Source organism: Zosterops lateralis, assembly GCF_965231275.1.
Source record: "Zosterops lateralis genome assembly, chromosome: 3".
NCBI classification, from domain to species: domain Eukaryota; kingdom Metazoa; phylum Chordata; class Aves; order Passeriformes; family Zosteropidae; genus Zosterops; species Zosterops lateralis.
In genome coordinates, this window is record NC_139764.1 from 73,195,185 (window position 1) to 73,339,363 (window position 144,179).

At 41.8% G+C, this 144,179-nt stretch overlaps 2 protein-coding genes across 8 annotated transcripts; one reads left to right on the plus strand and one right to left on the minus strand.

Moving 5' to 3' along the window:
* The first annotated feature begins 7,028 nt into the window (after positions 1–7,028).
* FBXL4 (F-box and leucine rich repeat protein 4) lies at positions 7,029–64,896 on the plus strand. 7 transcript variants are annotated; one of them, XM_083857174.1, is made up of 9 exons: positions 7,029–7,088; positions 13,328–13,494; positions 14,084–14,673; positions 23,605–23,950; positions 29,814–30,058; positions 38,397–38,610; positions 51,079–51,150; positions 51,860–52,172; positions 60,042–64,896. In XM_083857174.1, exons 3-9 carry the CDS (start codon positions 14,165–14,167, stop codon positions 60,203–60,205), a joined length of 1,863 nt encoding a protein of 620 aa, XP_083713300.1. In that variant the 5' UTR covers positions 7,029–7,088; positions 13,328–13,494; positions 14,084–14,164; the 3' UTR covers positions 60,206–64,896. The 7 variants fall into 7 exon arrangements, with proteins under 7 accessions (XP_083713300.1, XP_083713301.1, XP_083713295.1 ...); XM_083857175.1 differs by having other exon boundaries at positions 14,155–14,673; XM_083857169.1 differs by having other exon boundaries at positions 14,165–14,673.
* Positions 64,897–81,848: 16,952 nt separating this feature from the next.
* On the minus strand, positions 81,849–86,543 carry POU3F2 (POU class 3 homeobox 2; the record flags this gene model as incomplete). The annotated part of the gene is made up of 1 exon (XM_083856650.1): positions 81,849–86,543. One exon carries the CDS (start codon positions 86,541–86,543, stop codon positions 85,221–85,223), a length of 1,323 nt encoding a protein of 440 aa, XP_083712776.1. The 3' UTR covers positions 81,849–85,220.
* Positions 86,544–144,179: the final 57,636 nt, after the last annotated feature.

The window sequence follows — 144,179 nt, forward strand, 5'->3', positions numbered from 1 at the left end:
TGAATTCTAATACATATTCTGAACTGTTCCATCACAAAATAAGCTTTTTAAAGTGCTTAATATATTTCCTCTTTTTTTTTTTTAATAAAACAAAGCACTACAAGCTTAACTTTTTATAGATACCTTTTCTTATATTGTCTTTTGATCCATCAATTTTACCTTTCATACATATGATATCACTAGCAATGGAGTAAGATACTGTATAAGCATATGATTTTACTGTTGGCATATTTACAAGGCTGAAAGCAGCTTTCCTGCATTGTGGGTGCACATGCTCTTTCTGAAAGAAAACTTTGGCCCATCTGATCTATGATATCAGAAGCCTAAGACAACAGTTGCAAGGAACCACCTCCAGCTTCTGCACTCAGTGCTGCTGATAACAACTCAGTGCTGCTGGCTGCTAACATTGATCCAATTTGAACAGCAGTAGGAACTTCATAGTACTTTTCAATGCTTTCCAAGCCCTTGGTGGAATTAACTTACTGTTTAGCATCTGTAACTCTTCGGCTCTGCTGAGTTCTGATTTGACTGATCATGCCCTTGTGAAATGTGGCAGCAGTGGATGAGCCACAGTTCGTTTTGCAGCCATGGAAGCCAAAGCTGACCTATAAAAAAATCTCTGGTCATATGAACTTATTGTAGAGAATTTAAAATAGTTATGTGATGCTTGATGAGAGGATGACAATGTCTTTTTGTGAGGCTAAATGACATATCTCAATTGAGATCAATATGACTCAGATGTGCAAACACTGAAGTGCTGCACTGCAGCTGTATCTATTCCTCTGGTTTTTGTGCTAAAATATGTGGACAATATGTGCAGTGTGGACATTATACACACCTGTCTCAAAACTACCCATCCTCTGCTCCTTGCTGCCAGACAGTTCATACAGCAATTCTACATTAAAATATTAAATCACTGGTAACTTTCTAAAGAAAAATTAATGGCATGATAAATGACACTTAAGCTGATTAACAATTACTACCAATCAATATCATAAGTTTGATAAAACACTAATTGTCCTTCTAATTGTTAGAACTTCCTTTTCATCATGAAATTACAATGAGACACTGTTTAAATGTACCTTACAGCTCTCTTGTTATAAGGAAGGAATCAATTGTCCCTGTTCCTCGAGTGTACCTGCCTGTGATACCTCTCTGCACTCCTAGCAGGCTGCAAGGAAAGCCTAGACTAGAAACAGCCAGCAGTGCACCAGAAGCACTTAGTTTCAGAAATCTGACATTCAGAAGGTTAAAGCAGCAGGTCTGGTTTGAAGAAAGTAGATGCTTTGCCATAATTGCCTCTGGGAAATTTTTTTATGGCATAGACACCTAGAGCATTTACTTGTCTGCTGGAACAGAAAAATGGTGGTAGCCCAAGGGCTAAGAGAATTTCCTACTTATTCTTTCAATTGTTATTCAGGTTTCAATGTTGCTGTATATCTTCCTAAAATGTTATATAGGTTATACAGCCCTGCTCTTAAATTTCAATTGAATGCAGTAACAAGCTGTGCAGTGTCAACACAAAAGCTTAATAAGATTGTATCTATCTCTGTCTCTTTAGATCCCTATATGAAGCCTATTGCTGGTTCAAATTAGCATATTATCCTTCCTGGATCCTACTGTTGCTGACAAAGGATTCTGGTCTAAAACTTGTCTGAAGATTCTTGCACAACAACCTCTTTGTATACAGTAGATTTTGCCATCTCATATTCCCTAATCCTCATTAAAAATCTCATAAAGACTTCAGTCAGCACATCCTTTTCAGGATTTAGGATTACTGCTCATATTTCTGTAGAAAGACAAAAAGGAAAGAAGAAAGATGTTTAACCACAATAATACTGCATTTTGATAAATCAGGATTTTCTCTTTATGCTTTTTTCTTAATGTAAAGGTTAATTACATATCATGTGGAGTATTTACACTATAAGGGCAGTGCTTAGCCATTCAAATGCTGAATCTGTTACTGTCACATAATTTATAAATATATAAAATCATGTGTACTAGGGATTTTACAGGAGACAAAGCAAAACATCACTCCTGCTCAATGAATCTATAGTCTAATTCTATGTGATCTACCAATAACTAGTAGCAAACAGCAGAGACACAGATGAAACACAGCAGTTGTTTAATAGCATATAAAATTTAGGCATATTCTTGTACTGTGGCACAGTCTTCTGTTTTATCTTTTGATAAAATACAAGAAAATAAGATAAAAGGCAGTAAATATTATTGACTACACTATACAGCATTTTCATGAAACATAGCAGAGAAAGAGGGAATGCTATACAAAATATTGTTACATGGAAAAAACCCACAGGGAATAAATAATTTCCTTTTGAAAAAAGAGTTCTAGCTAACATAACAGCCAAAGAATTGTTAGGCCTGGCTCATGGAAACACCTACAAACTTACTCAGTCTCATTGACTTAGTATACTTTCTCTTCCATTTCAAAGAATATATGTAATTTCACATATCAAAAAGCAGTAATGCTGGTCCAAAAGGCAGTGAGATGTTTTCCATATTGGGTTAATATCCTGGGCTGCAGAGGAAGCCAGAAAGAACAACTCACACCAGTGGCAATGGTGTTATGCATATGCACTCAGTGCTGCTTCACAGTTAGCACTTGGCTAAGTTTGTTGTATTAAAAATAACTCACTGATTAAAATGATTTCATTATTTTTAGGGTTCAGTTTAACACTTTAACATACAAAGCTTTGCAAAGTGATAACAAAATTCAGATCAGTTCCCTGCTGGGAGCAGGACCTGGTGACTTAAAAGTCAGCTAGTTTCCTTCATGAATTGTTTACTTACAAAACATTTTCTCAAACAATATGTTTGAAATAGCAACACAGGCCTCCTTTGTTTGCAAACTTAACTAAAGTGTTACCCTGTTTCCAGAAGGAGCTGTCTACACAAGGCTCAGGTAAGCCTCACTGCTTCATGAGCAGATTCTTTGTTCTCACCTATAAATCCCTCTGCTACATATGCTTTTCCAACAACATCTTTGCCTGGAAAAGTGGATCTGGGCATCTTTGTGAGAGCAGAATATAAATGAGCCTTTGACCTCGAATGACCAATAGCTGGTGTGTGGGATCTTTACCTCCTCCTGTGGAAAGTTTCCCTCTGGATGTTTTAATTGGTCATCACAGTGGTGCCTTGGGATAGTTAAAGTACCCGACTGTGGACTCAAGGCCTAGTCACCTGTCTTGGGAGCCAAAAGTAATTGAAATGTCACCAGTCATAACACTCCCTTATGTGCCTTTGGTAGAGACACAGACGTAACTTAGTCACATTTATCCAATGCCATTCATGGCCTTTCCATGCTCTATACCTATTTTTGAAATAACAATATTCCTACTGACTTCAGTTAAGATTTCCCCTCATGAGTAAGACATACCACTGCTTATAATGATGAGAAAAACCTGAAGGAGAAGCAGGATGCTGTTAAGACATGAATTTGGTGATTACAAAGTTTGATTAACACACAGAAGCCAATTCTCACTCTTATGTTACAAACAGAAGGTATCCTGTACTGCTCTACCAGTGTATTTCCTTTCAACGCAGTGGACTATTTCTGGGACATATTCTATGCCTAGTTTTACTGCTGATGTGGATATAGAAATATGTATAAACTGTTCATGTTCCATAGCTCACAGGAAATTATCTGTCAGCTCCAGATGTGGATAACTGTTGAATAAAAACAGATGATCAATTGATTTTTGCAAAGGCTGTGGAATGACAATTTGACAGTAATTTGGAGCACATCTTGAATGCACATAGCATGACTTTGAGACAGTAGCCTAGACAAAAAGGACATTGTCACCCAATGTCCTCTATCCCCTTCAATAAATAGTAGTCTCTTTGCAGTTTTAAAATTCTCTGTGCCATGGGGCAGCCTCTGTGAATAATGATGGAGTTGATTTTGTAATTTCTCTACCTTGTTAAGGATGTGTTCACACATAGCACATCCTATTTTCTGTCTGAAAGCTTGAGGATGGTCTGTGTGAAGTGAAGAGAGATGACCTCCAAACATTGACAACTGTTTCCATGCCCCTTAGGCACCTATCACAGTGAAGGGGATACGTTGGATCACCTGGAGGTATCCATGTCTCCCTGTGATTTATAGAATAAGCCCAGCAGACTAGACCAAACACAGAACTTTGACAATGCTAAATTTAAGAGTAATCTTTTCCAGCCTCTGTGAGCTGAGAGATGAATGGATGGAGAGAAAAACTTTTCATATCCATCTACCTTTTGCACTGATACAGAATTCAACCTCCATACAGTATTAAAATAAACAAAGGATAGGAACGATTTGGCCAAACACAGACCTCTGTACAGATGTCTCTTGCTCGTTTTCTCTTTATAGCCAACAATAGACAGAGACAGAAACTTCTGCATTCCTGTTCTTAGCTGATAGATTGAATGCTAATATAGGAGGGGTTAGATATTTTGTTAAATTAACCAATTAAATGGGTTAGATAAATTGTGCCTTCCAAGTATTCCCTCTCTCTTAATTTAATTTGAAAAGGGAGGATAGCATGAGAGGTACAAAATCTAAAATGAAAACAGTAACAGAAACAAAATAAGCTACAAAAATTCATTTTCATTCTTAATCTATTTTCTGACCCACCAAACTTATTCATAGTCTTGTTTCCAATTGTACTTGGTGTTTAAAATTTAAAACCCAAATTTAAAAATTAAAAATTAAAAACTCAAACTTTAAGTTGGACACTTCCTGGGAAGGTGGTTATTGAAAGTACCGTTATAAATACTCTCGTAGCTTGCATCTGATTGTAGGATTGAGGTGAGGATAAATTATGCCAAAAGGCACTCTACATTGCTGTCACTGAAACCTGAAGAGTCTAGCTTCCTCTTCCATGGAAGCAGTGCCTTAAAATTTGGGGCTTCAGTTGCTATTTTAAAATAGTACAGTCTGAGGCACATACAACATGTCTGTATATATGTGCATTTCTGTATATGTGCACACAGAGGTGTGTCACCCTGATCCTTTTCCAGCCTTCTGATGTTTGCATCTTTGTAGTGGAGTTTGTCACAAATTGTCACGTAAACAAAGTGATGTTTACATTCCTCTCTGGAGGAAGGACAATTGATAGACTTCTAGTTTGACCAGTGTAGTTGGAGAGGTGGCAACCGTCATCCTCCAATCCCTGGTCATTGTCCAAAATCTATAGAAATTGACATAGAAAAATTAACTCTTCTCTTTTTGCCCTGACGACCTGACTGCATGAGTGTTGCTCTTTTCATGTCCTATAGTGACACAGGTGGATGCAGCTGTACGAATCACCTATAAAGTGGTCATCCTGGCATGTCTCTTCTGGAAATCAGGGTTGTGTGGTGGCTTGTCCACCACTGCAGTTAGCAACCAAGATGTATTCTATACTAAACTTTAAGATTTCTATATTTGAAATTTATTAATATAAATGCATAGAATTTATATTAAAGCATTATACAAAAAGCACCTTTCATAGAAATTATTTGCATATTTTCTGGAGTTTTAGAGTTACATTTGACCACCTAGTACAAGTCAGCAACTCTATTTTCTACAGTAACCAAATGTTCCCAGATACCATCTAACAGGGAGCCTTGCTGGAGACCTGAGGAGACCAGATGGAGTAACAGCAATTTTGGTGATCATTGCAGAAGCTCTGACTGGAAGGGGTGGGGAGAGAAAGCACTCGTGCTTGGACACTTGTACCAAATTAAACTATATGACACTTCCTTTGCAATATGCCAGGGTAGCAACCCAAGAGGCACCACAGCGTGGCGGAGAAAGTACTCATTAAGATCAATTGAAAACAGGGCTTCCCTTGTGACATGCTAGGAACTCAAACATGACATTGAAAGCATAACCCAACTGGCCTGGGGCTAGGGCAAGACACACTGCCTGGTAAAAGGCTCTGTGAGAAACCAAGCCGGGGCTCATCATCAGCGGGTGAGCTCAGGGCATCCCCCTCACCATGGCCTTTGTGTCTGCAGAGGTAACAAGACACAAAACAGAGTGGGCCTGAGTCACAAACCACAACACTGCAATAATTTGACCCCCTGGAGGGAAGGGATGCCCTCCAGAGGGACCCTGACACACTTGAGAGGTGGGCAGGTGTGAATCTCATAGAGTTCAACAAGGTGTGAGGTCCTGCACCTAGATTGTGGCAACCCCAGACACACCGAACATGTTGGCCAGAGAAGTGACTGAGAGCCACACTGTGGAGGAAGACTTAGGTGTGATGGCTGATGAAAAACTCAACATGAGCAGGCAGTGTGCACTCCTGGTCCAGAAAACCAGTGGAGTCCTGGGCTGCACCAAGAGCAGTGGCTGGTGGTGTCAGGGAGGTGATCCTCCCCCTCAGCCCTGCCCTGGTGGGATCACACCTGCAGCACAGTTATGGTGTCCCCAGAGTGAGGGGGACATCAAAGTTTTGAAGCAAGTCCAGCCTAGAGCATCTCCCCTACGGATGCTGGGCAAGCTGGGGTGGTTCAGCCTGAGAAGAGATGGTTTTGTGGAGGCCCCACGGCAACCTCCCAGTGCCTGAGGGGCCGACAGAGAGACGCTGCATCTGTCATGGCTGCCACAGGACAAGGAGTAAGGGGTACAGACTGAAAGAGGGGAAATTCCTGTCAGACATTAGGAACAACTTCGTACCTGTGAGGACAGTGAGATACTGGAACAGGTTGCCAAGAGAAACTGTGGATGCCCGACCCCTGGCATTGTTCAAGGCCGGGCTGGATGGAGCTTTGAGCAACCTGGTCTAGTGCCTGGTCCCTATTCGTGCCACTGGGGTTGGGGCTAGATGATCTGTAAGGGCCCTTCCAACCCTGACAATTCCAGGACCCTCCTATCCCGCAACAAGCCCTCGGCCCGCCGTGGCCGCCGGGTCCCGCCCCAGGCCGGGCTCGGGCAGGCGCAGCCGCGGTTCCCGCCCCCGCCGGCCCCGCCCCCGCCGGCCCCGCCCCCGCCGCGCGGCTCCCCGCGGTTCCCGCCCCCGCCCCCTCCCTGCGCGGGGCTTCCGGCGGCTCCGGCGCGGCGGCGGCTCCGGCGGCCCGGGCGGCTCCGCCCTCCGGACGGGGTAGGGTAGGGTAGGGTAGGGTAGGCTGGCGGTGGTGGCGGCGCGGGGGCCGCAGCCCCGGGCCCTGCAGCAGCCCCGGCGCGGGGCCGGCCCTGCGCGGCGGGTGGGGCGGCCGCGGGTGTGCGCTCCCCTCTCCCCCGCCCGGGGGAGGCCGGCGGGGCCGGGCCGGGCCGGGGCTGCCGTCGCTGTCGGGGAGGGGACGCGGAAGGCGGCGGCGGCACCGGATAGTCCCGCCCGCATCTGCCCGCCGCTGTCCTGGGCCTCGGCGGGAGCTGCCCCCCGGGGAAGGGAGCTGCCCCTCGGGGAAGGGAGCTGCCCCTGTCGGTGGGGAGCGCGGGTGCCCCAGGAGCGGGCAGGGGCAGGGATGGATGGAGCAGGAGGGCGGGAAGAGCAGTGCTGGGAGCGGAGGAGGCGGGCAGGGCCGGGCACGGGCTGTGCTCCTCTCCCCTGCGGGTCAGTCCCTGCGGTGTCACACACTTACACGGCTTCACCCGGTTCCCCGATCACAACAGAACCGACAGCAGGATGGGAGCTGAGCTAGCCATACTGTCTTGTTTTATTTTTTAGGTGTGTACTTTGGGTTGCTGCACTTGTTGTGGATTGTTATTTGCTGACAAATGAACATCAGTCGGGTGTGAACGGGCACGATTAGGATGAGAGAACGCAGTCTTAAGCTGTGCCAGGGGAGATTTAGGTTGGCCATGAGGAGGAATTTCTTCACAGAAAGGGTGACTGGACGCTGGAATGGGCTGCCCACGGAGGTGATGGAGTCACTGTCCCTGGAGGTGTTCAGGGAAACACGGCACTTAATGCCATGGGCTACAGGACTTGGTGGTTTTAGGTCATAGGTCGAACTTGATCTCGGAGGCCTTTTCCAGCCCAGTTGATTCAGTAACTCTGTGGCAGTGGGAGATAACAAGTGCATGGCCTAATGGCTGCGATTGTGCAGTGAGGGAGCAGCTGGCCAGCAGGTAAATGCTGAGCAGAGCATGCCTGCATGGAGTGGCAGTGTGAGATCTCAAGAGAAAAGTGAAAAGACAAATAAGACAAATACACACAATTTCCTTTCTAAAAGTAGTGTGGGGAATTATTTATTTATTTTTTTGGACATGAAGAGGAGAGTTTCACCACAGCTGGAAGGGTAGTTGGTCAGAATGAAGTGGTATAATGCTGGTAACTTTAGGCTGTTAATAGAAAGGGCTACCTGATGATTTACTGATGTTGTGGAACAATTTTTGTTATCTGGAAAAGCTGCCTTGATAAGACAGGGTGGCCACTTTGAATGTGTAATAGGTGCTGAAGGAACTTTTGTCTCCGTTGTATCTCAGTGCTGAACCACACGATGAGTCTGGTCCTAACAGGAATGCAGTCAGTGAAGTAGTCTGAAATTCTTGGATTTTGCATGTTTTGGTGCTCGTGAAGGCAGTGCAAGATTTTAGATAGATGAAATTGCCATATATTTAATTTTTTTTCAAAAAGTAAAATTATAAGTTAGAAATGTAAAAATGAAAAATGGTTCATTTTAATGCCAGAATATGTTATGGGAAGAAACACAGCAAATGGGCCCTGGGTTTAAAGTATACTGTAAGAGCTTATTAATTTTTAATTAATAGTTGCTTCTAGTTTCAACAAGTTGAGTGTAGATTTTGGTATAATATAGGTAATTAACAGCAGGAGATGCTAACCTGTTGTAAAAGTACTGTTTTAGACTGTAATGTAAGAATCCAGTATTCCCTCTGTGCATTAGTGTACAAAGATAATTAAGAAATTTCCCCTTTTCTGTCTTTTATCTAAGATACATATTAAATTGCATTAATCTTTCTTCAGAGATCATACAGTCCATTATTTTTTGTCATTTATACATTCTTTGTAACTTGTCAGTGTTGCTGTTTCTTTTATAGTCAAATGAAAGCAAACTGCTCCCAAATGTGAGATTAGCAAAGCTAGTGTAAACAGGAATTATTACTTCACTGGCTTTAAAAATCAAACCTGGTGTATGCATGACTTGCATTTACAACATTTGCTTCTCTTGAAATAGTACAAACTCTTGCCTATCCTGTGTTTTTCCAGGGATGGCTCAGGGATGAAATGTGCCATATTTCTTTTTTTTTTTTTTCCTAAATCTAGTATCTGTTACTTGTTATGTTTTCACACACATCCTTCATTTTGCAGCCCCTTGAAATCTCAAGTATTTTTCTGTGTACTTCCCACCTTTTCTCAGCAGTCTGGTTGGTGAATAACTCTGTCCTGTTTCTGCTTGTATGGGATAAAATCGTGGTTATTGAGGAGTTGCATTTGCCAAACTAACCAAAATGAATGGGTAGAATCATAGAATATCCCGAGTTGGAAGGCATCCATCAGGATCATCTAGTCCGACTTCTGGTCCTGCACAGGACACTCCAATCACAGTGTGTGCCTGAGAGCATTATCCAGATGCTTCTTGAACTTGGACAGGATTGGTGGTGTCACCACTTCCCTGGAGAGCCTGATCCAGTGCCCAACCATCCTCTGGGTGAAAAACATTTTCCTCATACCCAGCCTAAACCTGCCCTGACTCAGCTTCATGCCGTTTTTTCAAGTACAGTAATCATTAATTGGATGGGTTGCTTCAAAGCTGGAAAATAGATTGGTATACAAAAACTCCCTGTAAAAAGAGGCAAAATAGACTGAAGAAATCTAGTGTTTTTGAATGTTTAAACTTAATTAATGCCTTTTCCCATGAAATCTACAGAAGCTGTAAGACATTTTACTTTATCAAGATTTGCTGTGCTTGGAAGAAGGAAATAGTGAATTACTGTCCTAGAAGCCTTTCTGTATATATAGCATGAAGAGGGGTTATTCAGATTAGAAAAAGGGAGTCTGCCCATATAATTAAAATTGTTATCAAGCAAGTAATTGTCTGGGTGGGAGATATTGTAAATAATGTGATGGACTTTAATGTATTTTGAAAGAAAATATATCTTAAAAAGTTTTATTCCAGATCTAGTCCAAAGTGGTTTTCTGGAGGCCTGTCAGTCTTGTAAAAATAGAGGTAGTATTTTTGTAGCCCTTTGAGCTGGTGTGACTTGGGGCCTGTGCAGTCTTGCTCTCCCCTCAAGCCAGCACTGACACAAGATGGTTGGGGGAGAAGAACAGATTGAAAACTACTTGTGCTTGCAGGAGTGTTTCATGTCTGGCTGGGCAAGCCCCAGGCCTCCCCTGGCTCCCCAGCAGTGCTGGCTGGAAAGATGTCTGTGAAGCAGAGAGGGATGGGCTGCACAGTGCATGAGATGGGAGGACAGGGCTGGTACAGCCCCAGAGAGGGGCTGGGAATTGGATCCAACCTCAAAGTGCAAAATGGGCACATAGGCATAGGACAGCAGCTCACAATGTCATTGTGTGTTCATAGCATATGTTTTGTTTCTAGCCAAATTGTTGGCACCTTCTGTGCTAGTCTGGTGGCTGCTGGAGGTTCTGGTATTTAATAGCACTATTTCAGCCCATTTAATGGAATTGACAGGAAAAAAATTATTATATAAAAGAAACAAAAAATGTAGAAGGCTGCTGCTTGGGAGGAGGATAAAAAGACACGCTTTCAAGAAACCTTTATTAGGCTTTAGTTTGGCATAATTATGCCTGTACAAAAAAAAGAAAGCAAAACAAAAAACCATACAACAGGCCAAAGACCCAGCCAGAGATAGGAAGTCATAGTTCTATGGCCCTTAGTGGATGTCTTTAAAATAATCAAGCAATTTGAGGGAGGTAGAAGCTTTTGAAACAAGCTTTGCATGTACATGAGATCCAGAGCTGTTTATTCTTGATGCTTTGCATAGATCTGGATCTGCATTTTTACCTTTTTTTCCAAAGTTAAATCCTTTTAATTAGAAATCAGCTTGACTTCTGGTAGTTCCTGAAAAAATCTCTTTGTATCATCTGGTCCTACTGATCTGTATTTAATATGTTTCTTTCACTAACTTATTATCCTTTAGCCTCTGAAGCAATTTTTCATTTGTCTTTTAACTCCACACAATGCTTGATACTTCTTTTAAAATGCCAAGAGAATTATTCTTATTTGTATTGCAGTCGTAACATTATTTAATCCTTCTTTTATAATAGTTTTGTCTTACTTGTTATAAACTACTATATCTGATCTTGTTCTTAACTCTTTAAGACTAATTTGCCTCCACTTGTATTGTTTAAGACTGCTAAGTTTTCATAAAAGCTTTCTGTTCCTACTTACTTACTTTTGACCGTGTTGACCAATGCCAGCCAAAATTGATAAAGTTGTGTCAATGTCAAGGGTTTCAATTTTTTACAGGTTTTATGAAATCATTACGTTACTAGACAGAGAATGTTGCAAAATAACATTACAGCTAATGGAAGATCTACAGTATGATTTCAGGTTATTTCCTCTGTTAGACCTGGATCAAACTGCCCAGCTAGCTGACGTACAGCTCTGAACCGTTGGATGGCTTTGCTGCTCTTGGGCAGGCTTAGATAAGGAGCACAGCTGGGTTTGACTGCAGTGCCACAAGAGCTGCAGACTGTGGCCGGAGGAAGCCTGGAGTTTGCAGTGCTGATATGAAGTTGTATAGGTTGTGTGTGTAAGATAAAGTGATTCCCACCTAATCTTGAAGTATCACAGCTGAATGATTCTTAAAATTGAGATCTGTAAAGCCATAGTTTCCTTCAAATCATGGTAATCAGTAAAATTTTGAGTTTGAAGGTGGTGTGTATGCTGATCTAGCCACGATTCCAGGGCTTGATAACAGAATGTTTGTTGAAGTTTAATGTCTGTTGGCATATTCTTTAAATAGATCTTTCTTTTTAAGAGGAGAAAAATTCAGAAGGAGACCGTATTTGTAATCTTTACTTACATCTTACATCAAAGCACCTCTGCTTTGAAAAAATAAAATAACAATTTTCAGTTTGGAGTTGTTCTTTTTTCTTTTTTTTCTTTTAAGGAGAAGTTCAGTGTTGTGCTACTTTTTTATTCTTCCAGTGTGTTTTCTGAAAGGTGGCTCAGACTGTTTGGGGAAAATGTGACATTTTTGGTTATTGGCATTCCAGGGGAGCTTGAAATAAATCCAGTGTGCTGTCTGATGCATTCCCTTCTGCACTGAGTATCAGGAGTAATTAGTATTGTTGACAAGCTACATGAACATGTGGAACTAAGCAAAAAGCCAATAACAAAAGAGGCAAGAAAGTGGGAATTCAGCACTTCATTAGTAAACTTTCTTTCTGTCATGAGTAAAATGGGCAAATAGTGCGGTCTGTCCTTATCTGTTACCACAGGTGCCTTCTTGCTGGAAATGTTCATGTGAAAGAGAGCTGTTTGCACATCTGTGTGTGTTTCTTTGGGAACAAGCAACTGACCCAGAAAGATCTGTGGATCTGTGTAGGGACTTAAAAAAGTTTCTGTTAGTTTAATTATTTACTCTACTTTAAACTTATCCTTCCAAAACCGCTATAGTAGGGTCTCACTGGTACCCACTGCAAACATTAGATATATGGTTTGTCTGCCTGGCAGTGTGAAACATCCTGTTACTTGTTACATGAGGTGTCTTCTGCAACAGAAGGGTCACGTCTGTTGGTTTAGAGATCACCACAGTGTGTATCCTGTGGTAAACTAACTGGCAACTCCAGCACAGGCTGTTGAAGAAACATTTATTCTATTTTGAGACATGCTTAGTCATCCCTGTTTCAGCCTCTAATGGGTTACAGGCATTACTCCTTATTCTCTCTTAGTGAAGCTGGTGGAGAGGTTAATGAGAAGGCCACTGTGTGAGAAACAGTTTGTGGTGCTGGAGGATGTGAATTCATAGCCCGAGTGTGCTGTGTAGTGCCAGCAGAAATGGGAGAATACACTGCACATTTCGTTGTGTGTTGGTAAAACTCACAGTTTATATCACGCAGGTATGGAGCAGCTGCTCAATATGGGACAAGCATATGTAAGAGGATCTTTATTAGTAGGGAATATGATACAGCCTTCCTGTGTCCTGTAGAGAACATTCAGCTATAAATGTTTCTTCACTGTTGTAAACAGAACTTTAGTAAAGTAACTTACCTTTCATTTAGCTTTTTCTAGTTGTTAAACCTGTTTATTTGATTGTTTTACTTGTGTTGGTGTAGGCAGTTTAAACCACATTGGTATCCTTAATTGATAGTATATTTTGTGTTGGGTTTTTTAAGTATGCAGATCTAGTACATTTTGTGTTTAACTGAATTGTCACTCTAATGAAAATATTTTCTCTTGACAGAATTAAAATGCTTTCTATGGGGACTTCTTCTTCTGATGCCAGGACTCTTTTGAAGACCTCATTTGTTGCATGTTTTAAAGGAAGATGATGTTGTTAGTGAATTCTGAGCATCCTTCAGGAGGCTGGTGGCCCTCGTGTCTTTGATGTGTCATGGACAACTTCAAACGGTAAAGGCGGTATTTTTCTGACTCTGTTTCATATTAGTGCTCTGATAGAGGAAGCAGTGGGTTAAGTTTAGATTAACAGCTGAAAAGCTCATTCTTTTCACTCTTAAAACCATGTACACTGTTTTTTTAAGAAAGTAAAACCATTCAAAAGGGTTTTAAGAAGCTGTATCTTCACAATGGGAAGGTGTATCTTCAGATATACTTTCTCAGTTATTTACAGCATGGTCCAAATTTCATTTCATACTTGAATTCATTTCCCTGAGTCAGTGCAATTTTTTTTTTCTTGTCATAAATCCCTAAATATAGTGCATATTTTGACCACTAGTTTTTTTGTTACTTGAGGGCTGGTTTTGGTTAATGTTTCTTCATAGTCTTTTTTTTGAACAACAAAAAAAAAGAAGTAAGGTAAAAAGTAAATGGGAAGCCACACTTAATAGTTTCCAACTAAACAATTGCCTTACAATAAAATACAGTGATTTATTAATCTTTTAGTAGTAGTACTTTGTTTAAGACAATATTCAAAACAACACAGTTTGCTTTCTAAGAATGCTGTATTTGCTCACTGTGTTTATTCATTCTGTTTTATCAGCTCTTTTTCAAAATACCACAGGCAGTTAATGCAACTCATAAAGGACTCCTGACTTTTTGCATCTTCCTAAGTCCTATCTAGATGCCGCCAGTGTTTCCCATGTTAACAGTTCTGAGCATGTTTTACTACATGTGCCTTCGGCGCCGAGCTAGGACAGCGACGAGAGGAGAAATGAACAGTCGGAGGGCAATTGAATCGAACACCCGAGCCTTACCTATCAATGTTGAGATAGTTCAGTATGCCAAAGAAGTGTTGGATTTCAGCTCTCACTATGGCAGTGAAAACAGCATGTCGTACACCATGTGGAATTTGGCGGGGATTCCCAACGTGTACCCGAGCTCTGGTGACTTCACCCAGACTGCTGTCTTTCGAACTTACGGGACTTGGTGGGATCGTTGCCCGAGTGCTCGGCTGCCTTTCACGAGGACACCATCCACCTTCTGTAGCCAAGACTATGTGGAACTTGCTTTTGAAGAACCAGTTTATCCCACTGCAGTGCACATTCTGGAAACTTATCATCCTGGAGCTGTAGTCAGGATTTTGGCATGCTCTGCAAATCCTTACTCACAAAATCCACCAGCTGAAGTAAGGTAATTTTTTTCTTCTTTATGCTTTCCTGTAAGATGTTAAATGCTACAAATAGGGCTGTTTAGTGAGCTTTACTTCCTACTATTTAGCTGTTTTGTATCTGACCCACTAAAACTATCTTTGTTTCTTCCTGTTTTTAAAACTGTGGTGACTCATTTTGATGGCAATTTCAGAGATATAGACGTTTTGTAAGAACTAATGCATCTCCTAATACCAAATTTGTGTAATGATGGTTTTGGTATTGGAATTTTTATGGGCAAAAATTGCTATGTCTGTATAAAACACTACTTTTGAAATGGTAGTAGCTCTTCCTCCATTAGGAAGAGGAAATTGTGTAAGAGAAGTTGAGGATTCATGGCTGCTGTATCATCCTGCTTCAAGTAGCCATGGACTCTTCATTCTTGGCATGCTTTAGATTGCATGTATAGTACAATCAGGCACTGTAACTATTCATTTGGAAATGAAGCTGAAACCAGAAGCACAGAACAGTCAGACAAAAGGTGATGCCGTTTGTCTGATCTTTATTTTTGGTTTGGTCAAAGGGTGTGAGCTGCACTTGTTTTTGCACTTGCTTAAGCTAAAAGAAGCAGATTTGAACCTGTTGGTTTTCCTTACATTAGGAAGTCTTGATGAAATTCCAGTTCAAGATCAGGACTATGGTAACCTGGGGAATGGTAAGATAGTAAAGAAATGCACTGTGTGTGAGGTGAGAAGCTGTTAGTGAGGAGGTGAGGAAATAGGAATGGAAGGAGAAAGTGAGCAGGTCAAAGCACATAGTGGGGAAAAATTGGGAAAAGCTATCAGTATATGCAATGGAAGTATTCCATATCAAAAAGAGATTAAATGATACTGAAGATATAAAGGAGGGGAGAGCTGATCAAAGAAATACTTAACAGAATGTGTCCTGTAAACATTAGTATGCCAACAAATCCTGTTTTGCGATGCTATACACACTTTGGTGGTATAAGCAGTGCTAGTGTGGATTTTGGGTGATTTTTTACTGACTTGCTTTTTATGGATGCTGCTAAAAAGTGTATTTTTAGGTCTAATTTATTATCCTTTGCTTCCTAATACTAGGCCATTGATGTTCATTCAAAAACCCTTGGAAAATCAGGTGTCATGGTTTATATTCAAAATTCCCAATTAATACATTTTGTATGATTCTATAATCTACTATGGTTAAATGCAGTTACTTGTTTTGCAGGTCTGATGGGAATATGTTGTATAGCTCTAAAGTAAACATCTGAATTCAAGGAACAGTGATAGGTCAAAGTAATAATAATAGGCCACCTAACTTCAGAAGTATCAGTTCTTTTGGCACTGTAATACAGAACTTATTTACAGAATGGTATGTGGTGAAGGCAGCTTTAAGACTTTCAAATTCAGAACCTAATGTGAAATGACTTCTGGGCAATTACTCAGTGAACTTCTATTTTACTTTTTTATTTTATGATGTAGATTTTATTTCTTTATGGTGGAAAAAGCTCAAAAATAGTTAACTGAAGGACCTGTTTAAGGACAAAAAAAAAAAAAAGGAAAATTGTACAGTGAGCTAAAAGGAGATGGAAGTGAAAATACTAATATAAAACTCTGGGATATGTGTCTTCGGACTTCTCTTGAGGTGTGGCCAGAGTGAGAACTCAGATGCCCTTCTTCATAATAAAAGATGAAGTTTCTGTAGAATCTTGCCTTTTAATTTGTAGGCAAGAATACCCCATGTCCTGCCTGCACAGGTTAGCATTTCTGGTTGGAAAAAGGTTGTCTCAGGCATCCATGGAAGGAGTTGTCTGTACTGCCTCTTCCATACTTGTTAGTCTGCATGCTAGAGGAGTGTTAGAGAGACCCTTTTTCCTATTTGCTTACCTTTCCTCAGCAGGACTTGCCTGTTTGAAGCTGCACATTTAGTTTGTCTCTTTTCCTCTAAAGGAGGCAAATGACTTATGTATGTGTCTTGAGGGGAAGATGAAGAAACCCTTTCTATGCATGAAGGAAACAATTTTTTTTTTTCCTCTGTTCATTTGCTCACCTTTATGAGGGGAATCTGAAGAGTTGCAAGAGTGCAGTCTCTTTTCTGCTTCTGTTCTTGGTCTCTTGTTTTTACTTCCAAAAATTCTCTGAGATATCAGCTAAGAATTCTATTTTTGAAGATGGAATGCTTCTGTAATCTCAGGAGATTCCTTGTTTGACTGATGTTTTGGTCTTGAAGCACTGCCATACTATTTTCTTCTGTTAAAAAAGGCCATGACCTACTTACTCAAAAGGCATTTAAGAACCTTGTTTTCCTCTTCTGACTATTTTGATACTTGGTTTTTTGATATTTGATTTATTACCAATGAAACCTTTCGTACTGCTTTGTTTTATCAGCTGATGCTGTATCTGAACACCAGTTTAGATACAGGTCATTAGGAAAGTTCTTTTTCACCAGTTCCTACTTTCGATATACAAAGAAGGCCAAACTATTGGTGAAGTCAAAACTGCTAAGAGGAAAAAATCTGTTCAGACTTGCTTAAATGTTATGTTTAGTGGATTATACTGCTCCAACTAGGTAATATTTTTTCTTTTTGGTTAGTATTTAAACCATCAGCTCATTCAAAACTTTACTGTATATAAAACCTTCTAGGCTACAAGAGTCTTTGTGAGGAGCTAGTGTATCACAGTTCTTGCTCAAGAGAATTTTATATATTTTTGTTAAACAATGGCTAACACCCACATACTTGGTCAATGTATTACTCACTTTATGCTTCAGTTGCATGAAAGAACAGCTCATGCAGGTGTTCAGAACATGGTCTTTGGTCATGTTCCTTTGTTGCTGGTGCACTGAGTACTCCTATTGCAGCTTTGTATGCTGCTGTCTCAGATGAGCTTTATTCAGTGTCTTTAGAGGTGGGATCAGATCTTCATGGAATAAGGATTTGCTTCCCAGAGGGTATGTAATTGTTTCTAAGTGATCCTCCTGCTTCGAACACAACAATTAGTTAGAAGTCTTTTTCATTGTGGTTTAACCAGCATTCAGCACCTGGAGGATTCTCTGTCCTCTCATATCTTGTGCTGCTTTAAACACAAAAGGTGTTACATCACTTTCCTGCACATAAAACAATTCTAAAAAATCATAAATGTCAGAGAAATTGCTGTTCTAACACATGGAAACCTTTTGTACTTTTCATTTGTGTCTCTCATACCTTGACTGGTGAGAAGTGTAGATGATTCCTTAAGCTGTACTAACATTCCGTGTACAGATTTGTTACGTGAATTACTGAGTGCAGAAGACCTAAGAAAAAAAATTAATAGTCCGAGATTAGGGAAATGTAACATAAAGTCTCAGTTTTTATGTGGTGAAGAAATCAATCCCTATTTTTGTGTTATGATCATTATCCTAGAGTGGCCCTGGGACTTTGTACTGGAGTGCATCTGTGTTTTTCACCAAGCTTCAGTGGAAGAGGCAGAACTCTACACACATGTTGTGGGGACAAATGCAGTGTGAGCTGAACCCAACCAAGAGAGTTTTCTTTGGTTTTCATAGTGTATTAGATTGATGGGGAAAATATAGCTAGCTTCTGTGATGAGAAAAAAGGTTCTTTTCCTGTTCTTTTTCCTCCTTTTATACCTAGAAGGCTTACTCTTGATGGTTCCCTAATGACTTCTTCAGTGTCAGCCCTTTTGATACATTTTGATATTATTATCAAAATATTAGTTGTTGTTATTCTTTGTTTAAATGGGAGTTACCAAGTCAAAATTTTTTTTTCAGATTTTTTTCAACTTTTTCCTTTTTATAAAAGTAACTTCGGTTTTTAAGTTTGGAGTATGAAACAAAGTATCAGCCCCTATTCTCCTGTTGTGGTCTTTTTAAATTTAATTTGATTGTTGTTTTTATAGCATATATGTTATAATGATGCTGTATATCCATGTGCTTTTACAAAAGCTCAAAATCAGAGATTCCTAACTAGTCTGGAATCTGTGGCTGTACTTGGGGTGATAGTTCATTGCATATGTCCTTCATGCTATGCAGTGATTGTTTCTTCAGTAATTAGAGATTATCTAGTGATTAATTTTTTCTTGTTTTCTACAGATAAGGTCTGACACTTACTGAGTTTTTTGGCACAGACTACATACTGTGATCATTTGTCTGGGACCACTTCCATTCTGCCTTGTGTTTTCCTGTTGTTTATTTCTATTTAATTTGTTTAATTTCATGTTGTTGAGCATGGCTCAGTATTTCCAAGCTTAACTGTGTTTGCTGCATGCAATGTTTCTTTCTGTTTCTGAAAGTCTTAAAGCCTGTAGAGGTAGAAGCTGCCTCAAACCAAAGGAGTAGGCTAAAGAAGATGGACAATATAAAAGGCTCCCTCGCCTTCCAATGGGAATTTAATTGTATTTAAGCAGCCTGGACAGGGATCAAAATATTTGATGGAACCTCCACCTCCTCTCCCACACCCTTTTTTAAAAAAAGGGAGTGAAAGCAGAAAGGCAGTGTACTGACTGTAAAATATCATGAATTCTTATTTGTAGAGAGTGGCATTCAGATGGTTCTGTCACTCTACCTTGTATTCCCTGAGAATCTCAGATGAAAACACCCAAAACACTGCTGATACCATCAACACATTAGAGTGTGATAAGGAACCTTCAGGCCTGTATCTCACCTATGTGTAACACACAAGTTCTAGACATTTGCATCCTTACTTAAAACTTGTTTTGACATCTTCAGGCAAACAGCTTTTTCTTTTTCAGATGCTTGTCATAGAAAAATGAATTCTGGGTTTGTGGAATACAGTCATTTTTGAGAAACTCCTAAAAAGTTCATGTAGACAGAGCAGTTACTTGAAGTACCTTTTACTATTTTAAATGTCCTGAGCATTCTTGGAGTCTTGTCTGCTGTCTCGGTATTTCAGAATTGAGCTCTTGTTAGAAATGAAAATTTGCTTTGTATTTTCCTGTAATACTTACACTGCTATGAACTCTGGTTATCAGCTTAATCTGAATGAGTCTTAAATTGTGCTCATGATCTTCCCAGTCTTCCCTGCCTTTTGTGTTTATGACTCACTGCTGAGGTCAGGGTTACACTTTCTGGGTTGGTTTGAACTAGTCTGCTGAAGTATCCCTGGCATGTCTGCAGGCAGGAGATGTTTTCTTATAGGTAATCTACAGATTTTTGCTGTGCAGTTGCTTGGCTAAGAGCAGCAGGTGATTACAATTGTTGCAGAAGTTGCATTTTCATCAAAAGTGTGATTATATTCTCTGACATTCCTTATGTTCTCCTTGTTGGTCTATCTGGAGCTCTCCCTTCTATTGGCTTTTAACTCAGCTATTAGTTTCTTGAGGCAAGGCATTTATTGGATTGCTTGTAGTGCTTTTTTTACTTTCTACACCTATCTCGATTTGACAATACAAGAAACCTCAACAATTGCAAGCAAAGTTTAATCTTGTATTCCTGGAGAGAAATCTGATTACTTTTCCTAGAAGCCCCTTTTCCAAAGACTCTCCCTTATTACATATATTTCTTCAGAAGTAGCTAGGTCTGCTCAGGAATCATCTTAACCATTAAAAACCTTTCCAACAGCAGTAGGTCAACAAAAAAGGAGGCAAGCTTTGAATATGTACCATCATTTGACACAGTTGACCCTACAAGTATGATTCTCAGCCTAGAAATCACCAGACTGTGTTTTCCTTTGTAGTGGAGGAAGAGGAATGGGACTTTTTTTATTACTGTTATTTTTTACCACATAGGTGTATGGAGTGTTTAGTGTCAGAGAAAATGGAGTTCCTGTCTGTCTTCATGAGACAGATATTTAATGGGAAAACTGAGTCCACGAGTGAATGGCTGAGTGGAGAAACTTGCTTAATGTCCTCCTTTTCTTCAGTCACTAGAGAAAATAATACAGATGTTGCTGACTCATACTCAGGCTTTGCTTGGCACCCCTTGCTGGAAAGACTGAGGATTTCTAGCACATTGCTGATGAAACCTTCTCATCAAAGCTTTCTCATTGTGACATCTTTGATCAGCTGTTACTATATATCTGCAAGACTGGAGAACAAACAATGTACTACCCGAATTCATTTGATTCTACTTGATTTTTTGAGAGCTACCTAATGAACTCGGGTTGTGGAGCAGGCAGAAATCCTTTGACTTCTTTAAAAGTATTTATTTGGATTTGGTTTCTCTTTGTTTTGGGTTAAATAGTTTATTGAGCATTGTAATCTTGAAACAGATGCAGGCAACCTTCTTAGGAAAACTGATATTGATACATATCCTCAAACCAGGACTGACTGTAAAAATGCCTTTATTGTGAAAGATTTTTAAGTGGATTTCCATAAAAACCAATGTTCCAGAATAGAAGAATGAAATTCTTGCTGAAGCCTCTTGGAAATTTAGACTTTTTTGATCTTGATGCGAGTTCTTCACTCCCATTCTGATTACATGCAGCCTGTTTAAATATCACAGTGGTGATCCTAGAGGAAGAGATCATTTCCACTTGTAGTAATGAGTTAAGAGCATGGGAAGGATTTACTGTGTCTACACATGGGAAAGATTTACCAGCCCTGACTCAGAGCTATTGCTATTGCCTGCTCTTGTGTATGCTGCCACCAAGGCAGAGGACATCATCAAATCAACCTGATAGACTTGAGGTTTTCCAGATAAACCAAGAGCTAACTCCTTTGAAGTTAGATTGGTAGGCTGTTGATGAAAAGTAAACAGTATGACAAGGACAGTGGAAAATTGTCACTGGTTTTGTTGTTCATCAGCATTTAGTATGCAGTGCGGAGCTTCACAAGATTGTGGAGTCATGCTACGTGTCTTTCATTTTCTCTAGTTTATTACAATGACTGGAAATGGGCTACTGGTTGCTGGAGCTAGTTATTGCACTGAAATTTGATGAGCCCAGATCTCCAGATGCATTATTTTTTTTCAGAGCTCTGCTGCTGCTAGATAATCCTCTCTCCAGGGTCCTAAAGGAGAAGTCAATAACCGACACATTCTGCTAAAAGTTGATGGTCCAATGTGTGTTAGATTAGTGAAAAAAACAGCCTTGAGTTTCCCTAAGGATACTTTGAATGGGTACATGGAAGTGTCTAAGCAAAATGTCAGGTGGTGATCTGGATGTGTTCAAGGAAGGTCATGTGCCTTGCCAGCACTAAGTATTTGCTTAGAGAATCGACCTGTGTGAGAGGATGTGACAGTGGGACTGCAGCTGTTACTTTGCCATGAGTTGACATTCATTTTGTAAATTAATCAAATCGTTTCTTAATACTATGTCTCTCTTAAGAAAACTTAATTTTAGGGTAGAGCCGTTCACTCTCCTGTGTTAGTACTATGATGTGCCATATGCTCTCTACTCTTGTATGTTTGTTTTTAGTTCATAATGTTTTTGGTGGGTTTTTTTTCCTTTGGGCATAAGAGTTCTGCAAGTCTCCCGTTCTACTATAAGGTACTTGGAGAGCAGCATGATGTAGGATAGGAAAATATATCTGTGCTCACTTGTCCATTGTGAAAGGGAAGTTTCAGCCAGTATGGATTAATTTTCTTAATTTTCCTACTAGCAAATATCAAACTTCTAAACCTTACGCTGTGTGCAATGTTTTAATGAAAAAAATTACTTTTTGTTATGGTGGAAAGAGTTTAAGTATTTGGTTCTGAAAGTAAAACATGATTGATTTTATTTTCCAATTAATATTTCCCCTCTTATCCCCACAAGTGTTCTGTGGTAGATACCAGTGTTAAGCAATACTTGTAAGTTCAAAGAAGTGGTGTCTGGTAGGGAAAGCCAAGGTGCTGATGTGCTGGGGAACAGATAGAGTGCTTCAGAGATTCATGTGACAGGACAAGAAGTCTGGGGCTAGGGTTTTCAGCAGTGGATGGCATACATGTGGAAGTGTCTGGATTAGTATCAAGGTGAGCATATTGTCAAAGGGAGTAGCAGTAGTAACTGCTAGAGGCTTTCTTCTTTAGGAATTAACTAGACTTGAAGGAGGAAAAACATGGACATAAGAGACTGAAGGATCTCCATTCACTGAGTGAGGACCCATGCAGATGAAAAAGAATGTTTCTGTTTTCAGGCTTTTAGGCAAGTTAGGGAGTGCTGCAGATCTAAGGAATGTAAGACTTGGATCCTTCAGATTATTCAGTTGGCAGCAGGTTTCCTTGTCACTTAGTGGAGGAGATTTTGGGTCTGTGTGTAAAAGTAAGGATGTAGGTATGGTAGCTCTGTGCATGCCCTGGACTTCTGTCTGTCACTGGACCAAAGAGGAGAAAGGATTTTCAGTTCAGCAGTTTGGAAATTCTGACATCTTTTGCAAAGGACCCTTTCAAAAATAACTTGAAGTTTCTACTTTCTTTGCTACTTTGTCAGTGAATTAGTTCTAAAAGGAACATCTTGTTTGCCTAGGCAGATAAAAAAAGTAAATTTTTTTTTAGTAATTTGTAATACTGTAATTTGGACAGGCTTGATATTAAAGAGTCTTGAGTGGTAGAAGTATTTTTCTTTTGTTTTGTAGGAAATAAGAGGTCAGATGACTCTTTGGGTTACATGGCAAGACTGTTTCTTGTGTACTTACACTAACATGCCATCGTTGTGAAGACATCAGCAATCCATTTGTTTTGATTACCTTACCTATGAGATGTTAGCAAAACTTGGGCCCAGATAACACTAACACAAATGACTGAGTCTACAGCTTGTTTTGTTATTCAGCAATGCAGAGAAGGAATGCTAAGGTCCTGAATTAGTCTGTCCTGTTAAATTCATCCATAGGATGTTTATCGAATCTAGGGAAAACGTAAGTTTCATAAATCATCTTTTCAGCCATTTTTCTTGCTTGTTAAATACTTCTGTGTTGCCCTCTTACTGTGCTCAGGAATTGCTTTAGTAACTTTCATTTTAATTCCTGTACTGTACGTGTCTTTTTTTTTTTTTTTCTTTTTTTTTTTTTCTTTTTTTTCACAGATGGGAAATACTTTGGTCTGAGGCACCTACCAAGGTGAATGGTCCTCAGGCTCGGCAGTTCACACCTTGTATCAAACAGATAAACTTTCCCACAAACTTAATCCGACTGGAAGTGAACAGCTCTCTTCTGGACTATTACACTGAATTGGATGCAGTGGTTCTACATGGTGTGAAAGAGAGGCCTGTGCTTTCACTTAAGACTTCAATGATTGATATGAATGATATAGATGAAGATGAGGATGAAGAAAAATTTGCCTGTGGAATGGACACCCTTAATAAACAGTTCAGCATTGTTGCCCTCAGGGAATGGCCAACTAATGGATATTTTGATAAACTGCCTTATGAGGTAAGAAAAGCATTTTTATGCTCAATCATTTTCTTGATCATTAAGGGTGCAAAGGTCCTTTACAGGGTGCTGGTCGGGATTGTTGGTTTTTCTCAGTTAGCTCCTTGCATTCCTTGTGAATCTCCTGCATTTACTGTATAGGTGTGCCTGAATTCTGCAAGTCTGTCTGCTTCCGTGGGTGAATGTTAGATATTTGCATAGTTATTGCACTCGTACTTTTCAAGAATCTGTGCATTCACACACAGTTTTTACACCAGTTGTTCTAGCCTTGCATTTCCAGCTTTAGAACTTAGAAGCTTTTAGCAGTTTTCCAGTATATTTTTAGTCCTCATGCTTGACAAAGAAAAGATACAGAAGAGATACGAAGAGATTCAGGCAACATCTGGAAGTGGAAAGAGTTTGCAATAGGCCAAAAGTTTGTTTTCCTGTTTTCTCTCTTAAAAAACTTAGCTTTCTTCTTGAAAGTGCCATATTTTTCTATTATTATTAAATAATAATAATAATAATAATAGATGAACTTTTCCCATACAGCTGAATTTTGAATTGTGGTGCAGGTAAAATATCTTATAGCTGGACTTCTGCACACTGTCTACTATTTATGCTTGCTACTTTTTATTCTGTCATTAGCACAGAAAACAGTTGTGAATAAAGTCCTTACAGATCCCCTGGCAGCACGATGGTTGCAAGTGTGCTCAGAGTCTGTAGATGAGTATTTTCTTCTAATTTCCAGTGTAATGAAATTGTGGAGTGTGATTGCTGAATACCATGTGCAGGCCAGGCAGTTCTCAGTGGTGGGCAGCTGTTTATGAAGGCTGGTATCCTGATGGGAGTAAGAATTGAGACCAGAAACAATTATCTTCACCTCTCCTGAAATAAACTGTTGGCACATCATGGAAAGGAGCCTTTACTTGCCGGTCAGACCTTCGGACTTGGGCAGAGACAAGATTATTCCTGCTTTTCAGTGTGCTGCAATCTGGCAGAGGCAGCAACTGTTCATTCACTGTGGTAACTCAGCAAATGCTCAGAGTGCTTGCGGCTTGAACCAGACTCGCTTTTCAAAGGGAGTGTGTGTGGCGAGGTGCTGCCATGGATGGAAGAGTGCTCGCAGAAATACCTGATCTAATCAAATAGAGTTTTGGTTTTACCACATCTTTTGACTCTAAGTACCTCAGTTTGACACATGAAGGCCATGGTTGGGTGACCATGTGCCCTAGCAGCCTGCAGAAGTTTGCTGTGCTTGTAAAGAGAAAAGAGAAAGAAAGAGAATGTAACAACTTTTACTATCTTCTCTTGAAACTTCTCTTGTAACCAAACCTCTTGAGTTTGGTTTGGGGGTTTTTTTTGTTGTTGTTGATGCAGTGGAATAACAAATGAGAATACTAACTTTATAATGAGTTAGGTGTTTGGTTGTTAGTTAGTTTGTTTTTCCCTGCAGTACACATGGTGTTTAATATATTTTACTGTTGATGCTTGCATAGCAGTAGTGATGTAAAGAAAGTACTTCGCATAATTGTTTGAAAGTTTGAAAACATGTTGATTTTAGTAATTCAAGGAAATTAATTGTAGATAAAACTTCATTTAAATGTAGGAATTTTTCTTGTTTGAAAAGGCTGGATAAATTCATTTGTAGTATACTAGAATATCAGAGGCTGAATAATCTCTTTTCTGTTCCACATGATCATAGAATCATGAAGGTTGAAAAATACCTCCAAGATCATTGAATCAAGCCATAAATGGTTGATTACATATATTAAAATTTTAATTTAGGAAGTATTTGTGTAGTTTTGTTACTCCTATGAACTTCTATCTCCATGTCTTCATTGTGTTTTTCTGCTCTTCTGTTTGTCTACCAGCTTCCTTTTTTATCCATTTTTAACGTGTTTGGTTTCATGAATAAATTTATATGGTCTGTCAATACCAAGAACATTTTTTTCCTTCTGCTTTGATTTAAAGAAACTGAAAATATGGGTGGAATATTCATCAGAAAACTGTAAAAGACTATTTCTGTACTGGTTTTGTGACAGCAGAAATCCCAGTTTCCTACTTTCTAGTCCAGCTGGAAGGGTTGGGCATCGGAACAACAAAAATGTTGTACTTGGTAGTGTGACAGTTTTTATGACATTGGATCTGGAAACAGTACTCTGCATGCTGTATTTAAGACTGAAAAATGTCAGATTTTTATGGGAAGCGTTCAAACTGTGGGGGAAGTAGGGCAATTGCTGACTCCTTCCGGTTTCGGTTGATGCATTACATGAAAAATTGTAGATGTATATTGACAGTCAATGTGTAACTGTCCTAAGTTTTCATGAACATGCCTATTCCTTATTTGAACTGTTTGAAGCTTTTTCATACTACCCTCTGTAATTCACAAAATATTCAAGCTGAGTGGGTTTTGCGAAGTAGGCAGCAGTTCCTCCAGCCTTTTTGCTTTGCCTTTGTTGTATTTCTGAAAGTTCATAGGCTGTCCTTTCATAGAGTGTGTTGTTTCTCAAAATGGCATTAGGAATGGTTTGCTGCGCTGTGAACTCTACGGACAAAGGAGATTTGTGGAAAGTATGGATATTGTAGGTTTGACTAACATCCAGACATTTTCTTCTGATGAAATTAAGTTGTATGTACATTATGGTGGCTCTAGCCACAGAAAGTATTTTAGTAGGTACAAAAGGTTGTTCCTTGCTGTTTTTCAGCAAAAAAGCTTAAAAAGCGAAAAATACTTTTGTTTCAATAAGTATTGTTAGAAACTGCATCACTGGTAAAGTTTTTCCCTCTGTACTGAGGAGTGGAAGTTCTGTCTGGGCTTATAAGCAAACTTTGCAGTGGGTGGAGAAGCTCCTGCCCCTTTTTTTTTTTTGTTTTTTTTTTGGGGGGGGGGATTGGGGGGTTTTTGGTTTGGTTTTAAGATGTTATGTTTTTATTTGGTAGTTCAAAAAGTATGTCTGTGTGTGAGATGCTGCAATCAAGGACTACCATGATCTTAAAAATATGGATTGGGTGGGAATCAGGATCCTTTTTGTGTTCAGCACACAGTGATTTTGTGTCCATCTGTTTGTTGAATTGTGGGGAATTATGATTTGGAGACTTTCTGGTTTTGGAGGTGTTCATTGTAGTGGGCATTGATCTCACCATGCGTTTTGAGCTGGCATGTGCCATGTTTTCCCTGGAAATGGGAGAGGAAGTCTTTTAGTCTATAACAGCCTAAAGAGGCAATCAGTGTTGTATAATTTATATTTTGATTTCCTCTTTCTATTGTTCTTTCCAATAAACTCTGTTTTTACTGATTGATTTATAAGAAAGTGTGAAATAATAACGATTGTCATCATTTTTCATAAAATCACAGTAAAAATAGTTGTTTGTGAGAAACTGCATTATGATATTAGCTTTCAACGCAGATACTCAGTTCTGTGGCATTCTCGGAATCACCACAAACACAGCGTAGCACAGTACAGCACATCATGTCACATACTCATTATGATATCAAATTATACTTTATGCTAGGGTACACAGACACAAAAAGAGTGTTCCTGACAGACACCAGACTCCAGGCTAATGGTGATTAATGGTTATTGTCCTGTACGTCTTGAACCTGTTATCTTTGTTTAATCAAAAGCCAGGAAAAAAGCACTTTATAACATAATATCATAGGAGTGGCATTTCCTTGTATGTTTTCCTTCTATATATTATGAAGTAGCACAATTTCAGTAAAAAATAAATATGGATTTTTTTGATTGAGACATGGGGGATTTCATCTCAGGTGTGGAAAGACATCCTGTGTTTTACAAAATACTCATTGAAGTCATCAATTAGTGTAAATAGACATTGTTCAGTCATTTATAGTTTCACTCACCATTCTGTGTTGCTCAGAAGCTACAAAATAACTTTTTTCTCACTGAGGAAAATTTGTATTACTCTGCTTTTATCAGACATTGTCACATTAATTGTAGACATAAATTCTGCTAATTGTGCAGCCTCTACTGAGCTTTCAGCTCTAGAAAACTTAGTAAGTAACCGTGGGAGAGAAATCTGAGGGAAAAGGCATTAATAAAACAGATATTTAGCTGACTTGCATAGTGTGGATTAGTTGAAAGTTTGCAAAAATCAAGATACTAACTTGGGATTATGTCTTTGTTAGCTCCTAGTTATTTTGGATATTTTAGGTTTCAAAATGTCAGCAGACTTCTAAATGTCAGTTGGGTGCAAACTTTGCTGATTATAATATAACTGCAGTTATTATATGTGCGCATGTATTATATATATATATATGCTGTTACATTGATATGTCTGTGTTGGTCCTCTGCATCAGTCTGAATTCCAGACACCTGCAGAGACAAAATCCTGGGCTGTTTTTAGGGCAAAGGACAAGCAGGGAGAAGATGAAAGGCTTGAAACCAAGCATGATGGAAACTGGGGTATATCAAACACTGTATTTTTGCATTGGACTTGAACTAAATTTTTTTAAGATACGTAGATCTTGTTGGAAATCTAAATACTAAATCTGGAGCTGAGTAGGAAGTAACATTTTCCATTTTGCAGGAAGTTGAATTGTTTTGTTGTTCCAAAAATGAAGGGGGGAAGAGGGGAGGTGGAAAGTAGCTGCATAATAAAGTGATGCATTGGAAGTACAATCTGTTTGGATCTCACAAAAAGCACCATTTTCATTTTACATCACGGATTTTATTCTGATTTTTGGTGGATTTGCCTTATGAATCCTTCTTAGACATTAAAATGAAACATGTTGGTATTTTGAAAGGACCACAGGATTCTCTTCTGTTTAAGTTGATTTGTGAGTTGTGGTTTTTTTAATTTACACTGGTTCATTTCAAGTGACTGTTTCCCACTCTGCTTGAAAACAGTCAATTTAAGTTATATAACTTGAGTGCAGGTACTTATATCTGCTAGAGACAGCTCTGGTAAAGTAAACATTAATTTTTAGATTTCATTTTTCAAGTGCATTTCCTCTCAGTTCCTAAGCTAAAGGAGATTTATTTATTTTGTTGGGCGTTTTTGTTATTTCCTAAAGCAAGTATTTGTGTCTGTGTGCGTGTTGGTCTTTCCTTGGAAAGGAAAGCAGAGTGCAATAGGAGAGGAGGGATATTTCTTAGTTTCTGAGTGTGACGTAAGTTATTACAAAAATTGTTACAGTACTGCACCACCAGAAAGGCTGGTGATTACCCTGAAGCTGAGATGATTCAACTGATACAGTTAAAAAGGGGTTTTGCCTTTTAGATTTGACTCTGGTATAGAACAAAAATGCTCTCAAAGTATTACAGCAAGGAAGAGATTGTAAGAGGAGATCTGATTATGTTGAATTTTTTACCTGGTTACAAAGTCCAGATGAGAGGATATAAGATAGAAGACAAAACACTGATTTTTAAAGCAGGAAGAAGAGGAATAAATCTGAAATTGTTTCAGGGTGTGGGGAAACTGGGACATGGTATGGTTTTTCCATGTACTTTTCAAATACCTCCTATCTTAAATACCAAATACAGACAAGGAAAAGGATGCCAGTTCTGTGTTCTGTTAAATGAAAGAGCAGACTTAGTGAAAGGAAATATATAAACATAGTGTTTACATATATATCACTGTTTAAATTAGCATGGGTAAAGAAACTTCTGATTTGAAAGCTTCCTGTCGCTTTCATATGCTGATCTGCTTTTTCCTTTCTTGTTTAGCATGTTGTCAAATTGAGAAGGCAGTGCAGTTCTATTTAATAGTTAATTGATTTATTTGAGAAGTTACTTTTAAGTAGAAAGGTTTTACTTTCTTTGATGTTAGAACATATTTTCTTATTCCTTTGCAGTTTCCCCTTAACGTTTTAAGTGCTGTATGGCCATCTGTGACTTTTTTTTCCCTGTTTTTAATACAGCTCATCCAGTTGATTTTGAGTCACCTTACAGTACCAGACCTGTGTAGACTATCACAAACTTGTAAGCTACTGTATCAACATTGCTGCGATCCTCTACAGTACATTCATCTCAGTTTACAACCTTACTGGGCGAGGATTAATGACACATCCCTGGAGTACCTACAGTCTCGCTGCACTCTCATCCAGTGGCTGAATTTATCTTGGACTGGAAACAGGGGAGCCATCTCTGTTTCTGGATTTAGCAGGTCAGTGTTAAATGTACAGCAATGTTTTGACAAGCTCTGTTTGCAGAGCTGCTGCATGGTAGTTTCACTAAATACTTGAAACTTTATTAAAAGGCAAAAGGTGTCTTGGATTTACTCTAAAGGGTGTGATTGTTACGATGTAGAAAAAAGGAACAGCTAAAACAGTAGGAGATACTAATATAGCAGCAGAAGTCCATAGCAGTCTGCAGAATCTGCATGTTCCAAGCTGCCTGTGACTGAAAGGCTTCTTCCAGGGGGAGAAGTGTTTTGCTTTCTTCTGGGCTTCTAAAACACTCTGCTAGAACTGAGCTATCAAAAATCCATCTAGCAAGGAAAATGTTTGTGGTTGTTCTTTGTACAGATGAGTCATCAGTAGGACTGTATTAGAATGGCTGCAGTAATAAACTGATTGCATGCTCACATGGTATGAGCCAAGTAATCACTGGAGTCCAATGTAAATGCAAATATTTTCATAAAAATGATTTAAAACATTAGCCCTGTTGGAAAACAGGGGGGTTGCATGTGCATATTCCAATGAGTTGAAAATATGACTGTGGTGTAGGTCATTAAAATAGCGAATTTGCAGGGATTCTTCTCTGTATAACAGCCATGTTCTCTGTTTTTTTAAGATATCATTTCTTGCTTCTTTGCTCATTTGCATTACTTAAACAGCTTCTATCAATGCATTTCATTTAAGCAAAAGTTGCTGCTTCCACTAAGGGGTAATCAGCAATGGCAGGTGAAAGCAGAAATTGACTGATAAGAAACAGAAATGTTTAATATATTTGAGAAAGTTGTCCTAACTCTTATTTGTTTTCTTAATAAAAAGGTTAACTCAAGTATGCAGACATTTTATTTCCTTTCGTGCCTAAGTTCCTTACCTGAGGAAGTAAAATATTTTGAAGAAATACTTTGTCAGGATGGGAATGTTGTGTTTTTCCAGACCCTCCAGTATAATGCAAGAATCCTATGCCTTTTTTGTACTTATTGCTAGAAAAAGAAAATAGACATTGGCTGGTTGTTGAATTGGATACAAAATTTTCTCCTAAATTTGGATTTCATGTTAGGTACTTTATGCAGAGGATAGATATGCAAGCTTTAATTGAGAATTCAATTCTGAAATCATGAAGAGCATACTTTCTGATCCTTAGCTATTAAACCTGTCCTTTGAAAAATGAACATATGTGAATCTTTGTGGCAACTTTTTTTCATTTTCATGGTTTGTTTTTTTTTAGTATACAGTACTGCTAAAAATTTTTGTAGGCTTGGAATAAATTATTGCCAGATTCAGAGACTCACAAACTTTACAGTTCTGACATTTCTGACTTCGAGTTAGTTGAAAATTACTTTATTATTACTAATTTTTTTTTCTTCAGTACTGAACTACTAGTGACATTTATGTATTTACAATGTTTTTAAATAATAAATATTTATTGTCTATTAATAATCTGCAAGTAAACGTTTTCATTGTATTTCTTATAAGGGATTATATTTATTTGTAACAAATGGGAAAAAAACCTGACATTTTTGAAATTCTGAAATTATCTTAGTTTTAGAAAAAAGTGTTTCTTGGAAGAGATGGCTGCAGTCTGGGAAAGGGAGATGCAGTTCAATCTTAAATTTTAGAAGCAAAGTTATAGGCTAAATAATTTACATGTCTAAACTGTGCTTATCATTTCCCCTTCTGAAAAAAAAATCTCCACTGTAACTCGGTCTGGTTTTAAACTTTTTTCTATTGCAGAAATAATTTTGCAATTCTGTAAAGGTCTTTTCTAAAGAAATCTCAAACACAAGTTTTTCTTTTGATAGTCTTCATCAGTGTGTTTGTCAAATTTGCTGGTGTCCAGGAGAGGAAAAGTTGCTGCTCATTTGCTATGAAAGTATCTACTAATAGAGGAGACTCATTAGAACAAGATTTGCTTTTCAAAAGCATTATCTAACTCTTGTTGAAAACGGAGCTTCCTGGTATGAGATACTGTTCCTTGACAGATAAATCTGTCAGTAAATTCTTTAGTTCCATTGCCCTGGTTGTCATTAAGATACCTCCACTCGAGGAATATTACAGCATCCAGGACACATAATCAAGAACTCACACCATTTTTCCTTTTGTCCAAAACCAAGGCACATGTATTTTTGTATTTTTCTCAGCATTTGGAGTTACAGTTGGCAGTGTTGAATTCAAACCCGTAGAGTTGGTTTGAGTCTTACAGTTGTACAGTTTAAGTTCTGATTTCTATAAGTCAGGGTATGTTTAAATGCTACTCTTGCTTAAATATAATTTGGGAAAATACCTTTCAAAAATGTTTTAATCTGTTATTTCTTACAACAGTCTTAGAAGTAGTAGCTTATATAAATTTGTAATTTTAAAATGTTCATATATGCATGAAATGATTGAAAATACTAGGAAATTATTGGAAATACATATTTTCTTCAAAATGTATTAACGTGAAAAGAAGTTAAAAGTAATTTTAGGAAATGTGACTGGAGCAAATGATGTATTATCATGAGAAGAGAGAATGCTTCAGGCATATGAACATCCTGAGGCAAAGCTGAAGGTATTTTAACTTATTGATAACATCTACTCCTTAGGGCTAAAAATTACTATCATAAATTCTTCATTTCAGCATATAATATAAATTAACTAAACTTTATATTAGATTGAACTAAAAGTGTACAAAAAGGTGAAAGGAGTATCTGAGCAGTCTCAGGAGCCTGGAAAAAGATTTCACAGCAAGCATTACATAAGCAGCACTGCATTTCTCTTGGCTTTGGAGGTCTGGTGAATCTGTTCATGCCAGGGGGAAATATCAGTGTGGGAGGGTAGGACCTATATAGGAAGAGTGAGGGGAGTTGATTGGAGCAGTACTAAATATTGAGATGCTGAATAAATGCTCTGAGGTTTAAACAGCTCAAGGACAATGACAGTTTAAAAACGGAGTTCTGCATGCAGATTTCCTTGGATCACTGATAATGTCATTAACTTGTTTAAACTCTCTTGCTTTAAATGTCTGAGGAATTAGAATTTTTATTTACATCTGACATTTTACACTGTGAAAATGAATTAATAGTGTTTTATTTTCAGGTTAGTGATGCAGTATTTGCATGGCAAGCACATCCAGGAATATTTCTTTAACAGTTTTGCTGTTGTTCACGTTTGAAGACTTTCATTGCCTTAGTAGAAGTTTTGACAATGTCTATTTGGTGAGGCTTTGCTAGAAGTCAGGCTAGCAGGAGGGTCAGAGAAATTACTGAAATATGCACCAAACAGTCACAGAAAATAGGAGTAATCTGTGACTTTACAGGAATTCTGAGTTTAACAATCAGGCCTGTCTCTCGCTTCAATTTCCAGATAATTTTTAGTAAACCTAGGGCTGGCTGTAACTGAAAGTGTTTATAACGTTTGTTTTGCATGTTTTTCTTGAAATAGTTATTCTGTGTTGAGAAAAGCACACGATCAGGTACTTGATATTCTACTTACTTACATGCCATGTTTTAGGATTTGCTTACCAAAAAGGAGGTGTAATACACGCTAGAGTAGAAAATAACATTGTACCATTTAGAATAGCTAGATGAAGGGAGAATTGCTTAATTTAAAAACCAAATTACCTTACAAAGTCTCAAGAATGAATACTTGCATGCGCCAAGAGAACCAAAATGTGTGTCCAAATCAGTTTGTCTGGCATGTGGTCTCACCATCCTGTACTGCTCCTGTCCTTCATCTCCTAATCCATGTACCCTGAGAAACTGCCTGCACAAGTGTTCAAGGATGTCAGTGACCTGCTAATCTGATTTCCACCAACACACAGCTCTGTTCCAGCCCTTGTGTTGCCATTTGTTCTTTCTTGTGCTTCTGCACCTCTGTGTACCCAGTTGTTCTCCACTCACACCAACCCTAACACTTCTGTTACAATTACCCGTGCTAAGTGCTGCTGCTGTCAGGTAAGGTAGCAGTCTGTTAAGGAAAAACATCACTGTGAATTTAAAAATATACGAACATGTCTTTAAGAAGGATATTAAAATGGAATTCCACAAACCATTTTATTAAACGCAAGACTATAATTGTAAGGCAGAAAGTCCTCTGTGAGTTTGTGCAAGTAATCATAAAGATAGAACCAAGTAAGAAAGAGAGCAAGTGAAATGAGGAAGAATGAAATCCAGGTGGGTTTTGACATTTTGCTTGTTTGATGGCAGGCTCTGGAAACAGGAGACCTGAGTAGCTGGAGGGAGCATGTAGTTGGGTTGAAGCAGACAGAAATGGTTGTTTCTATGAAAAACTGATTCTAGGAGACTTACACCAAGGAAGGCCTGGCAAATGGGGCAATATTCTATCTGTCAAGTAACAGAGGTGATGTCCCTAACGTGGATGCTAATGTAAGATAACACTACAAGGGAAGGTGCTAAAGAAAAAGAATTCTGTCCAACCCTGTGTTGTTCATAAATAGAAGTTGCTTCCCTTTTTCACTCTCTCTCTTGGATACCAAATTTAAATATATGTCAATGAGTATAAAATCAGTACTGAAGATTATAATTGGAAAAAGATTTGGTAAAATAAGCACAATAGAAAACTGTTGTGTTAATTGCACTAAAGAAGTATAAAACTATGTAGCTAATTGCATTTAGGGAGGATGAATAGATGAAATAGAACAGGACTGTGATTCCTGTTTGTTGTAAGGTCTTTAGTAATTTTGAACTGGTGAATATAGAGTAAGTGACGATCATTAGGCTAAGTGTAAATTCTGTAGCCAGTGCAGTTCCACCAGAAACCATTGGAGCATATGTGATGTGTTTAGTACCTGTATAGGCACGTGTCTAAAGATATTTTGAAAATTTTGTTTGGGAGGTCTTACATTCTGACGTGAAGAGTACTACCTCTTGTACCTTGGATTTTAATTTTGGATCATGAGGTATGCTTATGATGTACACATGAATTACAAGATTGGATGTTAGTGGGCTAAGTGACCCTGTGACCATGATGGGTTTAACATCACCATAAGCAAGTATTGTCCTGCCTGCTAATAGATATATCTGATATTTCAGAAAAACTTCATTAGGACTTACTCCCCAAAAGGTGAAGGGGTTAAAAATAAGCAGCAGTTCTTGAAAGTAGGCAGAAAGTGATGAAAAGTGAGATTCCTTTTTTGATTTAAAAAACCAATCCCCTCCCCCCCTAGAAAAAAACAAAACAGGACCCCTCTTCCCCCTCCAAAAACCAAACCAAAAACCAGAAAAAACTGAAACTGAACAACTAAAAGGCCCTAACAACTAATACTGCTGTCTAGAGTGAAGATAAACTTCAAGGGGAAAGGTATCCAGTATCTAGCAAAAGAAGTGTACATGTTCACATTATCCTAGGTTGTTCAGTCATATTTTATAGCGAACATTAAGGGATGAAGAAAAATCACTTCAGAGATGTATAAAATATTGATAATAAAAACAAAACTAAAGGGACAGATGACTGCAGAACAGAGAAGAGACAGAGCAGGAACCAGTCAGTCCTCAGGGATTAAAGGAGAGGTATGTGAAGAAAGGTGAAGAAATTTTGATTTGGGTAGAAGGTGCTTTTTTGGGTGTTGTTTGTTTTCAGATTAGCTAAATCAAGCCAGTCACTCAGAGATTGTTAAGTCTCAGAAGTATAAAGACCATGCCGCATTTGTTTTGAAAGCACGAGAACTCATATTCTGCTTTGCCATATGGCTCTGTGTGGGGATTCATGTAGAAAGACAGCAGCAAAAACCTCTATCCTGAGCAGTCTGTTCAATGCAAACAAAGGTTGTGGTGTCCCCGTCACTCAGAGCTCTGTGCACTTCTGCCCAGTGTTCTCTGCCCTGTGCTGGTTGGCGGCTTCCTCAGATTCATCCTTCTGTTCCTGTTCCTCTCTTTCCTACATGCATGTCTGCTCATTCTGGTACTCTGCTGTTGCATGTACCTTATCCCCCTTTTGTCTCTGTTCCGTGTCTCCTAAATAGCATTTTCCAACAAAGCCATGAAGGGCAATGCTTGTTGCTGTCACTGTATTTGGTCTCTACCTGTATGTTTCAAATGTAATGAGTTTAAATAAAATGTTATGAGGATAATAACTTCTTAAGCTGGTGAGCCTGGAGTTCTTCTCCAAGTCTAGGGGGTTAACTGAGTGTTTCCCTGACCTGGTAATGTTAACTTTTAATAGCCCTAGAAAGAGAAAAGCATTGATCGCTACTAACATTTATAACAGCCAAGCCCTGTTAAATTATATGGCAGTTAAACTAACATCCATTATTGTAATGGAGTAATTCATAAAATATTTATTTGTTAACAAATTAAAAGCTAGAGGTATAATAAGTGGTGACTGACAAAGTTTTATGGAAAATACCATCATTCAAACAAACCTGATAATTTGTTGATGAAAGAAGCTGTGTGAATGTATTGCAAAAGCACTCATTAAATAGAGGAATTGGCTAATTGGTAATCAGCAATGTATCCATATATCTCTACTCTGATTTCCAAGGGATTTCCATCCTTTCTCCATAACAGTGTTGAACTCTATTGCTAGTCTGAAATAGCACTTAAATGTTTAAATACCCGATGTTAATTGTTGTGAATTGTCGTGTCATTTGAGCTCTGATATTCCCATAGGAAGGCTTACCAGTCTCTGTGAATTCACTGTATCCAGTATGGAAACTGCTTGGTGCTTGATTAAACTCTGTCTTTAAAAGCTAAGATAGATTCTAAATAGAGACTGCAGCGTTAGAAAAAAACAGTGGAGGAGTAGACGTGATGACCATACATGACAGAACTCCTGTGGCTCTGGGGCTTATGTCTCCCCTTTCATGTCTCAGACCCTCTCTTTGTTTCTGTTTGCTTAGGCTCATAGAAATGTTGGATGTTAGGGACCTCTGAAGGTCGTCTACTCCAAGCTCCCACTTGAAGTGCCAGTGTCCCCAGCGCTAGATCAGGTCAGTCAAGGTTTCAGGTGACTCTTGGAAACATCCAGGGATGGAGATGCCACCCTGGAGTCTCCTTTTCCCTCTGTATTACTTAGGATCTGCATAATCACACTAAGGCCATGTAATATGCAAGGTGAAAGGAATAAAAAAAAGGTATAATAATATGGGATAATGAATGGCAAGTATGACTTGAGTGAGTAATGAAAAAAATACGGAAAGGAGGCAGCTTGAAAGCTTGGATCTTGAAAGATGGATTTCAAGTCTTGGGCCGTTTCAAGTTGGTGTCATTTGAGGAATGCCTCCCTGAATGTGTCTTCGTCTAAGACCAGCAGCAATTTCATCCTAAGCTTCAGCATGAACAAATGCTTGGGAAAGCTAATAACTCTTTCATTGTAACAATAGGGGTTTTTGTGCAAGCAGGAGCCTTGTGTCTGTATGGCATTACTATTACATCAGTTAAACCCAAGAAGTAATACTGACTTCATGGTGGAAGTGTCAGAACCTGAAGCTGCTTTGTCTTCATGAACTTTTTTGTAGGATAGAACTGGTAAGAGAGTAGATCAGAATAGTTACTAAGAGCAACTAATTCATGCTCTTTCACAAGCAGCTCCGTTATCCTAGGAAGTAACATGGGGAACTCATTACAGCCTGTAGTTTAAGAAACTAGTTTTTCTACTGGAGGAACTATCAAAATGGCATGGCAAATGTGTGGGGTTTTTTATCTTACTAAATATCAAGCTATCTTACAAGCCTAGTGCTTAATTTATGGTTTGAAGGTTATCTTTGAAATGAAAGGAACTAAGTTTAAGTGGTTTTGGTTAAAGCTTGGATTAGAGATAAAAGAGCTTGAGTTTCTGACACGAGATCTCTGACAGGAAAACAAAATATAGAGACCATATAAGTTTCTAAATCTTCAGTCTTTTGTCATGATATATTGATTTTTTATAATTCCAGTGAAAGTCAAATATTCCTCAGGAATTTGTGTTCTAGAACAGCTAGCTGGTGTTGATTCTGACTTGTTAATGAAAAGAATGAGATTTTTTGCTGAAAGTCTTAAAACACTTCTGAATATATCATACATTTAAAAATATTTGTTTAACCTCATTTTTACATTTGCAGATTTTTCTGAAATAAATATAAAATTATTGGTGTAAACTTGTAAGCCATTTTAAAAATTGGCTTTTGACTGTTTAAAAGTTTTTCAAACATGATCAGAGTTTTACTTTGCTCCATTGTCTCAGATAATATTAAGAACAATGTATGTTCTAACTTCCAAAACAGAATTTTCAAGACTAGTGTCTTTTCTTTGTTGAAAGGAATTATTTCCTGGTTTATGTGGTTAGATTTTGATGGTATTCAGACTCTCACCTGAAAGTATGTTAATTTTTCACTTAAAACATGGGGCTCTTCTACAGGTTCCTGAAAGTCTGTGGCTCTGAACTAGTACGTCTTGAGTTGTCTTGTGGCCATTTCCTCAATGAAACATGCTTGGAGGTCATCACTGAAATGTGTCCAAATCTTCAGGAATTAAATCTCTCATCATGTGATAAAATACCACCTCAGGCTTTCAACCACATAGCCAAAGTGGGCGGCCTAAAGCGTCTCATTCTCTACAGAACCAAAGTGGAGGTAGGAACTGCTATTTTTCACCTTTGCAATTAGTATTTTCAGTCCTGATAAAGTTAGTATGGGGTTTGGGTTTTTTTCAGTGATGAAGAAGTAAATTATAATTCTAAATATAAATTCAGAAAATCCAAAGATAGTTTCAAAACCCTCAGGATGGTCTTTTATTTTTAAAAAAGCTTTTGGCCTGCCTGTTTTAACTTCCATGGTAGGTTGGTGACTTTCTACCAACTGTTTTAAGCAATGTGGTAAAATTACAAATGTAAAGACCTTCTTGTATTTTGAAGTGTATTCTAGACAAACTGTATTGGCAAATACAATTGTAAAATTATCAAGTAACTTTAATTCTCAACATTCTCTCCTTCAAAATGACTTGCTAATTACTAGATTCCTACAGTCTTTGTATATTAGCAATATTTGCGAGAACACAGAACACAAGTTTTTTATAAAACTTCTCATTTACAATGTAAAAATCACTTCATAGTTACTTGATTGCACAATCAGAGTTGTTACTGCTTACTGTAACACATTTCCTCTCTAAGATGGAATGTGTTTGTGTGCTACAGCTGAGAAGTCTGATGTAGTTTGCTACATTTTACAAATGTTGTATCCTTATAAATTCAGCAGTTTGAATCAGAAGAATTCCATTCCCTGTCAGTAACTACATTACTCATGTGTTACAACCTTACTACCCTGCTTTACCTGGAAGCTGCCCTACTTCTGTTGTTGCAAAAACTATGCCAATATAGAGGCAAACCCATGTCTCTGCAGTTTTTTTCCTAGCTTCTAATCCTAGCTTCAGCATTTTAAGAAGAGTTTGATTGTGTATGTGTTACTTGTGCTTGTGGTACACAGAAGTCAGGCAGTGACACTGGATTGTTTGGGCTCTAATCTGTAGTGTAATGAAAGGAATGAAGCTGGAACAGTAGGTTCTGTCAACTAGATGTGCAAGGGACATCTGAAGTTGAGAGTACTGTATTGCATTCTTAAGCAGTTCAACACCTGTTAGAATTAGTTGGATCTTGTTGTCCTTTATCTGGTGAACCCTAAGTTTGTTTGTGCCCAGGTTCCAGCAAGGTGTCTGTAATGGTGAGTGGGTAACACAAGGTAGTTAGATTACAGGGTAATCTACCTGGCATGAGTGGTGCTTACTGTGGGGTTTGCTGTGGGGTGTGCAGTCACCATGAAGCCAGTGCCCCTCACTAACTTGTTACATTGTGGTAGCTGCTCTCTATTTTGAAGCAATTATCATTTTCTTCAAACCAAAAAGAAAATTGAACTCTGCTTACCTCTTTTCGAATGGAGCCGTATTAGTGCCTTGGGTGTACCTACTCTGTTTCTACAACACTAATCTTTCTGTTAATCTTGGGTAAATGACTTTATTTCATTTTGACTGTTGGCTCTAATTCACAAAGCTTTTTCAGATCCAGGAAAGATGATTGTATCAGAGGTAGTGATTTATTTATTTGTTTGTTTGTTTATTTTTACTGTTGATTGATTAGAATCTTCTTGATTCTACTCAGGTAAGTAAGTTTGAGACTTCATGCTTGTAGTAGTGCAGCAGATGAAATGTACTCTGAGGTGATTGGTAACTGTCATTCCTCTGTTATCACTTTGCTCAGCAGAGCTTGGAATTAGATTGAATGTAGGTGGTAAATATTTCCTGACTTTGAAGCCCTTACATTGTGAAGATTCACTTCTGCCTTTCATGTGTATGGACATGCCTCTGCTTGTAGCTGGCAAGAACATTCATTCATAATCGAGTTTATTTAAGATTGTGCTTACATTTTATACGTAAGTATGAAAAAAAGGCACTGTTCCTAACAAACAGGGGAAGAGAAATTTCTCTAAATTTAAATAGATAAATTGGAGAGGATGCTTGGGTGTTACTTGTTAATATGAAGCCACTTAACAATATACATTTTGCATCACAAGTCAAAAAATAAAAGGGAAAGAATGAAGACGTGCCATAGGATTTGAGTTAGAGCATTAGAACTACAAAAGTCACAGATTTGTAGAAATAACATTATCTTTCTCAACATGAGTTTCTCTTAGTGCAACTCCTTGGTTATCTGTACAAAATAGGCTGATACAGAAATGCTTGTTACTAAGCATTTCAGCTGATACAGAAATGCTTGTTACTAAGTGCTGGCTATATGCAAAAAAGGATAGATTGATCAAGCATACTGTGAAGTGATTGAGACTTCTCTAAAACTTGTCAAGGAGCTGTTAGTGTTCTTGATTTTTGTGAAATTTCTACTACTGTCTTCATTGTTGAAGCTTCTGAGGAGCAGAGGAACAATGCTAATGATTAATCAAGAACTTGGCACTGTATTGTTGCCAACTGGATCTGTTCAGTGAAAAGAACCTGAGGCTGTGAATCCACTAAGAAAAAATGCAAACTGACAAGTATGTGTTTATTATGAGAAAATAAGAAGGTGAGAAGAACAGAGCTGATTCGGTGTTCTGTTAAAAATTCTGTCTCAAAACCCAAGAAGAAGAAAGCAAAAAAAAAAAAAAAAAAAAAAAAGTGTTCATTCCATTTAGCCTGCTTTCCTAAATAATTTGTGGCCTTGCTTTTTTTCTTAAACCAAGCAATCAGCAAAATAAACCACAAGTTTCATGTATTAGAGCACATCTGGGTAAATGGTACAATTTTTTCTTTTGGTTGTGGATTTGGACATGTGGTTAAATAACATAGGAAGAGATGAAGATTCTCCATCCTATTTGTCAGTTGCTGTTTCTGGTTTTGCATTATGCTTAATAAAAAATACAGAATAAACTTTTTAGTAAAAGAAATGGTGTTTCTCCCATATACACTCCCAAGTACCTCCCCAGATACAGGATTTTCTTGCGCAGTCTTAGATCTTGCTGTAGCCTGTCCCATTACATTTTTGCCTTTTAATACTAAACAAAGAGGAAACAAGTTCTTTCAATATCTAAATTTTGTTGTACTTTTTCCATGTATATGATTCTTGTGACACTAATAGATAAATTCTAAGGAAACACTCGGCTGAAAAATTGACTACTGTGAATGATTTTTTTTTAGGTGCACAGATCTTGAGTACAATGGAAACTTAATAAAATTGATAGTGTTATGTTGTCTGAGCAATTGTAATTACAGTTTCTTCTTGTTTTAGCTATTTTCTTTGAATAGATTTTGTATTTTAAAATGTTGCCATTGTTTCTGTAATCAAAGCTCAAATTTTTAAATGTGTATTTTTTGTGAAATGGGCAATGCTGGTATTTTGCTACTTAGTGCACTACTACTTTGTAAGATTGCTGTACAATCTGGGAAATGTTGTAGTCTTTGGTCTTAACCCTGCTGATTCTTAAGGCCATATATAATGTTATTTCCTTAACATATTGAGTGTGAGGTTGTGTGTATAAAATTGTTTTCTAACCTCTGAACTGAAGCTTCAGCAAAACTGAAGCCTTTGAATTATTTCAATCTTTCTATTAGAAGAAGGAAAGTCCAGTGACTTTCAGTAACTTTCCAGTTACTAAAAAAGCATCCTGCATGGCTATCCTCCTCCCTACCAAATGGGCTTCATTTTTCCAGTGCTATAAGTTCATTCACAAAGGTTCTCAAAGGTTGTTTGATTGTGTGTGTGCTTGAATAATTTGTATCTTGCTTTGAGAAACTAATCTCAAATTTTTATAAATGTAACTTCTTTGTGCTCAACACCACTCTTATGCTTGTGGGATTTTTGTGCTGCTGGTTTTGGTATTTACTGATACATAACTCCTTAATGTTTATTCATTGAGATAAATACTATCTTAATTTAATGCTTATTGTGAAGTACTTATTTTTATCCATATAAATAATGCAGCCAAAATTGTATTTTAAAGAAACCAAAGCCACAATTACAGTAGGAGAACTTGTCAGTCAAGAATATTGATGGGTGGAAATTTTAATGTAAGATTATGTATTTCATGTTGCGTGACATTCTGAGATCTTTTTAATGTGTAAGGAAAAGAAATTTAAAGTTTGTATTGCAATTATATTTGAGATACAAAATGAACTAAATTCAAATCTAATCGCAGTGAACAAAAGATTTATTTTTCACAGTTTTATAACAATTGTTGTATTTATATATTATATCTCTGATAAATTTGACCAAAAGCAAATTTGGAACTTGGGCAGCTGCAAGAGAGGACACTCAAAATATTAGATACCAAAAAGCAGCAGAAGAATTGTAGCAATAAATATAAAAACTTATTTTCTTATGCTGTGAGCAATACAACAGTTAATGCTGCCATAAAAATGTTCTACAGAGTTTTCAGAAATAACCTGTTGTGGGTCATGTCACACCTTTGAGAGCTATTGTTTATAGGGTTTTCAGTTTGGGCAAAGTTCCATTGGCTTGGGTATGAATGTTTAGGATGAAGAGCTGCAAGCAAATAGTGATGAAAACCCCCCAAACTGTGAAAGGCTCTAGCTGGAATGTGGATTCTTGGAATCAAGCTGAGTCAGTGACAATTAATCATGCAATACAGGGCCTTGATGGTGCTTTTTGATTTCATGTCAGGCTCACAGCGTGGAATTTGGTTGTTTGAGCCTGTAATGTGAAGTGAGGAGGAAGAATGAAAGTGTAAAACAGATTTGCAGACATAAGGGTGGACATAATTTGACCAAATAAAGCAAAATCAAAATACAGTAATTTAATTAACTGGAGAGACTATTACTTTCATTGAATTAATTCAGTAATTGCTGTGTTGCCGTGTCCCAGTCCCTGCTGTGCCCCTGGCACTGCCAAATAGCTGTAGAGAACAAAAAGATGCCCCTGTATATTCTGAATCCCAGCTTGCAAATTATACTGGGCCTGTTTCTGAAGAGCCAAGTTGTTCTGACTTTTGAAAGGCTACACCTGCACTCGTTAAGAAGGCTCATTCCACCTCATTCTTCTCGTACCTCACACTTACAAGTATTCATATTGCAACAGTGTTTTTAAGTGTGTCATAAAGTTTTGAAGACAAAAGGTTTATCACTGTCTCAAAAACGCTATCTCAAAAATGGTCCTGTAATCCTTATGCTTTAGGGGGAGATGGGGAGCTGACTTTTAATGAATACATTTCAATCGTCTCCCTTTCCATCATGTTTCTTTCCATGTTGTATCTTCCAGGGTGATAGCTGATGGATGCTTAGGGGGAGAAGAGAATTCCTGTTCTAATGCCAGCTTCTAGTGTGAAGGAAAATGATTTGCTGCCATTTTTATTTTGAATCTATAGATGAAAATTTTCTGCATTAATATCAGACAGCATCACTCAAATACCTTTGTGATTGTAGTATTTAAGGACAGGGTGGGGGCCTCATCCTGGAGAGGGACTGGGTCCTACATCTCTTGAGAGCATTTTTCAGTCTGTTTGGAGATGCCAGCTGAGCTGGAGTCAGATGGTCTGGACTAAACAGTTTCAAGAAGTTCCTTCCCACACTTTGCTCTTCTGTGGTTCTCTTTGTGCTGATGACACAAAGTTGTACCTGGCAACTTTGTTTTCCTGGTCTCTGACCATAGCCAGTTACAAGGTGCACAGTTTCTGTATGCTACACTCCTTCCATCAATAAAATTTGTGTCATAGCAACTTACTCCTTTTGTAGCTCTGGTATGAGGATAGATATAAAGAAGACTGAGATTCTCTGACATGTGTGATTCTATATTGGATGCTCTACAGAGGAGTGTGTGTAAGGACTTGAAATACTGTACATAACATAACACGCTTTTCTAAGTTGGAGGAAGTTCAGTTTGTTTACAAAGCTCAACCTTTTTTGTCTGAAAATTTTGAGAAAAGGATTGTTCAAGCTTGTTTAAGAGGTCTAACCATTTCTGGGCACAAAATGATTGGAGACTTGCAGGGGATATCACTCTGTGGGACTACATGGGTGTCTTGTTCTTCTAAAAGGCCACAAAAACTACATTATAAAATAGACCTCTTATATTTGTTTCCTCATGAAATAGCTCAGGGAACGGAAGGACTTAAGCATTAAATAAATTTGACCACCTTTTAGTTGTAATTTTACATGTGATTCCCTGCAACTATATATAGTTTCTATAACTGACATTTTCTGTAACATTCCATTTAGCTGAAAATTAACATATAGTGAATAATAGCTCAATAGAAGAACAACTTGAATAGATCTAGCCCTCTAGATCCAAGTATAGTTTCAAGAAATAGTGTATTATGTATTTTGTGTATTATTGAATGTTTGTGTACTATCCCCAGATGTGAGGTTTTTTTCTGTAAAAAGAATTTAAAAACCCCTGAGAATAGATATTCGTCCTCAGAACTCAAAATCTTATAAGCAGTCTGAAAATGGGTGCTTTCTGGGCCACCAGCAGGTATGAAAACTTTTTCTGAAAACTAAGGCTGTACTTTTTAAGTATCTAGAATTAATTTTGTGGGGTTTTTATCTGGTAAAACAACTGACTCTCGTGTGTTTATTAGCATGCATCTCATCTCTGAAAACCTCTAACAGTACCTCATATCTTTAACTTAATTGTTTTGAAGTATCATAGACCAAGAAGTCTGTACTGAAATTATCTTGATTCCTTGAAATACTGTGAGTGTGGGGGGGAATGGGAGGGAAAATAATCCTGGAATCGTATTTTGCAATTTCTTGGAGCAGATTTAGACAAAAATTGTATTTCACCATTATCCTACATTCGGTTTTCTGCATTATTAATATGTTGCATTCTCCTTTCTGTAAAAAAAAAAAAGAAAAAAAGAAAAAAAAAAAAAAAGCTTTTGGGGACTACTTCAGCATGATTGCAGAATTTTAAATGCAGAGATATGATACCTTGTAATTCATGAAGTACACCTTTTTTTTTTTACTTACAGGCAGTATTGGTTTGCCCTGTTGTACCTTCCAAAAGGCATGGTTCAGTAGAAGTTTACAGAATTCTGGCTTTGTGTCCAATGAGGTTTTTAATTGTTGTGGTAGAATAGCAGATGCCAAGTAATTTCTGACTTAGTTCTTTCACAGACTGTGCCAAGAAAATCCCCTCACCCAAACAGTTGATTTTTGGCTTTCTTCTAGTGCTGTATAATGCCAAAGGGAGGAAAAAAATAAATACTGTGAATTTTTGTAGATTTTTAATTACTTTTGACAGTCTTAACAAGATCATCTTTTACATTTGTATGGGGTGCTTGTAATTACAAATATTTATAGCAATAGTGGCGCTCAGATTGAAATAGAATTGGTTTCTTCTGAGGATTTCCTTGGTTCATTGGTTGGGTTTTTTACTACAGGTAGTTCGAGTATGCCAAAACTTTTTTTGGTGTGGTACCTATGAAATACTGTTTCACTGGCTTAAGGTAGACTGATACATCAACTATTTGAAAATACAATTTACATTAACAACAATAAGTAGAATTCATGATGTGTGTGCTGGAGTTAGAGATGTTTTGGGCTAATCTGTTACCACAGTGGTGAGTTTCTCTGGGTGAGTCAGCCAGTTTCAATATCCCTTGCTGTAAATTCAAACATTTTGGGAACAAAAGGGAAGCTTCTGCCCAGATCATGAGCAGAGGAGCCTTTCTGTGCAGTTGTAAGACTATTACGGTTTTTCTGCTAAAGAATCAGCTTCTGAGAATTATGGATGTGATTGGTAGGCTTGAGAGACATAAATTTAATTGGCCTGGCCTTTGTCTGCAATTCTCCATTTCTTTCTTTTAGTATCTCAGCTCCAAGAGTTTTAAGGAATTCATTCAAATGTTATTGACTTTGATAGTTTTTAGGAAGACAGAATACTTAGAACACCCTGCAGAGTTGCCTCCTCTTTACCACATTTACCCCTCCTCATTGAGGCAGGGTTCTGGGGATGACTATTGAAGGAAATATTTTCTACTAGTAACTTGGATTGTTAATGTTAAAAATACAAAATTAAATCCTGCATCATTCATTTTTTTCTTCAACAAAAAGGTTAACTAGGCAGTTAGTAACCCTGATTAAAAACATGGTGAACAAGGGAAGAAGCAGTTCTTAATTACCTTAAGATAATTTTTAGATTCCTTTGTCATAGCATTAACTTCACTGAAAAATTTGAAGAAACAATTGCAGAAGAATAAAAGTCCTTTAAAAGACTTAGGCTTTTGTTTTACTGAAGGGCTGGAAGAATTCCCAATTTATGTCAGACACAGTTCTGAGAAGGGGAAGAAACAATGTGTTGTTTGTCTCCAGTAAAAAAGTAACAAATTTAAAAGTATCTTTAAAGATTTATCTATAGAAAGCTGATTAAAAGCTGCACTATTTCTTCCCTTACCCAAACCCAAAGTGAAACTTTGTTGTTTTCCTTAAGCTCTTCCTTTAATCTTCCGAAGTCACACTGTGGTACTACTACTACTTCATGCCTGGTATGGTAGTGCAACTGTTACGTTATAGCCATATTATAGTGCAAAATTTGTATTTTTTAAACCTTTTGATGTTTTTAATCTCCGACTACTTGACAATGAAACTGCACTGAGTAAATAGTTAAATTTTCTAAGTGCATCTTTCACAGGTGAGTCACATCTGCCACAGACAGAAGGGTTTTCTATTTGAACAGACATTGAGCTCAGGCTATCTGTTGGATGCTTTCTTTATCATACTAACATCAGAAATGATTTGTGCTTTCTGCTGGATCATGAATGTAAAAAAATCCTGGAAAAACTCAAGCAAGATTCCGTCTTGCCAAGTGTATTGTTCTGGCACCAGTGTTTGGTTTCTCTGCTGGTGGGTTGTCTAACCAGCAGTACTTTTAAACATTGAAGTCAAAACTTGTGTGATGCCAAGGCCTTTACAAAGACAGGTAGGATACAATTTGATCTAATACCACTGTTTATCTGAAGTATACACAGCACATAACTAGCTTCCAGTAAATATTGTATGTATCCAGGCATGTATTACAGAGTGGAGAACTTTGATGTTTGGACAGACCTGTCACCTGTCTTGTGTGGAGTAAAGTAAGATTTCAATTGGTGATCTCATCTCTTGTTCAAGCCAGGATCAGCTCTGTTGATGTCCTTTCTGACAGATACTTGTTGTACCCGTATATAAAGATTTCAGAGGCTCTTCAGGCCATCTTCCATTTTTCTGAGGTTTATGACTAACTACTCTGCCTTAAAATATTTCTGAAATCTTTGTAAGGTTGTGTTTAGCAGCACTGTCATATTCCTCTGATCAGTTTGACGTCAAAGTCTTCACTCTGAAAACAGCCTCTTCACTGTACATTTTCCTCATCTAAAAACATCCTTCCTGGGAATGGAGGACAGGGCAGACCATTTTATTTGCCCACTTTGAACTTTTCCTGTTGTATGTGGCATCTTGTAGCAAAATAATAAATTTTTATGTTTTGTTTTGGCTTGAATGGCAAAAGAAATTTAGACCACTGAAGCCATGATTCCACTAAGCAAAAGTAAATCTTTACCTAAAGTTTATTTCCAGAGTGCATTTTTGTTTTAATGTACTTTGAGGTTTTTGTAATCATCCACTCTTCCCTCAATCCCTTTAAAAGGGAACAGGTATGAAGTGAAATTTTGCCTTTGGTTCAGGGGAAACTCAAAAAATCTCCAAACTATACATGTTTTGGCTACTAGGTTGAAGAATATTGTTAGATGGATAGTCTTTGATTTGCCTGTCTCTGCTTGGCCAAGAAAGTGCAGTTAGACTCCAGGTTAAAGGTTGCTTTTCTGGAGTTTAGGTGGCCTCTTAAGCTCCTCTTGCAAAGCACTCTAACATTTGAAAGTTGGCCTGTGTTACAGCTCCAGGATCGGGTGATTGCCTTGCTGTTCTCCTTTGCTTGAGTAGGAGTGTTGTCGCTCATGTTGTTGTACTGACAGATGGCTTGACACAGACAGGTTATTACAATGATAGTCCTTCTATATGTAGTGCATATGGATTCTGTGAGCTGCCATTCTCTCCTGCTATTTTCATGTCTTTTGCCACCTGGATTCTCAACTGACTGAGACACAGCTAGGCATGCACAAAGGGTTTTTTCTTACATGACATATGCAAAGCCCACCTCAGTTACAGAAGAACAGACACTGTGTCTGAAGGAAATCTGGTTTGCCGTGTGTGGGCATGTATGCGCCCCAGAAGAGGAATTAATATAGCCAGTAAAATAAATGTTGAGTATGTAGTTGTTTACTCTTGGGCTTGACTTGGCACAATTTGTGATGATAATGATGTGGTGCTCTACCAAGCTCCTTTCTATTACTCAGATTTCTAGTGCTTTTTTTTAAGTTGTTTTGGTTTTTTAAATAATGGTTTAAAGCAATAAATTGTGAAAAGACCTTGGAAAATGTGGACTCAATGCATGGCAGTACAGAAAGGACTGTCCTGAAAAAGAGAGGGACTAAAAAGGTACTCTCATAGATCCATGACATTCCTGTTGAAGTTCACACATGGAGCTCAATTATCTATCAAGATAACTATGAATACTAGTCTTCCTCTCTATTTCACCCCTCTTCTGAAGAAGCATGGAGTTGATCTCACATCCTACAAGCTGTTCAGAGTGACTGTTCACTTTTGTACTGTTCGTGTCAATTAAGGAAAGAGATTGCTCTTTCCCATCGTTTTGGGCCAGTGTTTAAATTCCAATCTGGAAACCATTATTAAAAGACTTGGTGGAATGCAGCAGTATATTCAACTTTCATGTGGAGACATCTGAATACCTGCAAAAACCTTGTTTGGAGCTCTGTGTGCAGTCAGAGACTCACTTGTGGAGCTCCGATATTTAAGGTTTGCAAACAGAGGTTTGGGGATTTTGCTTTTAATTTATGCATCTGAGTAGGTTCTGAAGCTCATAGCTTTCACTGAGTTGAGTAGGAAAGACTGTGTCTCATTCTCTTTATTTGTTTATTCCTCTTTATTGATGCAAATGAATAATTTGCTTATTAAGTGTGCAATTTAAAATGAATTGGATATTTACACATTTATCAACCTTAAAATATTCCTATTGACCTCTTGAATTATGACTTTTTAATGCTTGCATTTCATTCCCTACCTACCTTTTCTTTTAAAAAGTGAATGAAAGTCAAGCAAGCAAGGGACAGCGATTCTGTAGGACTTCTACCAAGATGTATGTGAGGAAGGCTTACTCTTAGCATCTACTTGTAGGCTACCTTAGGGAAATCAAATCTTGGAAGGCCAAGCTGGAATCAAAATTCCATGCATGTCAAGTGTTGGGTATTTATAATTGCTCCTTGGAGGCACCTAAATTAAACGTCTGAAATGGTCTCTGTGAATACGCCATGCTATGTCCCTGTTCTGTGTCTGCCAGTCTTTCCAGGAATCAGATGTTTCTTCTTGGTGATATGGCAAAGGATCATATTTCTGCCAAGTTGCATTGGAATGTAACAAACTGAGGAAGCTAGGTAAAGCATTTAACTGTAAACTTCTTGAAAACAAGTAAATTTATATTAAAAGAAACTATAAATTATACTACCCCTGTATACAAACATTGTTGACTAGTGTTCTTGTTGTAATTACACTTAATAGCAGACAATTACTTTGTCACTTGTATATTGCTTGGGGTTTTTTCTCATAGAAACTGTTGTTTATCCTGTAGAAATCCACATATTTTTGTTGTTAATATGTTGTGAAGCCTAATCCTGTTTTAAAGCTCGTATAGATCACAGAGTCCTCATAAAGTGATGTTTTAAGTATGATGTGCAGGTATTTGTGATGTGAATCCCCTATTATATTCTTTATTTCACACTGTGTGTTTCCAACTACAAAACAAAATATGTCTACAGACAATGCAGAAGGATCTTTTCATTATCTTAGAAACACCGGTAAAAATCTGTAAAGTTTCCTTTGTTGTGGAACAGAGCAGCTGTGCACTTTCGTAAGGTGCATCTGATGTTGCAGTCTCATTTCAGGCTGAGCAATGTGCAGTACTTTCTGCAAAGAATATCAACGTTAAATGTCAGGAATAAGAGTGTAAAATACACATTGTATCTGTTTCAGTCTGCTTGATAGTAGTGACAAGTGCTCAATGGCTGTCAGCATCCTTGTCAGCGCGGAGCCGCCTTTGACATTAAAGTCCCCAGCCCAGCCCTGAGGCTGTGCAGCTCTTATTGGCAGTTCCATCAGGCTGCAGCTGATCGGCGAATGTCAGAGCCTGCCCTCTTCTCCTGGTGTGTCGCCAGTCCTGTGTGTTTGCAGGCTGGCCTCGCCTGTTATTTGATCTCGCTGCACTTCTTCATCAGCTCTCCTATGGGAAATGAGCGGATAGGTCAGTGGTGTGGGGGTGTCTTTGGGGCAGCACAGAACCCCATCCAAAGTGACTTGCATAAAGGTTTGTAACGATTACCATTTCTTAAAGCCAATCAATGGGTAAGGTACCCAGAGACTCATTAAGTGGCATTTGAGGCACCTCTAAAAGAGTTTTGAGCTATATTTTGGGAAATGTGGTGACAGCCTTTAATGTCTAATTGACCTCTTCTCTTTGTTTCACTTTCCGTATTTCCTTCTGATGTGTTCCCCCATGGCAGCAAACAGCCCTGCTCAGTATTTTGAACTTCTGCTCGGAGCTGCAGCACCTCAGCCTGGGCAGCTGTGTTATGGTGAGTGCTTGGACCATTCAAAGTGTGTGGATTATTGTGTGTATGTGTGTACACTCTCTTTGGAACCAGCCTGAGTTTGTTTCACAAAGGTGTGTTAAATGTGAGGTTGATGCAAGACTCTACTCTTTTGGAAGGTCCAAGATGAATACAGCTTGGTCATATATTTAAGGGTTATGTACTAGTTTAGTAGGCCTAAAATGGCTTGTAGGTTTTCTGAGAGTTCTTCAGCCTTTGTCTAAGCTTTTGGGGATTCTTTGTATGTGTAATCACTTAATGAGTAATTAATAAGACTTTCATAAGGACATGCAATGACTGATCAACTTAAAATGGAAATGAGTACAGTCTTCAGTCATTCTTCAGTAGTTGCTCTTCCTGTGGTCATAAAAGCTGTTGTAATCATCTTTTAAGGGGAAAGCAACTGTGCAAAAAAAAAAAGTTTCTTCAAAGAAACAACTTTTTCTGCAGTTTTGTCCTCACTATTAAATGAATTTAAAAACAACTGTGTCTGGGGTTTATAGGAAATCTGTTTTATTTTTGTCTTTTATAAAAGTAGATCACTGTACCATGCAATGAACAATTTTCGGAGTTCTTTAGGAATGACAAATGCTTGAAACAGATGAGTTATGTGTGTTAGGAAGCAAACCTTGAAACACCTCTGCATATTTCTGGAATGATGCTGCACATGACCGAGTGTCTGCTTTCCTTGCAGATTGAAGACTATGACCTTATAGCAAGCATGATGGGAGCAAAATGCAAAAAGCTTCGCAGTCTGGATTTGTGGAGATGTAAAAACATAACTGAAAGCGGGATCGCGGAATTGGCTTCGGGCTGCCAGCTTTTGGAAGAACTTGATCTTGGTTGGTGTCCTACGCTCCAGAGCAGCACAGGCTGCTTCACAAACCTCGCACGCAAACTCCCGAATTTGCAGAAACTCTTTCTCACGGCCAACAGGTCTGTGTGTGACACAGACATCGAGGAGCTCGCTGCCAACTGTACACACTTACGGCAGCTGGATATATTGGGTAAGAGAATGTGGGAATACTGGTGTTTGTTTTACGGTGTCTCAAAAGCCTGTCAGGCAAGAAAGAGTCCTTAAGACAAAACTGTCCTCTAGACATATTTTATAAATAATTATTTCTTGAAATTATGGTTTAGCATGTGAAAAAAAAGAGAGACATTTTACTCACTGCATGAATTCTGACTCAGAATCCTGTGGATTTATACCAGCTGTGTAATTTGACTGCTGGGTATGAATTGCTTAAACTGGAATTTAAGTGCAAGATTTTTTCCGCTAACTTTTATTTTTATGGCCATCAGTTTTTTTAACTGAAGCCTTTCACTTTTGATTATCAGAGGATCCAATTTCTTAACATTCTTTCTGCTTTTGTTTCGTGTTTTTATTTCTGTGAAGTTTATAGCATGAGTGTGTGATCAATAAACAGATTTTGCTTTTGTCCAATAAATATGTGTTATATATTATATAATATATATTGTATACTATGCAATACTGAATTTCTTCATCACTTCTGTCATATGTGAAGTTGAGTTATTAAAGATGAAAGGGTAATTAACAGCAAAACCTAAATAGAGTTTCTAGTAAGGTGGGAAGGAAGTGATGAGGGTCAAAAAGCATAACAAGTCTGAAATTTCTAATCCTCTGCAATTTCCATAGTTGAAAACATTTTTAGAGATCTAAAGTAAATATACTTTGAACTTTTGAGTGAGGACTTTGAGAAGTGTAGTTTTGTGCGATGCTGAATTTATTCTTTTATGGTGGCATATGAGGTTTTCTTTTTATAATAATGTAGGACAGCAGGGATGTTTGTGACATCAGTGTGGGAGAAAATTCTTCATGGTTTTGCCAACTTAGTTTCACAGGTTAGCTGAAAAAGGAAGATTCAAATGAATCAAATCAAACTACTCTATTTGTTCTGTGTACCTCTAACAATTTAATAATTGTAATGAAAATACTACATTTAGGTTGAGAGGGATACTGCAGAGAACTGAGGGCCATCAGTGTGAATAATGTTCCAAGCAAGTTTAAGCATTTATTGTTATCAGCATTTATCATTTCAAAGTGTTTGTCAGACGCATTAGATCAGCACTCCAGTACACTCTTCTATAATGATAAAGATTTTTGCTCACTTCTGACTGAGAGAGTTAACTTCACCTAGTACAAGTTGTACATACATTATGTTTATGCCCCCCAGGGGTACTGTGTTTTATGTATCTTGAAGAGAATATGCTTTGTAGCTAAATAATCAGGGGCACACTGTCTTGTTCAGACACAAAAAGTTTCCAAATGGTGTAGGGAATTAAGTCTTTCAGAAACACTTATGTGCCCCTGACCACTCACTTCCAAGTGTTTCTGTTACAAAGGTCTTGTATCTGCCCACAAAGTGGTCGGACCTTGTTACTGCACCAGAGGCTCCCCAAAGAATATTTCGACTGTGTTAAACCTATGAATAGTCTGTTACTTCTGTTGCCTCTCTGACAGCAGTGAAGGCTTGCTGCCACATTTCTTCAATGTTTGAATTCAGATTTTAATTCAGTTTGACATCTTTATGATTTTTATTTTTTTTAAAATAACGTGAAAGTGGAAAAGGTGTTTGTTCTGTTCCCTGGGTGCTTACCAATATTCCTGAGTGAGGTGGATTTGTAGTCAGACTTTTCCAGTGAGACTGCCTGTTGTGTTCAGATAAATCCCCCCTGGGGGATATCCAGCTGAATTACCTGCAAAATGAATAATCCGCAAAAAATTATTTCTTTCTTCCTTCAGAGAAATACTTGGTAGGGTGAAAAAAAGGTTGTCCTCTGCTGTAAACAAGTCAGTACAAGGTGATACTATATACATGAAGGACTTACCTTGCATTTTGGCAACAGTATGGAAACTGTTAAATTTTTTTTGTCTGACTATAGTAACCATTACAGTCTGTGGTTACAAGAAAGGGCTGTCAAGTAGAACCTCATTGTGTCATCTGGAGGTAGAGTTGCCAGGTGTTCCCATGTAAGTGCAGAAGTCTCTGTTGTCTGAAATGAAGAGTGAGTCTCTCGCTGTGCAGGAGTACCAAGGAAGTCGTAAATCTCTGAATATGCTCTTACTTTGGGCGTGTGATACAGGGCCATCGTGTTACTTTAAGCTGCATAAATATGTGGTGTGTTTTTGTCCTTCAGCAGAAGTGTGACAACAGGTCTGAAGCTGTAAGAGGTCAGAGCTGAGCTTTGCAAGAGTAACCTTGAACAGTGCGTCTTCTCTGAGATGTGAATGAATGAGAGGTGTTCTTATTATATCCTTTGTCATCTCCCAAGTAAAGAAATGTCTGGCTTGCTTATGCATTGTGAAGGGTGTAGAGGTATTGCTGCTAGGTTAGCACTATGTGCTGCAAGGGAACTTCTTTTGCTTCAACAAAGCTGTGTAAAAGCGAGGGGGTTTTCTGTATACAAGCACTTATCTAAGTAAGGGTCAGAATGTCTTCCCTTCACTGTAGTCACCAGTGTTGAAGATATTATACTGATGTCTCTGCAGTTGTTAGAACTTATAAACTTGTCAGAGAAAACTTCTTGTTTCAGTTATAGGTTATTTATCATCACAATAGCTTCAGAGGTGGAGGAGTCTAAGCCTCTGAAAGAAATCTTGTTGAACTGTAAGGGTTTCAAAGTTCACATTATATAGCCTGAATGCTGTTTTAAGGTGATAGGTCCTGAGGCTTGCTACTCATCTGTCCTTTACCATAATTGTTTGGCAATTTACTTGTTACAGAGTCAGAGGACTCTGTAGAAGATGAAAATTGCTGGTTTTCAAGGACTCTGTATACCTACTGGCCCATGTAAAACATCGTTGGATATCAGGCTGTGTTTGTGCTGTGTAAAACATAGAAAGTAAATTTCTGTTCAAAAAAAGCTCAATGGGCTGGTCCATATCTGCTGTATCATAAGTTTGGAAGAGGAAGTGTGGTGTGTGTCACTGAATGCACGAGGATGTGCTTCTCTTGAACTTTTAGTTCTGAGCTTTCTTTTACCCACTACATCCTGAACTGCCTGCTTACAAGTATCATTTCCTTCTCAGCCCACATCTTTTCCACTGACTGACATGGCATGTTTCCACCCTCTGTCAGAATGATCCAGCTCTGATCATCTGACAGTTGTGTAGTGACGCAGTACATCAGCCAGTGCTATCAAAAGTTAAGTGGACACCTCTAGACCAGTAGTTAAAAAACTAGTCTTCAAACTGTGATCAGCATTGAGCAATGTGACAAGTCAGATGGCAACCTGAATTGACAGTGCCAAAAGCTTTTCTTGCACATCACATCAGCTGCCTAGTTCTGTTGCCGTGGGGTTCTCAGCTGCTGTCAAGGGTGAAGAGTAAATCGAATTAACCTCGCTCCCCAAAAGTTCCAACTGCCTCTGTCCTGCACAAAAAGAGTAATGAAAAGTAGACACCCTCGTTACCACAAAATTCATGTATTCCTATCTACATTCCAACACCTCCCACACCTTCCTGAGCAACAGAAAACCCAACTACCCCCTTGCCAGCTGTCAAAGTTTTCGGCTTTATCTTGAGAACATCAACACGTAGTTAGTCAATTCAAACATGAAAATGTGTAGCACATTTAAATTTTGAATTTGAGTTGTGTGCAATAGATTGAATAAAATGTAAAGAGTAAAAGGCTAGTTTGGCTGATCTAGGGGAAGAAAGTAAAGAAAAGTAAGAGTATCTGAGGCAAGAGTGCTAGTTATTTTGAAGGTTGGTACTCTGAAATATTATCTGCTGTCCCTTGCCCTAGAAATTTGAGTTCTGCAGTTTTTATAGCTGTCCTGCACAGGTCTCCTTAACAGCTATAGAATTTGAAGACTTGGATATATGATGGATATAAGTTAAATTATTTACAGCTAATAAGCATATTTGTTCTAGCAAAGAGATCATTACTCAGAAGTGCCTTTTACAAAGGTGATACCAGAGAATTAACAACAAAATTAAATAGCAGATTTTAATGTTTTGGTTATGTATGTATTCTGAGAAATGGCTGATTAGTCCATCAAGGAGAACTTGTGGTAAATAATAAAGGTCCAAAACCCTCCAAACTCTAGAAGAAAAATGCACTATATAAGTAATTAACTAGCAGGCTACATTGTCTGTCTTTCAAAAGCAAAGGGAAATGTGCTCTATTAAAATTCTGATATGCTTTTGAATGGGCTTTTAAGATACATACATCACTAACTGTACATTGTATAAGTAAAAGTAAGACTACAGATGATTTTCACTTATCCTGTGGTGTGCATAACCAAACCGCAACTGGATTGCTTTACAAAATGGTATTTCCTAACAAAAAATTTTAAGTCTGTGGAGGAAAAGAAACAGGTACAATAAAACATGCAGTTTAAGATGACCTGCTTAGTTGCAAATCTGTTAAAAGTCTTGGATGAAATGGTAGGAGAAGTATCAAAGTTCAGGTAGGAAGGAATGAAGAACATCCTACACAAAAAAATCTGTGGCTAGGCATCTAAATCTAGAATTTTTGTAGAAACACACATTCGGATCTTGAAGCGTAAAAGCTGTGATGCATAAATGAGGCTCAGTTTAGATGAAGGTGCTGATGTAGTAGCAATTTTAAGGCTTGGTGGAAAAAAAGATAAGTAGCATAATGTGTTGTTCCTAGAGTTGCATTTGGAATGGTAGAGCAGGTCCTTATGGTAGAACAGTGATACTGTGGTAAAGTTCATGGTCAAACGAAGTGAATAAATAAAGCACGTTACAGAATTTCTGTGTGAAGCTTTAGGGACTGTTGCATGAACCACCAGACAGTTCTGATGATGGTGATTATATAATGGTAAGGCAGTTAAAAATCACAGTGATAATGACAAGCTTAGTCTCTGTGGAGGAGATAAAATTTGGGGGCTTGATAGCCAAGACTGTCCTTGGGTGATGTTCAATAATGTCTGAAAGCAACTAATTTGAGAGCCTGATACAGGATAATTGAATACCACATTTAGATACCCCCTTGCTTATGCAGAAGAGTACTGGAGACTACTGAAATCATTTGGAGTCTTTCAGAAATTGAATCCCATTCAGAGAACAAAAATAGGAAGATGAACTCTAGAAAAGTGAAACAAAATCATAGCAAGGTAGTATGAAGAACCACTGGCTAGAGGTAAATGATACTGTATTTCAGCTGTGTTAGAAGTTTACAGGAGTGACTGAGCTTGGTAGATTGTCCAGATGTGAGGGCTCACCCCAATACAAGGCTATTGCAGGAGAACTGTCATATGTCCATTTGTGTTTGTGGCAAAGGGGATCAAGCAAGCTGCTACATCAGAGCCAGTTCTTTCCAGGGGATTAGCCTAGAAAGCTGCCTTAAATTGGAATGCCAATACAGAAAGCTTTTGAACAAATCAATACACTGAACAATAATAAATTTTTAGGACTAAATGGTATTTATACAGTGGTTGTAAATGAGCTCAAATACAGGGCACTAGAAATCTTATTTCTGGTGTGTGATCTGTCTCTTAAGTCAGCCTCAGTGCTAGAGTAATGCAGGGTTACAGACATGGCACAACTTTCTGTAAAGGGTTTGGGTTAGGAGCTACAAAACAGTAAGGTCATCTTTTGCTCTGTGGCAGTAGCAGCCAGGAGGAAGTCAGTCAGTGGGAATACAGAGGACATTACCATATTTTGAAGAAGAGCTACATCCCAGCAAGGGTAGTACTTTCTTTGCCTCTCCTGTCCTTTAGAATTCCTTGGAGTTCTTGGTGATTGTCAGCAGTACTCCAATCCATAGAAGACTGGATTTTCAAAAGCTTTAGCCAAGGTTGTGCTGTTTTTGTAACTTAGCTGTCTTCTTCTGGTTTATGAGTGTTTCAGAGACAACAGAGGACATGAATGTATCATCTCTTTTCACAGTGAAGTTATGTCACTGCTGTGGTCACCAAGGGTCTGTTCTGTTCTGCTTATGAGTAATCCAGGCAGAGGAGAATCATGTCAGAGGGTAACACACAGGTATTCAGGGTAGGAAAATCTTAAACTGAAGAACTTAACTCTGAAAAATGGCAGAATGATCTCGTGATACTTACTAAACAGGTGATAAAGCAGGAGGAAAACACTGAATCAAGTGCAAAGTAGTAGCATGAGGCAAAATAACATCAACTAAATATATAGGGGACCAGATTTATATTAACTAGTGTTTTGTAGGAAAAAAGATCCTGTGGACAATTTTTGGAAAACATCAGCTCATTGCCCAGCATCATTCTAATGGGAGTAGAGAAGATTAGGGTTTCTGAGACAAGAAATGGAGAAAACACCATAAGACTTACTATAAAATTGCTGACTGTGTGTTCAGTGCACTGTATTGTTCTGGTCATCCAGTTTCAAAAGTACTGAATTAGTGCAGAAACAACACAACAGGGGTCATTTTGAGATGCAAGGGGGTCTGGAAAACAGATGGCCTTGAGGGAACAGAAGAGATGTGCGTGGGAGTATGAATGATTTAGAAAGAGCGAACTGGGAGTGATCTCACTGCTTCTTTCCTTGCTCCTTAATTATTGTAATTAATAGGCTGGAAGTTTTTTTGTGTTTTGTTTTTTCATTTTTGTTTGTTTGTTTTTGTTTTTTAACATTATATAGTTAAACTGTGGAACTTGTAAAAGGGCTGTAAGTATTAAGAAATTCAAAAAAGTAGTAGAATTCGTGAAAGATAGCTTTAGAAATCCTAAAATTATAAATTTTGGCAATTGAGAAGATTCACCAGTGAAAAGCTACTTTAAAAAATCTGCTTTTTTTTTGCAGGGGAGGTATGGAATGTAGAGAACATAATTGGCCCTGGCCCTAGACAAGATTCTGGATGAGATGGCTTTTTGGGGTTCTAGTTAGCTGAAGATGGAGCTGTGTGAGTTGAAGTGTCTGCCAGCAATTTTCTGCAGTAGTGTTGGATATATAAACTCTCTAGAGGGAAAGCTTGATGAGCAGTTTAGCCCACTGTAGAAACCCAGGCTCAGTTCACTTGCCTAGAGGAACCTGCCGGGCTTCCAGCCTTTTTTATAAAGCATGAATCTCCTCCTCTGGGGCCAGTGTACTGTCTGCCAGCTGTGTGTGGATGTCCTACACGGTGTATGGTCTCCAAGGGGCGCTGAGTACTTCAGACAGCTGACTCCCACCCCAGTGCCCAGCCAGATGAACCAGGTGCTGAACACCATGGACTGAACTGTCTGGATGCCCATCAGCTGTAATGGGTATTTGGATTTGTGCTTATGAACATCAATTTATTTGGTTTCTGACTGAATCCTTTGCTTGGTCTTACCCTGTGTGACACTTGGGAGTTCAGCCACTGTGGTATTTTTTTTAGCGGAGTTTAACTAGTGTGTTTTATGCATACATATACGTTTGATCAGCAGTCTCTTGAATAGCTGCCCCTGCATGTGTGAAATACCCACACTTGCTCTAGACCTTGGGAGGCTTGCTGATGCCTTTGGAATTGGAGTAGCCCCTGATCACTCATGTGCTGTGCTGATGGTCTGTGTGCTCAACAGGAGAGTCATGAGTGCATGACTGCAGCGTTCTATACTGCTGCCGAAGCCCGGGATCTAGTCCTGGGACGTTTTGTGGCTCTGGGTATCTGGCTTCTGTAGTAAGAGATTCCCCTTGAAGCTGTAAAGTTCCTGTAAAGCTATTTCCCAATAGGAAATGATAGTGACTTAAGCAGTTAAGAAAATACACTAGGCTTTTTAAAGGTAAAAGTTCTACGTGCTTTCTGAGAAGCTTTTACTTTGAAAACGAATTTAAATAATTTAGATAAAAGTTGTGTTGTGGTAGCATTTTTTCATGACACTGTATTAACAGCTTAAAACTCTCCACTATTCTTGGTAACTTTACAATTCTGTTTTGTTTTGTTTTTGAACAGGAACGAGGATGGTGAGCCCTGCATCTTTAAGAAAATTGCTGGAGTCTTGTAAAGATCTTTCTTTACTCGACGTGTCCTTCTGCTCACAGATTGATAATAGAGTTGTGCTAGAACTGAATGCCAACTTTCCTAGTGTGTTCATAAAAAAGAGTTTCACCCAGTGACTCCCTATATATGCTGCTGTGGAACTTGTTAGACAGAGTTGTTTTCCTGTAAATTTGTGCTGATTTTTTTTTAAGGAGAATATAGATCTGCTATAAAATAGTGGAAACTATTAATTATCTAACAAATGGGTAAAATACATTTAAATGTATTATGTTTCTTAAAGTTGATATTGTACCTAAGAATTATTTCACTCTGTTAATTGGTGGCACTGCATGTTTTTAAATACTAGCCATATGTCTGGCTTTAATGAGAAGCAAATGAATGTCTTCTTAAATGTCCCTTCACAGGGTGTTATACAATACGCTATGTTAATATCCAGGTGAAAGCAGAAGTTCAATATTTATCAGTAAGGAAAATATGGGTGCTTCCTTTTCATATGTTTGTGTGTGTATATATAAAGGTATACATATGTATTTGTATATACATACACAGATATTGTAGCATTCTAGTTTGGCCTGCAGCATAAGATTTTATGATCTGGCCAATAATTAGTCATTTGAAAACCATTTTAAGTGTGTATGAGAATAGATAGAAAAGGCACTTTTTCATCTTTGAGTTTTGGCAGTGAATTGTATCTGATACAGTTTTCTCCCTTCCTTCACCTGAAATAGATGTAGTGATGTTTTACAGTCCAGCCTAAGCAACACAACAGATAAATGTGAGAACCTGGACCCCCTGAACTTAGAGCAGAAATCAAAGATAAAATTGGCAGCTGCTTCTTGGTATTGAGATACAAAGTTTAAGGCAGGCACTTAATGTCATAACTGGTAATGTGTAAAAAACTGCTGAGTAGTTTTCTTTTTCAGATTTCTGTCATAGTCAAGACTTGATTTATGATACATCTGGTTACCGTGCAGAGTACCATGAAAAGTAGAACTTAGGGTAATGCATTAGCAGTTGTCCTTTCACTGGCATCAAATCTACTGTCAGGTGTAAAAACAAGCATCTTTGTTCAGTAAAACAGCAATGAAAATATAATGGATTTGAAACAAGGGCAATATGATTTGATGATTTTATGATCACCAAACCTTAGTACTGGATTTGTTTTGCTTGGGCTTTTGTTTCATTTTGTTTTGTTTTTCCAAGAGGCAAGTAGCTCAAAGTACTATTGCACTCTCTTTTTAAGACTGCTTAAACTCTGAAGAAGGAAAACTGTGTTGATGGACAATTTCTGGGAGTTTCTTCCTTTTGCACTGTCTTAGATGAAGCTTTTTTTTTTTTTTTTGCTTTTTTTTTTTTTTTTTTTTTTTTTTTTTTTTTTTTTGCTTTTTTTTTTTTTTTTCCCTTGAAATACTACTGCTAGAGTATGTTGCTATGTACAGCTTTGGTTTAGAATTTTATCTTTTTAGGCATTGTTGATGCATATGGACCATAAAATATAGGCTGTCATTTGATACTGGTTCTATTTTTCATGTATTGATGGCACTTATTACCTACTGGAATAAGAAGAAAAATACTTTGTCTGAGAGAAGTACAGTATTGTACTGAAGATCAGTGACAAAGAACACTTCAGTTCATGCAGTAAATAACCAACTGCTACTAGAGGACTGCTGCAAATCATTAAAAACTCTGACAATCTCTGTGACTCCTGAATGACTGCTTTGAACTCTTTGTGCTGGTGCCAATACTTTATAAACCATGTCATGAAACAGCTACCAAACATTTATCTGATTTTATTGAAAGACTTAGTTCTTCAGATTTTTAAATTTTGCTGAATCTCTGGGGAATTCCAGATCCAAAGAAGGGCATGCACAGTTGGCTTTTTGATTTTTTTTTTTCCTCCACTATGGGATTTCCAACTAGTTTATGCCATTCCTTTTTTTTTTTTTTTTTTCTTCTTTAGAAATCTGGGCATTGTCAGAGAATTTTAGATTGATTTACTTTTTTTTCCACACTGAAAGATGTCAGCTTTGGTATGATTCTCTGTGAGACCTCATTTCTCTCAATCATATTTGGGTTCATTTGTTTTTCTGTGAACTTTTAACTTTTAGTCTATAATTTTCATTGTAATTGAGTATTAAACATAATTATTCTAGTTACAGGGAAACACGGGTACAGATAATGGGAGTTTACAAAGAACAGAGTTTCAAAACAAATGTTTTTGTTGTAAAATTTCACTTCTCAGGGGTTGTTCTGCATTTATCTCCTTTTTCTTCTATAGAGATCCTTTTTGTTTGTTTTTCACTGTAAACAGAGTGAGATGTGGATGAAGTGATAGCCATTGTGCCTTCAAACTGGTAAACTTGGTAGGTAATACAGTTTAACTTCTCATAAGTGAATCAAACACGTGTTTTTGTAATCACGTATGTGTAAAGAATTTCATTCTCTGTTGCTTTTTAGGTAGCATAAAGAAGGTTTAAATTGAAATTTTGTTCATACTGAAGGAATTTTTCTTTCTTATGCTGCATCTTCTGTTTGAAATTGTTTTTTCAGGAGCTCTCTGTTGTCACTTGGAAGATAAATTGAAGTTGACTTTTTAGTTGGATTGTTTAAAACTTAGCTATTGCCAACATATAATAAATTCAAAGAGCAGAGAAGCTATTGGGAATGACTTTCACCTATAGTTGTAGACTTCAACCTTCAGTTAGAGAGCAAGAAGCTATTTTAGCTACGGCTTTATAAGTCCAAGAAGTCTTCCAGCAAAACAAAGTTAGGCCAGACTTGCCATTTGTAATACTTGTAGGATAAAGAAAACAACTTGCTTTTAGACCTTCCTCATATGTCACAAATTAGCAAGAATAGGTCGCTGTCTCTTTAGTTCTGCTATCTTATACTTAAGTGTGTCTATTTATTTATACATATGTATGCATAAATTATATATATATATATACACACACATATGTTCATGTGTATATATGATTTTTTTTGGATATGTGTACATACATAAACATATAAAAGCTTTTCATGTAGGAATTACTTTTGTAAAGTGAGTGTAATAGCAAAAGATGTTTCATAGCTGCTTTCAACTGTTGCTTTACTCTACCTGGAGACTGAGTTCATCTCCACCCATGCAGCAGGAAAAGCCTGGACAGGAGTTGTGCTGGATTTCCTGTGTTGCTTTGCCAAAGTGCCTTTTGGTTTGTGTGCTCGTGAGAGGCGTTACAGGGTATGAAGAGTGAATGCAGAGTCCGATAACTACTGTGGACTGTCTCCTTGTGAAGCAGTCGTATAGAGGGAAACTTATATTCTAGTTTTATTTAATCCAAAATGAATGATGTCAATTCCTCCATTGGAGGAATTTAATTACTCTTGAATTGGGTTGTCATCTCCATCACTAGACTGTCCCTCAGTCATGTAATGTAAATTCTGCTGTTAAAGGTATTCCTTTTTTTAATCCTGTTGTTTGATTATCTGTCTTTCTGAAGCTTTGTAAAAGATGTGCTTTGGCAACAAACGTTAAGAAAACATGGCTAACATGTCCAAAAAAGGGGGTTTACTCTGAACGGCTCCTGCTTTTAAACTAAAGGGGGGATTCTTTTGAAATCAATGTGGGCTGGCCTGTAGGTAAAGATGTAATTCCTTGGGTAATGTTAAAAACTAGTATGATAACTTTTGCCATTTAAAGCATCTTCTTAACTCTTCAAGGCTTTAATTCAGTAGTGTACTTACTTGTATTCATAATTTTGAGCTGTCTGGCTACATAGCTCTATGAAGTGGATGGGATCTCTGTTCTTTAAATTATACAGCTGATTAAGGCTGTTAGTGAGCATGACTTACATAGAACAGTTTTGCATGGGAGTTTGGACCTTATAATTCCCCATGTACTTGGAGGTCCAAGTTTCAGACAAAAAACCACAAACAAAACAAACAACAAAACCTACCAAAGCCTTCATATTTCCTCAGAGCTCTTAAGCTAAATTTTCCAGATACAAGATGTCCAGTAATCATGGTACACAGTGAGTGGAATTCATCTTACTGAACATTAGTTCTCTGAAAGTTAGACATCTACTTCAAGGGAGGAATCTGGGCACCTCTAGAGAGTTATCAATCTCCTAAGGCAGACATTTAAGGAAAGTAGAATGAGTCATGTTGTAGAGAGCCTCTCTGGAGACTGTGGAATCTGTGATTTAGCTCAGGTTAGATACTAAACTGAGATTAATTCCATCCAGTGCTGTACTACCTGTCTTGAAAAACAAGACTGAAACAACATCCATCCTTAAACCTTCAAACCCTCCAAATTCCATCCAGAAGGAAGCAAAAAAAAAAAAAAAAAAAAAAAAAGCTGACAACCTTGAGGACTTTTCTTAATGCCAGGATCTGCTTCTACCCCTTGCCAATATCTGTGGTATATAATTTGTTTTATTTTGTTAGTTTGTTTGGCTTTTGGGTTTGGGGTTTTTTTTGGAAATGCATCTCCCTTCCCTGTTCCAAAATCTCATGTACCTAACTGGCTGTATGTATAGTTCAGTAAATGCATGAAGAGAACAGACAAACATAATTAATGTATTGCCACTATTTTGATAATCTTTCATATTGCTATAATTAAGACTGAGTAGTTTAACTGCTCTACTGTCATCAGAAATGTCACCCACTGTGCATTTGCAAAAAATGTGTGCTGAATCCTGGTTCTTACTGTGTGTACTTATTGTATCTTATGGGATATATTTCCCATGTCACATCAGCAGGACTGCTAAATTTACAAAAATGAGATAAAATGTAGCATTTTCTTATAAGGACGATGGGAGCGACTTTATATATATATATATATATATATATATATATATATATATATATATATGATTTACATGTTCATTATTGCTCTTTAACAATGATCCTGTAAGTTGTAGCTTTTGAAATTACTAGACTAGAAATCCCTGGTTTAAAGCATCTGCACATGCTGTGTCAGACTCAGTCAACGTTTTTTCCCAAATGAAGGCATTAGTCCTTCACTGAAATGATGATTTCTGTGATTTTTAGATTTCTGACTTGATAATGAAATCCAAGAAGGTGCTCTTTAATAAATGTTACCAGGCACAGGACAAGTTTTGGTAACTGACATTAGGAAGTGCTGAGAAATGAGTGTTGTGTGTTACAGATCCTCATGAGCTTCAGAGGAGGGCATCAGCAGGAGGAGTCTCTTGAAGAAGATTCAGCCTCTGTAATAGGAGGCAGTGGTGAGGTTTTCCTTTTCAGCTAATGGACTAAATACTGTTACTTTTGGTTGAGTTACTAGCTCTGGTTTCTCCTTGGCTTGTTTTTATTTAAGGATGGTAAACGGCACAGTTAGGACAGATGTCCTAAACTGAAGGGCATCCATTGTGAGGAATGAAGTTTTTCTGTTGCACGTTTTGTTCACTTTTTCTAAAAATAAACTCTTTGAAAACTCATTTTCCTTAGATTTTGAAGAAATGCAACTGTCAAGAATGTTGAGAAAAGGAAAAAAGGGGACTTACCCAGATTTATCTGGAAACTCGTGGAAGGGTAGCCAGAGCTATTTATAGATGTGAGGAAAGTAAGTCCCTTGCTCTAGATCAGCTGTTACCTTTCCCAGAAATATAGCTTTCCACATAGTATCACATGCTCATACTTCTAAATCAAGATTTACCATTTAGATGCTCTTAATATTGACCTTTCATGTACATGTTTGTGCAGTAAGTCACGATGTCCCTTAGATTCATTTTTATCGACTACATAAAAATATTTTTTCTTTGCCTACCACTGTGAAATCATGTTTTTTTGGTATTTAATGAAAATCTTTCATGCATGTACACACAGATGCATGTAAGACTTAATTACTCAGGTTTTTTGCAGCTGGTCCTTTTCTGAGGACAGACTGCAGTATGGGGGTAAAAATGGTAAAGTCTCTGGAGAAGGTTCAAGGGAAATCTGATCAATGTATAGGACTACTTGATGGAGGGGAAGAATGAAGAAGAGGGAGCCAGATTCTTCTCAGAGATGCCCATGAACAGGACAAGAGGCAATGGGCACAAACTGAAACACACAAGATGACACATTTTATGGCACAGGTTGCCTAGGGAGCTTGTGGAGTCTCCATCCTTGGAGATACTCATGGTCCTGGGCAACTGATTGGGTGGCCCTACTTGTGCTGATGGAGGCTGGAGATGATGACCTTCAGAGGTCCCTTTCCAGCCTCATCTGTTCTTTGTTCTATGATCTGAGATACATCTCTGGTTGGTTTCTTTGCTTCGTTGTGCTGATTGCTTGTGGGAAATAGAAAAAGCAGAAAGCTTTCATAGCAGTGCAGATGTAGGCCTAAAGTTAAAAAGATACAAGAATGAGGACATAGAATAGTAAGACTGTTTTTGTGCTGTGTAGAGTTAGGCCTTAGCAAGTAGAAAAATATGTTAAGCAAGATAATAGAAAAGTTTAGTAATGAGGCTCTGTGCTTCATTTATAGAAGAGTATAAAAAGTTCCTGAACAGCAAAAAAATATGAAACAAGCACCTCTTGTTAGATATAAGGTATATGTGTAGCTTTAATGATTGGTTTATGCAGGTGCCTGTAAGCTCTTAACAATTTGCTATTAGTTGGCTTTTAAAAAGCCTTGTAACACAGAATTCTGGCTGCTGTTGGCAAGATGTGAGCTGTTGCCATCTTTCTTTTCTCACCCTATATTGAGACTGATGTCACAATAAAGTTCAAGGAACGTCTCCCAGCAGTCCCATCCCGTTATTTGGAAAATTACAGATCCAACAATTGCTGAAGAAGGTAGGGAGAGGGGAAAAGAAAGACTACCTATCATAAGGAACTTGTCATGTTGAAAACAGACACAAAAATCTTGTACATTTCCTTTTTTTGTTGTTATTTTAGGAGATGTAATGTATCTCTCCATTTAAGTTAGCAGGAAAATCTAAATTGAATAAAATTTTGCTTACATTTTTAACATGAAGATCTGTAACATACAGAACATACATCTGTTCTATGGGAGTATGATTGTCACTCCAAAGCCTGAACATCACCCCAAGGACTAAGAAAAATAACCCAATTCTTTGGCTCTGGCAATAGTTTCTGGTTAGAAACTGAGTTGTCTACAACACCCTAGGAATAGTTCAGTTTGTATATCTTTAGTATTTATTTACATAGACCTTACACTGGATCAAGATTGCCATGGTTTTGGTGACAGTTATCCCTGCTTGCTTTGTTAGAAACTGAGTATAGTAGTTACCTGTTTGTAGTGTCTAACATGAATCTTTGAATTCAAGTGAAAAGGAGGACCAAATTTACAAAACACAGGTGTCTGAATGTTTTAGAGAGGTACCATGTATAATTGTGGTGAGTTCCCATCTTCTTTATATTTACTATTCTACCATTGTCAGGAGTTGTCTCTGCTCACCATCAGAAGATGGGTTCCCTTTTCTCAGACCTTGGTCTCTCTTGATTTTTCTTTAGGACAGTGCTACAGATTTTTGCACATACCCACTGTTGTGAAACGAACAGAGAAAATAGATGGCTTGGTTAGGATTTGGAAACGAATGGCTAGTCTATGCTTGAAGTTATTTTGGAGTAGTTGCTAAAAGTAAATTAAAATAACCAGGAATTGATGTGTTCACAGGAAGACCTTGCACTATCTGGTTTAACTTTAGCATACAGACAGTTACAGGTGCCCTTCAGCTGTCATAGTGAAATACATGTGGTGGTGATCTTTCTGGATTTTGTTAGGGAACATAAAGGCACTGCAGCTCTTTAACATCTTGTGGCATTTTGCATTCATGTCCTTGCCAGGCAGATGGTGGAGTTGTGGAGATTGGCCTGATATCTGGAAGTGAGGTGTGTGTATTGCCTGGGGAAATTTCCTACTCACGTTTACTCGTATGTGCAGATGAGAAGGAAGGGCATCTCCAGACTTTCACATTTTAATTCCTAAACCCAGCACTTGGAGTCATTTTAACGTAATAGGTCTCTCCCTGCCCCCCCATCACATAACCAGCAACAAAATACTTGCATTGTATTTATGATTTAATAGTACACTCCATTTTCTGCCACAATAGGAGTTTGAGTAATGTAACAAGAAACTCCTATTGCATTACCTTTTAAAGAAACTAATTTCTGTAAAGGTGGAAGAGCAGCGATAGAGGGAATAGTTCCAGACACTATCTGTAAATACCTGTGCTGTACATGCTATGCCAGTAAGCACCAGAAGTAAGTTATGCCTTTTTGTAATAACAAGTTGAGAAGGACAAAAGGGATAATTACCTCTAAGCTCATTTTCTGTAGCTGGAGGATATTTATATCACTGAATTTTAAATATCTAGAGTAGATACTTAAGTTAGGACACTTTTCCTGGGGTCCTGTCACTGAGTAGATAGGTTCTTCTATAGGGTAATTCAATCAGATTAGTCTTCAATTGAGGTCTTCAGCTGACCTTTGGAAAAGCAGAGGTCTGTGTAGACCAAATAAAATTTCTGTTGGAAGCTAGCACAAGTGGATTCAGAGTAAGAGGTTGCTCATTCCTTGTTGCTCTCTATTGGTCCCCTAGCTTAACTTTCTTCCACCAAAGGCTACCACTTGCTTTGCTCTGTTAGTTGAACTGGATCTAATTGCTTTCTACAAAATCTTTGTTAAAACTAGAAAACAGCTTGTTTTCTAGTAGTTGTCCTTTTAGTTGTTTGGGGTTTTTTTAACCCTCCCAATTTGGCTATTAAAACCAGCAGAAGGAAGGGGGCATTTAGCTTCAATTTAACAAATAACAAGCAGCAGGTGGGAGCCTGTTGGTTGTGCAAATGTTTTAATTTAAATTAGCATAAATGAGGATAGCCACGCTTGATTGTAGTCCAAAGCTTCTTAATTTTTACATGCTTCATCTCATAACTGTGCCACAAAAATGTCCAAAGTGAGGTTGTTTATTTGCACCTCATGATGGTAGCTCAAGCCCTAAAGTATAAAATGCTACTGTGAACATATGAGAACATTCAGATCCTAACTAGCTTCAATAAAATCCCCCCAAAAGATCCTTCCTTTCAAACAGTTGTTGGAAGCTTTAGATTAGAAAGGCTAATAAGAGTGTATTAAAGTATGGTGAAGGCAGTGCTTAGCAAAACTAAGCTGGAGGTAGGGGCAGCAGTTCTCAGATGTGTTTTGTTTTTCAGGACTGTTTTCCTAATCTTAAGCTGCATTGGCCCATGAAGCTAACAACCACTCCTTTGCAGTCATAAATATAGTCAGTATTCCAAGAGCTCTTTCTGTGTGTTGTCTTAGATCCCAAATCTGTTTTCTGTGCTTCTATTCAGTAATTAGCCCCACTTTTAGTTTTGTACTTCTCTTAGTATACTAGCAGTGTTTATCTTAACATCTATATTTGTTTTTAATCTTCCTCTCTGAGACTCATGCTTTTCTTTTATACTTAGGCAAGTACTAGATTACATTTCAAAACAAGGTTTTTCCTCTGGTCTGTGTTGTGATTGACCAAGAGTAAGTGGAAGATAATGTTATTGATGTAGTCCTTCTTTTCAGATTTGGCTACGGTATCTTCTTTCTGTGTGTAAACCCAAAGCTTTGCATTTGCATTTGCAGACACAGCTTGGGCATGGATACCTGGCTCCTCCTGATTTGACTCATGCTTTTGGGGTATGAAGTATGGGTTGACCTGAACACACACACACACACACACACAAAACAGAGATGTTAGCTCTGTATTCATGAAGAATTTCATATATTAATGAGGAATCATCTAATGCCTTATATTGCTAATTCAAAGATAAAATCTTCTTATCTTTAAAAGTTAACCAGTGATTTCTATTTAGGAAATTAAGCCTGTTTTCTTCTGCTTTCTTCTTCTGTGTTGGATCATTTAAAATGTCATATTACTGTGTTGTGCAGTTTACTCTATTACTGCCAGTATAAAGAAGTTAAAATTAATGTTATCCCTGAATTGTCAGTGTCTTCTAATTCAGAGATGACAGAAATGTGTTAAAATATATTCCACCTATAATATTTATCTTGCTTTGCACTTAATTTGTTTCCCTTTGACTGTGTTGCAAAATGCCAAGTGTACATAAAATAATGAATAAATAAAAAATTATTTGTCTACATTCATTAACCTTTTGTGCATTCCTTTTAAAAAACAATGAAATACAACACAATATGCATTCTGAGGAACAGTTTGGTTATATTTTTATCACTTCATTTTGAAATAAGACACCCTGGATGGTTTTTGGATATAAATTTGCAGCCTAGCTTCTTTTTTTTTTTTCTTTTTTTTTTTCTTTTTTAAATTATTATTATTATTATAAAAGTGTATTATTGTTTAATGGTTAGCTTCCTCTAGTCTTATGAAAGCACATGGAACTAGGTGTGTTACACAAAATAGATGCTTCACTGCCTGAAACAGTTTGTGGTACAGAGCAAGAGACAACAGATGTATGTAGACAGATGGGATATAAAGCAGAATATGGAGATTACAATGTACCAAGAGAGATCTCCAAGAAAAAGATAATTGTTGAATTTCTTTCAAGAATAATTTCCTAGTCTAGTGCAAATTATGTTACCATAAGGTATTTTTTAATCCTTTTAATTATGTACGTACTGGTACAGTTGCTCTTAAATGTGGAACTTAAGTAACATGATAAACTCTGAATTTAGGAAAAATGTTAAGAGTCCTGCGGCTTTGAAAATGGGCACCAGAAGGGACATGTGATCAGCTGGACTCTACTTGTCAAGAACAACCCAAATGTTGAATTCAAAATGAGCAACTGCTTTGCTAAGAGTTTGTCCTCCTTTTGATAGAGTTATCTAAATTGGTTTTATGGGTTCCAGAGTTGATGTTGATTTAATCAGTGCCCATTTTCTTCTCAACAAATTTTTTGAGTGCTAGGTTCTCCTGATAGTATTAATTGTTCAAGGCAATTAACTTAACCAGACACAGAGCTTCCAGTTTTCTAACATCTCTAAAGAAACTCTTAATAAGACTTAATCTCCAGCACCTCCTGAAGGGTTCCGCTTTTGTATCACAGCTTTGCCTGAGGCCAGTGTAATTTCAAATGTGCTAAAACTGTCTTCTAGCATCAACTTTAGAACTGCTGGTGCTTATGATTATGCAGAAGTGTAAGAACAAGACTGGACCTGGGTTCTGTGCATTCGGACAAAACACAGCTGACTTTTGGCACCTGCTGAAGTACAGTTTCAGGCATCATTTCTGATGACCCTGTTTCTCGTGATACCTGTTTCACAGTATTGAAAATTCACACAAAAATCTGAAATGTGTCAGGTGTCTTGTCGTTCCTCTGTGTGGCATTTCTGGTAATGCAAGCACTTTAAAAATCTACACAGATAAAGCCAGATTTCAAAATATTTCAGGGCTTGCAGACTTTAATGACTGAGAGCCTGTAATACACTTCTTTACATTATTATTTGGAAGATGTGCATTATTACTTGGGCAGTTTAAGGATTGTGTGTTCTCCATGCCCATACTTTTACCTGCTCTATGCCCAGATGGAGGGAGGAAAGCTTAGCGTTCTGTGAAAACACTGAAAAATGCAAACTTATCTCTGTTACTTTGCAATGCAATTGACAATCTTGACTGAAATTTAAACAGAATGCTGCAGATCTGATACTGTGCATGCTGCAATTGTTTATTCACTGGTAAAAATCAAATGTCATTATATACAACGTAGGCATTTATTATTACAAGCAGATTTTAACATAATGCTTTCCCTCACAGTTTTTAGAGCTGGAAATAAAAATGCCCTGATGCTGTGACCAGGCAGTTTTGAGCTAACAAGTATCTTCAGAAGTTAAAATAAATGCAGCAGCATTTTTGTAGCAAGGTCATGTCCGCCTCCCTGGATGCAAATGAACAAACAATTTCAGTTCAAACTTCAGGCCAATAGGTCTCTAAAAGCAGTTGCAACCCAATGATGCAGTCTCCATAATTTCTTTGTGAAAAGGATGAATCAGGCTTAGATTCAGCCTTGTTAACTGGCTACAAGCTCAGGGCTCAAAGTGCACCACAGGCAAAGTATTAATAAGAAAACCCCAAAACCCCCCAGATAATAGGCATTAAATTGTCTATTTAAAAACTACACTGAATGTGACAGAAAGATGCGACTGGTAATCTACTGAAGTTTCTTTTCTAATACCCTAATAATAAGTGTTAACATTACTGTAGCACAGAAGGCCTATCATGGAAGAATCTAGAAGAAAATTACTGTGTTTGGGATAAACTTCAGAAAGCTTACTGTGTGGTATCTCTGTTCAGAGAAATCTTCATTTTGTTTTTGCCATTGCTTCTGCTTAGTAATTGCAAAGGGTTTGTCTGCAGAATTATTCAACTGTCGCAGAGCGGGTTCATTGAAGGTGACATGCTATTTTCAACATATGTCTATTTTTTCCCCCATAACATTAATTGATAGACTTGATATGATGCCTTGCAGTAACTTTCATTCCCCCAGCAGATATCTTTTCTAGAACCCCTACCTAGTGCTGAGTACAGGATGCTCTTTTTAAAGTGATTGTGGAAGGGAAAAAAAATGGTAGGATGTAGCCTTCAGGTGCCCTGGACTATGTTTTTATCAGTGCTGTGGCTGCTGCTTGACCTGGGGAGGAGTTTTAAAACAATTCTGATTCATCTTCCATTTGTGTGTCACCAGGTAGTATTTACTATATCTGTTACTAATGAGACTTACGAAGAAAAATGTTCAAGAGTAAATCACTATCTTTGAATTAGCTAAGAGAAAGGATTTGTAAGATCAAAATATTGTGGAAACTGATCAAACTGAGAGATCTACAATGCTGCTATGATTTTTTTATATCTATACTTTTAAATAATTCAGTCTTTTCAGAGAATTATGGCGGCTTTCAAGTTAAAATATTGAGCGATGGGTGTTCTGCTGCTCTCCAAAGGTATAGAGGCTTTCACATCTGTATCTCCTCAGCTCAAAGTGGCAGATCTTCATAAAGAAGGCACAGATTAAGGATCTCCAGCTAATGATCAAGTGCTGTCTGTCACCTGATAGGTTGTGAGGGGGTGGGGTTACAGCCCCTCTTTTTGCCTTTTTCTAAATACACAGTCCTTAAGCAGTTTTTACATCTTTCAGTTCCCTTAAATATTGTAGGGGACTAAGTGAACATGTACAGTCTCCTCTCTCTTTGCAAGGAAGTACATGTGCTTCCTTGCTCCCTAGCATATCTTTTTCCTCAGAACAGCACTGTCTCCTTATAAAAAACACTTTTCCCCAGAAGTCTCCTAAAATAATGAGCTTAAATTTGGAAGAGTGAGGGGAATTCCAGCTTCTTGCATCTTTCTGTCTGCTGCTGAATGATTCATATCTGTTGTGGCTCTGTTCACACACAACCGCAGGATCTACCCAGGAAAGGCAGAGGCTGTTCCCTCTGGCCGAGAAATAGCAATGCTATATCTTGTCTCAAAACAGATAGGAGAAAATAGTCCATGTTCCCTTGGGATGCTCTTCTGTATTGGGTAAACAGGTTGGAATTGTAACATTTCAATGAGGCTGTTATTCATGTTTTACAACACTCACAGCTGCTGCAGCCACAGTCTCTAAGGACTCCTGCAAACTCCACAGTGCGTCCTTCTCACCCCAGACTCTCTGGTCACTGCTGAATTTTACCTCAGCTAGAAGTCATTCAGCACATGTAAATGATGGGGCTTTTCCCTGCCTGTAGCAGCCTGTGGCCATGTAGACTGCATGTTTAGGACTAGTGGGAGCCTACTGCAGCTAGCCTGATTTCCTCTGGTGAGAGTTAGGTCCGAGTCTGGCAGTAAAACAGTGCTGGGATGTGGGGAGCTTGGATTCATGCCAAGGGGAATTAACTGAGGGTAGCTGAGGCTTAGCTGCTGGGTTATGTGTGTGTTCTTGGAGTGAGCCCCCTTCTGCCCTTTCGCTAGAGATGTAGAGGCAGGAGGGCAAGAACCACAGTGCTGGGCCAGGCAGGGGAGAGGGAAACTGGTTTCAGCCTTGTGGGTAGAGCCTTGGGAAGTGAACGGGAGTGAGATTGAACCTATAGATATAAAACCTCAAGTGGCCTGGCCCCTACTGTGGTCGGCCCTGTATTTCTGAATGGTCAGCTGGAGAGGAGGCAGGACCAAAGCCGAATGGACTGAAGGCTTCTCTGCAGGTCCTCTGAAACACTCACTCTCTTGGCTGGCTACACAAGGCATGTGGGCAGGCTAGGTTGTCTGTCCTCTTTCTTGCCCAACTCAAAGAGCCAGACATGCATAATTAAATGAGGGACTGCTTTAAGCTAAAGGCTTTGATTCCACCCAAAATTAAATACCTCTGGTTTGGGATATGATATATATACTGAGCATGTACGCAAAATTAGTATGCAAAAGGCCAATGTTCTCCAGCTCCTCAGACCTATTAGCAAATAAATCAATCCTTACTTATCAGCTGGTTTAGGAAGGGTCCCTGGAACAAAGCCAGTTTTTCCCTTTAAAGGCTGAACCTTTGTTATGGTTTTTTGCCAACTGTGAACAGAGCTATCTTCACAGGTAGGATAGACACAGGCTTGGTCTGTAGTTGAAGATGTAGCCACGGCTTACCTTTCCAATTCCTCCTGTACACACAGCATCTCGTTTCTGTTATCTAAACAAGTCCAGCATTGACATTCAGCTGGAAAACAGGTTATTTTCTCCCATGTCTGCTCAGTGCTACAGTATTGGCTGCCTGTAGTGTGATTAGCTCTATGCAGAATGCTTATTTCTTTCTAAAACTTAATCTGTCTTGGGTGTTTTGTTTTGTTTTGTTTCGTTTCAGCTCAATTTGCTTGTTGAGTTAACAAGAGACTCTGAGATCGTGATATGTCACTTATCAGTTTTCAGTGCAATGAAGTCTGCTGTAGCAGAATGTCTGAATGTCTTGGGTTCTTGATATTCACAATATTTTAACATTTCCAGCACCTACATACACAGCGTGGCAAGTGGTAGTTCCAAAGCAGCAGCACTGAAATAAACACAAGATGTAAACCTGTGTGGTCGTACCAGCCCGCGCTGCTGCGGGGTCTGGGCCCAGACAGAGCCAAACCCCTGACACCTCTCAAACAGCCTGGGGAGGCTGTCCTGGGCCTGGCCATGAAAACAGAGCACCCAGCCAGCACAAAAAAGGCCCTGCAGGAGACTAGAGCTGTCCTCAGATCTCTGTTCCTGGGAAGTGGGGGGTTCATCTACTGGAAGAGAGTTTTGGGGTTGTTGTGGTTTTGTTGGAGGCGTTTGGTGACACCAGTCTGGCATGCAGGGGGTTTGCCTTCAGCAAGAACAGAAGCCATTTGGTGAAATGGTGGGATTTGAGCTTCTTCCCTTCCCAGAAGACGGGAGCCCCGTGGGAAGGCCCTGGCAAAGAAAGGTGTGCTCAGAGCCCCAGGACCTGCCCCACTCCCGCTGCCCCGGCTGTTCCCTGGCTTTGCCGGGGGATGTGCAGGGAACAGCTCCTGGAGGCTGCAGGATGCCTGAGCTGGGCTCACACCTCCCTGCAAGCCTGAGGACAGGAGCAGGAGCACACGGCGCCCCGCAGGGTGGTCAGAACAGCCAAGCCCCACAGGTGTCCCCCTCCATGGGACCACGCGGGTCTGTTCTGCACCACGGAGAGGTGACAGAGCTTTGTCCTGCTGTCCAACATGCCTGAGCTGGAAGGGAGATTGCCAGTCTGAGGGACTGCACACCGCCCCAGCAGGAGGAGGAGGCGAGGCAAATAGCATCTATCCCAGTTTTCACGGGCTTGCAAATAAACCATGGATTTTCTAGGTGTTGGTGTTTGGGTTTTTTTGTTTGTTTGGTTTTGGGTTTTTTTAATCCCATCCAGACGACAGGACAAGCCATAATTTTAATGTGGTATTTAGACGTTTCTGTATGTATATTTAAAAAATCAACAACAACAACCAAAAAGAAACAAACAAAAAAACTCCAACCCCCCCCCCCACCACCACCTGAAAGAGCAAACAAAGCAAACAAACCAAAACCAAACCACCAAAAAATAAAAAAAAAATAAAAAAAAAAAAAAGGAAGGGAAGACAACAAGCGTACTCACGACTTTGCCATCCCCCTCCCAGAGGCACCACGGGCTCCAGCGACCTCTCAGACGGGTGTCCCTGAGGCCGGCCGCGTGTCCTTGTCGCAGGGCGGGCGAGGTGTCTGGGAGCGGGGGCGGGGGGGGGGGCTGCTGGATGCTCCCCTGCCCTTCCCGGGGAGGCCCCGCCGCGGCGCCGCCGGCCGCTGGGGGGCGCCCGCGCTCCACGCTCCTGCTCCCGGCCCCAATCCCGGCCCCAATCCCGGCCCCAATCCCGGCCCCAATCCTCGCCCCAGTCCTTGCCCCAATCCCGTCCCAAATCCTTGCCCCAGTCCCGGCCGCAGTCCCGGCCCGGCCCGTGGCGCTTTCCCCGGCCCGGAGCGCTGCCAGCGCTGAGCCCGGCCCAGGGAGCGGGGCTAGAGGATGCTCCGGGGGAAGCAGAAACAGGAAAACAGGACCCCCGCCTTCAAACACCCTCCAAACCCCAGCGCTGCCTGTCCCCGTCAACCTCGACCCCGGGGAAAAGTCGGTCCCCGGCCACACCAGCGGCGGAGTCGTTTATCAAGGCAGTGGGAAGGCGTCTCGCCCCTTTGTACATCTTGCGGGATTTCTCCTCGCACAGGCAATTGGCAAAGGTTAGGAAGGCGTCTTTAGATCCCCTATAATCCCAGTTTAAATATTAAAAGTATAAGCAGCCTAGGCCAAATATTTACCTATGTAACTCCGTAGATTTCCCTCCAGACCTCGACTTCTAAGAATTTAAGGGATGGTTTGAGTTTCTTCCTTTTTTTTTCTCTCCCACCCCTTCTTTATTTTCCCCCATCCCTTCATATTTATTTAAGAAACTAACTTGAAGCAGAGGAGGAAAACTAAAAAAAAAAAAAAAAAAAAAAAAGGGAAAAAAAAAAAAAAAAAAAAAAAAAAAAAAAAAAAAAAGCGCGTAGAATTTTTATGACCGAAAACTAGCCAGTCTCCCTGTCTGTAATGTGAAAGGAAAGGCGAGATCCCATCCCCGCCGCCCGCTTTGTCACCGTCTGGGTTTAAGTGGCCGCCACATCAACACAAAAGGCCAACACACACACATCCCAAAACTCGACACAAAACCTCAATTGACTCAATAGTGAAGATGGGTATTTCGATAAGGAAATAACCTCCCTGCTCTGGTGGGCTCTGGGTTCCGATCTGTACCCCCACTGTGCTTCAAACAGCAACCGCCAAGGAAAAGGGGGAAAAATCCCTCAAGAAAGTGTTTAAGATAAAACTAAATCTCCAGCGGGATTAAGGTTTTAATTACAATTCCCTATCGAAGTAACATGTTTGATGAACTGATCCTATCAATTAATAGTAACCTTAATTTAAAACTTATGAAATAGCTTTGCCTGAAGTATACGTCAGACTCTTTTTTTTCTTTTTAGGAAAAAAAAAAAAAAAAAACTACCACAAAACATTATAAAGGTTAATACTAAACCACAAAGTATTAAAGCAATAGCAGAAGAAATTGTAAAGAAGAAGCCTGCTGCTTTGGCTAGAAATAATTACTTGTGAAGGCTTTGGGGGTGTTCTACCTGGTGGTGGTGGGTACAAAAAAAATGGAAGTTCTTTTAGGAAGGGAAAATAAATGGATGTTTCCACCCGCCAACGATATAATTTCATAATAATTTTTGCCCACGCTATACTAAAGAGAAAAACAAGGTAATTGGAACATGCATCAACAGTTTTCCATGAAATAAGAGTTAAAAGAAGTAATAGAACTAATCACTGTCTCCTCAAATCAAGTAGAAAACATTTCAATGCACTAATTAGAGTAATTAGAATAATAAGACTGCCTATATGTGGTAAGACAATGTGTACAAACAACTTTATTTAATGTATACTGGTAATCAGCGATGCGTGCGTGCTTGAATGCTTAGTGCAATAAAATTCACCCCCGTCCGCCCAAACAATCAAATACAAATTAGTTTAATGATTGTGCCTGCTTGAACGTCTTAGAAATCCACAGGCAGAGGGAAATAAATAGCACCATCCTTGTTTGTACGTCTCCCCTACTGACCAAGGAGCTGATGCCTCCATGGACTTGGCAATGAATGACTGCAGACATGAATGAATCAAGGAGGGAAAGAGAATTAATGAATGAGTCAGGCTGCCTAAAAACAAGTCCTAACTTTTAGACGAGCGCCTCTTACAACCCCCGGGACGGGAGGAGACGGGACGGGGAAGAGGAGGGGGAGAGCGGTCTCTCCATCACTTTTACAAGCTGCCTCTGCCTGCCAGGATTTACCGCCGTGCGAGGAGGAGGGGGAGAAACACTGCCCGCCAACTTCCCACCGGCCCGCTCTCTTTTTAATCCTTAAAAGTGACATCTGCGCGGACAGGCCCAGGGGCACAGGGAGCGGTCCAGCTCTCCGGGCCGGGCGGGACGTGCCCGGGTGCCGCAGCGGGGCGGGAGCCGGAGCCCGGCCCTGCCGCAGGGGCGATGGGGCTCCCCGGGCGGCCCTCACGCCCCGAGTCCCCATCGCGGAGGAGGCAGAGCTCCTGCTGCGGGCCGGCAGCGGCTCTGCCCCGCCAGAGGCACGGACGGGCCAGAAACACCGTCTCCGTGGGGCGGAGGGGTCCCGGCGCCCCTTCCCCAGCCGCTCGGGCCCCGCTCGGGGAGCAGCGCCCGCCGCGACCCGCTGCTCCTGCCGGCAGCGCTGGCACGGCTTCAGCCTCATCCCTGTCTGTCTCTGCCCGCCGACGGGAGGGCAGGACCCGACACCCGCGTCCCGCTACCGGGGGAAGGGGCTCCGCCCGGCACAGGCGGCCTTCCCGGCCCCGGGGAAATCCCAGCACACTGGGGACACTTGGCCGAGTTTCGGAAGTATTTACAGGGAGTTTGCAGGGAGAGACAAACGCTTCGAAGGAAGACCCGCAGCGTGGGCCAGGCCGCGGGCTGAGGCCGAGTGCGGGGTGAGAATCCCCGCGCCGCAGCCGGGCCCCGCCGGCCGGAAAACCCACTTGTTTGGTCTGTAGTTTGATGAGAAGTCGGGTCTGAAGACGAGTCTTTGCTTTTTTGTTTTACCATTTCTGCTAAAGCACGCTTTGGCTTTGCTCTGATGTTCCCCGGGGAAGTGCCCGCTCCCTCAGCATCGCCCACCCGAGCCGGGGCCAACTCGCTCCTGCGGAGCCCCTTCCTTACATCCCCGACGGCAGCCCGGCCGTGCTCCCAGCATAGGGTGCCAATTTACCGTCTGCAACTCTGAAAATCTGGTTTTTAAATTCTTTTTCCCCGTCTGTAGATTCAAAGCCAGGGAGCAGCCAGGCCGCGTCCCTCCCGACAGGCACAATAACTACCCGGGCACCGCCGCGGCAGCAGGGGAGGCGGGGGACACAGGGTGCCCCAGACAGACCCCAACGCCCAGGCTCCGTCCTGGAGGCAGCAGAACGTCGCCACTGCCCCGTCCACCGCCGAAAAGTCGCGGGCAGTTTCCTTCTTTCCTCATCCCGCCCCCCGCTCCGCAGGCTCGGGCCGAGGGGACCCCCGTGCCCGCCACCCTTCCCCAGTGCTGTATCCAAGGCCAGAGGGTTAAGCCTTAAGGACTAAGCCCGGCTCTCCGCCCGCCGGTGACCGCTCTCCCCCGGCCTCATCTCCCACCGGCGGCCGCCGCCTCCCCTCCCCGGCCGGGCCACCCGCCCTCCATCCCCCTCACCGACGGCACAGCAACAAAGAGACACCAAATCTCCGACAACGCGGCTGGGACAGTCCCGAGGCCTGGGGCCGCCCGGCAGGCAAGGGTAGACAGCCCGGGGAGAGGGTTTTCCCCTCGGATGGGCCGGAGGGCAGGCGGCAGCCCAGGCTGGGCCCCCAGGCCGCGGGCAGGAGGGCGAGAGGGCGCGGCCGGGGCCGTCCCGCCTGCCCTCGGGCCCGGACGGGCAGGAGCGCGCTCGGGGGCCGGGGCACTGGAGAAGGGACACGGGGCAACCCCCCACTGCCGCCAACAAAGCCCGACGGAGACACACGGCGGGGCGGAGCCGGGGCCAGCCGCGGCCTCTGCCCCCGCCCGGCTCTCACAGGCTGCCCAGCCCGAGGGGAGCAGCGGGCCAGACACCATCCCGGCCTGCCCCGCAGCCTGGGGAATTTGTAGGGTTATTTCCCCTTCCTCCGCTGCTCTCTTTCCAAACCCCGGCCCCCAGTGCCCGCTCTGAGGACAGACGGCGCAGCTGGGCGGCGGCGGAGCTCCCGGGGCCGGGCAGCACCGGCTGCTGCCTCCCGCTCCTCGGGGCCGGGGACACGGGGGGACAAGACTGGCAGACTGGAGGATACACCGTCTCCTCTCGCCTCCCAGTTTCGGCCTCCACCAGAGAGAGCGAACCGAGGAAACAGGGCTTTTGTTGTTGACATCTGACTTACAACAGAGTGGCCCCGCTGGAAATAAGAGCGAGGGAGCCCGAGGCGCACCCCGACATCCACCTGCAGGAGCATCCTATAGCTGCTCCATTTCCCCCTCTCCTTTATCTTAAAAGAGCGATCGAAAGAGAGAAAAAGAATGACCCCTGAAGCAGCCAGCCTCCCCACAATCAGCCAGGGAGGACGAGCGAAGTGGCTGCCGTAAGGTCAGCCTGTGGCTGGGTAAGGAGCCCCGGAGGAGCAGCACCGGGGATGGCCCGGCCCCGAGCAGCGCCCGGCCCCGCCGCCGGCTGAGCCGAACATCCCCGGGGCCGGGCCTGCCCCGCCGAGCCAGGCACCGTCCAGCCGAGTCACCGCCTGTCCGCCCGACCCGACACGGAGCGCTCCCCGACAGCCGGGCCCTGGCGTCAAAGGGGAAATATTCCCCGGGCGCCCACCCGAGTGTCCTGCAGAGGGCAGAGGCTGCTCGCTTTCCGCAGCCCGTTCCGCGGGCTATTGACCAAGGACTTTTAAATCCATACCCAGCTTCAACATTTTACCCGTCAGCACGTCTGCGGTCACAAAACACTTCTTCTTTCTGTCACTTCTCTTCGAAACTATTGATAAGATCATTTAGCTGAATCTGTTCGGGATGAGTGTAATATTGACTAGAAGTTAGAAAAGATGATTAAATCTAATAAGCCTAGAAACTATCGCGGGGGAGGGGGGAGGGAGGAGAGCAGGATATCGCACTCAGAGCACCGAGCCGGCCAAGACAGCCCTGAGCACACCGCCGCGCCCGCCAGCACCGCGCGCTTGGACGCCGCCTGTCAGCGCCAGCCCCGGGGGTCTCCAGCCGGGACCCCTCGGGAAAAGCGGCCCGCCCGTCACCGCACGGAGCCGCGGACACCGAACGAGAAAGCGGGGCCACCGCCGGCCCGGGGGTGCGCAGCCCCGCTGGGCAGCCGCCTTCTTCCTTCCTCCTGCAAACCCTACTCCCATCATTAGGCCCCGCCTTTTTGTTTTGCTTTTTTCTTTCTCGCTCTCTCTTCTCTCTCTCTCTCCTTTTTTTTTTTTTTTTTAAGGAGTCAGATGTTAAATTATAAAAAGGGACCGAGAAGAGCCGAATCTCTTCTCCCCCACGCCTTCTGCCAGAACATACAACAAACTTGAGGAGCAGATCTCCCCACCAGCATCAAAGGCAGGACAGCCCTGCCCGCACAGAAATCAATGCTCCAAAACACACGGCTGTGGCTCATCTGCTCAGAGACATAATGAACACAGCTCCCGAGGCTCTCCTCCAATGCCCTGAAAGTTATAAGCGTGGAACCTCTCGGTATAGGCATCAAATTTATTCCAAAAATTCCACGAAATAGAAAGGAACGGCGGTGCTTTTACACAGAACTCAGCTCAGTATAAGTACTGGGGTCTTCTCCCTCCAGAACTATGCAAATCTGTGCTATCTTTAAAAATAAAATAACGATATTTCAATAATTAGAAGAAACTATGAAGGTATTGTGCATTTCTGTTTTATGTAGATAATAAAATATTACTTTAACATAAATATATAAGGATCTCTGCGTTTTTATTTTTCCCCACAAGCACATCCAAATGTACCAAAACAAAGTATTTTTAAAGAGACTGAACAAAAAAAAATTACATCCCATATAGATTTTGTTCACCTACTCATTTAAAGCTACAGAAAAACAGTTTCCAGAACCTGTTTGCTTTAAAAGAAATAAATATACATTGAGGCAGGCCACTTAAAAATGATATGAAAATATTTCCCTGGGTAGCATTAAAAAAAAAAAAGAAAAATAGACAAAGAAAACATTGAAACTATTTCTGCATTTCAAAGGACAAATATTAAACATATATACATAGTGGTAAGGTTTGTGTGGTAACTTTTTTTTTTAGTAAACCTATTTGGAGTTTGAGGCTTTCTCAAACATCCTCTCGACTCCGTTGTCTGACCTTACGCACATATTAATAAGTGTCTGAAAGTTCATTTCCTCCCTTTACCACTGGATCTGCCCTGATCTGATTCACTTCACTAGGCGCTAGTCCTCAACACTTTAAATAACAAGCAGCTCAACACATAAACAAACAAACAAAAAACAAAACAAAACAAAACAAAAAAAAAAAAAAAAAGAAAAAAAAAAGAAGAAAGAAAGAAAGAAAGGAGAAAAGCTTGGTGCCCGTATCTTTTTAACAATTGTTGGAAAACCAGGAAAAAGGCTAATGCATGTGCCTCTTAGAAATCATCATCTGTCTTACCAAGAAGAAAGAAAGAAATCAAGCAAGCAAGCAAGAAAGGAGGGGAGAAAGAAAGAAAGAAAGAAGGAAAGAAAACCCAGTGTCACAGGCATTTTAAAAGACAATGAGAAACATATTCTAAAGCCTTAGCTACTGAATGCAATATTTATAGGAGAGTTCTGCGAGAGAATGCTTCACTGTTTTTTCTCCATAATTGTCCAACACTCAACTAAGTAAACTTTTAGATTATAAAAATGCTTTGTCTCTATAGCACCCGTTTGTGCTGACTAAATGATCCCTTTATGAATTTATAACTATCATAAAATTCCTCTAATGTATATGCATAGCTGTGTGTGTGCATAAGTACACAAACACGCACGCAGACACACGCACATACATGCGCTGCTCCGAGGTCCCGCTCCTCTGCTTCCCTTCAGAGCTTTTTTGTTTTCCTTTTTTTTTTTTTTTTTTTTTTTCTTTTTTTTCCTTTTTGTTCCCGTGGGTTTTTCTCTTTTTTTTATTTTGGTAAGTTAACCATTTCTCATCAAGAAAATGTCACGAAATGCACTTTAAAAATATGAGCGAAGGGGGGGGGGGGGGAACACGGATTGAAAAATGGCATTTTTTTCCCATTTCATTTCATTCCCCAGTGAAAGACACAAGGCTGCCCAAGTTAAAACTGATCCTTTCCTTCAATAAATTATACCACAATTTGACCAAAGGACAAGGGGAGAATGGGGAGGGAGAGGGGCTGGATACAAATAGAAAATAAAATAAATATGGAAAGTAAAGTGAAAAAGAAATGCACACGGTCTCCGTGGAGAGGAGGGGGCAGCGTGTGTTTACAGGCAGGTGTAAGCACCCGACCCCCACCTCGGGCCCAGCAGCTCCTCAGGCTCTCCCTGGCTCTGCCTTGACGTAAAACTGCTCAATAAAAGAAAGTTTGGAGGCTGATATCGGCCCGGGTGGCGAGAGCGGGGATGCCAAAGGCACGCAGGGGAGCTGCGGGGGGAGGAGGGGAAGGAAAGGGCGCTGAGGGGGCGGTGGTGGGGGAGCTAAATAATCCCCTTTCCCCTCTCAAGGAAATGCCACTTTCTCTGGGAAAACTCTGGAAACACGTTGTTCTCTCTCTGCCTTCCCCACACCAGGCCTTGCTTTGCCCACACTGACACAGTCTGGAAGGGTTGCACGTATTTTTTTCCTGCCCCTTTGGTTGCGCCTCGACCCCCAGACACACTGCCTGAAAATGAAGTTTACTTTCTTGATTTGCATTTTTCTCCCTTCCCCAAACTCGACTCTTGCCATTGAAGGCATATATTAAACAATTACGAGAGTCACATCTCTGGAGAATGGAAGCTGGAGGTGCACATATATGTGTATATATAGAGATTATAGATATGTGTACGTATGTATGTATGTCTATGCACGCTGCATACGAATACATACACACACACACATACTAATTCTTTTTGCTATGGTAAAAGGAGAAAATAAGCGTTACACATATTTAAGAATACTTGTTTATAACAAAAGTTCACATATACACATAAAGCAAAGGCTAAAACACAGCAACATATTGTAGACCGGTCACTGGTTGACTAACGCTCACTGTGGAAAATGCAAGTCATTTGCAAAATTAAGGTCGGAAAGGAAGGGGAAAAAAAAAGAAAAAAAATAAACATTTTGTTTATGTAAACTTCGATTTTCTTGCAGTGCAAATTGGTACGGTTAAATACTGTCTACATCAAAAGGGATAGCTTTTCAGTTCTCTCTCTCTCTCTTTTTTCTTTTTTTTTTTTTTTTTCATATATTCATACAGGGGATCCACGGAAAATAAACACAGCAGCATGTGCCAACACCGAGCGACATTCCACAATGCAATCTGCCTTTGTGTGGCGGGAGGGGGCTGCAGAGAGGATCCGAGGTGGCCGTGCCCCCCCTTCTCCTCCGCCCCCTCCCCGGCAGGGCAGCGCCGTATGTTTTGGCCAGCGAGTGAGGGAGTTTTGTGCGAACCGCTTCGCCCCGTGCCCGCCCTGCCGGGGCCGCTCTGCCCTGCCGGGGCCGCTCTGCCCTGCCGGGGCCGCTCCGCCCGCCGTGCGCGGTACCCGCTCCACTCCCGGGCACGGGCACTCGCCTGCAAAGGTCAAAATACAGCATCACACCTCCTACCGTCTAAGGGACAGTGTGGTGCAGGTGCTTTGTCTGTCTATCTGTCTGTCCACTGTGATTCGCGCTCGCCCTCTCGCTCGCTCCCTTTTTGTTTTCTTTTTTTTTTTTTTTGTTCCCGTTTGTTTCTTTTTTTGATTTTTTGTCTTTTTTTTTTTTTTTTTTTTGGAAGATAGGAGAAAATAAAATTAAAAAAAAAAGAAAAGAAAAAAAAAAAAAAAAAAAAAAAAAGAAGGACAATCAAAAGTTGGGGGAAGGAGAGGAGGAGGAGGAGAGGAGGAGGAGGGGCCGGGCGCCCCCGCCGCGAGTTCACTGCACGGGGGTCTGCACCCCGTGGTGCGGCGGCGTGTCCCTGCTGGCCCCGTACACGTCCTCGGCGCCCGGCAGCGTCCCTCCCGGGGGAGTCATGCGCTTCTCTTTCTGTCTCCTGTTACAAAACCACACTCTCACCACCTCCTTCTCCAGCTGTAGGCTGTCCGCGAGCGAGGTGATCTCCTGGGCGGAGGGCTTGGGGCACTTGAGGAAGTGGCTCTCCAGCGCGCCCTTGACGCTCACCTCGATGGAGGTGCGCTTTTTCCGCTTGCGGCCCTGCGCCGCGATCTTGTCTATGCTGGTGGGGCTGCCCGAGGAGGAGTCCGCCTCCTCCAACCACTTGTTCAACAAAGGCTTCAGCTTGCACATGTTCTTGAAGCTGAGCTGCAGGGCCTCGAAGCGGCAGATGGTGGTCTGCGAGAAGACGTTGCCGTACAGGGTGCCCAGCGCCAGCCCCACGTCCGCTTGGGTAAATCCCAGTTTGATGCGCCGCTGCTTGAACTGCTTGGCGAACTGCTCCAGGTCGTCCGAGGTCGGCGTGTCCTCGTCCGAGTGCGGGTCGTGGTGCGGGGGCGGCCCGGGGGGCGCGGCGGCGGCGGCGGAGGGCGCGGGCCCGGCCGCCCCGGGGTGGGGGCCGTGCGGCGGCGGCGGGGGGTGCTCGGGGCCGTGGTGCGGCGGCCCCGGCGGCGGCTCGTCGTGGGCGTCGCGCAGGCCGTGGTGGTGCAGCCCGGGCTGCCCGGCGCCCAGCATCCCGTTGACGGTGAAGCCGGGCGGCTGCGAGTAGAGCAGCCCCGCCTGCGCTCCGTTGGCCGCGGCCATGCCGGGCGGCAGGTGCGCCGCGCCGCCCGCCCGCCACGCCGCCGCCGCCGCCGCCGCCGCCGCCGCCGCGTGGTGCCCTCCGCCGCCGCCGCCGTGGTGCACCAGGTGCGGCGCCCGCCCCGGCGGAGGGTGCTGCGGCGGCCCCGGCGGCGGCGGCAGCTCGTCGCCGCGCCCGCCCGCCTGCACCACGGCCGGCTTGATGTCGGGCTGGCCCAGCGCGCCCGCCGACCAGGGCGCCTCGCCGCCGCCGCCGCCGCCGGGGCCGCCCCCGCCGCCGCCGCCGCCGCCGCCGCCGCCGGGGCCGCCGTGGGACAGCGCCGCGATCCACTGGTGAGCGTGGCTCAGCGGGTGCCCGTTGCTCTGCAGCGCGTAGTCCGCCTGCACCAGCGCGCCGGCGTCGCGGTAGCCGCCGCCGGGCTGCATGCCGCCGGGCGGCTCGGCGTGCACCATGGGGGAGCCGGAGGCGAGCAGGCTGTAGTGGTTGGAGGCTGCGGTCGCCATGACTCGCCGAGCCGCACTGATCGCGCCGGTTAAAGGCGCCGCGCATTTGACAGCTACTTTTTCGCCTCGGGCGCCGCGCGGCGCCCGCGCCCCCCCGGCCCGCGCGGCGGGGCCCACTGCGAAGGCACGCGCGGCCGCCCCGCCCCCCGCCGCGCGCCATTGGCTACGCGCGCCCTGACGGACACCCCCCGCGCCCCGCCATTGGCCCGCCCCGCCCGCGCGCCCCGCCCCGCCCCGCCCCGGCCCCGCCCCCGCCGAGCACAACTCTGAGGGGGAACGGGCCGCGGGGAGCGCCGGCCGCGGGGCGGGGGGAGCGCAGGGGAGGGCAGGGCCCCGCCCCGGCCCGCCCTGCACCGCACGGCCGGCGGGAGGGAGGATGCCGCCCCTGCCGCCACCGCCGCCGGTCCGCCCGCCGGCTCCTGTTGCTGCGCGCCCCGACGCGCCTCTCTGCGCGGCCGCTCCGGGCCGGGGGTGCCCCTCTGCCCGCCCCCAACTCTCTCGGCGCCGCCTCGCAGCCGGGCCCGCCGGGGCGGCCGGGAGCGCCGCGCCCCCGGGGGCGGGGAAGGGGGAACGGGGAGAGCCCCGCTGACCGCCCGCCTGCCCTGCCCCGCGCCCGGGGCTCGCCCGAGCGCACCGCTCCCCCGGGAATGCCGGGGCCTCGCACCTCGCACTGCCGAGATGGTGTTGTCCCGCTTGTCCCGTCCCCGTGGGACGGCGCGCCCGCGGGACCGCCCCGGCGGCGCTGGCCCTCCGCAGGGATGCGCAAGATGGGCAAGAGAGGGTGGTGGAAAAAGGAAAAAAAATATAATAGGGAAAAAAAGAGGGGGATAGGGAAAAGAAAAGAAGTTGCGGCCCGGACAGGAAGGAAGGAAGGAAGGAAGGAAGGAAGGAGACCCTGGAACTGGATTCGGATTTCCTAGGAATGAGCAGCGCCAGGCTGGCCGACGCGAAGAGTTCGCTGCCCGTTTTGAGGCGAAAGCCATAGCTTTGTCTCGAAAATAAACCGCTCGCGGGGGTAGGTGCGCGTCGCAGGCTCCCGCTATCTTCATCGAAATAACACAATAGGGCGGACCGGGGAATTTATTACTACTAACAAGAAACAGCTTTCTTCTGCGAGTTGTTTATAAATCATCGTATTTAACGTGAGCGCTGGAAAGGCTCCTTGCCTGGCAATATTCCTCTGCATGGGGGTGTGGAGGAGAGGGGGGATGGGCTCCTGCACATAAACATATACACAGCAGCAGCATAAACAGGATATCCAGTGCCCTGAGACAAGGGGCGCAGCAGGAGTTACCTCGTTTCGTTAGTTTAGCGGCGTATCAAGAGCTCCTTCTGCCGGGGGTGGGGCGGGGGGGGAGAAAGAGAAGGAGAGGAGGAGGGGGGCGCAAACTTTGTCCATGAAAGAGTGGAGATTCTCCCTAAGGTTTGGGTTGGTTTTGTTTGTTTTTATGGTTTTGTGTTTTAATTTTTTTTTTTTTTCCTTTCTTGGAGGTGCAGGCGAAGGGAAGAACAATGCTGCCTGTTCTGCCAGGGTTGCGGAGAGGGAAGTCAGTGTCTCTGAAGTGAAGCTGTGCCTTTTGTTTTCCGTGTGTAAACAACTGGGCACCCAGGAATTTTATAATTTGATGCTCATTTTCTCGTCTCTCTCTTCCCAATTAGGTGTAGACCAGTGAGTTGAAACAAAACAGGGCAAGTCCGCAGCAGCTTCTGCCAAGGCATGGCGGGGACCGTCCTGGGAGAGGCGCCCGGGCCGGCCCTCCCGCCCCGCTCCGGGGCCGCCGAGACTCTGCCGGGGGCGCCTTTCCCGCCAGCGCCTCCGGCTCCGCTGCCAAAAGTTCCTGCGTGGACCAGACACGAGGGGCCGCGCCGCGCACCGTTTTTAGAGCGAGGTTTTGGAGCGGGCGCCTCCAGCGTGCAGTGGAGCCGAGCACGGAGCTCCCCGGTGGTGGTCCGAGGGCCCCCCGTGTGCCCCGGCCCCACGGACAGGCGGGCCCCGGGTGGTGCCAGGCGCTCCGCTCCCCGCGGGACACGGGCTCACTGAGACTCCACCAACACTTGTCTGCTGGGGGGAAAACCCCTCCGGGCCTGCCCCAGTCGTGCATGTCCTGTCCCCCCTCCCCGGCCCTCTCTGTCCCGCTCGGCCCTCCAGCAGGTGCTGCCTGCTGCGGACACTGTCCTGCGTGCCTCACCCCCCGCCCCAGCGGTGGATCTAGCGGTAACCTCAGTTACCGAGGTAGCGCCGCGGCCTTAGGAGGCGGACAAAACCTCCTCTCCCCGGCAGAGCCCCCCGCCGTCCCCGCTGCCCCCTCCCCGGCGGAGCGCACGCCTATGGAGGCGCAGCTGGGAGCAGCGAGGAGAGGAGCGCGACCGGTGCATTCAGAGCCGCCGCAGACTCCACCTCCTCGTCCTCCCCATCATTGTTAGCCCTGTCATTAATACCGCTCCTTAAGCATCCTCCGCTCCCATCTCCCCCCGTGGAGAGGAGCGCCGGGGAGCGAGCGCCCGAGCGCCGCTCTTGTCGTCTCCCCGCTGCCCGCCGCGGGCTCGGGCTCCTCTCGCCGCTCGGCTCCGGCCCGCTCGGGATGTAAAAGAGACAGTCATGTGGCCCCTTTCTGGCGGAGCTGACCCCGCGGGATTAGAGGTCTCACCAGCCTTTCTTTCCTTTTCTCTGCTCGCATAAAAGCAGGTTGAAGGTGATGCGGTGTCTTGGGCAGACACTGCAGTGTTTTGATTCAGCTCAGCCCTTTTCACTGTTCAAAGCAGCTGTTCAAATACTAGGGCTGCTTACTTTGACGTGAAGAAGATTTTCAAACAACCCCAAAAGCTTTGAACTGACAGGCCTCCTTGATATCTCCTTCATTGCAGTGCAGCTACTCGAGAATATTCGCTATAAAATACATAGAGCGCCACTTAACTGGAGCTGAGTCCTGGCTGGGAGGCGAGGTGCTGCATACACATCAGGTGCATCCAGAAGGACGCGGGCGGCTTGCGGGAGTCCTCTGGCCGCCCCCCTCCCCAGCTCCCCACCTGGGGGTCCCCTGCCCGCCGCCCTCCCCCAGCTGCCGCGGCGGGCTCCGCCTGACGAGATGTTGGGCTCCCTGGTGTTTCAACTCCGTGCGTGCCGGAGAGAAAGCTGCATTTCCAGCAGCAAAACAAGAGCACGGCTCGTTCCTAGCGAGCCTCGGCTTCCAGCCGCCGCTCGTCAGCCTCCCCGGCTCGGGGGGCTGGGGGAACGCTCCCCAAAGGCGCGCTCCTCTGCGCATTTGGATGCGTGCGGCTCTTGGGTGTGGAATGTATATTTGCATGTGCTTGTTGTGTTTAGAGGTGAAAAGCTTTTTTTAAAATTATTTTATTAATTTTTTTTAACTCTGCTCTCCAAACCTTGAGATAGACTCACGCAGCTAAAAGGAAAGGAGGAGGGGGAGAAATCCCCGCGTCTCCTTTCCGCGTCTCTATTATCTACCCATTAGATGTTGTTTTAGGAGGAAATGCGCCAGAAGTGCAAAGACGCGGAGAGTCGCTCAGAGAATTGCTGGGTGCAATAAACGTGAGACTCCTGGTGCTCGCTTTAAAGGCCAACTTGGAAGATTTGTGCTTATTGCTGGGGCGCATTTAATGCACCTTTTGTGAGATGGGATTGTTTTGATCTCTGCTTCCTTTTTAACCTTTCTCTATGAGGTATTCAAGCCTGTGCTTTCGTGTGGCTCTTTCCCGTGTTGCTCCGAGGAGTCTGATTCGGCGGAGAGACCCAAGACATGAATGAAACTTCAACTTTAAGGGCCTGCGGAGAGACAAAACTAAGGCCGGGACTTCACAAGTGATTGCTTTAAAAAAATCCAATCTACACAAAGAGGCAGCTGGCTGCTTTAATGAAAACTGCTTAAAGCGGCAAGAACCGCAGCCTCAGGGATGTATTTATAAGATGACTCAAAAGCTACACTTTCAAGTTGCTTCTCCTCGGGGTAGATATAACAAACACATTTAACTAAGAAATCTAAACAAAAAGGACAGAAATTGATAACTTTGATTGCACAAGCTCACATTACCCATTGAAATTAAAACACGCCATCTAAATAGATTTCTCCACCTATCTCTAGAGAAAATAAAACCTCTCCCAGCACATATAGATATACACACATGTACGTGTAATATCATGAACGTTTTTGCCCTGCTAGAATACTGATTATCCCAGAAGACAGAACATAGAAAGGTGTAGAATTAAAAATAAAAAAAAAGTTCCTGTAAAGTTTGTAGTAATGTTCATTTCCAACATTCCCCACAACTCTATTCTTCCGGCCGCTTCATTCATCTGAGAATCTGCTATTTTATCTGCATCAGTGTTTAAACTAGTGGGATATAATGTTCTAAGTTCAGTATTTGAAATTAAATTATTTGAATTCACGGATATTAATCTTTTCCCTTCATCCTCCAGTTCTGAATCTTGTCATTAAAAATGATCCACCCTTTGTAGTCCGCAAGTGAATATTTTATAGACAGATACCGCTATGAAGACTTCTAACACAACGTCAACCAGTCAGACTTAGCTGTTGCAGGGATTACTTTGAGTAATTTATCAAAGGCAGGCTGCTAAATTTTGAGTGGTGAATATGAGGCCTTGGGGGAAAAAGAAGCAGAAGAAGCAAAAGAAAAAAAAAAAAAAAAGAAAAGGAAAAAGACGAATTCCATCAGTCTACGAGATAAATTCTGGTTGGAGTTAATACGGCTTGTTTATTGAATTCTCGGAGACAGACCCAGATGCGATTGGTGCAGCGGAGTTTGCAATTTAGTGTTCAAAAGCCTGGCTGGGAAATGACCGCCCCGTGCTGGAGCTGGAAGGGCGTTTCTGTTGGCGTGAAAAGCAGGTGAATTGGAAGGAGAGAGGAGGCAATTCAGCCTCTCTGCCTCGTGAAAGCGGTCTCACAAAGCTTCTTCTAAAGCCTGCTCTGTCCAGAGAGTTGTGTAGGACAAAACACAGCAACAGATTTTAGATTTAAAAAAAAAAAAAAAAAAAAAGGTACCCAGCTTTCTTTCTCTGGCAAATCTAACGGTTGCTTTTTTTGTTTGTTTTGTCAATGCTCACGCCTGATGGAGACAAGCAGACATCCCCGGGAAGAGCTCAGATAAATGGTGTCCCTGCTTCACCGGGCGACGTGATCCTCTCTCCTCTCTTTACAGCTTTCGGGGCACTTTTGGGCACGATTCCCGCCCCTCACTCTGAAAAGCGCCTTCTCAGAGGGCCCTGGGTCGCCACTGCCCCATTCCGTGCCCCGGTGCGGAGCGCTCCGGGCTGGGGATGGTGTTTTTCGCCAGAGGAGAGGCGAGCCCGGGCGCCAAGAGCTGAGTCCCGCTGGGGCAGCACCGCTCCGGGGCGGCCCCGCACACGGACACGGACACGGGCACGGGCGCGGGGCTGGCGGTGGCCCAGGGGCGTTCTGCCAGCCGCTGGCAAGGCGGGTTCGGGAATCGGGGCCCGGCTGGGGGCGACTGCTGTGTCCCCCCGCCCTCAGCTCCCACGTGGGGCTCGGCTCGGTCCCGCCGGGGCTCAGTGGGATTTGCAGGGAGCCTCGGGAGGAGAGGCGAGAACGGCCCGGGGGGGCTGGAAACTTTCTTTCGCTTGGCGAGGAAGAAGAGGAGCGAGGGGAGCAGGAAGGCTGGGCCATTGTCCACAGAGGGTGCATTTTTGTCAGGCTGGCGTTGGTTGCTATAGTGAGGAGGGAAGGGGAGAGAGAGAGGAGGGAGAGGGAAAGAAAAAAATACCCGACCCTAAACCAAACAGAGGAGCATAGTTCGCCTCCCTTCGCTCACCCGGCTCCAGCCGGCAGCTCCCCGCTCCCAACCAAAATAAGAGCGGGCCGCGGGCCGAGCCGGGGCTCTCCGCGGGGTGAGGAGCCTCCGCGGCCCCGGCCCCGGTCCCGCCGCCCCACCCCAGCCCGGCCCGAGCCCGCGCATCCTCCGCCCGGCCCGGCCCGGCCCGCGGGCTCCGAGCGCTGCGGTGCGGAACAGGCGCTCCCAGCGCGGCGGGATGCTCCGACCGCACAGCCCAACAGCGCACCTCAGCCAGCGCCTACACACTGCCCACAGTGCCTGCGCACCCCGCACAGCATCCCTGACACTGATCCTGACACGGACTGCGGGACACCTTGGGGGGTGCTCTTTATTTATTTTATTTATTTTTTTGTGCCTAAATATTTCAAAGGAGGGGGAAAAATAACTTCTTCCAATGCAAATGAGCAGCTCTTTAATTTTAAGAGACTCTTATTTTGCAGCAGTGTTTTTTGTTGCCTTGCTATTGAACTTTGAAAATAGTGCGGCGGGGGAAGGCAATAATGAAGGGTCTCGAAGGCTTAAGATTTAGTTAAGTGAGTGACTCAAGATTGCACAAAGAAAGTTAGTTACTTAGTTAATTGAGAATTATTCACCTTCCGAGATCGGCGCAGCAGTTTGTTCAGATGACAGTGCGAACTTGGGGCGGGTGGAGGCAGGAGGCCGACAGGGGAGGAGGCAGGTCTCACTTGAGAGGGTTTTTTGTTTAGGTGTGCGGTGGGGGGTTTTTTTGGATTTTTTTATAATTTTTTTTTTCGGTTTGGTTTTTCCCCCTCTCCTCCCAGGACAAGTTAAATTGCAGCTGAAGGAGAGAGGTCAGTATCTTTTCAAATCAATCTCTCTGTCTGTCTGCCTGTGTACCCATCTATTCCCTGTAAAGGGAAAATCTCCAACTTTGTTCCTCCATCTGTTCTGTATCATCTGCAATCGCCAGTTCTTTAGATTGCATGCACTTTTGCTCCCGATGAAGTGAAACTTTTAAGGTGTATAGCCACTTATCTGAAATAAGGAGAAAAGGGAAGTCGTCTTTTCCAATCTCAGAGGAGAATTGTTTTCTTTCCGTGCAACTGCAACAACTGCAACTGTTAATTCTCACGCCTTTTCTCTTTCTTTCTTTCTTTCTTTCTTTCTTTCTTTCTTTCTTTCTTTCTTTCTTTCTTTCTTTCTTTCTTTCTTTCTTTCTTTCTTTCTTTCTTTCTCTCTTTCTCTCTTTCTCTCTTTCTCTCTTTCTCTCTTTCTCTCTTTCTCTCTTTCTCTCTTTCTCTCTTTCTCTCTTTCTCTCTTTCTCTCTTTCTCTCTTTCTCTCTTTCTCTCTTTCTCTCTTTCTCTCTTTCTCTCTTTCTCTCTTTCTTTCTCTCTCTCTTTTCTTTCTCTTTTCTTTTCTTTTCTTTTCTTTTCTTTTCTTTTCTTTTCTTTTCTTTTCTTTTCTTTTCTTTTCTTTTCTTTTCTTTTCTTTTCTTTTCTTCTAATTTTCGAATTGTAGTTGACAAGTTTTATTTAAAAAAACACTTTACAAGCCACCACTTAATGCATTATTGGCATTTTTTGAAAATGCTTGAGAGAAATCACGTTAATGAAGAGAACATTTGTAGTAATTTGGTGATAATTATCAGAATCACCAAATATTCGCAAAGGCTTTAACATTACGTGTTGGAAGAAAAGCAAAACACATTACTTTAATAGTCTGATATGCAAACTATGGACCATTCAATTACATGGCTTAATAATGCATACATGATGTGATCTTGTTATTGGGATAGGAAGGGCTGCAGTAATTCACTCCAAAGACCAAGTGTGCTCTTACATTCAGTAAAATCCATTGCCATGGATCAGGGGGCCCTGCCAAACTACATTTAAGAGAATAAAAATTAATGACTGAGAATTTGAGCGTTAAATTAACATTAATTATATGACCTGCCTGCTGGAAAGATTAAATTTCTTACGCCCTAATTAGATAACGTCTCCTCATACATCAAACAATTTCCATTTCCAGATTTCAGGATTAAAATGCAGGCTGGGGAGAGCGGACTTGTCCTGTCGCCGGTACCCGGAGAGAGCTCCGGGCCCGTCCCGCTCCCCCCGAGCCCGGGGGACTCCCCGCGGGCCGCCATCGGGGCCGGGAGCAGCTCTGCCCCAGCCCTGCTGGAACTTGAATTTCCCTCACCCCCCGCCCCGGATGTGGGGGCGAGGCCGGGCCGGGCCGGGCGGGGCGGGGGGAGATGCGGGAGCGCCTGGCCCGGCCCGGGGATGCGCTGAGGGGCGGCCCGGGCACACAGGGACTACCCCGAGGAGCAAGGACAGAGACACGGGCTGGCTTCCCACCTCATCAGTGCAACTAATTGGAGTTTATTGCTTCTCTCTCAAAAACACCCCAAACCTCAGCGGTTCTCCCTCCCTCCCCAGCGCAGGCACACGGGATCCTGCCTTTTCTCGCCCGTGAGGAACCCCCCTTCCTCTGCTCCTTCACCCCTCCATCCCGCGGTCACCCACGCGCCACCCGCGGGTCACGGTGAGCCCAGAGCGGCCTGATGCTTGTGCTCGCCCCCTCCCCTCCCCTCCCCTCCCCTCCCCTCCCCTCCCCTCCCCTCCCCTCCCCTCCCCTCCCCTCCCCTCCCCTCCCCTCCCCTCCCCCGGGCACGGAGCGGACACGGGCCTGTGTGGCGGGGCCGTGCCACCGCCGCGCCACAGCGGCTCGGTTACAGCGCTTCGGGTTTCAGGGCTTTAACCTCCACTTCTGCAGGGGAAAAATAAATTGGGAAGAAAAAAAGAGAGAGAGAGAGAGAGAGAAGAGAGAGGGAGGCGGGAGCATGTGGCAGGGGGGATGTGTGGGTGCTCACCCGTGGGGCGGAGGATCCCGGGACAGGAGACCCTGTCGGTTCCGTCCTCCCCACAGCATCTCCGGCCTGGTGCTGGGGTGCTGGTTGTGCCTCCATAGTTCTTCGTTGTGCCTGCTTTCATGCTGAACCTCCAGGAAAGCTCCCGAAGAAAAGTCTGAGAAGTCAGACTGAGGCAAACGTTACTACCCAGAGGCTGTTTTGGGAGAGCAACTGTGCAATGGGGAAATGCAAAAGTCATAGCAACCCCCTGCCCACCTTTAAAAACTGTGAGGAAGAGGAATCATAACATCATAAAATGTTTCCTTGTTCTCACTTCATTCTATAGTACCAGATAATTGCTTTTTCAACTCAATTGAAACTCACTTTCCATTATTGCAGTGTTACTGCTCTTCCATGAGCTTCAACATTTGTCAAAAACATCCATTTCTTGTCTATTGCTCCCTTTCTGGACTGGATTGATAACCATTTATGTTTAATGCTATGTTAAGTAACAGCTTTGAGAAATGGAGTAGGTGAGCAGGCTGTGGAGTAGATAAGAGTAAATTGCCTTGTTCTTTGGCCGTGATCTCCAGAAGCACCTCTCCTGAAGCCTAGGCCATGCAGTCAGACCAATGCTAAAAACAAGTAATTATTCCCCAGGGAGTTAATCTTTCCAATAAATAAAATATACCTTTTATTTTAAACTTGATGGCAAAGTTGGACAGATGATACCAGAGGCATTGAGGACAGTAAAAGTTATCTGGTAGCACATAAGCAAACTTGAACAGCATCTTCAACAATATATCCACACTATGGTAAAAAGAACCTCCACCAGAAACAGTTGAAAAACACGTATAACAGAAGCAGATCCAGAAACCACACAAAAGAATATTGTGGCAAGCAGCTAAAAAAGTAGCAGCCTGCAGAGCTCCTACAGTTTGCCACTCTTTCCAGCTTTAGAGCAACTGATTCTGTAGAAACTTTCTGCCTCTGGTCAAGCTGATGTGTGTTCCTCCATATCCTGTCAGCTTCAGTGACAGAGCTGAAAAACATGTCAAAGAGGGCAGAAGTTACTGGGTGATAGTGGCCTTCAACTAAAACCCACTGGCACTCCTCTGGTTATCACAGTGGGAGTGCAATAGCCTATTTGTTGTAACCATCTAATAATTGGTCTACAGTTTCATATTGAGAGGAGGCTACAGCAATATAACCCTTTCTCCCCTGAAAATGCAGACGTGGATGTGGTGGGATGCCTCTTTCTCTCTGCTGTGGTAAGTGACAGCTCAAAGTTTAATTTTAAGTATTTGCAGTCCAATTTATTTTCTCCCATTTGTGTAAATCCAGTGGTTAGAAACAAGCTAAATCACTCCCTTGCTTTGAGTGCAGGGTGGGCAGGGACCATGACTCAGACACTGCTACAGGTGACATGACAGTTGCACTTCTGCAGCTTGCTATGCTTGACTGTCTGGGGGTGCCGACACCACTTGGAACAGCAGGGAGTTCTCTGCTGCTCCCACACACAGCCCATGAAAGGCAATCAGTCTTCATAGGGAACAGCTCAAATAATTCATGTACCATAATAATTGTATATTCCCACTAAAGTGACACTGAACAGTCGATCCTTCAACAAAAAAGATTTGCCCATCACCCTAGATGATTGTTAAAGTGCTACATTTCTAAAAAAAAAAAAGAAAACAACCCTAAACCTCCATGATGATATTCAAGTACATAAAAATTAGTGATGATAACTGGGCCTAGAGCTCCGTGGCTGAAATGGGAGTCTCTCTGCACATGAGCTGGGTGGCAGAAATGAGCTTGAATCCCTTCCCTTTGCCTGCTAGACCCTTCATACTGTGAAGACTGGGTCGTACATCTCCTCCACTCCACTTTCTGCTGTGCAAACATATGGTTGGTGTTTCCTCAGTAGGGAGCCCCCAGCTGAGAGCACACCTGTGGTATAGTCAACAGTAAACAGGACTAAAGAGTTAACCTACTTATGCACACTGAGAGAGGTGGATTTATCCATTTATTTACTGCTACACTACTGGACTGAGCTTCAGCATAAATTGGTTCAAGGTGCCTTGTTTCAGCAGTCGTATAGAGAACTGGCTTCTTAGTTATTCTGTAACTCAAAGGTGTGCAAAATCACTGCCTAACTGGGAATAAAATTATCATAAGCACAATTATGCCTCTGCTGAAAGGACAAGGTCAGAAGAGAGAATCCAGAATGTCAACAAGACTAGTTCATGATGGATTGTCCCAGACAAAGCTGTCCGATGTTATATATCACAAAAAGTTAAAAGATGATGTAATTTATATGTTAGACTCATTGTCAATTCACACCCAAACTCGAGGAATGGCAAAATCCATTGTCGTACTTTCGGCCATATGGCATGTTTTGGGATGTGTGGTGAGGGTGGTTGGCAATACAGAATTTTTATCTTTGGCATGTCAGTAAAGCATTTTGTGAGCTGACAGTAGCTTCTGTGTTTGGCACCAGTAATCCTGGGGGACCCTGTGTCAGTGTGTTTTCCCTGCCATGGCTTCACAACAACTTGCTCTCTGCTCAAAATAAAAGATCTTCATGCAGCCAAAAGGGTCTCTGATTTAGTCCTTTTGCTCCAGAGTTTTGGCAGTGCTGGTTCAAATCTTTTGTGATGGTGAAACATGGTTAGGCTGGGCTACTCAAGGGCAATTTCGTGGTGTAGTGGCTTCTACCAGGTCTCACAAATTTCTTGCAAGGTTTCTTGTACTCTTCCCCCATTATTTCCTCTCTTCATTTTTCTTATAGTAATTTTTTATACTATGCCAACATATTTATCCAGTAACTCTCCAGAAAAGCTTGGTCAACATCCAGTGCTCATACATTATTTTGAAAGAGGTCCATATTCATGGCTGCTGACAGAAGATAAATGCATTCATTAAAAATCTGCCTGCTTTGGTTTTAAAGGTAAGAGATGAAGACCTCACCCTTTTCTTTGCCTCCTACCTGAATGCATCCTGGTCATTAAAGGTGGGAATGGGAGAGCTGCCCCTTGTTACAGTTGCGTGATTCTTCCAGTTAAAAATTTTTTGTTATAATGTTGCTAGATTGCATCAACACGGCCCAGATTTTCTATTGTCACACAGCACTTTGGGAATGAGGACAAAATTTTTCATCTTGTAGATGTTAATCTACAGTGAGGCAAAGAAAAAGGTCTAGGGAGTGGGGAAGAGATTGAAAGGGACTGACTTCAGGTGCAGTACATGGAATAACAGAGCTAGCTCTTCCAGACATGGCTCAGATAATCCAGCTCAATTTATATATATCCTGTAGGCAAGCTGAAGGTGGAATCTAGGGCCATTTGGACTTTACATGCCTTCACATTTTAAGTGCATGGTTCACACAATGAGGATGAATGTTTGTTCCTCTTTTCTAGGAATGTACCTTTCATTGGACCTTTCATCGGACTGTATTTATTATCTTACGTTGGTCTGCAAAAGACAAGGCCATAGACACTGCTTCTTGATTTGAATGTAATTTGTGGATAATGTATTATATCCGTAAAGAAAAAGGCATATCCTACATATAGGTCTGGTGTGCTGTGGTAAAAGCAAAAGTTAAACAGCTTAGGACACCCACAAGCCCTCTTCCCTCCCTTGTGTTTGCTGACGGTACAGAAAAGAGACCAGCAACCCACTTCAGGCTAGAGACCTAGAGGGAGGCTGAAACTCAGGCTTGCAATACCTAATTTTTAGATACCTGGCTTTCCAAGGGAATTCTCAGCCTGGAAGTGCACTCCAGGTTATCACAATTACAATCCTGGTAAGTGGGCAGGTTGAAAGGGCATGCTGGGCTGGCTGCCCTGAGCCTGCTGGCAGGAAATGGCAAGCAGAGACAGTCACTTGTCTCTTACCAGGAATTGCTCTCTTCTATTCTCTGGGTAGTTCTGGAGAGAAGGATGCAGGCAGCGAGGGTGAGGATAACATTGCCTAACTTCAGATGTCTGCGGTGCAGGGGCCATCGGCAGCCAAGGGGAGGCACAGCTCCTCTGCTGTGTCTCTGTGTCTGCTCTGGGAGGAAGTGCAGTGCCTGGGGGAACTCACTCAGATACAGCTGACTATGCCACGGATGCTAAGGTTAAGCAAAATTACTGTGACACCCTAGCTAAAAAGCTAGGCATTTCCAGTGATAAATAACAAGCTTTGAGGATGTAAATTTTTAGCATGTTTGTCTCCAGGGATGAATCAGTGCCCAGCCATGTGTATCTAGAAAGTTGAGCCAGTGTAGTTTTCTTTCATATCTGGTGCTGATGATGTAAAAGATCACAGCTCCTATTTGTGTTTTTATTGTGTTTCCGCATTTGAGTCAGAGTTGGTAGCAACCTTAGGCTGCATTTTCAAAAAGCTTGAATCAGAAAGTGAGTCCAGGTTTTTTGAGTAACGTTTTTGAATTCAAGCACCAGAGCAAAGTGGCAGTTTTCTAGGAATTCATCTTCGGTGAGGCAGGAAGAAACTAACTTCTCTTGCTGTTAACTGAATGGGATCTTGCAAAGTATCTATTGAAAGACAGTGTTCACATGATTGGGATAGTTAGAAGGGATTTTTATGAGTGATAAATGAAGGAATATTTATGCATGTACACAGGAATATACGTCTCCCACAACTGAGATATTTTTCCCTATTAGATATGGGTGAGATGTCTTTTCTGCTTGACATTGCTGTCACTTCAGAACATTTTTGGGCAATGGCTCTGTGAGGCATACAGATTAAAAAAAACCCCAAACCCTTTTACAGCTAAATTAAGTGCGGGCATCTCTCTCAGGACTTTATTGAATTTTTTTTCCTCCTTAAATCTCCTACTCTTGGATTTATGTAATTAAATGACAATCTCAGCTCTTGTGAAAAATAATAAATATGGTTTCTATACATCATGATTCTAGAGGGATGTTTTAAAAAGTGATTTGAAAGTACCCTGAATGTGCAGCAACCAACAGAGAAATAGAATGAAAACCACATTTATTATTAGGAAAAACCTTGAAACTTTTAACCATACTTGTCATTTTAAAAGTTGACTTATGATTTAGATTAGACATTAAGAACAGCTTTCTAACTTTCAGTTGGAAAGCACAAGAATAGATTGCCTGGAGTGACAGTGGGAGGATTTTGAAAATAGATTGGACAAATGTCTGCTGGGAATGGTTTAGCTACAGTCGATCCAGCCCAGTGCCAAAGGATGCACAAGTGACCTCTAACTCTTCCAAGCTGCAGCACATCACGGTCCCTCTGTGCTGGCAGTGGCCCCTCTGCCAGCACTGGCACTGGAGCCCAGCTGGATTATGCTGAAGTGCCGTGGTTGGCAGGTGCAGATGGACAGACCCCTGTCCTTCCCAGGACGTGTGTGGAGGTGGGGAGTGCCAGTGCTCACGGGAGGGTTGTCACGGCTGGGATTCACCTCTCGCCCTGCCTGACCTTTCTGCTTGACTTCTCTGAGCATATTTCTGGTTATAAGCAGTTCCTCTGGGCAGCCAGGAGCGAGGTAGGGAGTCACCTTCTCTGCAAATGTTATACATGAATAAACACTTTCCTAGGCTTACTTAACCCCAGTCCACTGTGTGTCTGGTTCCCTGCTGACACACCATTAGCATCTGAAGCATCTATATTTCCTGAATCGCAACAGAGATAACTTATCATTCTCCAGCTGCTTATCTCAGACCTGCCCTGTGGATCTGGTGGAAAGATTTCCCCATTAGCACATAACATCAGGTGCCTGATACTCACTTTGAAATGTTCCCTTTTTAAAAATAAGAAGGTTTGGGATTCTTGCCTTCTACATTTTGCATCTTTTTTTTTTTTTTTTTTTTTTTTTTTTTTTTTTTTTTTTTTTTTTTTTTTTTTCCATCTCTATGCCCACAGAACAGTTTAATATCAGACCATTGTCCCGTATCTTGCTGACAGTGCTATCAGTTCCACACAAATATGTCCCTGGAAGTTCTGGATATGTTAGCACCATCATTGCATTGCAGTGGCCAAAGTCAGTGTGCCATTTAAAATGGGGTTAGATACATATTGAGGAAACTCTTCTGAAAGCTACAGGAATATAGAAGTCCAGGAACAAACATCCACTTATTTTCCTTTTTCCTATCTGTTTTTTCTCTCATCAAATCCCTGGGGTATCAAGTCAGCACATACAGTGCTATGCAAAGATTTACTTTCTGGGAAAAGAGTTGACAGAGGCAGAAGTATCCGCAGCAGCCAGGGTGATGGAGAGTAGGACTGTAGAGGAGCACATCCAGGAGATGTCCCTTCCTCCCTCTTCCACAGAGTTGCTCTCCCACGGAGTTTCACTCTGCTTCCCAGGGCAGCCAAATGTGGTGTCTCTGGAAGCAGCTTTTCCATCAAGCTCTTCAGCATCCTTTCTTGTCAACGTAGTAGACAGGGGTGTATTTCTTCTCCCCATTGCAGCCTGGGGTGCCAGGGATCTCCTGGAGTGCTTGGGGCTGCACACAGGTGTGCTCACTGATGCACACTTCACTATGGAGCCTGGTCCCAAAAGGGTCTGATCCCTCTCAGGCATTGCTCATGTAAGCTGCTGCCTCAGCCATGGTCCTCTGTACTTTACTGGGGCTTGTTAGGGTTGCTGTTGGTTAAGAAGTGTCTTTTTTTTTATCATGGCTTCAGGTAGGAAAATAGGCATGATGCAAGGAAAGGAGATCAGGGCAAGAATCTGAACTCTCTTCTTACTGTAGTGAGTACTGCTACCCCTAAATCACTTTTTTTGTCATGCAGTGAAATCTTATCCAAGGCACTGGAAAGGAGCACATAACTAACCACAGAGTTGAGATTCATTGGCTGGAATTTTATCGTAAGAGATATGAGGAGCTTGATAGACACACTGGTGCTATCACCTATAGATATGTTCCTTGATGCTTTTCATCATGAAATTCTGCTTCCTCTTGCTTATATAGTTGTGCCATCTGTCTTGATTTGAGTGTTTCAGTGCTTGATGTTTTCATCCAGATCAAGATCCAGGAGACAAGTGAAAATATAAGCAGCCTATCTTTCATTTCAAAAGAAAAGCTTCTTGAGTTTGCAAAGTTGCAAAGTTTGCAAGGGGAGCCTTGCAAATGCAATGAGAAAGCTAAAGCACCTCAACGACAGGTGTCTGCTTTTACTGGTATTTAAAAAAAACCAAACAAACAACTCATTTTTACAGCTAATCTATGAGGCTTTTTGCGCATGGCCTGATTTGTACTTTCTTAATGCTCAGGACTGGCAGTATTGTTTATAGCTCTGTCAAACTTATAAAAATTAAAGAGCTTTTCCTGGCTAGTCTCTGACTCAAGGCAAACTATCTTGGAAGCAGCCAGTTTCATGGTTCCAGAGAATGAAATTAAGGGAAACTGATACACTTGAACATCCTAAAAAAATCACTATTATTTCATTGTGAAAGTCTAGCACATCAAGATTTGGTACGGAAGTACAGAATTTTGCTTTTAACCAAACTCTGATATTTCTGAAAATGTGAGTTTACAGCTGGTTGTTTATTTTGGGCCAGACATAGTCCTTGCAGGCAGGCTCTAGGTACCTTTAACAGACTTCAGCTTCTCCCCTCACCTGGTCATTACCAGGCTCTGGATGGAGAAAAAGAACCCAGGTAAGTGGGTTGAGGAAGGTCTTGCCCGAAACCCCTGTTTGTGATGACTTTATATTTCTGTGTTTCTGGGTAGGGGAATAGCCAGTAAGGGTTGCTCTCTTGTGATCTTACATGTTTCATCTTATGGGAGGAGGCAGGAGTACTGGGAGGGGGAGAACTACCAGAAGTGTGGAAAGATGGTGGGAGAATGGAGGTTCACACAAGGGAAAAGAGGAGGAAGGTGGAAGATTGGGATGAAATCAGGAGGATGAGGGAAACATCAGGGCTCAAAATAGGACAGAATATGACACTGAAGGGGGATTGAGGGAATAAGGCCAAAGGGTGTGTGGCTACCTAAGAGATCCACAGCAGGATCCAAGAATGCCATCTCTCTGCATTTGTGTTCTGACTTGCAAGTAGCAGGGGACATAGTAGTAGAACATGCTCCCATATACCCATGCTCTAATACACTTCCGTTGAGCAGCACTTCAAAGATAACAGCCTGTTCCTGCCATTATTTCAAGCAACGAATGATATCACAGACTTAATTGTGAGTGGAGGACTTAATTCTCCTACCCAGTGATACATTTATTTTAAAACAAGTCATAAAGTTTTCCTCCTCCTGAACTCCATCTGTTTGAGGGGTATGAAGGTTGGATAACTGAACCTTCAAAAGTTACAGAATGTCAGAATTAAGTTTCTTCTCTTGCGCATATAAATTAAAATGTGCTTGTGTGATTACATGTGTGGTCCCAGTCAATTAAGACTGGACATCCAAAGTAGAGTGACATCTTTGGAGGAATTGATAAAAATGACCAAATTAGTTTTATGTTTGAATTCTATATGGCAGTGATAGAGAATAACTAGACATTGTGTGTATATTATTTTTATTTCAAGGCCTCCCTTATAATGTGGGTGGAACACCAGCAGCCCTCATCAGAATAGGAAATCTGACCCATTATTTGCTGAAACACAAGCTCATTATACTTAGTCTTCTGTCTGGATGTGAAAGAAAGCATCTGATTTTTAATCTGTTGGGGAGAATAGAGAACAGCATTGTGAAATGAGTTATCCTCATCAGGTATCCCAAACTTCTAAAGTGTAGATGAGCCATGGACATTGGTTAACAGAGTATTGCTCCCTGTCATGATGGCTGGTGCTCACCCTAACTTTCCTGGTCCTCCAAGATATGAGGTTGCTGGAATAGGATGGAGAAGTTTCTGATAGTCTAACTTCACCATGAGGATGGGCGAGGGGCAGCTGCAGGAACCTCATAGCCAGGGCCCTGGTTTGATCGCTGTTTGTCTCCTCCTCCTCAATCACTTTTAAATCAAGCTCCAAAATGACAAGAGTGAACATAATACATGGAAACAGAGGTTTAGTATTTTTCTAGACTTACAAGCTTAATAATTTCCAGTGAGGGCACAGCAAAGACCGAAGTCTTGGTTGCACACTGAATATTCAAAACTGCTCTGCACCTACTAATTTTTAAGTAGAGATGAGCCATTGCTGCACCAAGGAAAATTAGGTTAGTGCATTCACACTTAAAAAAAACAATCTTATAAATCTGCATTCTCTCCATCCTACCCATAGCTTCTCTGTCTCCAATTTTGCACAGCATAAGCCCCAGGTTACCTGGGTGCCTGCAGTACATGCAGAACACATGGTGATCTGTTCAATTTTAATGAAGAGCATTTCCAAAATTAATTACCTAGAAACAAATATTAAACGACTATTCTGTAGAATATAGGCAGAAGAATTATTGCAGAGGAGTGAATGAAGGCTGTTATGAATGTTGCTGTTGTTCTCTGGGGTACAGCTTCCCCATACTCTTCCCACCTCCCCTGAATGGAAATGTAATAGCAATGAGAGCTGATCTGCTCTCAAGGTTTAGGTGTGGGCCTGATTTCCAGCAGGTGAGTGATGCTGGTGATCTGATGTGCCCTGAATTAAGCACATCTTAAAGTGGTGTTTTTTTTTTTTTTTGTTTTTTTTTTTTTTTTTTTTTTTAAATCTTTCTGAATAGAGACTTCCAGTTCTGTTATACTGAGGCTGGCAGTGACTTCAATTAACTCTGGATGTGACTGCAGGACCTGGACCTTCCCAGCTCTCTGGCCCTGTGCTTTCTCTCAGGCTTTGCCAAACTGCTGCAAACAAGTTTATTATTTTTTGCCTTGATGTTTTATATATCAGTCAGGGTAGGGATTCTTTGTGCCAGTCTAAAAAAAAAAAAAAAAAAAGGAAAGAAAAGAAAGAAATTACAAAAATTGAAAGCTGTACGCTGACAGGTGTAGGTGGGCTTAGGTAACAAGGATTATATTGCAAAATCTAATATGAAAATGGGTTATATCCAGCCCTTGCCAAAATTAAAAAAGGAAATCTGATCAGCATAGTAGGCAACTGAGTTTGACCCAAAGACTTATGGAATAAAGTGTCATTTGCACCACTCTTCTGCAGTCTCAAAGAAGTAATAAATAGTGCAATAGAAAAGAAGTGGCAGTGGAATGCTTAATTTTAAAACTTTTTATATTAGTCTCTTTTCAAAAGGACTAAAATAAAAAACTGAAGGTAAACAGTCCTTTTTAATATATTAAAAAATATAAAATGAGCTATAAGATTTGTTTTTATGTTTATATGTCTTTGATGACAGAAAAAAAACCACATGATAATGAAGGAGTACCTTCATTTTTTTCCTACTGTGCATTTCACATGCATCTTTTTTTCCTATGGTATCTTAGAGTCAGAAATCCCTTGCAATATACACGATACAGGGATTTACTGTGATACATGGTTTTACCAAATAACAGAGTATTTAGGAGACTGTATGTGCAGTAAATGCAACCTAAGTATTGTATTATGTAGTAGAAGTTAAAAATAAGACAGCATGTCTCCTTCTGGCTGTGATGTTTGCCTTGCCAGCAAAATGCCTGGCTTACTTTGTGGCTGCCACACAGACCTCGGGGGGCAGTGGCTGTCTGAAATGACTGTGCTGTGCTGACTCCCTCTTCCCTGGCACCTGGCATGGCCCCCAAGCACCAGAGTTTAGAAGGGTTTGGCCAACGTCTTGGGACTGGTGTTTTAAAAGAATTTGACTTTAATGTACATATCTCACTCAGGGCCTGGATTTTCAGAAGAGCTTTGCTACTGGATTCTGGGCTGCTTGGAAATGCACGTGTTTTCTCTGGGTACCTATACTGGAGTAGACAGAGGCAGGCCTATGGAGAGCTGCAGTCCATGAAGTGGTCTCTGATCTGTGGTCCATGGAGTGCTCTCTCCAAGGGAACACTTCCAAAACAGCAGTCCCAGCCAGGATGGTAGACACACATGGATGGTGCCAGGTGTCCTGCTGGCTGAGCCTCCTTTGGGCACCACTCAGACATGCCAGAGGCTGTTAGAAAGAAGCAGAGCACTCAAAATACATTTAGGGTGGAAGACCCATCCTGAGTGAAGGTCACATGCCTTTTGCTGCTAATTGAAGGAAGATGAAACTTCTTCTGATGAAGAGTCAACACTCATTACTGAAAGCTTTGAATTAATCTTTGAATGAAGTGTAGTATATCTGCAGCTACAAGCTAGTTCATGTGTCTACATACCACACCTATGTTCATATGTAAAATGATGAAAAAGCTGTGCTTCTAAAGACACTCGTAGGCTGTACAATGCTGGGCTGAAGCTTTTATTACATTGATTCAAACACTTTCTGCAGTTTATGTAAAGCAATCTTTCTGTATCTCATGGAATTTGCATCCTGGGAGTGATTGATACTCTGAGTGGGATGAAGCTGACTTCCATTCCCTACCACACAGGTGTGTGATGAATCCTGGTTTGAGGTGTGCTATTATTTACTGCCAAGGTTATTTCATAAATTCAGTTTCACACTTCTAATTCAAACTTGCATGCTTTCTGTGAGAAGGGCTCTTATTAAGTCATCATTTCCTGAGTGAACAAAACCAAACTAAAAGGCACCAGTAACAGACTGGTGCCAACACTCTCATGAAGCAATTATTTTCCACTTTAGGAACAGGGAAACAGCAACGCTTCTTGGAGAAGAATGCACTCAGAGAGCATGCACTGTTCCTGCTGGCTGTCCAACCTCAACTGCTGGATCTCCCGTATTTGCTTTACTACCAAAAAAGTATTTGTGGTTGGCCAGGTAGTTGCAGAATTCAGCCTTTATAACCTTTTCCAAGAACAAAAACAGGGCAGAACTGTTAGAAACAGGAAGGCTGTCTGGTCTTTTTTTAGCCTAGAAGCAGGTTATAGAGGATGAGAACACACTTATGGGGTAGGCTCAGTCATGAAACAACTCTTTTTTGCACATTATCCTCAGCTTGGAATAGTCTGTCTACTTATTTGGTCTTGATTTATTTGGAGTCTTTCAGTCAACTACAACACAGAATCATCCCCATCTTTTTGTTCTCTGAGGTATAAATGGTACAGTATAGTGATTTTTTTTTCTTTTTAGACCTTTATTTAGAGCACTCAGAGTGTTTTGTGCCCCGAATCTGTGATCTGCAACCATTTAATTCCTGTATTCTTGTTCCTCATGTCTCTGTCTCTCTGTCTGTCTACAGAGAGGGAGGCAGAAGGGCAACTACATGGCTTCAGCTGTGCCATATGAGCTGAGCAGGCACTGTATAGGCTAGATGCTCAACAAAGGAGTAGACATGAACATTATAGGTGCTTTTGTCCTTCTGCTAAGTCTGGCCTCATGCAGAGCTGTTTATACCTTGCTAAGTTGTTCTGGGTACAGTGACTTTTAGGTATATCCTCCACAAAGTTTATTTGGATGCTTAAAGCTGTTCCTTAAGTCCTTGGCTAAAATTTTTGATGAAAAAATTAGTCCACCATTTTAAAAGATGAGGTAAATTAAAATTTCAGTTGATCTTCCCTCTTACTCTTTTGCTGAATATTGCTTCAAGTGTGCATCCCTTTGAATGCATCTCACCTGCTTTCCATACTACATTGCCACTGTTTCCTTTCTGTACAAAAACAGGAAAGGGGATTTCCAACAGCAGTGGCTCACTAGGCATCTCTTCTTTATAGTCGCTGTGTGAGTAACCTTTGTTAGGAGTTTCTCTCTTGGTGGTGGGGGTCGAGCTGGCAAAGCAGGGACTTGGCTGGTGCTGGGTGTGTAATGCACTGGCCCCTGCTGAACAGAATGAACAGAATTGGTGGCAAGTTGTGAGAAACTAGGAAGCCCCTGAGAAGGGAAAGGTCTAAGAAGGAACTAATCAGCTCACCTCTTCTGTCTTTTGCATTGAGAATCAAAATACACTCATACACTGTTACTGCTGGCTATCTAAAATGACTTTGTTGCGGTCCTCTAGACTGGTTTAATTAGCTTACCAGCTGATGTGTGGATCATACTGTCTTCTCTAGGCTTTTACTTTTGTAGGTTATTATCTGATGGTGTGCACATCTCACTTTAGATTCCACCATCTAGAGAAGGAATCTACCAGTGTCTGACTGCCCATTTGTTCTGATGACAGGGAAATTTGGCACAGCTCTCCAAAATAATCTTTGCAGCACTGAAGCCTGAAGTGTGCAAGTGATTGTGGTGTGACTCCAAACCAGCTTTTATTACAATAAATTATCATGTTCTATGTAAGTATGAAGTAGTTGATTTTTCTTCTGGTTTGATGCAGACCTTCAATGGTTCTTTCACATCTGTCTTCAGAAAGGATAATTTGTATGGGCAGAGAAGTAAGAAGTGGGCTCAGACACAGGCATGAATGTTCTGTACAGGTAGTAGGAATCCACATGGAAAAATTAATGCAAAGACCACTCATTCTGAAGATGTGAACATAGCTAATTTGCTGTCTATTTCACCCCTTTTAAAGTGAGAATATGTGTGGCACTTGATTAGAACGAACGCTTGGCATTGCTGTCAGAGTAAATCCATATAGTTCCTTTATATTAGATCACTGTTTTATTTCAAGAGTTACATGCATACAGGATGACAGCAAGCTGATTTTCCAAATTGCTCTGCTTTGTCACTGTTAACTCCTGGCATTAGGCCATCTAGATACTCTGTTCCTGAGGTGTGCTCTGCCAGTTCCAGAGCTGTCCCTACAACTATATCACCTTTCTGAAGGTCACTTGTGCTTCTACAGTAAGTGCTATATTAAGTGGTTTTTTTTTTTTTCTTTTCTTTTTCATAAATAATATTTTTGTAGCCCTAAAAAACACCCTCTCTCATAAAATAGTGCTCTATTGAGAAACAATAGAAAATAACCTATCCAGGCATGAGGCTTATTATTGCCTCTAATTTCTTGACTCTTGTGAATATTGTCTACCACAAGGATCCTATTTAAAAAAAAAAAAAAAAAAGTATTTTGACTAAAATACTTCTCAGAAATTTTTGGCTTTCAGAATGACCTGTCTGGCATACGAGGAATCACCTATCAGGGTAAATATTTTCCAAGCAACAGAGAGGAAGGATTGGAAGTGCTGAGGATGCAGAAGTACTGAGGAATGAAAAAAAAATTTGCTTTCTGTTTTGCCGATAATTTCTTGGCTGCCAATTTCCACACAGAGCTGCAGATTTTACGTGGCATGGGAGTGGAAACTTTCAGATAGTGTCACACAACTCTTGAGATTCACCGCCACTGAAAATATAATTAGAGATCTGGTTATCCAGCTAGAGGTCAGAAAACCAGAGTTAATTGCTAACCTGTTTATCCTACTCAAGGGATAAAGCACATAAATACAGTTAGAAGCTGTTTAAAGCCTAGGAGACCTCTGCTGAAATCCTGCTGCAGGCTTAAGGTAGCAGTTTTGAGAGTGCCCGAGGGAATGAAAGATGTGGGATAGCACACAGGCCCCAGTCCCTGCCCGTGCTGGGACACCCAGCCCTGCAGCAGCAGCCTGCTGAGCCTGCTGAGCCTGCTGAGACTGCTGAGCCCACGGCCCCATCCTCTGACAGCCTCCCTCATCCCTCCCCCCACCAGCCCAGGCACAGTCCCCCTGTTATCCAACATGGAAGGGGTAGATATATCTGAAGTAACCTAAGAGGGGAAGGTCCTTTAGAAAACCAGACTTAGGTACTCCTGAAAAAAGGTGCCTCAGACTTTTGTTTAAGCAGCTGGGGTTTACAGGCCCAGTCCTCCAAAGCCTTACTTATGTTAATAGTCCTTATCCTTCAGCTCAGTGTGGCTGAAATTAATGCCTCTTCACATACCCCTTTCATGCTTAAATGGCAGGAGCCACAAGTCACTTGTTTCCTGTCCTTTCACCACCTGATTTCTTACATGAAAACCCTCCCATCTATCTATTCTGAGCAGGCAGTGAAATCCCTTATGCCTGTACAATGCAATCCACTTTCAAATGGAAGATTTTTTTGTTACTCCTCATTCCTATTAAAGTAGCTCCTGTGCATATAAAGGCTTTGGTTATCAAGCCCACATAATGCAGCCAAAACTGAACGGGACATCCATGGGGCTGGAGAAAGTCCCTCTACCACTCCCTAAGGGCAATGTTCTTTCCAAGATTCTTCTCTCTCCTCAGGAATACTTCTGGGCTGCAGCACTTGTAAGAAGCCAGAAGAATTATTTTTATATCAGGGAAATGCCATTTTATTTTTGATCTACTCATACTGGAAAAAAACTCCTTTTTTAAAATCAAAAATTTCAGAAATGTTTTTCTCTAGCGCATGTTGAGCATGATATTCCTCTCCCCTCATTTTCACCACTGAAAAGCCAGAAGCCTGGTTCAAGACATTTGCCTGAGCTCCATCAGAAGCTATTGGGTATTCTTGGAGGGGAGTGCTCTCTCTCCTGGGAGAGGTGTTTAGGAGAAGGGATACGGGGAGCTCCCAGCACTCTGCTGCATGACAGATAAAAGGGCAGCTGCTAAGGTGAGTCTCACACAAACCATGAGGATTAGGAGTAAATTGGAAAGGTTTTGCTGGCATCAGCTGGGGTGACATTTCTGCCTTTGTATTCAGGATAATACTTAGGTGTACGACAAAAGTTTAAGTACCTGGTCACTGACAGCAAAGAAGATTCAGAATGTGCTTTGGCTCTGCCCTCTTACTGACATGCTCACCCTAATACACCCTAAGAGAGAGTATTATTGCCTGTTGCTTAATACAAACATGATGGAGCCGTTGATTCATATTATTCAATAAGAAGATGACTCTTCTGCATTGTCTGTTTGCGTCTTAGGAGCAGTAAAATGAATCCATTAACTTATTAACTTTTATTTTGAAATCTTTCATGGAACTGTCATGTTATTTTGATTTGAATAAGCGATTCATCTTTTTTAACAACTATTTTTTTGGTCCAGGGAGACTCATGTACTTCTGTTAATAGGTCAGAATTATGAGATGTATCACTCATGTTCAAAATCTTTTTGTAGTGTATAGCTTATTAATAATAGATTTGAATATCAAAAATAATGATATGCTGTTTCAGCATTTAATTTTGGGGAAACATACAGAAGATTTCCCCCTTGTGCTGGCACAGTCAGTGAAGAAGATAGAGGGAAACGAACTGTACTGTAGGTGGGAGCAGAGACACTGCAGCAGCTAATCTGAGGTTGAGCTTTAAATTTTTATGACAATTCATAAACTATTTTTCTAGTCGAGACTCTGGCTAATCGCAGCCTTTCCTTGACAATTTCCTTGTTCTGATTCTCATGGATTTAATGGTGTTCGTGGGGGGTGAGCCGGGTGAGATAGCTGGCTCTTGTAAGCTGCTTAGGCTTGTGTACATTTTTCTTCAGGAATGTCATGTCTTCAGCAGGCTGTTTGCAGGCGACTGATTTCTCTCCTCTTAATTCTTGTCTGTCTAATGGTTTTACTAGTAGAGGGTGGACATGTGAATTCAAAGTGATGGCTCAGAAGCCTTTATTCTTGGCAAAATTCTACTGGGTTGTTATCTTTTACATCTGGTATCTCTCCATGCCTCTTCTCTCATCTCCTTTCCACCCCCAGCCCCATCCCCTTAGGGTCCTCTCTAATGCTTCCTTTATCTTCCTTTCCCATAGCTTTCTTTCCAGTTTTACTCTGTGGGCACTGCAACACCTCTTCTTACGGCACACCTTAATTAATATCATCTTTTCCTTTGTACATCCGCATAGCAACTCTCAACACTCAGCATCTTCTCACCTTTCCCTCCATCTCGCTCTCCCACCCTTCAGGGAGAAAGAGAAGACACCACAAATATGATTTTTCTAGTCTGAGACTTTAATTTTCTCAGCTCTTATCTTGCCAGCAATAGCTCTTACACTGCAGGTGAGGACTCCTTTTCTAACCCTTTTCACTCATGGGAGGCTACTCCTAAGTCACTGCTCTTCCCTTTGGAGGGCAGAAAGGACTTTGCTCCTCACCACTGCAGCAGGGTTGGGTGGGCTTGTCCCCTGCTAGACAGTTCCTTGGATCTTTTTTGGCTCAATATCTCCACTGCCAGCTCTGCATTATCCTGGCACTGATGCCCTGTGGTTTGGTGTTGTACTGGCAGGGTTTGACATTGTTCTCCATACTATGTTCCAGGAAGATGGACAAGATGGTGGAGCACGATTTTATAGTGAGTACAGATTTTTCCCCCTTGTGTGGTGAGAGTGGCCTCTGCCTTTGACTATGTATCCCACTTATTCCTGCTAGGATCATCATTCTGACTGGTCCTTCACATTGGGTTTCTCCCTTGCACTTCACACCTTGAATCTTTTTGCCAAAGCCCCACTCTCCCCCTCATCGAATGCAACTGTCCTGTCCTCAATAAGACATAGAAGCTCCAATATCTTCCTGGTCCCTGTTGTGCCTTACTTTAGCCAGTGTCAGCAGTCTGATGGTCCTGCCTCTGTGCAGGGGCAGTCCTTTCTGAGCCAGCTAGTTCAGCCACTGCCACCTCACCTTCTCAATGCCATTTCAGCTGAAAAGCCTGCAAAAATTGCCACCTGCTTACAGCTCGGACCATTAAACACTTCAGAAATCTCTTATTTTCAGATGTGCTTTTTAAAGGTGTTTGGATATATCCCTGGCTAACTCCAGCCTCCAGAGGAGTCTCTCTAAGCCCAGATCCTGCTGCTCTTCCCTACATCATTCTCTCTCCCATAATTCAAGCTGCTTAGTTGCACCTTTTAGCTGCAACCTGCATGAAACAGGTGCTTTTCCTCTATGCATCTCCTTCAATTACTTTTCTCTAGTGAGTATGGACAATCTCTGGTGATTCATGGCTTGGCATGGGAAGGGAGCAGGTTCCTCCTGGCTCCTCCCAGTCACCTGCTCCTCAGAGATTAGGATGGACCTGCTCTTCAGCCAGCTCTGTCACAGGGGCATTCAATGGTAGGAGACAGACTCGGGCAAATCCCCCTTAAGATGCTGCAGAGTGGCATTGCTGGGGTGTGTCTGCCAGTCCTGTCACATTCCACAGTGATAGGGAGAGCAACCTGGTGAGGGAGAGCCCAAGTCACTGGCACTGGCAGCCATGGAACTTGCATAGCCAGAAAAATTGTGCCCCCAGTGCACACCTTGGACTCCAGTGTGCCCAGTTTGTCAGAAGACATCTGCAAGTTAAAACATCTCCCAGCTGGAGCAAAGGACTTTGGCATGGAGAAATGTTTAGCTAGAAGCAAAACACTTAAGTGCAGAAAATTTTAGTGAATTTATGCTTTTAGTAAATTTAAGCTCCCACCATGGAGCTTCAGGTTTGACTGCTGTGTCGACCACACAGCATAAAACACACAAGAATAAAAACTTGATATATGTATAAAGCCCATATAATAAATGCTGCTGGCCCTGAGGTAACAAAGTGAAATTAAAGGCAGAGCAGAACTTGTCCTTATGGCTTTTTCTCCAGCTGCTGCCCCTTTTCTCCCACTGAAGTTCTACCTTGTGAGGGATTTGTGCCCAAATATTCTAAATGTTTTCCCTCCTCATGTTTTACATATATAACACATATGCCTTACATTAGTGAGAAGCTTTAAAATTTTTGTGTGGTTTACCTCACCCTCTCAACCAGGAATTTCATAAATAAATCACTGTCTTTCAAACCTTTTTTGCAGATTGCATCTGTCTAAAGCATGTGCGCTTCAATAAGTGTGCCTGACAGAGAAATTAAAAAGAAAAATCATCTCCCAAACAGAAACTATAAGAGGCATGTTGAGCTAAACACTCACTGCACATTATTACAAGGGGAATATGATTTGAGAAAGAGTGTTTAGAAAGTAAAGGTGACATTTTGTTTCTCTGAGCTCAGTGGGCCAGAACTTCACCTGGGGCAGACTGACACAAATTCATTGAAATCAGTCACTGATTTGCACTCACTGGGGCCAGTTCTGCTGTATTTTAGCCTTTGGTTATTGAAGGACTATTTTTTTTTTCCTAAGGAACGAAATATTCCTTCCTAATATGCCTTGCAGTTGGTATTTTTTCATTTTTTTTCTGAGTAATTCAAAAGGGATTGTTCATTGAGGCAGTTTTTCATTAGAAATGTGGATTCCTAATTAAAAAAAAAGATTTCTAGAAGCAAAGCATAAACTCTTCCTGGAAAAAAATTGCCAAGCAAATAGATGTCTTGAAAGAAGAAGATGTTATTTTTTGTTTGATCTGGAAATGCTATGCCAGTGCCTGATGGGAAGTGTAGTTTGGGGGTGTAAAGCCTCTATTTTCCCCTGTACACTGTATTTCCTCTTTTTGCAGGGTCTGCACCCTGACCAGGACAGGAGCCTGTGACGCTCCTTGAGCGAGCAAGGCCAACCTGGGAGGCACTGCCCTGCCCCTGAGCTTTGGCCAATTTCCCTTCAGCTGAAGGGGTACTGACCTGAGAAACCCCAGAAAATGTGCCATGGTGTCCATGGCCACCCTCTGTGTCAGGAGCAGGCCTTTTTCTTACTTCAGAGTTGGCACCTGGGGTTCATACAGCTGAGCAGTGATTGTGAGCCAATGTGTATTTTTGGCAAATAGTAAGCCTTTATGCCATACCTGGTTTCATTTGGAAACATTGTGGATAATCTGAGTGATGGTTACTTTCCATAATACCACTTCACACCAGGACCTTAAAATGACAAATGCTATATTTGCCCCCTCTTTAAGATTTTTGTTTATTGCCAGAAGGTGTTAAAGTCCTTTCTGTGGAAAGGAGCAGAGATTATTTATTCCAAAGGCAGTTTTACTTAAAACATGCAGGAAGGATATTTTTCTCTCTTTTCCCAGATTCTTGTTTGCATTATGCTGAGAAATACGAGTATAAATACTAAATATACAGCCTTCTCTTTGTTTTCTGGGTAAACAACATGGGGTGGCCCTGACTGCTTCCTGCTGGACTCAACATCCCTCTCTGCCTCTCACCTGCTTCAGCTGTGTGTGAAAAACTGTGCTGCTGTGGCCTCAGGATCACCAGAAAAGCAACATTGCTTAAAGAAGGAGTGTTCACACTTAGAAGGAGCTTTATTGCATTTTAATTACTAGATCCCTAAACCTATAAATATACCCTAATGCTAAAATCAAATTTGAACTTTTAAACTTGATTTTAAGTCTGCCTTTTCTTTCCTTTGCTGAACTGTGAAAAAATACCCCAACAAAAAAGTCTGCATAGTGATTGTGCGCTGCAAGTTGCTGTGCTCTTTTGCATAAAAGATTTTCCATATTACAGCAGGGGGCCTTCCCCTGGTATGTCAGGAAGAAGAAGAAAATTCATTTCCTACACCCGCCTGTCATTTGCCCTTTTATGATTGAACCGTACACCATCAGACAACCACAAAAGTGACAAAAGCTTTTGCAACTGAATACATCTGATAATTGCAGTGTTTGGCTAAATTTAGGACTACAGCAGTTGATACTGCAGTGTCCAGGAGAGAAAATTAAAAAAAAAAAAAAAAAAAAAAAAGAAGAAATGGTGTGTAATCCTATTTTACAGTCTGAGAGTGTAGCGATTACCTTACATGATCCATCACCTTAACTAGTGTTTCTATTTTATTAATCTCCGAGACTTTAAACAATCTTTTTTTTTTATTTTAAGGAATTTTAATGTTATTGGTTTTTTAAGAGGAACCAAGACTGTAAACACTTCAGAGAAGCAGGTACACACGAGATTACTTTTTTCTTTCACCAATTTTGAGGTAAAAAAATTTCACATTTGCAGAGCCCCTGCACAATATGTCCAATCCTTGGGGTTCATGCATTACTGGCGCATGAGGGCTAAGGGCTCTTCCCAAGAAACAAATCTGTTGAAATGATACTGTAAGTTTTGGAAAATTCAGAGATGTTTGGCAAACAGAAGCCCCACACACCATTTTTCCTTTCTATAAGGAAGAGAATAATTACGTGCTGTCTTTGGAAGTATCCTGGGCAAGCATGTTCCAGGTGCTTGTGTTAGCCAAGAATACTGTATTTATTCACAAGAAGAATATGAAAATAGTAGGAGAAATGGAATTGTAGAATAGTTCAAGGAAACACACTCGAGATTTTGATGTAGTAATAAAATTATTTCAGCTCAAGACAATTTAATCTATAGTAATTATTACATGACTTGATTAAACATAATCCAGCAATATATACACCACCTGGGGGACCCTGTTCTGCACTTTGCCCAGGTCAAAGCTCCTGTGAGGGGTTTTCAAAAGCTGTGCAATTCTAAAGCTTTGAAAACTCCACCAGTCTATAGTCTAACACAAATCAATATAACTAATAGTATTAGACTGATATTACAAACAAATAATTTTCTTCCAGAGCAGAAAAATCTTTCCATCAGACCATGAGAGAGTACTGAAGTGAGAAATGATTTTATATGAAGCTCTTTCCAATGCTTATCATTCTTATATGTAGCTATTTAGTGTTTTCTGAGAGTAGTTTGAAGTTCTTGTTATTGATTTGATGTATTTCAATGTATTTTCGTGACCTTTCAGAACGTATTGTAAAAAACTATATATTTACTTTGTTGCTATGTAAAGACATGGATATAATGAATATTTAGCCCATACACCACCAGTATGAATCCTTTCTTCCTCTTTCCCATCATATTCATAGCAGTCAGGAACACTGTTCCTTCCCATTCCTCCTGAACTGGAGAGAAACACCATGATCTAAGAGGGGTGAAGTAAACTTGGAAGGGGATGATGGAGGTGGCAGGCACCAGTCATGTTGGAGAAGGGTGCTTAAAAATATTTTTCAAGTTCCAGATGTAAGTTTCATGGCTAATAATTCATCAGGAAACTTGGAGGACAGTGAAAACATGTTTGTATTAGTGCAGGATGGGAGAGAAAAAAATGCTGGGTGGCTGAGTAATGGGGTTTGTCAGGCCTGTTTCAGTGGCACCAAGAAGGGACCAGAAGCAGCTTCAGGATATTTGTGCTGATGGGACCTGATGGGATATTGAGGCTTTCACCTTTTCTCTAGAACTTGCAGCCTTTGGTACCCTATGAAAAGAAATGATAAAGTGGGCCAAGAAGAAGAAAATAGAGATCCTGGGTGCATTTGTCAGGATAAAGTTATTAACAAAACTGTAGCAGTGATGTAAACCCAAGACTTTGACTTTAATAATGGTTGATGATAATATTATTAATATGGATGTTTCACACTCCATTTTTATTGCAGATTGTATCTTTAAATATTTAAAATGGGCCTTAAAATATGACTGTTATTAGGACTTACCTGATGTTACTCTGGATTGTCATGTCCTTTGGATATAGTACATATATACAGGAGCTATGGCACACACTCCATCAAATATCCTCCCTGGAATTCAATATGAAAATTATGGGACACTAAATTTTGAAGTGGTGTATGTAAAAATATTGTTTGGGCTGCTATGCAGCTTTAATGAAGGATGGACAATATTTACTATTCCCATGTTAAGATTTTGCTGTCTTGGTTCTGGAAGGCTGAGGTGCCTCTGGTTTCTGATGGGGCTTAGTCATCCTCTGCATGCTCAGAACTCTCCTACACAATGTGCTGCAGCACAGGGATGAGTCTACATGGCCAAATGCACAAGGGCTTTGCTGAAGTTTTAACCTTGCCAGAGGTGACGTTCAATGCAGAGTGGATTGATTCACTCCCTTGGCCGTGGTTGAGTGATAGCATTTGTATAAAGGAGCTATAGGAGAGGAGTGAGTGTGCAGTCCCAGCAGACGTGGGGCTGTGGGAAGAGCCTGTGGGGCTGCAGCAGCTGGAGAATGGGCTATGGAGCTGAGGGATGAGGAGCAACAGGGTCCAGGGGATCCCAGCTCACCCTTGCAGCAGTCATACTATGCATATTTTTACACTCCTTGTGCTCCTGGTCTTTGGAAGTTGTTGGGAGCCTTACAGCCAGTTTGAATTTGTGGGGTGAGAAGACCCAGCTTCTGTGAGCTGGCTGAAATGGGCCTTAATGTAGCTTGTCAGCATCAAAGGGATGACCAGCTGCTGTGGCTCTGACAAGCTAAACTCAAACTCACCATCTCTGCACTAGAGTCTCCTCTGCTTGTCTCGCCAGCCTGAGCCGGGCAGATGGAGGGCGTGTGTCTTGCCAGAGGTCAGACAGTAAGTCAATAGCTTTACCAAGCTGAGATACCAGGACCTTTCATTTTCTCAAAACCATATGCTCCTCTCTTTTACATCTTCTGGGGGTGGCAGATGGATAGAAGCCACCTCCTTTCAGAGCAAAGGTGGCTGGCGACAACGTAAATGCCACTACAGCCTCCCAGAGGGTGCTGTCTTTTCTGTGCCACTTACACAATAGAGAGGGGTTTGGGGAGGATGGGAACAATTTTTAGCACCAATTTAACTTCTCTTCTAACCTTGCTGGCACTGTTTAGCCTAGTGGAATGCCGCCTCCTGATTTTTACACAGTAAGGTTTTCTGGAGGGTTGATTGAAATACACAGCTCAGTAAAACTAGTGGGCACTAGCTACTCTTCTGGAAATCCTGATGGGTATTCATGGAGTAACCAAAGGATTTTTTACTGTCAGATCAACAATGTCTGGATGGACACAGTCTCCACACTTCTCTTGCTGTCACTTAGTCCCCTTCCTGCAGCCATGCGATGAGGAAGTGCCAGAAGATGGTTTCCCAGAAGTTCTGCCTGACAGGGAAGAGGAGTTTTCTTTTTGAACCAAAACTTTGTGCCTTACTTGGCTCAGCTTCTCCACCCCACAACCTCCTTCAGGATCCTGTGGGCTGCTATCTCCCTCCCTCTTCCCCAAACATTGGCTCTGTTGCTACCACCCCTCTGCCCTCTGCAGCCCCTTCAGGGCTGCCACCACCCCTAGGCTTGCAAAGCCACCAGAGCCCTGGGGACTGGCAGAGTTGGTCTAGTGACGGTCTCCAACACAGTGTTTTAGAAACACCCAGGGTGGCTGAACTGGCACAAATCATTTGCAGAGGGACCAGGAAGGGGGTGGCATAACAGGGTGTCACACCTCTGAAGAAGCAGGAACCCACTTGCCTCCTGAAAACTAACAGCAGCTTTCCCTGGGAGATTCGTATTTTACAGGAGGCATGTAAAGTTGCTGTCCTGATTATACAGCTGCTAGCCTAGTTCTGGGAAATGAGTGCACGAAAATGTGTGCAGAAAATGAGCCTTCTAATAAGGCTCAAAGACTTTGAACTTCCCCTATTGTCACCGTAGGTCTTCCCCTACTTGCTTAGCAGAGGGAGAACTATTCAGCTACAATCAAATAATGCAAATGACCTGAAGGAAATTCATCCTAGAGACACTTGCTGGATAAACTGCTAATATGGTTTCCTCTCTTTCACTATTCAACCAGAATCTGGGATGACCTTTCCAATGAAACATAAAACCTACAATGTGCACCCTTACTAATGTATTCTAATGCAATTAGTTCATACAAAAGGCTTGTTAAATTTGCAGTATCTGCTTTCACCTTTACAATAATTGCTAGTGATCCCAAACCATAAGTGTGTGTCATTCTGCAAGGCTCCTGAACTGTAAATAAAATGGAAAGTTTATTTGATAACTCTCCTGCCTATCTCCTAAATGGTCCTGCTTTTCTTGCAGGGGTGTTTGCATGAAATGTACCAGAGCCTTAAATCTGGCTCAAGAGAGAGGGTCAAAAGAAAAGGTGTATACTGTAGTGAGGCATTAGGGCAGAAGAGATACTGTCAGTCTACATAATTGTGCTTTTTGAGGGGCAAGAAAGGAAATGCTAAGGTTAATAAGAAATAAGGAGGCTTAGAATGATGCTGGGTGGTGACTCCATTTTGCTGGGGAATTAAAGGAGGGCACTCCTACCTCAATTGTGTTCATCAGATTGCAATCCCTTCTAAATAGTTTTGTCACAGAGAAAAACCTGTGAATAATTACCTCCTTATAGCTCTTGAATTGTGCAGGAAAGCTGCCATCCCAAATGAATGTCCACTATTCCATTTAGCTGCTGTGTGACTGATTTCTAAGGGCTTCTGTAGGAATGTGACACTTGGATGGGTGGGATGGTGCCATAAGCATGCCTGGTCCATTAACCAAAGCCAACTCATCAAGCTCACCAGGCTGATGCCAGCATCACTAACTGAGACAAGCCTGTCTGGCTTCTCCCTGGTGGTAGAAAATCCACCTAGAGTGGGATGACAGTACTGCAAAGTACCCTGAGCATCCGAGTGCTTCAGAAGGATTTGAGACAATAATTTTGGCTCATAAAATGAATGAAAACAATGTTAGTTCAGTAATTCTATCACAATTTCTCCTGTTAGTAAATGCTGCCAGAAGTGTCAGAGCCAGAAACAGGTATGATCTTACACTTTTGCTCTAAATTGTTACTGTTATATGAATTGCTGCTGTTATTTTGGTAAACCTTTCTTAGCCTGAAGGTTTCAGGGAAACAGGGTCAAGGAAAACTGTTCTTTTTTTAATCCAATAGCTCTATGTGTTTAGCTACAATGAAACCATGGTTTTCCCTTGCTCTCCTGTGAGACTGATCTAGAGCTGGCTGAGGAATTCTTTAGTAAGTTTTGGAGGTAGGAAGCCACAGATGAGGCACCTAAGTCTAGGAGAGGACTCCCACAAAGGACATAAGGCCATGCAAAGAGAGTTCTCTGTGTCTGGTTATCTTCCCCTACCTAGAACACTTCTTAAGGAGGGTTTTGGAGCACGTATACATTTGCCTAGGATTTCCAGCCATCTGGCTGCCCTACCCCTGCTATGGCTGCAAGCAGGCTGTGGGCACATAGAGGTTAACACGAGCATCCTCTGTGGCACAGGCTCAGGGAGTCCACTCCAGACTGAACCATGGCCCAAGTCCTGGCTTGTGCCCTGGAGACAGGCTTAGATACTTCTTGCTCAACTGTTTCGTTTTTTCTTCAGATACTGAAACTACCTTGTGCTCTGCAGCCGAAGATCCATGCCTCCCATGCAGCAGGATGGCCAGGAATTTTGATGATGCAGGGCTTGAAAATGCTGCTAGTGTAGCCATGAAAGGATTCACCTACAGTGAGTCACAGTCTCAAGTGAACTTTGGGGATGAGCAAAGAGCTGGGCTGAAATACTGCTAGAGCTGGGCAAATGGTTTTGTTAGTCCTACCTAGACTCGTCCTGCGGCAGCTATAGGAGCTGAGGAGCAGTTCTGTTGAGAGCTGACTCAGTGTGCACCTTTTGTAAACCTTGCCCCTTTCCTTTGTGTTCCAGTAGGTTTGACTGGAGAATTGGCAGATTACAGCTGATATCAAGGTATATGTTGTCTTTTTATCCCATTTGTTTGTATAGATTCTCAGTTACAGAGAAAGAAATGAATGCTGTAAGCACACAATGAAGAGTTTATCTTTCTTTGTTATGAGCTCTTTACTATTCACATTCTCATGTGTCCTGTGTTTTTTTGATGCAAAGCCTTCTTACTGTCTAAACAGGGAAGTGCTGGGATTTATTTATTTTTAACATCAATATTTAATTGTGGGCAGTTCCTAATTATCTACTGCTAATTTAAAATGGGAAGATGAAGTCCTTGATTTGACAAGTTGCCTTCTGAAGCCAAGATAAACGCTGTTATGCAATAAATGTGACCTACACGTGCTAAGACATAGGTTTTGTTTTCATTTCCCTTAAATGTAGTATCTGCAATGGCTGACTTGAAAATCCCTCCTCAAATATACTGTCAAACCACAGTAACACAAAAGTATTTGACCAGGTTTTCTTTGGTTGTTGTTACAAGAAGAGAGGGAGGAGCAGGTTTTCGGCAGGTATAAATGGGTGAAATCAGTGCAGGGATACAGCTGGGGATCTGGTCCTTTGCCGTCTGGTGGGGAAGAAACGAACTCTTTACATTTTACCCCTGAGGCAGGTCAAGCGCTGTCTGTGGCTACAAGCTAGATTGCTTTGGCAAGTTGTGCTGTTAGTCCAGGCACTGCTCCCCCAACCCCAACCCCGTGTGTGCGCCCGTGCTGCGGTGGGAACGGCAGGCACGCCATGCCCAGCCCCTGCCTGGATTTCCCTGCTCGGCATCATCCGAAACCAGAGCCGAGGCGTTGGGTGTCAACACGGGGATCTGAGCTCGAATAAAAGCCAGAGCTTGCAGGACCACATCGCTTGTGAAAGCATCCTGATCTGCGGGAAAGATTTCTTGGTGCTGTTTTCCGTGCAGAACAGATGGGCTGGGATCGCTGTCTGTCAGGTGACACGGAGGCCGCCAGCCCGCAGAAGGTGTGTGATTACAGGGGACCCAAGGGCGAGGCGGCTCCCAAGGGGGCTCAGAAGGGAGCGCGCTCTGCTGAAGCAGCACACATTGCTGGCTTCCACTGCTGGGAAGTCAGGGCTGGCATCACTGCAGACACTCCCCACCAGTGGATGTTGCTGCAGGCACATCAGAATTTCTTAATGTAGTGAAGAAGAAAGGGGAAAGAGGACAGCAGGGAAGAGAAATCAGGGGAAAAATGTATAAAAAATTCACTACATAAATTAGCTGCGCTTCTTGCAGCAAAACTAACAGTTTCTTTTGAATGTGAATTCTGTTGCTTCTCTTAACTAAATGCCTAAAGGAATTGTATCACATAATATACAAGGGTAATTATTAAAAATGCATAAATAGTCTTGTAGGTACAAAAAGTTGCAACTTGTCTCCTGCAAAACATTAAAAGGTTTGCATATGTCAATGAATTACAGGCTGTTTGCTTTTAATCGCTGCTATTTTGGGAGTTCCTGTAAGGATGTTTTTAGAAGAAACACATTTGGTAATTGGAGGAGGCTGCCCCATTGTAATGGGCAGTTGAAGCCCAAAGGAGGCCTAGCGGGGATTATTCAGGGTGTCTAACGGTTTTGGCTCTGGCTTTGGGTGTTAAGTATCGGCTAACATGTTTATGCCTGGCCTTCAGATGTCCAAACACAAAGGCTCTTTTCTTCTGCTCCTGGCAAGAATCCAGGCCAATCTTAGAATATTTGCCCATCCTCCTCTTCTGTATCCGACCCATCATTGAGGACAGTGTTTCTCTTGGAGTTTCATCTGAAAAACACTACAGCAAAGGAATGTTCACTGACCCAGAAGCCCAGTGACAAGAAGAGGGAATTATATGTGTATGAATGTCTGCCTTTGGGAAAAAAAAAGCACACGGAAAGAGAACTACAACAAATCCAAAGTTTCTTTCCAAATTGAACCACCTGGATTTTTTCTTTTTAAGAGTCAGTTCTGGTGGGATACGCTTGTATTTTTTTTTTTTTTAAGCAAAATATTGTGTTAAGACAGCCTGCTTAGCATTGCAGGTCTGAGATGGAAGAAATGGAAAATGTACATTTGTGTTCAAGAGCACAAACATCAGTTCAGATTGATACTTGGAGATTATCTTGAACTAGAATAATGTATTTATGACCAGGGTCAAAGGGATTACCTACATGAATAAGACCTAGCTGGATCAGGCTCTGCTGCTTACAGCCAGCCAGGAATGGATAATGTGATATGAAAACAGACATTTCTGGATGATTTTTTTTCAAACTTAAATAAGTTTCTATCTCTGCGTTTGAAGCTATTAAAACCATTTGATACAGTCCTTAAATTTGGTCAATATTTTCTTTTAATTGCATATTTTTGACCCCAGTCCTGTAGTTCCAGATGACAGAAAAATATGAGTGCTTCTTGCAAGCAGCTAGAAGCCACTTTCTAAGCACTTGTATAATTTGTAAGAGAAAGGATCACCAGCGTGAACATTGTGAGATCAGTCCCTGGGTTTGTCTCCAACGTTTCTATTCGCAAAGATCAGGCAGAGAAAACCTGCATTCAGCTAAGTCCTCATGTTTCTCAGTTATGCAGCTATGCACAGTATCTGTAATGTATCTTCTTGGTTTAAAGTCTGATGTGCTACAATGAATGGCGATGATAGGATACAATAAATGCATTTTACTGGCTAACAAGATGGGAAAGAAAATGAAAAGCATTCTTAAGTCTTAGTCATTGGCTTCTGTATTCAGGCTTTGTTTCAATAAGCACAATTCATCAGCTGCTTACAAGAAGTGTTTAGTTATTGAGAGTATTTGCATGCTGTGTACATGTCCTTCTAATGTAGTTAATGAGTTTGTTTTTATCACAGAAGAACCCTGAATCTTTTGATGTTCATACGACTCTGTCTCTGCTGAAAGGGCCTCTCCTTTCCTTAATCCAGATTAACAGTCAATGCATAAATTTCAGATTTTTAGCAAGGAAGAGCAATCGAAGAGAAGTTACCTGACAGAAAAACACCTGGAAGGTAGGGTACTCTAAATACACAGGTAGTGTTTCCAGCACTGTTGTGTCTGCCTTTTCCCATTAAACAGTGATTGAGATGGAAAGACTGAAGAGCCAGCCATCATTAACGCCCTTACAGAAGTTGCTCCTTCCCCCTATGCTGCCGAAGCAAAGGCAAAAACTCCAACTGATTTCAAGAGGAGCAGGATTGGGCCCTTAGGCTGTACATAAGTGACTGTGTTGGAAAAGAGAATGTACAATGTTGGGTGCTTTTTATAATATAAGATTAGATCAAATCCTTTCAGTGCCCTGAAGCACTTAATGCTGGGCTACCTTCGGCAGATAGCGGGTGAATGCCTGTCAGCATGGATCATCCTCTCAGCGTTCTCTAAAAATGTACAATTCTTGTTTTGCAGCATTGGAGATCTTTCAAAAAGTAGAGTCTAGGGGGGATAGAATGTAATATTGACACAGAATTTCATAGAATCACTAGGTTGGAAGAGACCTTCAAGATCATCAAGTCCAACCCAGCCCTAACACCTCAACTAAACCATGGCCCCGAGTGCCACATCCAGTCTTTTTTAAAACACATCCAGGGATGGTGACTCCAAAACCTTCCCAGGCAGGCCATTCTAGTACTTTATCACTCTTTCTGTAAAACACTGTTTCCTAATATCCAAGCCATATTTCCCTTGTGCAGCTTGAGACTGTGTCCTCTCGTTCTGTCAGTTGCTGCCTGGAGAAGAGACCAACCCCCACTTGACTACAGCCACCTTTCAGGAAGTTGTAGAGAGTGATAAGGTCACCTCTGAGTCTCTTTTTCTTCAGGCTAAACAGCCCCAGCTCCCTCAGCCGTTCCTCACAGGGTTTGTGTTCCAGCCCCTCACCAGCCTTGTTGCCTCTTCTGGATGTGCTCAAGAGTCTCAACGTCCTCCCTAAACTGAGGGGCCAGAACTGGACACTGCACTCGAGGTGTGGCCTCACCAGTGCCCAGGACAGGGGAAGAATGACCTCCCTGCTCCTGCTGGCCACACTATTCCTGATACAGGCCAGGATGCCCTTGGCCTTCTTGGCCACCTGTGCACACTGCTGGCTCATGTTCAGCTGCTGTCACCAGTACCCCCAGGTCCCTTTCTGTCTGGGCACTGTCCAGCCACATCGCCCCAATGTCTGTAACACTGCAGGGGGTTATTGTGGCCAAAGTGCAGGACTCGACACTTGGACTTATTAAACTTCGTCCTACTGGACTCTGCCCATCCATCCAACAAATATTCCAGGTCTCTCTGCAGAACCCTCCTATCTTCCAAGTGGTCGACTCACGCTCCCAGCTTAGTGTCATCTGCAAATTTACTAATGAAAGATTCAATACCCTCATCCATGTCATCAATGAAAATATTGAACAGAGTTGGGCCCAGCACAGACCCCTGAGGGACACCACCAGTGACTGGCCACCAACTGGATACAGCACCACTCACCACCACTCTCTGGGCCCAGACATGCAGCCAGTTCATAACCCAGCAGAGTGCTCCTGTCTAAGCCCCAGGCTGTCGTCCCTGAATTTCTTGCCTTCAAGTGTTTAAGTCTTTGCAGCAGCTTTCTCACGCTGCTTCATGTAAACAATATTATATTCTTAGAATTTATCTGTATGTTTTGCATTCTTGTTCTCTGAAAGAGAACTTAACTGATGGTCATATTGACCAATGGAGTCAGGAGGTTGTAACCTCCTTGGGCCAATCTTGGCCCTCTGTACAAAATGTATATAAGCCTATTAGAGTCAGATAATAAAGAGCTTTCCATGATTCACCAAGCTGCTGCCTGCTGTCCTCTGTCAAGGTCCGCTCCCACGTCACAATGTGTTGCCCCTCTAAAGGCTTGAAGTAACACCAGGCTGCCAGCTTTTCCAGGAGTATGCTGTGGGAGACAGGGTCAAAGGCCTTGCTGAAGTCCAAATAGATAACAAGACAAAAAGACAAGTAGCTTCAATTTTTACCTCATCATTGGCATAATCAGAGTTTTACATATGGAGATGCCTGACAACCAATCAATAGGCTGTCAGAAAACCAGTGATTTGGTAGTCTTTCTGTTGAGGTGTATGAAAATTGTATGTAGCTAATATGAGTGAATACACTGGGCAAATAAAATGGGTGTTTTCAGCAAAAGCAAAAATATGCTGATCAGGTGAAAGGAATTTCCTTTGTGCCACCTCTAATCTGCCCATGAAGCAAACTTCTGCTTCACTAGCATTCAATGGCCACAGCTCCAAAACCATCAGACCATCAGTCTTCAGGCTGGGTGACAGAATCTGTACACCTGAGCTCCTGGGCAGGAGCCAGCACCCATGGCCATCCCAACTTCAATGATGACACAGCCATAGTAGGAAACGGAGAAATATGGTGATTTCACCTGATTACACACTAGCATGTATTGTAAGAGCCTTCCTGGAGTGTTTGGATGTCCAAATCCTATTGACTTTGGACAGTTACAGGAGCTCCCCTCAGTGCATTTCTGTTTGAGGACAGTGCTTTGCCTTTAGCTTCACACCCCGTCCTCCCCTCATGGCCACACTGTAGGGAGCAGAGACTCCCCAGAAAGCAGGCACATCTTCATACCAAACCCCAGGCCAAAGCCAGTAGAGTGCAATGGTCTGGGACACGAGGCACAGGGTAGCTTAAGGGAGATGCACTTCATTTTCCCCAAACCCAGTGTGCTTTCAGCTGTCTGCCCTTCATATCCCAGGCTGTCCCCAGGCACTGGGTGAAGAGTGTGCTGCTACTTGCAGAGCTGGGTATTTTGTGCTTTGGCCCTCTCTAATTTGCAGGTGTAGCCACTTCACAGAATGATGCTCAGATGCCCTCACCAACCCTTCAGTATGTGACAGAGGAGAAATCCACGCAAGGCTGATGGCTCCCAGGCTGAGGCTACAGAGGTGAACCCTGAAGACCCCTGCCCTGCATTTTATGTCAGAACAGGACAGAGTTGAAATGAGACTAAGTGTTTCCACCCCACACTATCATGACTGGAATTTTGAGCCATTAATTTTTTTGGAATTAAAAGCTGCTTTTTACATAAGTAATATACAATAAGTCAGTGAATACCAATTAAAAGCATATTTCACAAAATTAGACTTTCAGTTGCCTGTTCTATTGAATATCAGTAGGTAATAAGCTTTCCTCATTTCCCTGAGCATGTAATTTTTCTCTTGAATTCTTGAGTCACTGCTTTGATCACTTCTTGATTGCTTAAAGGCTGTGAGTCAGTAATATTTCCCAGTTTCGTTGTCACATCAAAGATCTTTGAGGGGCTTTCTCCATTAGAAGGCAGCCAAGGTTCCTGGTTGACATAGTTCATCACCATGCCAAAGCTATGCTACACAAATGAAAATAGGGAATAATGCAAGACTTTTAGCCATTTGTGTAATCACTTGAATAATATGTATCACCTCCTTAAATGGGCCAGCTGCTATACAGCAATTTTTTTTTTGCTTGAATCTCTACACTTGAAAATATGGAAGACAAACATTAAGCAGGAAAGGTGATTTTTATCCAAACATGCTGATGAGTGGAAGCAAAGGCAGTTGCTTTCCTCCATTTAGAGACTTTTGCTGTTGTTTTATTCAGGCATTTATTCAGACATGAACAATTCTGGCATTGAAAAGCCTCACATTTTTACAGAAACATCATTTAATGTGATAATATGCAAAATAAACAATTTGCACAGGATTCTGACTTTCAGTTTGGTACAGGAATTCACATCCTGAAATGGAAGTTTTGATCAGCTGAAATCATTAATGTGGCTCCCCACAGCATGCCAGATCCTGATATCCTCGCTCCACTTTGACTTGGGTTCCTCTTGAGCAAAACTCAACAGATTTCCATAAAACCTGGGTCTGAGAAAAATGACAGCCAAATTACCATCATCAGAATTTTCCTTAGCTTGTGGGAAAGGGGAAGTCTATTTCCCTACCAGCTGCTCTGTCCCGTGAAGGCTGTGACACCAAAGCCTCTGGACTTTCACCTGGATGTGAAACCCTGCCCAGCCCTACCTGAGCTGCCTGAATTTTCTTTTCCTCCATTGGAGGAGGAGTCAGGGCATGTACAAGCACCCTGTTGGGATGTGTTGGGGTCCTATTTCCCACAGAGGGAAAAATGTGTAGGGGAAGAGATTTGCTTTGGGATGACCTGAAAGCAAAAGCACTCTCTGAGGAAGGGTGTGAAACTTGTGGCAAATTTAACTTCAGGATCTGCAAGTATTTCCAGTGTGAACTTCACTGCTGTCATCCTGAAGCAAATAAATTACAATGGTAAAGCATTTAAAGGGACATTGTCACCTTACAGTTCCTCTGTTGAAAACAAACAAATGCCTTTACCTGTGTTACAAATCCCACCTTAACATTATTAAAAGTGAAAGAATTTTTAAAAATCCAATTTACTTGTCACTCTTTCTGCTTTGTTTACTGGTTGTGTTTTCTCACCATGGACAATAGAAATCAATGAAGTCAGGTTTGCCTGTGTTTGAGTCACTTTCAGTTTTAGGTTTTCAGGCTTAGAGTGGAAAGTTCAGGGGAATGGTTATTTCATCAAATACGACTGTTTTCATTTGCAATTAAAAAAATCAATGGCAACGTTTCTATTCAGACATATGTTTGTAAAAGTCTGCTTATGTGAGATTTAAAGTTTGGACCAACCTTGGCAGTGTTCTTTGAAAGATGTAGCTAAGTAAAACATAGTGGCAATAAAATAATTCTTTCCATTATCATGGCAGGTTGGAGACCAGTTATGCAGCAGGACCCCATCTTTATAGGTATTGCAAGAGTGAGGGATAAAATATGGTCACAGTCTCTGAAACAAAGGGCAGATACAACCCTAACAAGAAAAAAAAAAAAAAAAAAAAAAAAAAAAAAAAAAAAAAAAAAAAAAAAAAAGAGATTCTAATATTCAGCACTATGAGCCACGATTTCAGGATTTCAGCAGCCCAGGAAACCACAGTTACTGCAGATAACATTGCAAAGGTTTCTCTGGAAAGAAATGTAAAAGCAGATAAAGGAGTAACTTTGCGGATATTTACATGAGATTCTCATAAGCACAAGGGGCAGCTTTTGATCAAAGGATACAAATCTGGGTGAATCTAAATGTGGTTTTTTTTCCCCTACACTGGAGTTCCCTGTTCTGTGCTACTTCAGGAGGGCTCAATTTAAGTCCTTATAATGGTATGCAAAACTTGCAAAATGTATCCCAGCTGGGGCATGCTCTCTAGCTAAGGCTTCCTTCTTACTCCAGCAGGACTTCATTTCAGGGAGCTGCTGGAAGAGTGAAACACAGAATAGCAAGTGCTGTTTGCATTCTGAGAAGTAGCCCCAGCCTTCAGCTGCCACCCATGTCAGAAAGGATTTCAGGACTGAGCATAAGGCTTGTGGCTCTGAATCTAAATTTCAGTAAGTGTACATGATTTGAATAATTAAGAATTGCTCTATTTATTAAAAAATGTGCAGTCAAAACAAAGAATTCACAATCTAAAGTTTTTTTTTTTATTAATTACATTTTGGTGGAACTGACATTAATTCAAGTGAATAGGCTGTGTGGTTCCCTATTGGCTGGGATGTACCCCATGTGTGGCAGAGTGCCCCTGGGGACACGAAAAATTCACCCTTCTTCCTTGCTGAAGTGAGAAGTGGCTGGACACAAAAGTCTCTACACAGCATGATGAGGCACTGCTGGTCGGCTGGCCAGTAATTCACATGTATGGGCTGCTCATTTGTGCTATGTTTGGCATACACTGCATAATTCTGCAAAAGGCAAAATAGCAGAGGTAGTTGTTAAAGGACAGATTCTTCTTTTACTTAGAGAAGTAATGAAACTCCTAAATTGAGGCTGAAAACAATATAAAATGGTAGCTCTAAGTTTCAACTACAAAGAATCAGGAGATGCCTGTCCCAGAGTCCTTTATTGTCCCCCTTCTGGACCAAGTGCTAAAGGTCTCACCTAAAAGGAGCTGCTTTTTGTTTAAAAATGCTGAGAGTACAGATTTCATCGAGTGAACACCACTTCATCAAGGAGCTGTCTGCATGCCTTTCAGTCACTGCTCCTCCTGACAAGCTCATGTTCTTACAGGCAGCATCTAATTGCTATAAATACCTGCAATGTATCATTCACTTCTCCTCCTTAACATAAAACTTTGGCTTTAGAGGAAAATTGAATCTGTTATTCCTGGTGTTTCTTAGCCTCTTGCTGTAGCTAGATGATACCAGGCAGGGTGGCAGGAGAAGGAGATCAGGTTGCTTTCAGGTAAACTGGCAAATGCTTCTGCAGACCCGGCAGGGGCCACCAGGTCCCCTCTAAGGCTATAGGTATCATGGGCAGGGAATTCCCAGACAGTGAACCCTCTTGTACTGGCAGACTGGGAGTTGTTTTTAGAGGGGGGAGAAATGGGGGATAAGAAAAGAAGACCTTGTAGAAAATTCCAGTCTCTATTCATAAGGCTTGTGCTAAAAATGACCTCATGTGTTTCATAGTGCAGCAAACAGAGTTGAAGAATGCGGTCTTGTGGCCAAGAGCGGGGTGTTTCAGTGACCACTTAGGAATATTTGAATCACACAGTGGCTTATTTTGCTGTTCTTTCTTATTCCTGACAGCACAGTGTTTAGAGAGGCTCTTTGAGCGGGATGAAGACACTAAGGTTTTAGTATGGATAATTCAGCTGCACTTTTCCAGCTGTACACAGCTTTGCAGAAGGAGGGACCAGATTTTTGGCCTTCTATGACATCTCATAATCTGTGTCTGTCTGTCACAGATTCAATACTTTGAGCTATGATCCTAAAAGCCCTCCGGGGTCAAACTTCTTGGGGAATGAAGGACTTAACACAGGGTCTTCTACAATCAATACTTCCATGTAAGAAATACTTTTAAAATACTTTCATTTCCTTAAAAGAGAAAAGAACCAGTAGAGATGAAACCTACTCACTCCTTACTTTATTGCTATTGTGAGCAGTTTTTACAAAGCTTAGAGTGACCGGCGACATTTCTCTTTGGGTGACATGTTCAGAAACTTCACTGTTCTTTCATTTTCACCACACAGCACCAGTTACTTTGTCTTTCCAAAGCAAGTGGGCGTGTGAGCACCAACTGGATCATCTGGTTTCCCAGCCCAGCTCACATCCAGAACTCTCCAAGGCGAAAAGGCCTCTTGGTTCTTACAGCCAGTTTCAGGCTCTGAGACATGAGATGACCACTTGCTTGGCTTATAAATCCAGAGATCCCAAACCTGTGTCAACAATGGTATGCTTAGAACATGACAAATGTAGCTTTTGACCATGACATATCATTAGCTGCTCAGTCTTTAAGAATGTTTCCAACTGCAGTATTTTTTACTTTTTCCTTACTTGCAGCTTTGCAGAGATCTGCACTGGGATGGAGGTTGGCGGGAATTGCAAACTCCATCTCCTGTAATGAAACCTCTAGCAACTGCCTGCTCCTGGCTCTTTGTCTGCTTTTTGGAGAGGCCCTACTCTCCTGTGTAGACACAAGAGATTTCAGCTGAAACACAGGTCTCCCCTTTGCTGTCTGCCCCCTCTTCCCGAGACTTAAGAGGAAATCGAATGCTGCAATATAAGCACGCAGGTTACACTTGTATTTAGTTCAATGGCCTCTTCTTTCTAACAGTTTACTTTGTCTCTTCTAATTCAAGCATGTCAGTAGCAAGTATCATATCTGTGACATCGATAATAAAAATCCCATTGTAAATGCCGGGGTGTCATTTTCCATTCTGCCTAAACAATTCCAAGCTTTGTACCTTCTGGAGTGGCCCCTGTCTTTCACAGGTGACATTTGCAGATGGGGACCCACATGTATGAGGCACGCAGCTCAGCGTCTCATTTCCATATGGACAGGCTGGCATAAGTGCACTTTGTGTCAACCAAGAGGCCAGTCTGCAGCAGGTGGAAATTTGACCATCCTGGATTTACTGTGAGGGAACAGGGCCTTCTCCCTCCTCGGGAGTGCCAGCCTGGTGGAGGCAGTGAAGGAGCACTGCGCAGTACCCAGCTTTTTCACATGCAACTCCATGCTCTTTGTTTGGAGGGGAAAATCAGGAAAACCATCCACAGGCTTGTGTGCTTTGACTCTGAAGTGCTTTCATTGACATGCTTTTGCCCAAGGGTGCCTAGGGAAGTTGACACCTGACTTGTGTGGAAAACAGGCAGTGGTGGCACTTCCAGAGCTCTAGAGCAGCTGGATTCCTCCACAGGGTCTCAGAGATGTGGAAGATGCAGCTCCCAGCTGGACAGGGCTTATTTGGAAAGAGCCAACACCTTTTCTGCATCACCACCATGGCTGCTTCTGTGGCTCTGTCAGTGTTGCAGTAGCAATATGGAAAGGATTGTGCTCCCTTCTGAAAAGAAAAGAAGTGAATAATTTTCAGAAAATGTGACCCTTGGGAAGGCTTAGCTTACAGAGCAGGGTGTCAAAAATGTGGGTTTTTTTGTGATCTTACCCTTCTTAGAATTACGTCATCATTTATATACTCTCTTAAATCACACCAATTACTCTAAATATGTACAGACATATACCAAAGCAGCTAAAAAGGAACAATTACGATACTATTTGGCATGGTTACAGCATCTGTGAAAAAGACATCTTTTATGTGTAACACAATTTGTCCAGAATTAATGAAAATATCCAGGGCTGTTTTTATGAAGTAATTTGTCACATTAAACTAAAAAATCCTAAGGTTATGTTGGACATGAAAAGAAACTCCCTGAAGGTCAAAGCAATTAAACATTGAAACAACCCATCAACCCAGGGGTCACCGAGGCCTCATCTAATGAGAACGTTCAAACGAGAGGAAATCCTGCAATCGTCTCTACTCATTTCTTCGCCAGGTTAAATACCCATTTGAAGTCTTGGCACAGCACAGCCAATGGAAAAATTCCCATGGGCTTGATTGGGACTGTGTTGTGTTTTTTTTTCCCTTGGATTTTAATAAAACCTTTGTATTTCAATCAGATCTGGAATAGTTTGCATCTTCTATGAACTCCTGTAAACCAAAAGGCCTGCAAGGAATTTAGCAGTAGCATCTTCAATAGTTTTTTCTTTCTTCTTCTGTATAAACATTAACAGCTAACATTTGGATGTCGAAAATAGATTCAGACTTGGTTGTTTCTGAGGGAATCTGTGTGTATTCACAAACAAAAAAGAACTACTGCAGAAAGCTTCTTTAGAAGAGAACAGTCCAACAGGAGAAGAGCATTTATACACATCTGGCAAGATTATAGTGTGACTTTAGCATTCAGTCAAATATTTTCCTAATTTGGTAATCCTGATAATAAACAGGACTAATCACTAACAAACTGAGAATTTGTGTGCCCTAACCTTCTGGAATTAGATATAAGAAGACTTATAAATATCTCTCTTTTAAAACTGGTTTTGAAAAATACCAGGTAAGCTCATACAGATTTGTGGAAAAAACTATGTGGGTCAAGTGCTACCAATTTCTTTGTGAGTCTCACATTGGGAAACTGTTTTATATCTGGTAATGATAGCACAGCACAGACCAGTTTTTGATGCTTCTTCCCTTTTGTGCCTTACTGCTTTGGTGTCATTAACACTGCTCCCTCTTGTTTTCTACTCTTCCTTCCTACTCTTCTTGTGGTATGAGAAGTGTATGTTACTCGGTTATCAGTATTATGTTCTATAAGCTATAATTTCCATAGGCAATTCCCTGCTTTGGAGCAGGTTCTTTTACTTTAAACTGAGAAAGCCAAGGTAAAAGGAGCCAACGTCTTTGTGAAATATTTGTGCATTCAACATATTTTTATACTAGACAGAAGGATAAAATACAAAATAAGTGCTTCGGACTTTGTACCATAATCTGTCCGTGTACAGAGGTCCAGGGGATTCTGTACAGGGACTGGGAATAAAACCAGTGCAAGTTTGGAGTTCATTAAGTGTGATGAAACATGTGATAGTTTTTCATTTGTAGCAGCTGAAGTCGTGATCCAGTTAGATTAGGAACATGCATTGTTTATGAGAGAAAATTTGGTATTTTGTGGTTTTCAGATAAGTGGGATATAATACATTCCTGTTTTCTGCACTTGAATACTCATCAACTTTTAGTTCAGATGGAACAGAAATTATATTTTGTAGTGTGGAAATGGTGATACAAGGAAAGACTCCAGCAATCACTGATGGTAATTTTATAAGTGATCACCATATACAAATGGGAAATGGCTCAAAACACATTTCATAATGATTTATCCATAACTTCACTAATTCTCCACTGTTAAATAGTGATATCAGTGCTCTAACCATGTCAGACATCATTTGTGTCTTGGTTTCCTTCCACAGTTGTTAAGTTTGAGGGTACATTTAACGTGCTTTCTCTGGCAGAACAGCAGGCACATGGAGCTGGCAGTGATGAAATGTAGTGGCACAAGGACATGGAAATACATTTAGGAAAGGGAAGATTCAAAATCTACTTCCCCACTGTCAGAAGCTCCACAGATAATCAGTTTGAGACACCAATTTTCTTAAAGGAATTAGGACTTAGACATGCCCCAATCATTAATATTGTCAATGCATAAAACAGCTCAGCAGTGTTTTATGTCTGAGATATTTTTTTATGTCCTGTCACTGCCTTTACATGATGCGGGTACATGGCTCAGCCAGGTCTCAGACACTGTCTGCAGGGAAAGGAAGAAGCTGAGGTGTTTCTGAAGAACTGTTCACCTTTAAAAGGAATGTTTTTAGGGCTAAGTGGGTGTCCTTTAAAAAAAGAATAAATCTGGTTCTACCAGATTAAGAACCCAGCATTTTAAACATTGCTGAAAAAATATTATAGAAGATGTTAACCAAAAGTTTGCAGAAAATAGGCAGTCTGAACTCATGTTCACTCTGCCAGGCAAGTTCACAGCCCTGTGGAGCAGGGGATAGCCAATGCATGGCAGGAACCACAATGTACTCTGGGAACAGGAGCATTGCACTGGCAAAAAGAGTTCTGCCCAACAAGAAAAGACAGTCAGGGAATGTTTGTTTCCCCCAAGAGCTGTTCTCTGCCCCAGATATTGCTTCTTCAAAGCCTGCATTCAGAGCTTGCAGCAGCACCTTCCTGTCATCTCTCTCTTCAGTGTCTGCAAAGGAATGCATTTTCCTCTGAGATGGTACTTATTGTCTGCTTCTCCTGGCAGAAAATGCATGCACTTTTAGAGCATGAGTCCTCTTATCTACTACTGCTTGAGGAGAAGGATTACTTTTTGGTTAGATAAGTCACATCCCAAAGGCTTTGTGGAGATCTGTTTTCTGGGGCTTATATTGACTCATAAGGTTTTTCTCCTTTTCCTCCTTCCAACATTTTCCTTCTTTTTTTTATTAGGCTGTAAAGCCATACAATCTGAAAGGACAAGTTTTAGATCTATTTTTTTGGTCTTTTGTCTTCTCCAACTTAAAAGATTCCATGATTATAAATGAACACAAAACAATGGCTGACTGGAACCTGGTTCAGGTTCTGTGACCAGGTGCTGGTTCTGCATGAACCAGAGGTGAGGAGAGGCCTCATGAGCTCAGACTCACTAACACAGTCCCAGAGGGAAGCTTCATCTTCTAGCTTCCATTTTCAGTGCTTGGCTATGGAAACAGAAGTGGTTTTTCACAGCTTGTTCTAGCCCACCAGCACAGCCCAGTTTCTTCGAGCTCTTGCCTTTTTTACACTTGGTTGATAAAATTGTCAAGTGTAAAGCATATTGAATTTTACCATTTTATAAATGGTATTTATAAATGGAGCGAATAACAATCTTGGAACCGGGCAAAACAGAAGTGCAACCAATGCAGATAACAACAGACAACAGGGAGTAGTGGGCACTGATCTCTCAGGGGTTTCCAGGAGTAACTGGAGAATCTGCCTCATTCAGAAACTCTTCCTTCTCCAGTCACTAAATGGAGGAAAGATAATGAGCTTTTGTAATAGGCATGGGACCGCTAATAAAAGCTTGTCTTGCTGACATCCCTTTATTGAAATTACTATGTGTTCCTTTTCATGTTGAAGCGAGATTAAAACAACCCTAGGATATTACTGTTTTATTGGAGCCAGAAATCTACACAGTGCCAGAAGAGACAAAAATCTAACCCAAATTCATACGTACATGTTGGAGGTGAGGATTTAATCATCTTTTTCAACAGACACCATCAGACAAAGTGATCTTTTAAGAAGAGAGTGACTTTTTGTGAGAGAGATGACTTTTGACAGAGATGGACAGAGACATTGAAAGATCTCAGTGCCAAAACTAAAAGAATAATGTAGCTGGATCAGCAAAATGTCATGGTTAATAGTATCAAAAGCAACCAAAATAATTAAAAAGCAATAGGTCAGTCACATTGCCACCCTCTGAAGACGGTAATAAATAATTAAAAATTCAAACCAACACAGCCTCAGTATTATGGAAATCATATTGGACTTCAGGGAAATTTTTTTGTGACTAGATGGTCAGACATGGGACCATCTTCCCCTTCATCGCACCCCCAGTTCTTTTCCAAGGTCTTAAACAAGGGAGGTTAAAGAGAAGGTGATAATCCAAGATGGTTAGGAGACAATGGCTACTTACTTATGATAACCGAATAATAGCAACACGATTCTAAACAGATAAAACAGAATCACAAACAAGATGTAGGATTACCCATGTTGAAATAAGGGGATCAAACACTCACAGAGGCATTGATTGCACTTGGGGGTATTTCGAATCTGGATCATGTAAAGCTTTTGCATGAACTTAATTTATTCCCATTAGCTTGGAGAATGTCAATGGAGAAATTCCAGTACATCCAATTACATGTGTGCCTAGATGGTTGTAGTGTCAGACTGTAGGGTGAATATGACCAACACAAGTTGAAATAATGAGCTAACAGCTAGTCAGAAAAGAGAGATAGGATATGCAAATAGTTAAAAGGCAACAGGAAAACCAGCAAAAAAATTCTGCAGAAGTTTCAAAAAGGAGTTTTGCTTTGTAATGAAAAGAGATCTTGATCAACTTGAAATAACGTAGTTGGAGTGGAAGGCTACCTAGGCTTCTGCTTTCTAAAAGTGACACTATCAAATATTTGAGTGCATTGTCATGTAATTATATTTTATAAAACAAAATTGAGATTTGCTTTTGATTGTATTTTTCCCTTAATCAGTTCCAGAGTCACAGAAATACAAGTATCCCATGAAGATGAAATATTGAGTCACTGAAATTACTGACTTGACTTCCCAGTCTCTTGGCCCTGCAGGCAGCAGGAGGAGCTGAATTTGTCCTATGGGTCAGAGCCATTGTTGGGGCCATATGCGCTGCCTCAACAATGTGCCCTGCCTCCTGTGGCCCCCAAGCCAGGTGAGCCTCTCTGGACATTTTGCTGTCCACAGTTAATTTTACATGATTAGGTGAAACAGCAAATCAAAATACAGAAAAAAACCCCATTCTGTAAGTCCTTACTCATGTAAGGAGATTGTACCTTACAGTCAGTCAGTCAACAAAGCAGGCATGAAAGAAAGCAAAAGATGCATTTTGACATCTACCTGAGCTTCTCCCACTAAGACTGTCAAATGAAAGTATATCAAAATCCCTTCTGATCCAGTTGGCTCATTAATCAGTTCATTTCTTGACAAATTCACCATTAACTGAATGATCCATCTCAAGATTGGTGCATAAATCCAGTTTAACAATTTGTCAGTAGAATGGAAGAGTTCAAAAATCTCTTCACCAAAATCATAAGTTATACCACTATTAGTTTTGATTTAAAGTTTAAACAGGGTAGAATACAGAAAGACATAGGACCAGAATTCATGTCTGTTGCAATAGATCCCATTCCAGTTATTCCACTGAATTCAGTTGAATTCCAAACAATTCATGATTTCTGCTGAAACTGAATTTGATTAATTAATATGATTGTTGGTAGAGAGCATGGCACATTATCCTTACTGACACCTTGCACACTGTTTTCAGTTGTAGATCCCTAAATGCACACTGGACACTGAAGATCCTAGTTGTGACCTTGATGCCACAAACCCATAAAACATCAAGACTCACACAGAGGTTTTAATGATGTTAGTAGGAATATGTAGGTCTCAAAGCTGTGAGGGTCAAGAGCCATAACCAACACAATGGGCCAAATTCACTGCTGATGTTGACCATGGTAAAATGCCAGCACAGGTAAGATCTGAGACTGGTGCAAGTGGTTCAAGAGGTAACACACTGATTCCATACTGATTCTGAGTCAAAGGATCCTGTGAAGCTGAAACTAACAACTACCATTGCAAAAGGGAAATGTACACATTGATTAACCAAAACATTCCCTTCACCAGCACCACCTTACAGCTTTTAAGGAGTGGAGGAGAAGGGTGTTGTTAGCATGAAAACATCTGGAGAGGTCATGATTCTGCTCTTCTGCGTATATCCCTTATATCCCTTAGTCCTCTAGGCTTCTGGAAGTTGCTAACTTAAACAACTTGCTTTGGTAGCTACCTAATGATTTCCTGCTTGTGTCTATGCATCCTGTTACAGCTGCTGTAGAACTTACACTGGACTTCAGATTTTGTTCAGCTGCTCTTTAAAAAAAAAAAAAAAAAAAAAAAAAAAAAAAAAAAAAATCCCAGGAAATTGATTCATAGGGAAATACCTCCACACCTTTTCCCCCAGTCTAGCAATCTTATCCACAAATCAATTCTACTAACTTGTGATTGCATTTTATTTAAAAAAATATGATTAGTTGGAGTTTTGATTCAGGGAAAAATACAAGATAGGGAGAAATCTCATGTCCTGCCAATAAACATCAATTAATGTTGCAACTACATAAACAGAATCAGAAGAGTGGTACTGCTGCTCCAATTTGTCCTGAAACAGATGTAGCAAGATACAGTCATCCTCAAAAAAAAAGTTACCTTTTTTTTTCCCCAGAAAACAGTTTCAGAAAAGTTGCTTGCTGCAAGCAAAGCTAATAAGATGCTCTGTTAGCACTGAGATTTACAAAAATTGATTTCCTATTGCATTGTGTCTTCTGATTGGATCCCATGGTGTCTAGTAGGGCTTAAGGAATGAGCAGAATGTGTGTGGGGGTTGGGGTGTTTTTCCCTTTCAATATCTTCTCTGGCATCTCTTGGTGGCACAAGCAGCTGTAGCTGCCTTCTCAGAGAAGGTACTGGAAAGGTCTTTCTCTTCTGCCATTTGCTTTTCTGCATGAAACATTTAGGAAGAAGAACAGCTTAGAACATTGTGCACTTCTGTTGGGTTAAGCTGAAAGTGCTCATGAGTTCAGGAGGAAGGTGAGGTAGAGGGGAAATGGTATCTCTGTCTTTTACACCCACAAGAACAATTTGTGCAAAACCTCCATGACCTTTTTTTCCTTAAGAAAGCTAGATTCAAAAATTCCCATTGATTTGCAGAGTTCTAAGCCAGAGCTGTTGGTAGATATCCCCATGGGGTCAGCTGGGTTGATACTAGAATTACATTGAGAGTTATGCTAAATGCATTGAGCATCATATGATGGGTGTCTTACACAGGCTATGATCCTTGCGATATATAATGAGTATTTCCAGGCTGGGCAGGACAAACCTGCAGGGCATTGCAGGGACATGAAGGATAGTGGGACTGAGGAGGTGGGATGCATAAGCCTGGTGTAGAGGAGATCATCCCAGGTGTATTTTTCAATGTCACATCCAGCTGACACAAGGACCAGGGGGAAAATCATCCCTTTGGGTCAGCAGACGGTGAAAAGCACGTGGCTCAATGGGTTAAGGAATAGGCGAGTGCGAGCCCTGCCCAGAGGGTGGTGAATGAATGAGCTTCCTCCCCCTCTCCGTTCCAGCAGTGAGCAGGATTCCTTTCCCAGCCTGCCCCCGGGATTCCTTCGGCAGGAGGAAAAGGGAGAAAAGCAAGCCCTTTCTCCTCATGGGGCACAGCAGGGGCAGGAGCAGCGCTCCCCGCCCGCGCTTCCCCTCTGCATCCCTGTGCCGGCTGCCGGGTGCTGCAGAGGGCAGTTGAGAGTTGCTCTTATGAAATGCAAGCACATTTGCAGGACTCTTCCTTTCATTGAAAGCAAAGACAGAATGCAAGTGAAGAAAGGCACACAACTGAGATTTAATGTTTAACATGGTCTGTTCAAACAGAAAGATGAATTAAGACCCCTTTGAAAATGTGGTCCTTATGATTCTTAGTGCAGAATAAAAAAGGTGAATGCAGCTAATATAACTTTTCTAACCCTGTCACGTGGGGGTTTCAGCACATTTTGTGAACTTTCCATACTTAACCTCTCTTAGAACCCATCTCTGAAGATGCTAAGATTACTTTCTTCATTTTGGAGGTGGGAACTCTAAGTGCTGATTAAAGTTTTTTTTTTTTTTTTCCAAAATACTTCAAGAAACCTGTAGCAAAGACAGGAAGCAGAATAATTTGAAAAATTATTATGCCCTTTCAAATTTGTATCATTGTTTCCTTTTAATTCAAATAACTTCAGAGGTTTGCATTGCAGCAGACATTTTCTAGGGTACTAACATCCTGAGCCCACTGAAGTGTACCAAACCCACTGAAGTCAAAAGACTATCCTTAGTCTAAGTTCCTGTGTGAACTTGTCCTGATTTGGCTTATGATCAATAGCCCACAATAACACGGGGGCCAAGAGATTGTAAACATTAATTTTGACTCAGTACTATTTAGGATCATTGGCCAACCCAACAGAAAGTTGGTGTATGTTTCTGTAAATTTAGTTCAACTTAAAAACATTATATTCTTCACGTTGTTTAAAATATCCTTTAACCTTTCCTGGGGAAGAAGAGGTCTTAGCACAGTGGAGATAGCTGGAAATTCTCTCTGGTGTGTTCTGTCTTCTTTGTCAGTAAATCCCACTGTGATGCGCAATTGATGAAAAAACAGACCTTGGTTTTCTTTTTTTTTTTTTTTTTTTTTCATTTGGAAGATGATTAACCCAGTGGCATGCTGGCCAACAGCCAGCCATACCAATCATGCTTTGCTGGTTGCATGTGTACCCTCTGATAGACAGTGCTTTGAAACAAATTAGAGGGTTGAGTATGAGCAGAGTCACAGGTTTGGTCTTTGGATCCAATGGTGGAAGCAACTGTTTGTGAGCATTTGTGACTTTCTCTAGAGTTCTCAGTCCTATTGCAAACACTTCCAATTTAAGCCTAGGTCATAGGTCAATATCTTCTTAGAGGCATACTCATGTCTTATCTGGAGATGCATTTGTGTCCCCTAGCCACATGTTTACAAGAGTCTATTTTGGGTCAAAATATTCCAAAAGACCACCTTGCACGTGCTTCTGCCTGTCAGCTGGGAATCAATATTCTGGATAAAATTCGTGCTGAAGTTTATAGGGAAAAAAAAAAAAAGAAAAGGGTAAAAATAATAATCTGGGTAATAACTGGATAGTAGTTTCTCCTCCTGTAGTCATTTCAATGTATTGGCTGAGCTTTATACCACTTTCTCTTCAGCTGGTTCACTGAAGAAGCAGGTGTTACCAGACTTGCAGAAAGCTGATTTGGGACTGTTGAGATGCCTTTTTCCTTCCATGTGGGAGACCCTCATGTCAAGCATGTGACAGTGCTGATCAACATGACACCGTGAGTGAGCTGAAGGACCCAGGTGCTGGAGGATGGTGTCATGACTCACTTTCTGTTCTGCTCCTTGCTCCAGCAAAGAGGATCACCCTGGGGAGAAAAGGAAAAGAGACCATGGCACTGACCTGCAGGGAAGGAAGGAAGGAAGGAAGGAAGGAAGGAAGGAAGGAAGGAAGGAAGGAAGGAAGGAAGGAAGGAAGGAAGGAAGGAAGGAAGGAAGGAAGGAAGGAAGGAAGGAAGGAAGGAAGGAAGGAAGGAAGGAAGGAAGGAAGGAAGGAAGGAAGGAAGGAAGGAACTGCAGGGTATGCATTCCTAAAATGTCTGGTTTGGTATGTCTGGTTGTATGGGTGCACCTTCATGGAAAATGTGACAGCTGCACCTGTTTACTCCAGAGATACTTTTGGAATAAAAGACACAAAGAAGCAGATCTCAGAGAAGCAGAAATCTAGAGACAGAATTATAGATACTACTGAATCCCCAATGTATTTTTAAACTTCATTTTAAAGAGAAAACAATGGGAAAAAAAGCCTCAAAGGCACATATTTAAGTGTTAGTTTCAAAGTAATACCTCCTCAGAGATCTGACTTTATCACTACTGAAAGGAGAAAGCAGAAAATGGAATTGTTTTTGTTGTTCTATCATGTTTATGACATGACAAAAACGTGGAGTTCTTCTGCCTTTTGCTTTTCACCTTGTTGAACTGCTGTCAGACTTCTGTAAATCGTTTGCACCATAAACAAGCTTTGTGAGTGAAAGGGCAAGTGCTGAGAAAAGCCAAAGGCAGAGATTTTATATTGAATTTTTTCTTACAGAGATAACTGACTTCAGCATGGACCAGCTTCACCTAGATCTGGGAAGAAAGGCTAGGCATCATTGAAGCATAATGAAGCTCAAGGAACAGAAAATATTGCTAAGACTCTGAACCTGTTTGTTTTATTTTTAGGCAAAGAGTGAAATAATTGCAGCTGAGAGGATCTGGTTTTGAGGAAGAGCTACTGCCTTGTTTCTCCTTAGAATTTCAGCCACAGATGTGGAAAGACTGACATCCCTGATGCAGGAGTATTACCTGGAAACTGCCTGCTGTTGTGAAGCCCTGATGTTACTAATTGCAATATAATCGTAATTAGTTTGGAGGACTATCTGTCCATGTGCACCAGTGATGGTTTATGAAGACAGGAGGAGAAGAGGATGCATTTTGCTTGCACATGTGGCTGTTGCAGTGTCAGGATCCAGCACAGCAGGCAGTTCTGCTCCTTTGGCAGAGAGCCACCATGCAAGAAAAAGGCATCAGCGTGGTTCAGAGCATGGCAATGACAGCCTGGGATAACCTGGTCCCATGGGGACTGCTGCTTGTTTCAGTGCAGAGTGAGAGGCTTAGCAGGGGAATGTTTTATCTTGCTAGGTCGTGCTGTATAGAAGCACTGGAAGAAGGCTGGAGAGGTAGGGCCACACAAATAAATGCATCTTCATCTCAACTGAAGATTACGTAAGTTTGGTTTGTTCCCATTCTTTGCAAACATGGTACCCCAGACAGATGGAAAACAGTATTTAAAGAGCTTGAGAGCCATTACTGATGTTACATAGCGTGGATAAACCCAAATTCACCTGTGCTAGAGCCCACTAAATCCAGGCACATCTCATGGCTGGCTAAATACCTGCAGGCTAAGTTCAGCTTGTGCCTCCAAGGGAGAAATTTGTGTGATTGGTCTCATCAGTAGTTCAAGGTGCAAAAACCTTTCTGTCTTACATGCTTAGCTCTGCTTTGGTAGTTACTTCTGGGACCTTTTAGAAAATCATGTGACACAGTCCAGTACTAATTACTTTTCTTTAAACATCTTCTTTTTCTTTTTCTTCCCAGTTTGCTGCCACCCTTTCACCACTGCTTCAGTATGTCAACCTGATTTATATAACAGGGGTCTTAATGTAACAATGAACTCTTAAAAATATCGCAATCTCAATAACTGACAACAAAAAGCACAAATACATATCTTAGAAATGAATAAAAAAGTCACAGAGCCTGAGTTTAACTGGTGCTATGAAGTCTCAGAGGGCTGTGCACTGCTGGGTGCTCTTGGCTGGGTATTCTGCCAATGGAGAGCTTAACATTTTGACACCAGGGATTCTCTCTATAAATCTACTATCAATATGGAACTCAGATGAATTATCTGAATTTTACTTCCTTACTGGGGAAGAAACTGAGGAAGGGCTGGGAAAGGCTCCTCA

Bases quoted from the DNA above. Each gene is read 5' to 3' on its own strand.
- FBXL4 (XM_083857169.1), top strand. From the start codon at position 13,471: ATGTGTCATGGACAACTTCAAACG. The intron at 38,611-51,078 runs GTAGGAACTGCT...CCCCCATGGCAG, and splicing joins TCTACAGAACCAAAGTGGAG to CAAACAGCCCTGCTCAGTAT. The intron at 51,151-51,859 runs GTGAGTGCTTGG...CTTTCCTTGCAG, and splicing joins GCCTGGGCAGCTGTGTTATG to ATTGAAGACTATGACCTTAT.